We start from the raw sequence: 144,179 nt of genomic DNA on the forward strand, positions 1-144,179 counted from the left end.
TTGTTTGAGGAAGATTTGAAAACTAATTAGTAATTAGCAATAATTAGCAATATTACGGGGAAAGTAATAAAGACGCCCTCCGAAATGAGCCCCCATAATGTACCCCTATTCCAGAGAAAATCGGGTGCAGATGACCATGTGTGTGGGGGGGGGGGGGGGAGGGGAGGGGGAGAGGTGAGGGCGGTCAACGCATAATTATTTCGTGTGCTTGAACATGAATATCAATAATTGTTACGTCTGGCAAGGTTATACATAATGTCGCTTTAATAACCTATTTTATTATGACGAGTGAAGTGCCTAAGCAACAGACAGAGAGAGAGAGAGAGAGACAGACAGACAGACAGACAGACAGAGAGGGAGAGAGAAGAAAAGAGTGTCACTTGTCTAAATGTGCACATGGGCTAATTACGAACTTTCTTAATGCTAGAGAAGCATGTTGTTTGAGATCCCAGCCGAGCGATCGAAACATATTACTGGTATTCATATGATTACAGGCAAATGTTAGGCCTATACTGCCCTCTATCGTCGATGGTGCAAGCCCTTACAAAATAGAATAAAACAAAACAAAACACATCGCTTCCGTATGCAGATAATTACGATGACCACGAGGAAACTTATCAAGACCGGACAAAATTTAAATAAAAGAGAAACAATTTGTCGAAATCCCAGGCCTCTCTACGTCTCTGTCAAACCGGGCTGCCGTGGCCCCGACATGAATTCGGGTAATGTTGCATTTACCAATGCTTTACATATTTTACGCAGATACACATTGATGTGCGTATCGCTCTCTCGGAGAGCTTGTGTAGACGCTGACTACTCCTTCGGACTGTATCAAACACATGGTAACTCAACGCATTATTGCGATAACATCATATTAGGTTTTAGCGTTTGACCATAATTATTTGAATTATAATTAAATTTAGGTATTGATCAATCCATGTTCAATTTAAACAAAACAGAAAAAACAATAACCAACACACACACTTAGACACATCCACGCGAGTACATGCAATGTGATTCATACGATTTCTTGCATTATCTGCTTGTTGCCACTAGCCAAAGAGGAAACATGAATATCTTTGCAATGTTATGTTCACGTCATAAGAGGGAGCGAGCTAAAAAAAAAAAAAAAAATGAAAAGCCGTAAAAGAACCGATTTTCTAGGCTACGCGATTTGGATGTGAGCGGGAGTGATTAGATGCTGCGTGTGATTGCATAATTACCATAAATTCTGATATCAGAGTTCAATAGGCCTTATATGATAAATTTGCATTGCGAAGCTACAGGTGACCTCATATTAAGAAAGAAAAAAAAAAGAAAAAGAAGACGTCAAAGTCCACAGCAACCTTTCTTTGTCTTCCCCTATCTTCATTTGAGAGACGAATCACAGAGTGCATCTTGGCATTCTCTTTCTAGCAATGTTCTTCTACATCAACCTAAGATGCAGTCGAACGAGATATTGGAGAGCGTGGGGTATGATCGGGAGGTCCTTTGCCCCCCCCCCCCTCCTCCATCCATCTCTCAATATTTTTCTTTGATTTATAATCACTGCCTTTCATTATTCACTCGTTTCTCTTTCACTCTTTTTTTTTTTTGTAGATCATCTTTGCCGTATAATATTTTGAAACTAATGTGAAAGCAACACTTTACCATTTTGAAGTAACAGGTCTTAAATGCCGGAATGTGTCTTTCAATAGAGACATCAAAGAACTTTGTAAATGCATACATTCTAAAAATACTGATAATCACGCACACACGCACACACACATACACACACACTAACACACATACGCAGACACTCACTATTATCATTCGCTGGATAACATGGACGTGAAAAGAATATTAGATTTTAAGGATTTTAAGAAATGAAAAGGGGCCGCTAAGACATACCTGATCATTTTACTCTCCCCCAAAAAGGGTTGTAGAAAAACTGCTGAAAAACACACTTTCCCATTCATGTTATGATCCCAAACTAAAGAATTTTGTAGAAGAATAACTCTTTCACTTTTTTGTTGCTTTTGTGATGCATGGTCATATATATATATATTCATAATTATATGGTATATTACATACATTTTTTTTTTGGGGGGGGGGGGAAACGCGCTTTGTATCGCTCAAAAAGTGCATAACTCATATAAAGCTTTGACGTTGGATTTTTTTTTTCCGATTTTGTTTTTTTCACATTCCGACCTAGCATTTGCATGTCAACACCAGTACATTGTACTTTGAAGAGGTTCATCTGAGTGTTAAATCTCTAATAATAGCGACAAATAATCTTCAGCGTACATTCCCATTCTTTCGGACTGTAAGACTGCCGATACCCCATCTACGGCGAGTCAACACCAGTCTGAAGAAACCTGCAGAAAACAGCAGGCGAAAACTCACACAAGGTAAATGGATTTTTGATTGTGAACTAATGAAATTCGCTTTTATTAATACCAGTACTGCTAGTCTTGTTAGCTGCGTTTTACATGCTTAGGCACCAAGATCAACCATTGCAAGATTTCCGATAGCTTTATACAGTGGGCTGACCAGCTCCAGACCACTCTCCCCAGGCCTGCCCCTGTTCCGACATGCACCCTTCCCCCTCCACCACAAGCCGATTGTTTTGTAACTCCTTCAAACATCCCTCATGTGAGACCGAAGAATGATATGAAATACCGACTTCTTGTTCAGAATATGTGTGTGGAGTGATGAAAAGACATTATTTAGTCAATTGTAAGAGAAGATAAACACTGACCTGTTTGAAGACATTATGACTATGATGTGTTCAAATATTGAATAGCAAAAGAAATGATGTGAATCTGCACTCTCAGTGCTTTTCGTCTGCCCATATACATCCTGGCTGCAGTCATTGAATGGTCAGCCACTATTTTGCATGAAAAGCAACAACAATAAACCATGATAAACTCTTTAGGGTGTATCCCAAAGCACCGTTGTTTTTGTTTTTGTTTTGTTTTGTTTTTTTTACGCGTAGTAGTAGCATCAGCTTCTCATTAGTTTCTGATGATTACACAACGCATTTTTTTTTTTGGTAAAAAGAAAGAAAAAAAAACAGGAGAAAAAAAAGTTTCATGTAAAATATTAATTTATTTCCCTTGCGATGTGAAGTTACGCTGGCCCAGCATGCAGTGTAGAGGGCGCTTGTCACAATGTTCATCATCCTTGTCGAAGATCTTGCGATAAACCCGCGTTGAGTACTAATTTTGTCCAGCCTACAATGCATTCACGGAGTTCTCGAGTGTCGCCAAGGTGGCAAGCTAATTCCTTCCCTTATTCACCTTTTGGGTCCGAGATGACCAAATCTCGAATCTCCCCGTTTCGCCTTCTTTAAAGTAAAAAGTTCGAATCTTGTCTTGTCGATTACCTTTGACAATTATAGGCTTCTTTACGCAGTAGTGCTACTATAAGGAGATGAAAACATCACTACATTTTAATTACCCAAACTTGAATGATAAGTTTTACGACAAAGGTACTCTTGGTCGTGCGGAAGAGTCATCTATGAGAGTTATTGGGCAGATGTTTAAAAAAAGATATCAAAGTTTGCATTGCAAATTCAAAACAAAAATGTGTTGCAGGCCCTGCCTGAATGATAGAAATAATGATAATAATAATAATAATAATAATGATAATAATAATAAAACGGGGATGCAGACGTGTGATTCGTTGCACTTTAGGCTGTTAGGAGAATAAGTTTGAGAATATTTTTTTTCTTTTTTTTTTTCTCCTTGTTTCTGTTTTTCTTTCAATCATTTTATTTTATTTTTCTATGGTGATTCATTGTATTCACCTTCAATCTCTGAAGAGATGACATCGCATATGAACCGTCCTTAAAAACATATTAAACACACCACAAATTTCGCATCTATTTTCCGTTTCATTATCAATCTAACATAGTGCCTTTGCATGAAGAGAAGAAGTGTCAAAGATGGATCATTGATCCATAAGACTGATGTTATATCGGTTATTGTAAAAAAAAACAAACAAACAAACAAACAAAAAAAAAAACGGAACAAAATAAACATATAACCGGTTCTCTTTAAATGCGTTAAAGAATAACTGATGACAGGTTGGGGAAACTTTTGTATCTATTACAAGGCTTAACAATGGTTGTGGTAAATGACTTTTATTTGTTTACTTTCGAAAAAAAATGCATTTGTTTTTAAGCCCTTCCAATCTCCACCTTTCAGGTGAGGGTACATTCTAATGTTGCAATTTTGGCGAAAACAGTAATACAAGTTGCTTATCTAAACATGCACTGCCTTGCAAGTGAGGAATACACTGTCAGCAGGTATTAGAGTAAGCAAGACGATTTGAATTTTCAGTCATTTTGTTCCCACGCTCTGTACATCATATTCAAGCATGTCATTGGATCCGTGAGTCATGCTAATTCGTTACAGTCTGTAGAGTACAAAGCAATATCAACAAATGGCGTATACGAAAGGCGACTGAATGCTTGCTTGTTCAAGCCTGAAGTGTGAAGTTGCCATTATTAAAGATTATGTTTGACGAATGAAATTGCCTAACCCAGATATCAGCTAGATTCTGTGTTCCTATTGTAATCCGCTGCCTCGTGAAAGTTTCGTATGAATATGAAGGACCTTCTGTCACAATTTCCTTTTTTTGTGTGTGTCTGCCATAATATTTGCAGGGTAAGCCAACGATCTCATTATAACAACTGTGTCTGTTCTGTAACGTACTGGTTCACAAGGTTCCTTCCTTTATTCCTCCATGCACTGTGCCAATCGTCGTCCAACCATCAGAACCTGTCAGTTGTGTTTTGATGTATCAAACCGCCATTCGCTATCATTCGCCAATGTTAAAAATTTCATTGACTTACCGTTTTCAGTAAGAATGTGGTGACATACATTAACTATCTGTGTTTGTAAGCACTGCAGTAAGCGAAACGTGCACGATTTTGAACCACTGCATAACAACACTTCCTCTTTCATATTCCGTCCATATTCCCATCTTCCCATCACAACAATCCGCTTTTATAATGCCTACCTTTCAGAAGACTCAAAACCGGAATTTTAGCAAAGACGTGGGATTGCATGATCTGTCAGATTAGTTCAATGGAAAACCTCCTTACTCCCCCCCCCCCCTTCTCACTACTTCCAAAGACCGTGAGAACGGGCAGAAATTATTCACAATGTTTAGCGGCAATCCTTTGATAACGTGTGACGCCAGTATGTTATATAAGATACAAGATAGAAATGTCACAAAACGAAAAGAAAAAAAAAATCGCCGCCCAGGAATCTACTCTGACTGTCAATTGTGATAACAACAATAAATGGTTTGCCTGAATATTATTGTGCAGTAAAATGAATAACTTCAAGAGATTAACACGTAAACATGGAATGGATTGATGTAGCACCTTTCCTCCTCTTCAGTCAGTTCTCCAAAGAAAGACGACTTAAAGTAATGTCTTGCATGAAAGCGCATCATATTTATATCATAGTTCAGTCTTTTTTTTTAACGCACATAGCTAGACTAGACAGTTGTCACGTGTTTCTTGGTTATTCTAATGTCTAACTTCTTAAATCACTGTAGTCATTCAAAGATGATTTGATACGAGGTGTGACATGATAAGGTGCAGAGGGACAGTACTTACCACTATCACTGAATGGAAATGCATGCAATAGCAATAAGATTAGCAAACTTCTCGTAGCAACTGCGACCGAGCGCCGGGAGGGCCACGCCGGGGCCATCGTGGTCGATGGTCACCTCCGATTGCTGACCGCCTTCGCTTGACGACCAATTCGATCTAAACAGAATTTAAAATGTTGAAAGGCAAAACACATGTTATATGTAAACACTTATATCCAGTATATCATTATATCCAGTGACATTAAATTAAAGTCTCAGTCGATCGGCATACATATTATCGCATCATACATTTATTCAACACATCCTTTCAAGTTTCCGTTTATAACCACTGATGGCGAAAGGTTGTTATGTTTAAACGATGCTATATTCCTAATTACGTGAATTACCTAAATAAGTTTGAGGAATATAACAATGAAAATGGAAAAAAGTTAGGAATATGAAACGCACCCACATATCTATATCTTATGCCTGTATAAATAATCATATATATATATATATATATATATATATATATATATATATATATAACTCTTTGGATACAGCATGAGAAGACATTATATGCAACAACAACATCAAAAAAATCTTAAGGGAAAATGAAAGGTGAACGGAGGCAAAGCTAGAAGACCAATCACAACTTTCAGAAATATACAGGGCTTTGTAGTGACTCGGCTGTGTCCCATTGGACAATGGAGTGGAGGTTGGCGTGAAATTATCCATATCACAACAGATCTTGTGCCAGCCGAAATTATGATGAATAGTGTTTAATCATGTTACGTATAAAGTTCTACTTGACTTTAAATCTGTTGTCATGTTTATAATTATGACTTGTGCTTTGATAGAACCAAATCAGTACGTGAGAAAGAGAGAGAGGGGGGGGGGAGGGATGGAGAAAGAGAGAGAGGGAGAGATGGAGAGAGAGGGAGGGAGAGAGATAAAGAGAGGAGCAATTGTCAGTCACTCAGTCACATTCACCTTGATATCCATCAACTGTGACTAGAAAATATTATTTTCAAAAAGCAGGATCTGCTGCGTAAACATACTAACGGAAGTACACAAAAACCCATTCGGAATAAATGGACAGAGACTAGTTCGACTGTCCTTGACCCTATTAAACTAACGTTAATGGCCAAATGGAGTGACAGAATTTACTAAACGTGGAAAGATCATAGCGGCTCCTGATATGCAGCAGAAGTGGTTGAAAAAGATAATTCTGATATTAATTCTTGTAATCAATAAACATTAGTTGTTTAGTGATTGTCGTCATGACAACTACCACGCCTATTCGTGTACGGCGTTCGAACGGTTTGTTACACGAATGATCTTTCTGTTGAAATAAATAAGAAGTCACTGAAGGCATTATAGGTAATATATGGCGACATATTTGTGGTTTTCCCTCGCTCGAGAATCCAAACATCTTTTATAAACCATCGATACGGTTCTTGACTGCACAATCCAGAAATGAATCAACCCAAGGTATATCTGTCCTTCTTTTTGCACACAGTTGTAGATGTCTATCTACGAGTAGATATCCATCTATAAGTTTGCATTTTGTCAATTATGCGAGGGTAGTGTACTGTGACCCTGCGATTTATATGACCCGGATGAGAGTGATAGCCGATAAACGCAACAGCTGATGTTTGTATATTGGGCGTAAGAATTTTCCTTTTGTGTAACCAGTGTACCTTTTTTTTTTTGCAGTTTTAGTTGTTCTGTTTTTCATCAATATCCACACTGATATTTTATTTACCTCAAGTCTGCGTATGGCACCAGTAAACTGCAAACTTACTTAAAAAGTATGGGTGTGGTGCATTTCGATTCATTAATCGCATACAGGTAATCACGCCACGATATGCCTACAATTATTTATTTCTTCTGAATCACTACTGCATTTATTTGTAAAATTAGTGGACTCGGAGGGGATAAATAACAATTATTATGGAAGGATACATTTTAATTCCATGCAAAGATATCCTTTTCTCTTGTATCTCTCCTTAACGAGTAATAAAAGGAGAGAGAGAGAGAGAGAGTTAGAAACAAATATTTGTGACTGGAAGGAGCCAAGTCTATTGCGCTACAGGTCAAAAAGGCATTTTACTCAATCAAAGATCATAACGCCCTCATTTCGAAGGAGGTATGATTACTAATGAATTATTTACACATGTAACGAATGCTCTAGTGAATGGAGCTCACTTATCACAAGGACGATGTCTACAGAGAAATATTTCAATTCAAGACAAAAACCACTGCTATCCCATCTTGACCTGATTAATCACATTCATGTCCTGAACGGAATGACAGCACAAGACTGATGTCTCCTCTTCTTCGTTGAAAGTGCACCAGAAAAGGACATTATACATTTTGGAAAATAGGGTCACGTCCGCGCAGTCAATTGGGACGCGTCTTCCTACTTATGTACTGTTCATGTTACTCTCTTCACTTGCATTACAATGTTTCAGAAATCACGAAAAACCATCATCGTTATACTTGTGGAATGAACTTTATGGCAGAGAAGTGGAATTTCAACTCTTCAGATTTCATTCATATTTTTTTTCTTTGCCATTCTAACAAAAGAGTGAAACAGAACATAAAGCATGCGTAAAACAATCACACTGTTAATTGATTTCAATAAAAAGATGATAACCAAATGTGAGTAGCAGAGTATACAATATGGTATAAAGTATACAATAACTAAAAAAACCCATGGATAATGTGAAGGATAAGTAGAAAAACTCTGTACAATTATGCATGTTTTGAATGATAAGTAGAGTAACTAAGAACCCCTTTTCATGCTTTGAAGGATGGGTTTACAATGGTCCACTGAAAAGCAAGGCTGGAATTACATGGTTCACTCAAAAACAATATAAATAAGTATACATCATCACAAAAATACGGATTCAGGCAAAAATAAGAATGTTCAACTTGCAGGCTCTATTTGATGAACTTGCCAAAGTCTCAATTATGCAATATATCATGCACACAATTTCCATAAAGCTGCAGGATCCCGGGTAAGAGTGAAGTTAATTTTGGTGTGCATCATTCACGACGACCTTACAGGTCTGTAATGTTCCATTGCATTTGGACTTCTTGACTTAGATACTATATATTATTGAACACCCCTAGGTGACGATTTATAACCAAAAGCAATGACCTATGACCTTTTTATTTTACCTACTATCCCTGTTATGTTTATGCAAAACTATTGTCAAATTGTTTTTAACCTGTCTAGCAAATTTCATCACTACAAATAAATAACTGGAAATGACAATTTTAAGACGCCCCAAAATGTTCAATTTCATATCTGTTCACAAAGTTAAGAGTGAAATAACAGGGGGAAATAGTCATTTAAGCGTGCACTCTAACATGTGATATTTGTGGCCCTGCATCACAAAACCAACAAAAAGTCGACAGACATGAATTTTTAGGCAAGGGCAGATTCTGAGAGCAGACTCTTCGTTTTATAGTGATGTATAACTCAATTCAAATGGACTCTCCCAATCTTTTTAAATATTGAAAAGAAAGCACACACTTTGGAAAAGTGTGAACTGAGAAAAGAGGCTCTGAAGTACAGGGTCTATTCAAGTGCTCTATTTTTACCAAGCCGTGCTAGCTGTACGATGAATGGGACAAAAAGCAAGATGTCAACCGCCGTAGCAAGATCAATGAAAGGATTTTGTTGGTTTTGTGACGCACGGTCACATTTGACTGTCTTTGACCTTGATCACAGTCAAAGTGTCAATTCAAAAGTTGTTTACCTTTCGCATATGGCTGTGTCAATGGGTAAACCAAAGTGAGAGGGAATCTATAAGATATCTTCCATTCTTTTAATTAGTACGTGTTCGCTACTCAACGAGCTAGCGACAAGATTTACTTAGAACACCGAAAAATCGTGTTATCAAGACCATAATGTAACTGAATAGTTCTCATGACGATGCTGTATTTTTTATAATGCAGGTGACACACTTGTTCCAAAATCGAACAAAGATGGAAATGCGTTAAAGTGCATGTTCATATATTCTGCTTTGGTGTTATATTCATTTAGTTATTAGTGAGGCCATCCTATCCTGACGTCATTACTGACCACATGTGGCGTTTTTCAGGCTTCAGCGGTGGCAAAATCTTCCTGTAGCCATTGTGCTTCCTTTGTGTGTCTTACAAGTAAACATTTTAAAGGTGTTATGACATACAAATGCAAGTTGATCTGTGTTGATTCATGATACCCTCAACATCATTTTTGTGGTGAAACGAATATCCAGGAGCAGTCTATATATTTTTTCATAATTTTAAATAATTCTATTTTTGTTCAGATTACTTGGATACGCCCACAAGAAGAAGAAGAAGAAAAACAAAACAAAAAAAAAAACCCTTCTAAACCAAGATTCTGGTTGTGACCTGATCTGTCAATTATGGCTGAAGTACTGATATTTAACAGAAGATATTGGAATGCATCTTCCCCTCGACTCAGCATAACTTGCATGTCTCTGTGATATTAATGCGACTAACAAAAGGCATGGTGAGGGAACATACAAGTTAAGCTTGGTTTTGGGGAGGGTGCATTCAAATGTCTTTTGTTAATTATATTAGTACTTTAACAATGATTGACAGATGAGGTCACAACCAGAATCTTGGTTTGAAGGGTTTTGTTTTGTGTGGGCATATCCAAGTAATCTGTAGAAAAATAGAGGTAAAACATGTCTAAAAATATATGGAATGTATCTAGATATTCGTTTCCCCGCAAAAGTGATCTTGAGGGTATCATGAATCAACACAAATCAAGATGCCTTTGTATGTAATAAAACCTTTAAGATTCACATGTTCGTGTTGCCGTCATGTGGGTTTTACGTTAGTGTCCTCGAGTGCCCCTTTGTAAACACCTTGCTCGCTTCGACTGCTGATTGGCTTTTGGCTAAGTTCGGCGGCCAATTTCATGGAAACTTGGTTCATACAATTTGAACGACAGTTTGAGATGTCCTCAAGAAATACGAGCTATTCATACGATCAGAGAAACATTTGAACATGTCTCTTCGAATATCGCGTGTCCATCTTGTCTCTGTTTCGGGAAGGTGCACGTGTACCTCTGGCAGAAGAGTCAATGATTTGTGAAGGATTATGCGACAAAAATGTGTTGATTCATTAAACTGGAAATAAACTGTCAGTGTAAGGTGTGGCATGTTCTGATTGATCATAATCGATTATTCAGTCGTGCAAGGATATCTATATAATGAATTAAGAAAAAAAAAGCTTTATAATAGCTACTCAATTGTTGGCTTGCTACGTCCAATTGGAAAAGACGTCCTTGTGCCGCATTGAGGCTTGAAGTCATTGCCTTTTGTCTTCTTCTGCTTTTGAAGTATCGTACACAAAACATGGCAGGTATTGAAAAGGAACCCCACAGGAGCATTATTGTCAACGGTAACTTTAATAAACAGAAGTCTCGCAAGTGCACCTGTACATGACTGGCTCTTGACAAAAGTTGCGATGAAGATTTTCTTTTTCCTGTTTTGATCCCTTTATTTTGCCACATGTACATAGTGACGGCTGGCTCAATGTACCGCAGAGAGACCTACGATGTCATGGCTCATGTCTTTTTTCTCTCCAAATATTTATATTCAATCAATGGTTTCCAGGGGTGGTATTCTGAGGTCGTAATTAAGTGTGTAATTAACTTCGTGATTAGGTCGTGAAGTTAATAGGCCCTTAATCATGGGCAAAATCGGTATTCTGAGGACGTAATTAAGGTATGATTAAGTCCCCTGTAATTATCTTAGGTCCCTCCCATCTAATTGTTATTCCATCCAATCAGACGCGTTGTTAGAAGCCAAAATGATGATTACACGCGCAAATATGCCCTCAATACGCGCTCCTGCACGCCCCCTGTAATTACAACCCAAGAGCTCCGTGCGCACACTCCGGTATTTGATTACAACCCCTCACCTAGGCACGCGAAGATCTCAACCTCTTTGCTCACATAAAATGACAAAATTCCTCGAAGATCGGCTATATATATTTCTTTTTTTCTCTGAATTCTACGGATACCACGATAACAAGATTCAACCGCTCCTCGGTTACCGAAGACGGTAAGCATTGTTGTGGCAGAGAAAACACGATAAAATGCGTGATATCGGAGTAGTTAATGACGCTCTTTGGTATCATTAAGTTTTCCATTAACTTTCATACTTAATTACACCCTCAGAATACCGATTCGTAATTAACTCTGTGATTATGTCCTCTCAGAGGTGCACGCGCATTGATACGCGCAAACGCGTAGGTCCTTCCCGCCAAAACGCTTGTTGCTATGGTAGTTAATATACCCCCTACTTAATCATGCTCTCAGAATACCAATTCGGTAATTAAGTGCTAATCAGACACTTAATCAGCTCTCAGAATACGGCCCCAGGTGATTTGATGTTTGTCTAAAGTCAACTATAAACTCTTTCTGAGGCATGTTCACGTGCACTGTACCGATTTCTGATGAGAACTTCAAAGTTGCATCATGGCAGATGAAACTTCATGTATACTCGTAAAGATCAACAGGATCTAATTATGAATTCCGTTCAAATGTTAATGATTAAATGTTTGTGTGCTTTCTTTTTTTGTATATGGCGTTCTAACAAAAATTCAGAATATTTGGCAGAAAAGTGACACCGATGTAAGTGCAACGTGTAATTCTAAACACGTCAGTGAACCAGTCTAACAGGTTGATTGCCTTTCCTGTAGCCCCAGTTCGGATTGTTTTTAATAAAATGCTTTAAGTTAACGTTGACTGAGTTTTTACTTTAAGGAGAAGACGGGAAACCTCACCAATCTCACCACCTCAGCAATCTACAATCGTTTGTCATTAGATACATTGGACAGACGAAGATACATGTATAAACAATAACCACATGTTATTTATAAAAAAAAAATTCTAATGAAATGCTTCCAGAATATGTATTGCAATATTCATAAGAACTTAACGAATTATTTTTCTGAGAAAAAGTATGAAGAAATTTATATTGCGTAAGGTTAGAGGGAATTTTTTTCTCTCTCTTATTTTTTCTTTCTGTCTATATATTTGATATTGTTAATAATAACATGTTACCACAGGTATTCGCTCCGTTTCCCCTTTTCTTTTGTACTTGAAAAATATTTCGTTGATTTTGTTGTTACCTGACTCTTGTTCCATTCTTTATTATTATTGTATATTTTATGTGATTTGTATGTATTTCTGATATTTTTATGTTGTTCGCGGATTTGCAGAGGAACAGCTTTGCTGAAGCAAATTGCAGCAATTAAAGGACAAGTTCACCTTCATAAACACAAGGATTGAGAGAATGCAGCAATATTAGTAGAACACATCAGTGAAAGTTTGAGGAAAATTGGACAATTGATGCAAAAGTTATGAATTTTTGAAATGTTTGTGTTGGAACCGCTGGATGAGGTAACTACTACAGCTTGTGAGTCATGTGCGTACAACAGTATAAAGAAAATGTAAAGAAAATTCAACATATTTTCACTTTTTTCGCATAATAAAAGAGCACTTGAATTGCCTCTTTCTAAAGGCAGGGGGAATTATATTACCCCTGACATATGTCGGTAACGAGTCAAGGGAATATGTACTTTTTTCAAAAGATGAAATTTTGTGAAATTCTCTTTGTATTTTCCTTATATTGTACGCATGTGACATCTAAGTTATTCATACAATGCAGTAGTCTTCTCATCCAGTGGTTACTGCATTAAAACTTCAAAAATTCATAACTTTTGAACGGATTGTCCGATTTTCCTCAAACTTTCAATGATGTGTTCTGCTAATATTGCTACATTCTCTCAATCCTTATGTTTATGAAGGTGAACTTGTCCTTTAAATAAACCCTGAACTGAACTGAACTGAACACTTATGAAAATGAGATCCACTGAAAATCTGCAATATCAATGATCAGCTGCAAAATTCTCGATATTATGTTTTGCCAACTTTTGTGAGAACATGTGTAATGCATCTTTTAAGTATTTTTATTAGTTGTTTTTTTGACTGAATTGTTACATTAAAGAAAATATTTACCATACACGTCTATTGATGCGCAGTACAAAGTCTCAAAATTAAGGGGATAATCAGTTACTTTCTCAAGATCTCCCACACATGCATGATTCAAGTGAATATCGTTACTCTTTCCAGAACATTAATCAAGTTCTTCGTATTTCGCATTTTTTCTTCGAAAATGGCTACTTTGGTGGTAATTTTCATAGTTACTTTCATTTTGCAATCTTCTTCAACATTCTACATGTACATGTATGTGCACGTTATATTTTCTCTCTTACCTTTCTTTTTACTTTCGTATACAATATAATTTACCAGCATTCAGCGCCCTTGGATGACCACCGGGAGTAATATGCCACAAAAACATTCAACTCACATTCTCACTTTTTATGATTATTTGTTTTCTCATGTTTACTGTCATGACATAGCTACTAGCTTCGTTTTTAAAAGGTTCGTCAACGCCCATCTACAAAGAGCTTTTAAATTTGAAAATGAAACGGATTCGTTTGTTCCGAAATGAAGAAGATAAAAAAGAAGAAGAAAGTTCTGAACTCTTACATGGGTTCCTTAATCCCAAAACGAGGTAATGAGGTTACCTAATACGAAAAGAATTGTTGCTTGTTTCTTCGCTGATAAGATGAACTACATCGGTAATATAAACGAAAGTATAATGCAACTAGAGATTGTAATTTGTCATCACTGACAAATTAAGGTGATCCGACTTTTTTTTTTATCAATAATTCAAGTCCTGATAGTGCAAAGTCTCAGGTACAACATATCAAAATCTGAGAGAAATTCACCGAAGCATAAGTAAGATAGTGCTCCATAAAGAGAGTCATGTCAATTTTCACATCTAAAAAATTCCCTCCCATAGAGATAACACGTCATAGCGAAGATAGAAAAAGAAGTACATATGACCTTTGACCCCACTTTGCACAGACAAGATGGCATCTGAGCAAAAAGTGGTTATTTTATGAAATGATCCCTGTAATATGGTCTTTACGTGTGCAAAATATGGGAAAGATTCACCAAGATACAGGATGAAACATCTATGACCTTTGACCCTAATTTACATACCCAAGATGGCGTCTGATCAAGTAGTTGTTGTTTTATGAAATAATGTTCGTGACATGAACTAAACATGTGCAAAATATGGTAGTGATAGGGTATGTTTTTCTGGAGTTACTGCACATAACGTTGCAAAAAGAAAGAAATATTTCAATACATCGAAGATAAACTTTAATTTCAAGTAAGTTTTTTGACGTGATCCCGACATCGTATGAAAAAACAAAGGGCACACTAGCGATAGCCCAAACTCTCAGCTACAACATATCAAAATCTTGGAGAAATTCACCGAAGCATAAGTGAGCTAGTGCTCGATAAAGATAGTAATGTCAATTTTCATTTCCATAAAAACTGCACTCCCATAGAGATTACACGTAAACTGGTCAAATTTGACAAGGTTACTTTCAATCCATTTTTACGAGGTGATACCGTCATCCAATCAAAATTATGTTATTACATTTATGAAAGAACATTTCATAAGCTACAACATATTGAAATTTGGGTGAAAATTGGCAAAGGATAGGTGAGATACGCTCGAGTAAACTTGAAATTTCATGACGTCATTTTGAAAATTTACTTTTTTTTACTTTATTAAGAAATGTGATATCTTTTAATCATTTTGTCAGCATAGCCAACCCATGAAATGACATGTACAACTCATCAGCTTTCAGAATGTGTCTAGAAAATCGGGGGTCACCGTCTATCCTGACGAATAAAATCGCATTTAAAATTGGCGGTTTTTTGGCATAGTTGCACTGTGTTTCCCCATTGACGCACGCGCGGAATTTTGAATTTGACTGGCCCGTATGACGTCATATTGAGTCGGATCGACTTGAAACTTGGTAGAAATCATCCTTGACATTTTGGACATCCGATCCGTGTGAAAAAATTGAAAATTTCTATTTCATATTAGATGTGCGTGCGAAAATGTGCGCGCGCGTACGCGTCCGTCCGATTTTTTCAATTTTTCAAAAAATGCCCAAAATGCTCTGAAACGTGTGCAAAAAAAATTTGAGCTCGATTTGAGCATACAAATTTTTCAACGCGCGCGTTTTGAAATAAAAATGAATTTTGAGAGTATGAGTAGAATCCGCTTGACTTGAAATATAAGTGACGTAAATGTCATTGAAATATTCCATTCCATTAATGAGATATGCATGAAAATGTGTTTTCATATAATGACGTCATAGTGACGTCACGGTCGACTGATCACTATGATTTTACTTGCGCTGTCGTCTTTGCGACATGACACATATATGGTATAAGTTTGACATTGAGAGGCAATGCACTTTCTGAGCTAACCTCTGCACAACTTTTGAGGAGAAATAAAGAAAGAAACAAAGAAAGAAGAATAAAGAATCAGTACAGATACAGAAGGTGATCCGAGAGGATACTCGGATCACCTAATAATCCTTCGATGAAATCGAAATCGCTTTTCTCCAAAATTATGATATATGATATATACCTCTTATTATAATCAGGGTGGACCATCAGTGCATGACGTAGAAATATATTTTAGAGGCCACTGTATGGCCGAACCATTTACACACAAATTAAACATCAAAATATATGAACATTAGATATATCACGATACCTCTAGCCATTAGAACGTTTTGAGAACATCGCATTTTCCGAATAACATGCATGGACTCATGGGCATCTTCAAAGCCTCTTTTAACGAATTTCAAACCAAAAAAAAAAAAAAAACACGTAAAATATCGACAAATTTATGGAATGAAAGATGTCATGTCTCTAGTCATTAGGTTATCTATCTATCTTGTTTTCTTCAATTTTGTTTTTGCTTTGAATACACATGCTTGAACGGAATAAGATTTTTTTAGTTCAACCTTTCCATAGGTCATTACTTTTCAGGTGGTAGGGAAATAAAGTAGAGAAAGAAGTTTATCGCCAAAGATTTTTTTTTTTAATCAACCATTTCCTGTATTCAACACTCACTGAAGCGGTTCTGGAAAGATGATACGTAACTCTTACCTCGTTATTTTCTCAGCAATATAAACCTCTGAGCAAGTGTATATCCACGAATACAAAATTCACAACTCAACCGAAAGTTAGTTGATGAGATTGTCTGGATTTTTATTGCAAAGTGTTCCCCTGTCATGCACTGGTGGAAAATCTTTGTAAGCAGGCTTAATGAATTGCCACGTCACCCTTATTTGTCATATAATACCGCAATTTCATTTCTTTTGTCCATGATAGACCAACAGGAAAAGCAAAGAAAGTGTCACCTTGATGATACAATACAGCATTATCAGCGTTCCTGTGAAAAGCAAATAAAAATACTTCACGTAGGCCTACATACTTTCCTCCCAAATGGCCAAATGTTTTTTACTCCCGCACTACTTTGACCATGTTGTCTTTTTTTTTTTTGCGTGATAAAAAGGATGCGGATTGTAGGTCTAGGATGAAACATAAATTCAATGGATTTCAAACACACACGCACACACACACACACACACGCGCGCACAGACACAGTCACAGACTCACGCACACACACACACACACACACACACACGAGAACAGACATGTGCAACTCTATTATGACCACGCAGTCTAAAATATGTCTCTTTCCCTCTTTCTCTCTTATTGCATATCATGTTTTCATATGTAATTATAAGTAAAACAAGGAGTCTCAGTTTGTAAAAACTTATCATTGTGTACACTGATGAAGGAAAACTTCAAGATGAACATCTCTCTCTCTCTCTCTCTCTCTCTCTCTCTCTCTCTCTCTATATATATATATATATATATATATATATACGTATAATAGACAATTGTATAATGAAAGTGAACATGGTAGTCACATATACGGCCCAGAGGCTTGCTTTTCAGTTGAGCCCTGTTAAAAATATTAAATACTTCAAATAAAATCACTTAATACAACAACAACAACGACGACGACGACAAAACCAATAAAGAAACTAAGTAAATGAACATGTGCAGACATAAAAAAAAAATGCGATGTCATACACAAATAGGAAAACTATACAACCATGACGGATTACAGAAATAATCAAAAGCATTAAATGCGATACCAAACTATTCAGGACCACTATCCTATAAGGATCGAATCGATGCAAATTAGAGCCGAAAAAAAGAAGAATGTAATAATGTGACCAAACTATCAGTTCCTCTCCATCATGACATGAAGATCATTTGTTGTTTTTTATCAGGTGATCCGAGTATCCTTTTGTTTTTGTACGGATTCTTTCTTCTTATTTCTCCTCAAAAGTTGTGTAAAGGTTAGCTCAGAAAGTCCTCTGCCTATCAATTTCAAACTTATACCATATATGTATCATGTCCCAAAGATTACAGATCTAGTAAAATCATTGTGATCAGTCGACCGTGACGTCACTATGACGTCATTATATGAAATCACATTTTCATTCATATCTCATAAATGGAATGGAATTTCTCAATGAAATTTACGTCTCATATTATAATTCAAGTCAAGCTCTTCTACTCATATTCTCAAAATTCATTTCTACACTTAAAACGTACGCGTAAGCGCGCGTTGAAATGTTGACATGCTCCAGTCGAGCTCAGTTTTTCTTTTTTTGCACACGTTTCAGATCATTTGAAGCATTTTTCAAAAAAAAAAATGGACGGACGCGTACGCGCGCGCGCATATACGCACGCAGAACTCATATGCAACAGAAATTTCCCGTTTTTTTCACATGGATCGGAAATGTCTGAAATGTAAAGGCATCATAATACCAAGTTTCAGGTCAATCCGACTCAATATGACGTCAAACGGGCCCGTGAAAGTTGAAATTCCGCGCGCGCGTCAATGGCGATATACAGTGCACCTATGCCAAAAAACCGCCAATTTTAAATCCGATTTTACTCGTCAGGATGGACGGTGACCCCCCATTTTCTTTACATATTCTGAAAGCTGATGAGTTGTACATGTCACTTCCTGGGTTGGCGATGCTGGAAAAATTATCAAAAGATAAAAAAATAAAAAAAGTAAATTTTCAACATGACGTCATCAAATTTGAAGTTCACTCGAGCGTATCTCACTTATCCTTTGCCGATTTTCACCCAGATTTCAGTGTGTTGTAGCTTATTAAAATGTTCTTTCATAGATACGTATCAAAATTTTGATTGGATGACGTCATCGCCTCGTAAAAATGGATTGAAAGTAACTTTGTCAAATTTGACCAGTTTACGTGTTATCTCTATGGGAGTGCAGTTTTTCTGGAAATGAAAATTGACATGACATGAGCAGTAGCTCATTTATCCTTCGGTGAATTTCCCCCAGATTTTAATGTGTTGTAGCTGAGACTTTGGGCTATCGTAATCAATCCTTTTTTTTTTCATACAACGTCGGGATAATGCCAAAAAAAAAAAAACTTGGTTAAAATTGGCACTTGGCTTCGATGTAGCGTCATTTTGCTTAATACACAGAGCCTATGGGGAATGAAATAGGTCAGTGCATAGCGCATCGGACTTTTAATCTAAAGTTCCTGGGTTCGAGCCTCACCCATGCTTTTTGCTTTAAAAAAAAAAACACTTTTTTCTTCTTTTTCTTTAGTTAGTCTTATTCCCCCTTCCTAACTTTATCTTTTTCTCATTTTTTTAATGCTTCTCTTTCAAATTTCTATACAATACCTTAACTTTTTCTTTATTTTTCTTTCTTTCTTCCAATTTCTGTGCAATAGATCAACAACAACAAAGGCTATCAACCCCATATTTTGCACATGTTTAGTTCATTCACGAACATCATTTCAAAAAATAACAATTTCTTCCTCCGACACCATCTTGGGTATAGGTAAATTAGGGTCAAAGGTAAAAAATGTTTAATCCTGTACCTTTGTAACTACACGTCCTTTCTTTCCCACATTTTGCACACGTACGGAATATGTTGCAAGAATCATTTCACAAATAACCACTTTTTGCTGAGATGCCATCTTGGGTGTGTAAAGTGAAGTCAAAGGTCAAATATACTTCATTCTGTAATCTCATTAGTGTATATGGTATCACCGTCATATTTTGCACACACATGGACCTTGATAGATGGATCATTTTGTAAAATAACGACGCTTTGGTCGAACGCCATTTTGGCTGTGCAAATGGGGTATTGTCTCTATGGGAGTGCATTTTTTTTTTCTGGAAATGAAAATGACATGACTGTCTTTATCGAGCACTAATTCATCCTTCCGTGAATTTCTCCCAGATTTTAATATGTTGTAGATGAAACTTTGGGCTATCGTTCATGTGATCCATATTCTTATTGGAAGTCGGGATTACGTCCAAAGACCTGGTTGAAATTGACGCTTAGCTTCAACATCGGGAGGTATGTCTTTCTTTCCGTGACTTTCTTTGCAATAGCTCAAGAAAAACGCGCCCTTTCATCGCCACATATTGCACATGCTTAGTCCATGTCATGCACATCATTTCAAAAAACAACAATTAATTCATCAGACACCGTCTTTTGTAGGTACATTAGTGTCAAAGATGCCATCTTGGAATAGATCGGATCACCTAATTTGTCAGTGTTGACAAATTCAAATCTAGTTGTTTTTGTTTTTGTTTCTTTTTTAAGAGACAGTTACACGTCTAAACTAGAAAAGCACTTTCAGAGCGCAGACCTCCACCAAGTATGCAGCTCATTTCCACCACTTATCTTGTTCTTCCATAGAGATATCAGTGATTTTCACCCATACGTACTTATAGCATTGTGTGCTGAAAGTCACCCGGGGCCTGTTTCACAAACTTGTCATCAGTGACAAGTTGTCATAGATGTGACAAGCTACTGAAATCCTTGCAGCTGATTGGCTGAGAGCAAATTTGTCATAGAAATGTGGCAGTTGTCACTAATGACAAGTTTTATGAAACGCCCCCATTTCCCAATATCGAAGCCTTTGTTACGTCATAAGCCCTCAGCTGCACGGCGCGCCTCTCCCAGCTGCAGAAACTAGAGCACGCACCAAAGACGCTTAATAAATAAGACACGAAAGTGCGCGCTAATCCTGTACAAAACAAATGGACAGCGCGCGGTCTTCAAGCGTATACGCACATCACCTGAGACGCGCTGCCTTGACGCTTGATAAACAACAGCAGCGGCTTCAGGGACAGCGCGTCTCAGGTGATGTCTGAGACGCGCTGTCTTTGAAGATGTTGTTGTTGTTTATCAAGCGTTTTGATTGTGAGATCATGTTGTTGCCAAATTTTTACCTCCACGAAATAATCCTTATTACTCTAAAATCTCGTTCTTCAAAATAATCCCCTTAATCGAAAAAAAGCTACGACTATAATTTTTAAATCTTTTTAAGATGACAAGAATACCACTACCTTTGGAAATGAATGATGTTTCTAGGTGTACTGAGTTTGTACTTAGCTCTCTTTTGTATCGTCATGTAGGGTAGCCATTTTGTGTCCATCTTTATCGCGCGCCTTCGTATCTTAATATCTCTACTATCTTTGGCACGCACTATAGTGCGCGTATGCAAACCTCAAATACTAGTACGCGCAGTTTGAACTCCCAAGTTCATTGACCCTGTCCCTGCCAAAATATAAAAAATCCTTCATAAATTCCCCCCGAATCCTTGGATCACTACCAAAATTTAATCATCTGTTACTTGTATCATTCTAAATCTTTCCTGCAAGTTTCATCTAAATCCGTTTAATTTAAATAACTACTTTTAGAGTTATCTTGCACACGGACAAACTTGTAGCATGTTCTTATTGTGACATATAGCCACAGTCAATGTACTTGTAATGTATTGATTATGACGTATTATACTAATGTGCCTGTATATAACACATGAATAACAGAAATTAGTTTGTGAATCTTAAAGGGGCATAGTGTAGTGTAGAGGGCGCTGTTGATGATACAGAAGTTGAGCTGTCATCAAGAGTAAGGTGCGTAGCTGTTGCTAAGTAACGTTGCTTTCGTTGTCTTCTCTGCGCATCGCGCAGTCTGTAGTAATGCCAGGGTGCGTGCATGTATGTGCTTGTTATTATGACATCACAAAAGAAGTTTGCTAAAGCTGTGATCCCCCTCAGCCGAATCATGAGCCGAACTGTGATCCGACCACTGACTACAGTGAATCGGACTTCTTCGGACTCGGGGAAGTGGGCCAAAGCGTAAGCGCCAAAGAGGAGTCCATAGCGTAGGTCTCTATAGGAAACTTGCGCCGTGCGCCCGCGTACATGCATTTGACTAAAACACCGGGATCATGCACCTTTAACATATACATATACCATTCTCTAATATTAAATGGGTTAGTCAAATGCCGGTTAGTGATTGGCTAAACACAGTCACGTGATGGAGGAACATTCGTTATGTTCGCCCATGGGCAGAACATTTTGTAATGTTCTCCCATGGGAAAACATTTTCACGTAACAAATACCCGCGCACAGTGAATTTGGCTCTGCGCGAGCGATCGAGTGCGTTGTATGGGTGCTGGACCTTTACGCTAAGCGTACCATGTAAGGTACGGTACGTTTTTTGATGCGCCACTTTCTAGTCAGAGCTATGGTATTTGACTAACTCATATAATATAACAGATGATGACTTTTGTTGTCGGGAACATACCAGACGTTCGACCTTCGGGACTTATAACCTCCCTCAATAGCATTTCAAACCCTTCGGGTGGAGCATTCGGTATGTTCCCTCCCCGCCAGTCATCATATACAGCATGTGATTGATGGCATATAAGCAAATGAATGGTGTAGCTATGCTTTTGTGTATCAAAACTGACAATGTCTACAACATGGAAAACGATACTATAGATGATATCAAAGAACCTCCTTGAATGTGCTTCGACAGAATCTACGTGGATATTGTTGAGTAATAATGCGGTAGGAGCCCTGCGCTATTTGAGGCGCGTCATTTTGTACGTTTTCTGAGCGCGTCGCGCTCATTTTTCTGCAGCATTGTTGTCTTGTTGCTAAGGCGTGGGATTCTGCCAACGCATTGGTTTGCAGACATTAGATACTATTAGTTACCCCATGCTTGTTCACGAAATACGGGAAATATCTACGGTCTGGTGCCATTTTTATCTTTTTAAGTGTAATTGCTAACCTTCTTCTCGCTGATTTCCTTTCGTGAATGATGTTGAAATCGCCGGCTGTCTGCCATGTCACCCCCATTGTTGACTTACGTCTCGCGAGCTGATTACTGTATGCGCGCATACGTACACGCGCAGCTATGCAAAGTCTGTTGCACATCACCTGAAATTGTTTATCAAGCGTCTTTGCGTGGTCTCAGGTGATAATATATGCGTAATACGCTTCAGGACCGCGCGCTGTCCATTTGTTTTGTACAGGATTTATGCGCACTTTCATGTCTTTTCATTTAAGCGTCTTTGCTGTGTAACTTGGAATATCATGACGTCATATCACGGAATACGGGATCTATTAAGTGGTTGATTGACCAATGAGATTACAGTTAGTCACGATCACTAAAAGATAAACTTACTAATTTTTAGAGAGGACATAACCATTGCCCGATAAACTTGCACGAAGAGAACTGTGGGAATATTTTCAACCGTTTGCCGAACTTTTTACTAAATACACGCTGAATCAAAACAAGGAGCTTCTGGAGTAGCATACTTCGTCTACTTAGACTCCTTTTTCCCGTCATCGTTCAGTGACTCGGTTTTTCTTCAGAGACAGTTTTTTTTTTACACCTCCTCAGTTTCATCGCTACCTGAACTTTATCATCTCCGCGAACTCTCCTGGCTGTTTCATCGCTATCGGAACTTCATCATCTCCGCGAACTCTCCTGGCCGTTTCATCGCTACCAGAACTTCAACACCCTCGGTTTCCGGCTACCAGGACATCCATTTTTACCTCCTCATCAAAGACTTCACAGATTATCGCAACATCTCCCTGAACTCTCCTGACTGTTCGTAAATATTTGTGACCCCCCACCACAAAACCAACAAAAAGTCGCCAGTCATGGATTTTTAGTTAAGAGCAGATTCTGAACGAGCAGACTCTAAGCTTTAAAATGATGTAGGCCTATAACTCAATTCAAATGGACTCTCCTAACCTATCTAAATATTGGAATGAAAGCACACACTCTTGAAAAGTGTGAACTGAGAAAAGAGGCTCTGAAGTGCAGGGTCTATTCAAGCGCTTAATCTTTACCAATCCGTGCAAGCTCTGCAATGAAAAAGACAAAAAACAGGAAGTAATCCACAGGAGCAACCAAAAAAAAAAAGAAAAAAGAAAAAAAAAAAGGGATTACCAGATTAAGCTGAAATTGAGCACGTTCTATGAACACATTCTTTCCATGATTAATATTATCTTTCGTGTTTTGATCCCAAACTAAGAATAATGTAGAAGAAAGATAGCTCTTTCAGAAAATATGTTTGTATGAAAACATCAAGATTGACATAGTTGCCCCATTTCACCTGTTTTGAGTCCTCACGTAAAATCAAGGGGTGCGACTTTTTGTTTTGTGGTGCACGGTCACATATACTGATATAATATATACGTAGAGTTTGCTTTCAAAAGTCGCTAAATCCATCATTTTGGATCCATGTTAAGGGATTAAGCGCCTGTCGGAAGCAAGCTCTTCATATATATTTATATTTACATAATCATAAAAAGAATGAGTACATATATATATATATATATATATATATATATATATATGACCCTGCACCTCAAAACAAACAAAAAGTCGCCAGACATGAATTTTTAGTTAAGACCATATTCTGAAAGAACAGACTTTAAGCTTTAAAATGATGTATAACTCAAATCAAATGGACTCTCCTAACCTATCTAATTATCTTTTAGTGATCGTGAATTCTGTAATCTCATTGGCCAATCAACCACTTTTTAGGGAGCTTTAGATTTTAGACGCGCGGACGTTCAAAGGGAAAAAAAAAACATGGTCTGAGCGTGCGCAGTAGCACACGTCAAGCTACTGCGCACACTCAGACCATGTTTTTTTTTTCCCTTTGAACGTCCGCGCGTCTAAAATCTAAAGCTCCCTAATATATCCCGTATTACGTGATATGACGTCATGATACTTTATAAAATGGGTTCAAGAATGTAGCCAATTGGAAGCGCTGAAATGAGTCACGTGTGCGTGCATTAATTTCTTCAGGTATGCACTAAGAAGAGTCTCTCTTCCACCTCCCTGGCCTGACGTACGTCACAATGTTTACACTAGCAGTGCGCACTCAATCAGTTGTTACAAGTGCGTCACGCGCTACTATACGTGCTGTCAATCCTGTTAAACAACTTCTAGTTCGGGCCGCGGGCTGCCACAACAGCCGGCGGCCTTTCTTGTGCATAACAGTACGTGGCGTACGTATACTCTTATACGTACGTACAGTATTTATGTGCGGGATTTCCGAGTGCGACGTGCGTAAATGTTTGGGACGAACATCTTCGGACATCTTGACTTTTGAGCGACTGCTACATGTAGCTGACTGGTATTGTCCCACAAAGGTACGTGAATAATGCTGTTAGTTTTCGACCCATTTTATAAAACAAATGATGCACAGGATTATTTCGTGGCGTTAGTGAAGGTGCAGCGCTCTCTCGAGTATTGACAACGGTTGCAAACATGCACTCGGCTGCGCCTCGTGCATGTCGCACCATTGTCAATACTCTCGAGCGCGCCGCACCTTCACTAACACACTCTATCCTGTGCATCATTTGTATAATATTACACAGCCAGCTGCGCGTGTACCAAAGACGCTTATAGGAAAGTGCGCGCTAATCCTGTACAAAACAAATGGACAGCGCGCGGTCCTCAAGCGTATTGCGCACATAACCTGACACCACTAGACGCTTGATACTAAGTAAACAACAGCAACTTATATCTATCTGGCTACTGCACTGCAGTATCTTATGACGTGTACGTGTACGTAAATTTGTATGCGCGCATCGCATGCAGTAATCAGCTCGCGAAACGTAGGCCTAAGTCAACGTGATCATGTCTGACAGCCGGCGATTTCAACATCATTCACGAGGGGAAATCAGCGAGAAGAAGGTTAGCACTTACACTAAAAGATAAAATCGTTACCCCCTGCTTGTTCTTACGAAATACGGGAAATGGTGCCATATTCCATTCGGCCTTCGGCCTCATGGAATATGGCACCAGATCGTAGATATTTGCCCGTATTTCGTGAACAAGCAGGGGATAACTAATAATATTGGAAAGAAAGCACAAACTCAGGAAAAGTGTGAACTGAGAAAAGAGGCTCTGAAGTACAGTGTCTATTCAAGCGCTTAATCTTTACCAAACCGAGCTGGCTGTGCGGTGAATGGGACAAAAAAAAAACAGGAAGTAAACCACCAGAGTAACAACAATGAAGAAATTATCAGATTAAACTGAAATTAAGCATGCCTCATTAACACATTCTGTCCATAATCAATACCAACCTTCAAAGGAGTAGCACTATCCTTTCAAAAGTTATTAGAGTTGAAAGTGAAGAGTGTGGACAAGGTTTTTCAGAAATGAAAAAGGGATTCTAAAGACACACCTAATCACACTATTCTACCAAAAATGTTCGAGATAAACTGCTAAAAAAAAAAAAAAACACTTTCCTGCCCGTTTTATGATACCAAATTTTAGCATAATGTAAAAGAAGACCCGCTCTTTCAGAAAATAAGAAAAAGTCAAATTCGGCTAGGTTGACCCATTTCACTTATTTTCAGTCATCACGCAAAATCAATGTGCGCGACTTTAGGTTTGTTTTGAGGTGCATGGTCACATATATATAATCATAAGAAGAATGAGTCTCAAATACGCCATCTGTAGATCCAACAAGAAGGTTTTTATTCACAAAATTTTCAACCCGCCTCGGGCCTTCGCCAGTGTTGTGTATACTAGGACAATGATAACTTTTTGCAAACATGAATCACAACAACATAACATCATAACAATGCTCTCAATTCAATTCAATGTTTTATGTCATTTGTCGACAAAAACATATAGACATCACTTTTTTGGTAACAGAAAATAAGGTGCGTAAATCTATGTAAGATGAAAACAATGCACAATGATTGTAGCACCTTACAGTAATTATACATTATACATTAGAAGTAAGTAAGCAGTATGCAAAATTCGAGAAATGGAGGGACCCATAAAAAGACAAAGCTTGAAGGATGTGGGCCCCTCAGAGGAAAAACATCAGTTGAGAGCAAACTAAAGTCTGGAAGCCCACTAGAAAGAGAAATCAACAAAGACAAACAGATATACACACAAATAAACACGAAACAAGACTGGACTAGGAGTAACAGCACAACGGAGAGCTGACTATGAGACGAGACAAACTGAGGCAAAGCTAACATAACAGAAAAGAACAGAACAGACAAATAAATGTTCAGCAGAGACAGCAATCGTCAGAAGTATGTCGAGAGAGTGGGAAAAAAGTGACGCGAGAAAGAACAAGGTAATAGAGATACAATCGGAGAAATATCCTAGCCTAATATGGGTACAATTCCTTTAACGGCCGTAGTCGTTAAAAGGGGTTTACACTCGCTCACTGGCTTGTTTTCTGCCTTTGGGGGCGCCGCCCAGTCGGGTCTGATGGCAGGCGGTATACGGCAAAGGGCGCGGCCGGAAACATGAACAAGTGTACGCATAACATTGCGCGTGGGAAAGTTTAATATCTAGTGTGGGAAAGCTTAGCTAACATGAGAAGGGATCATTCTGTACGTGGATTTCATGGAGATAACATCAATTTTGGGCTCTCGCTTAAATTACCCACCCCATACCCACCCCCTATACTTCTTTCTAATAACAATGCATTGCGTATTTGTGAAAGACGTCGGTATACAAGTAAATTTGGAATTAGTATAATTAAATACCTATTGACCTATCGATGTGGTAGGGATAGTAGACATTGAGTAAAGTTGGGCCGTACAATTAATTAAAATAATTAAAATTAATTATTGATGTAATATGATTTTCATTTTTTGGTGTGTTATTGTTCGAGGCCGTTGTCCTCCTTATAGCAGGTGTGTACGGATATCGCGTTAAAAGCGGATTTATTTAGGTCTGAGAAATAATAAGGTCTAAGTGATTATGGATTCGCAATGCATGATCGTATAAGGGATCCCAGACAGGTCCATCTTGTTGTCGAAGTCTAGCTTGGCAGGTTGGGGCTTTTTGGCCATTTTGTTTTTTTCCACAAAAGGTGTTTTTTAAGGCAGTTTTTCACCCAACCCTGGGGTCTCATTCCCGCCGCGGATGCGCGCGGCGGCGCTGCGGCTGTGTTCCTCACGGTACGGTGGGGTTACACAAATTTGGGTGGCGTCGCTTCGTGTTCGGGTGTGGTGCTGCGCGTCGTTTCTGGGGCCCGTTGCATAAAGCTCCAACCGGATTTTTTTCCGGTTGAAATCACAAAATTCCGGTTGGAAGCTCCCGACCAGAATTTTTATGCAACGGATTTTACATTCTTAGGTTAGGAACCTTAAAAAATTCAGGTTGGGCAAATCCCAACCTGAATTTTTCAAGGTTGCTAAAAAGGTTTTATGCAACGGGACCCTGGTGGGGATTGTATAGGGTGGAAATTGTTCATTTCTGGGCCTCTGCGCAGATGTAGTTTATACAGTACATGAAATGTTTTCCACTTGTTATGTCAAACTCGTAGGGAAGGTTGTGTTTCGGAATGTTTGCTTTATTAACAATTGTAATTGTGGCCATTTTTGCATCAAGAGGCACCGTGAGGAAAGCCGGTTCGGGCCCCGGACGCGCCCGCCTGTTACTAGTGCCGAGCACTTTTCTGACGCAGGGGGATTTTGTATATTATGATGGGTCTGTACGCTCTTGTGGGTTCCGAGTTGAGTGGGCTCGCCTGTCAATCAGAGAAGTCCATTGTAGTTATACTCGATGGGGATATTTCTCTGATTACCATGCAGGGAGTCCTCCGACAAGGGCCTAAGAGGCAAGGCGGGATCCGGGGTGCTTGTCTATTGGTGGCCCGTATGCAGAGAGCACTGCCATGTTGTTGTTGTCTCCCATGGTGCAGATGGTTGCCATGAAATGAATACAAATTTGCGGAGAGAAAACCCGGGTCCTTCCAGAGTAAGACATAGCAGTGGCGTGTTTGAAAGCATTTACTACTTGGATAATATTTCGGTTTGTCAATGTAAATGTACCGAATCCTGAAATCGGAAAGTAAGGGTATGTCTAACAAGCAGTGGTATGATCATGCTATTATTTTCTCGTCTATAAAGTGTACAACCCTGTCATGTAATCAGGGGTAACTATCTTATATAATGTGGTGAGCATTTTCTTTGGTGAACTTGTACTCTCCAATAAATCCACGAACACGCATACACCATTCTCAGTTTGTATTCATGTCGGAAGTGAAGCGAGCGTAATAACAAGACCTAAAGTATACGTAGCAATCAATACCCATCGACTGCACAAAAAAAAAAAAAAAATCCAGAATTAGAAGTTAACCAGGTTTCACTTAATTCCATGACTGAAAATGGCTGATTTGTATCAGATTCCAGCAAAAATTTAAACTCATCAAAATGTTTGTTTATGCTCCTTATATTAAGATGCAACAGAGAAAAGGTATCTAAAAATTATTATACATGTCTTTACACTGGTTCACAGTGATGTAATTACACATAACATTCTGAGTTAAGTCAGAACTACAATCATGGGGCAATTCATTTGTGGATGAATTCAAATTATCAATCTCCGCGTCATCTCCGCGTCATGCGCGCAGAGCGTTGCCCGGGAGCTGCGTTGTCAAGGAGCTTAAGAGGGATAAGCGATTTCTCCTTCTACAAGAAATGAAGCTCTAAGAATGTGAGACCTGACCTATATGTATATATATATATATATATATATATATATATTTCATTCCATGAAATTTTAATTATTTATGAGAGTTAATGTTGAGGTTTCACTATATTTGCATTGACTATTTTCATGCAATTAACTATTTGTGCTAAATATGATGTCTTGATTATCCGCAAATTTGTCATAATCTTTATCACCACAGTAAACAGATGCTCTGATATTCTGTTGTATCATTAGCTCATTTCTCTCAATCTCTTCTCTCATTTTGTATTTAATGCTAGATATGCGTCAGTACATACCTTTCTTCGATGATTCTCTACGAAAAAATGGAGTCGCAAAAGTCTAATATTACATGGACGTATAGCAAAATATTTATACATAGCATATATACTGTATATACATACACTCGGAACTTTTGTTGAGTTTGAGTTGAGTTTTTGTTGAGATTCTATTGTACATCACTTTCTACCATTCCCCTATTCTCCGCAAGTGTTGCTTAAGTTGTATTAGGACGTATCAATGCTCTCATTGGGCCCGTTGCATAAAAGTTACAATTATGGTAACTTTGTCATCCAATGGTAACTTCTTGATTTTGATTGGCTGTTGGGTATTGTTGCCATGGTAATTACCGTTGGATGGCAAAGTTACCATAATTGTAACTTTTATGCAACGGGCCCCTTGACAACGCAGCTCCAGGGCAACGCTCTGCGCGCATGACGCGGAGAGCATTGTTATGATATTATGTTGTTATGATTCATGTTTGCAAAAACTTATCATTGTCCTATTATACACTACACTGACGAATGCCCGAGGCGGGTTGAAAATTTTGTGAATAAAAACCTTCTTGTTGGATGGCGTATTTGAGACTCATTCTTCTTATGATAATAACATTCGAAGTCCAACACGTGGAAAATTCCAAGATATATATATATATATATATATATATATATAAGTAACAAAACTGGATATATATATATATATATATATATAATATATCAATATATACATAATATATATATATATATATATATATATATATGAAATGGTTTATAATCCTAACAGATCATCCTTTAGAATTTAACTATAGAATTTATCTTATCTTACCTGTATTTCCGCGAAGAAAAATCAATACGTACTGAAAAGGTTTTCACCAGAAATGAAAAGCATATACGTCCGCGCTTACGTTTTCCCAACATAGATCAGATATATTCCTTCTTTGAATGGCTTGAGAGTCCTTGTCTAACTGAATGTCACTGAAGTTTCCCACAGTGCCATTCAAGCACAGATTACCATCATTCATCAAATTGTCACTCTTTCCCTGCAAGGAAAAAAGAAAAAAGTGAGATCAAGCTGTGCCCCAGCTAGGTGATGTGGGAGACAAAGAGCGAGAGAGAGAGAGAGAGAGAAAGAAAGAAAGAGAGAGAATATCGTCGGTCGCATTACGAACCGGCGAATGTTCGAATTTGCGCGGAAACACGATTACGAGATAATCGCGTTTAAAGAATCGAGACTTCTTTAAACGTATAAAAACGTGTCTTATAACCACACATTGATAATAATATTACGAGAGTGATGAAAGCGGAATTTTCTGCTTTGTTTGATACTAAATATTACTTTGTAGCCGCACCTGGGGCTCTGTGGTAGTGATGCAAAGTGCGTTTGCCGGTTCGTAAAACCCCCCATTTCAGCGTTTTACGTATATCGTGTACTAAAGAGCGGGCATTACGAACCGGCAAATGTTTACATTTGCCGGTTCGTAAAGTCCATGCTCAATACGTGTGGACTTCAGCGAGTGCGCATTACGAACCGGCAAATGTAACATAAAATGGCGCGTATCATAACACATTCCACGCGCTTAGGTGGTACGCGCACAGTGTAATGTATACATTCGCCGCTCTAGGTAGTGGGATTGTGATTCATTCATGTTCATTCATGTTCATTCATGTTAATTGTATCATAATCATGGATATTAGGAAAGTGTAACAAACACCACAGTTATTTTCTCAAAATATAACACCTACAGGGTACCTGTACTTTTACACATTAATTGTTGATGCGAGTTATGTTATCAAACTGTGCAATGGGTTTTTGATTGGATGAGTACCGTTCTAAAGTGTGCCTGGTAGTCACTGGGAGAGACAGGGCTGCCAACTCTCACTTATTGAGAGTGAGACTCACTCATTTTGGTCCTTTCTCACTCTAAAACTTTATTTCATTTGCATGCATTTCTGTTGATCTAACTCATTTTGCCTCCTAAATCATAGCATTGGCCAATGGGGGTCTCACTCTCAACTAGTTTCAAATGTTGGCAGCCCTATCACTATCTATAAATAAAGTGTTAAATTCATTACCAGTATCAGTATTGAGGGAATATAATTACACCCATACAAACACAAACATACACAAACACACACTATGCACGCACATACCAAAACCAGTAAACACACTCGAACCCACGCACACAACCTACTTTCTTTACACATTAATTGTTGATGCCAGTAATGTTATTAAACTGTGCAATGGGTATTTATTGATTACTGGATGAGTACTAAAAGTGTGCCTGGTAGTCACTGGCTGTAAAAAGGTGTAAATTCATTATCAATATTGATAGAATATAATTACACCCATGTAAACACAAACACACACAAACACACACTATACACGCACGTACCAGTACACACACTCGGACACACACACACATACCCTCTTACAAAGCAGTCATAATCACCTCGTTCTCCCAATTCCAAGTATCTGTGTCTCCTAACTCCTCTATTTTCTATTCTCTTGTTCTTTTGTTTTCTATTCACCAGTCCCCAAGTTTGTGAAAAATTCTGCATTTTATTAATTCAAAATGCACCATACCACATGTGTGTTCATAATTACATACAGTAACTACAAAAAAAAAAGCATTCTCCTCAAACTTCCAGATATAACCTGTAAATTAGTGATTTTTTTTTTTTTTGCATTTCGACAGCTCACAATAATTACATTGTACACTATTATTACAATACATTGTATTACAATTAATACAAAATAAATGTGACATTCTCCATGATACTTCACAATGTAATCTCACTTGGAAATCGATGAGAAGTTAGGCATTTGTTGCATTTCAGAATTGTGTTCTGACCACTATAAAAGTGGTGCAATAACATACAAAATACAAAATTCTCCCAACACTTCACGGGGTAATCTGACCTGTAAATTGGTGAGAAGTTCTGCATTTCTTCAACTTCACAAATGTATTACATTAGTACGCATGTTAGTCACAAATACTGCAACAAGATGATCAAGTGTACCATTCTCCTCACACTTCACAAGGTAATTTTGCCCAGGGTTGAATTAATGAAAGTGATACCCAATGTGTTTTTTATAAACACGAGTCTACAAACTTTAACAGTCTGCCAATTTGGTGGATAGTGCCCCCTGTTATATTACGAGAATTAGCTTCAAAGATTAGTTAAAGTCTTTCCGCTCGGGACTTAACAATCTTACACGCGGCCTGATTACACGATGAATCCTGACAAACGACAACACAAGACAGAACACGATACAACACTGGCCAAAGATGGTGTAGGCTACACTCTCAAACCCCCAATAATGATGAGCGAGGAGAACAACGGCTTGGACGACGAAGTAGAAGCGGGGGGCCGCCACAATACTTTCTTATTATGATCATTTCTACCAAATCTGTTCTTTTGTGTAATTCTTTGTTTTCCAGTGTTCACTATATCATTTATCATTTTGTAAAACATTATAAGTCTGAAATACTTACGTCTTGTAATTAATTTCGAGAAATGTATCTTTTGCAACAACGTATCATAACCTGTTTCCCAGTCACGAAACAATAATCTAACAAACCTCTTCTGAACACGCTCAAGTACGTTAATGTGAGATAATCTGTATGGATCCCATGCAGCAACACAATATTCTAAACATGGACGTATAAGTGAATTATATAAACTGATTAAAACATGTGAGGGACAATGTAAAAAATTCCTTTTTATAGCACCAATGATTTTACTACATTTAACATACGTTTCATTACAATGATCGTTCCAGTTGAGTGTTTCATTAATAATTATTCCTAGATATTTTTCTGAATGAGTTATACTTAATTTCTTTCCACATGAAACATAATCATAATCATATTTTGTTCCCTTCCGCGACATTTTCATAATCTTACATTTATTAACATTAAAGTCAAGATGCCATGTCTTAGACCATTTACCCAAAGCACCAAGATCTCCTTGTAAATCGTTACAGTCTTCAAGTGAATTGATACACCTATACAAAATGCAATCGGCTGCATAAAGACGAATATTGGAAGATATATCATTAGTAATATCATTTATGAAACATAAGAACAAAATCGGACCAAGGATGGTTCCCTGCGGGACACCAGACTTAACATCAACCCAGTCGGCACATTCCCCGTTGAGCACAATCCTCTGCTCTCTATGTTCAAGAAAATTCATGATCCATTTCAAGTTGGAGTTTACTACACCGTACCTTTGTAATTTAACTTCTAAAAGACTGTGCGGAACACTATCAAACGCCTTGGCGAAATCTAAAAAGACGATGCCCACTTGGGAGCCTGAGTCCATCGCACTTGACCAATTGTGAATAGCTTCTATCAATTGTGTCTCACATGAGCGCTTTTCACGGAAACCGTGCTGACCGTCACACAATATATTGTTCACTGACAGGTGATTAACAAGTCGACGACACACAATCTTTTCAAGTAATTTGCACACAATAGAAGTCATAGAAATTGGACGATAATTATTTGGGTCGTTTTTCTCACCTTTCTTAAATATAGGGCAAATGTTAGCTCTTCGCCAGTCAACTGGCAGCTTTCCCGAGTACAAAGATTCATTGAATAATTGACATAAGGAGCTTGCTAATTGTTCAGACCCTTCTTTCAATATTTTTGCTGGCAAACCGTCTGGTCCTTGGGATTAACTGACATCAATATTCTGTAATAATTTACGTACTTCGGCGACATCACAAACAATATTTTCCATGACTGGAACACAAGAAAACTAATCTTTCGGTCGGGGATGAGTAATCTGGGAATCATTGAATGTAAACTGAAACTGAATTTAAAACATGTGCAATCATTTTGTCATCTGTTACGTGAGTTCCATTTACTACAAATGATATCATCTTTTGTTCAATCTTCTTTGATTTAACAAACTTCCAAAATCTTTTCGGATTTTGCTTTATATCCTCACATAAGGTATTACACAAATGATGTTTATACTTTTGTTTCAACAATTTCTTGGCTTCCCGTCTTATTTGTGAAAATTTCTCACGGTCAGTCTTAGCGTTCGTTGTTTTAGCAATATCATATAACTTCTTACTTTTTTTTAATATTTTCTTCACTTCTTTATCAATCCATGGTAAATAAGAACCAATAGTTACTTTGCGTTTAGGTATGTTTTTCTCAACTACATCTAGTAGGCTACTCTTCCGTATTTTCCAATTGGACTCAATGTCATTACATGATTCACTGTGCATTTGCGATTGTGACAGATCATTTCTATAAGAATCAAAGTTAGCTCTTGAGTAAAGATAAATCATCCTATCATTCTGATTCATTATCTGTGTGTTACAAAGAATCTTAAAAACAATGGCATCATGATCACTTATACCTGAAATAAATTTCACATCACTTATCATATAGTTGGATCAGTTGAAAATAACAAATCTAGTGTATTACTAGATGTTGTTGTAATTCTGGTTGGTTCCGAGATGTGTTGATAAAAAGAATTCATTTCCATTATATGTAACATTTGATCAGTCAACTGAGAATTGTCCAAATCAGTAACAAACCCGTCTGACCACTTTAACTGTGGGAGATTAAAATTTCCTGTCAGAATAATTTGCTTATTTTTCTTACCATTTTCGGTTATCTGTGACAGAATTTTTTCTAATTCATACATATTGATCATACAACTATTTGGTGGCCTGTAGAATACACCTAAAAACAACGATTTCTTATTTGGAGAAGACATTGCACACCAGAGTATTTCACAATTTGTTTCTAAATCTTGGCGATGCGTTACACATATCTCTTGCTTATGAGCAATAAGTACACCACCACCATGTCTATTTCTGTCTTTCCTTAACACGCTGTAATTTTGTGGAAAAATCTCAGCTGATATAACGTCACACCCAAAGTGCGTCTCAGTACAAAACATAACATCGGGATTTTCAATTTCAATGATTGCCTGTAATTCTTCCATCTTATTAACAACACTTCTCACATTCAAAGATATACATTTCAAAGTTTGATCAACATTATATCTACACTTATCAGAACTAAAACATTTCATACTTTTATCTGTTCTGCCTGTCTCTCTGTCTTTACCCTCATGCCGTGCATAGCATGACTCATGAACAGTCTGACGGGCAATCTCTTCTTGGCCGACAATCTAGAATGGGCAAAGTTTCGCTTTGTGTCCATATTGCATACATCGACTACACTGAAGTTGCACACCATGGCGACATGACTGCGACCTGTGATTGGGCATATTGACATAGTACCCTGGCATATGTACGCACCCTGGCATTACTACAGACTGCGCGAAGCGCAGAGAAGATAACGAATGCAACGTTACTTAGCAACACCTACGCACTTTACTCTTGATGACAGCTCAACTTCGGTAATCTTCGTGTCAATGCTAACGGTGATCGGCAGTATCATCAACAGCGCCCTCTACACTACCGGGACTATACGTCTTTAAGATCGTGATCTTTAAGATCTCTAAGTTTTGCCAGTGTGACCGCAAACTTCCCGCAAAACTTCTCGCGAAACTCCCCACATCAACTAGGGATTTTTTCCCTTGCCCCTCCAAACTTCTTTTACCCGTGTGACCGCGAGAAACTGAAACTTCGCGATCTTTACCACGTGACCGGTCCACCACTTGCTTACGAGCAGTATCTCCGAAGCGCGAGGCCATTGTCATGTACAGGTGTGCACTGCTACGTCGCAATCACTAGTCATCGGACGGCGCGCTCTTTCTTCTTTCTAGAAGTTTGGCTGCCGGACCAATGGTGTGACCGCACGACAAAAAGATCGGGAATGATTTAAATCACTTCTACAAAATGTGACTTCCGCGACGACGAAGTCGCTGCCATTGCGGAAGTATAAGACCGGGCACAGAACTAGAATTCTTTCCTGCTCATCGCACGCTCGGATACGCTTCCGTCTTCGTTTTACTTCACTGAGACCTGACAGCTCACCCATCTGCTTACTCATCGTGAGAGAGCGTGGTCTGAAACCCAGACTATGTTTGCGTGGGCAAACAGGTGGGATGTAAGTGCCTTGACAATGAAACGTGTCTGCCCTGTATGGGTTCTAATGGAGCGTGAATTAGTCCAGACGCAGCGACCCAGAAAAAAATGACTTCGTTCAACTCACCCCGCAGAAAAGGTTTGACTGCATGGGGTGGTTGGTTGGACCCTCTGGAACACCCCTAGGTAGTATGTGATATCAAATTGTGGTATCAATGAAATTTTACAGGCCATTTTAGTTGCGACATGACCATATTCTTCGAGGAAGCGTCTGCGCACACTAAGACTACTACACGTACCACTAGCACTGCTACGGGCGCCTATGGCAAGCCGTTTGTGTAAAAAGTCGATAAACTCTGTTTTTCACTGATAAACTCTGTTTATCACTTGATAAACTGAGTTTATCAACTGATAAACACAGATTATCAGAAAAACTGTGTTTATCAACTGATAAACATGTTTCTCAAGAAAAACTGACTTTATCAAGTGATAAACAGAGTTTATCAGAAAAACTGTGTTTATCAGTTGATAAACACTGTTTATCAAGTGATAAACACAGTTTATCAGAAAAACTGTGTTTATCAGAGAAAAACATAGTTTATCAATGATAAACTGAGTTTATCAACTGATAAACACAGTTTTTCTGATAAACTGTGTTTATCACTTGATAAACTCAGTTTATCAGAGATAAGCAGAGTTATTTAAACCTTCTCGGTAGTGTGCGCTAGCAGCATTTAATACGCAGAGCCGTCTGCTCTGTTAAAGCCCAAAGAAATTTCTGGTACGCCTGCAAAAGTTGTCAAATTTTGCTCCAAAATGTGAACGTGTGCCTAGGAAATGTGCGGAATAACGCTGTAATAACAAGATATTCGATGGGTAACGACGAAAATGGGAAATATTAACCAAAAACGTTCAGTCTCAGAACTTACCCGAACGGGGTCAGGCTAGACTCGGACTCGGGGATAACTCGGTCTCGCTGTGCTTGACGGCGGGATGAGTTGTATTGGTTGTCCCTCTGGATTGTACAGCGTTGTACTATGCATATGGGAGCGGCCTGTATAAACTACATTGTAGCGTTCTGGCTACTCGCAGTAATGATCCGAGTTGTTACAACGCGCGCATCAAAAACCTCTTTGGCGCGCATGCAAAATTAGTGTGCGCCTCTCAAGCACCTCTAAAAGCAATCAAAGACGCTTGATAAACAACAACAAAAAACTTCAAAGACCGCGCGTCTCAGCAACTGAGGTAATGTGCGTATTTAGGCTTGAGGACCGCGCGCTGTCCATTTGTTTTGTACAGGATTAGCACGCACTTTCCCAGTCAGACCGCAACGCTGCTGTTAATGAGCTCAAATCAAAAATTTATCGTACGCGCAGGTTTTTGCGCATGTCCTTCTCAGCACCCGAGATTTTGCGAGATAATTCAGAGACAAAGTGCATGGTCTACGAGATTCATTTATTGACGACATGAAGATCTACTATCCCTGACTAATTGACATGGTTTGTGAATATTTGAAATAAATCACACCTTTTAATGCTTACATTATATAAAATGAGCTTATGATACCATTATTCATATGTCTGCATTATATCGATATTTTCCAAATGACCCTGAGACAAATTAGAACAAGGCTTTCTATTTATTGCCAACCCGACCCGTTCATAGGTTGAATCACCACATGAATGATAGTCAACGTTTTAGATATACTTGTTCTAATAGCACAGTAAGAACTGAATTGGTCCCTCGCTTAGAAAACAATAAAAGTTGAAAGTCTCGTCGAGTAAAAATCATAGTGTGGCAATTTGAAATACATGAATGATCATGCGCTCCCAGGGTATCATTAGATAAATTACGCAGCGATGTATACAGTGGATTAATAAGGAATAATTATTCTAATACCAAATAGAGAGCCCCAAAGAACTCATGTGCTCAAACTTAGTGCCAGATCTTTTATTATTGATTTGTATGCTATTTATCAATGCACTCTACTCTATCTGGTTGTGCAAACAAAATTCAAGCCAAAGTTGAGCTGTCGATCAGAGTGGAGTGTTGTTCTTGTTGTTTACGAGCTGCAGTTGCCTGAACCTGAGCGCGTATACATACATTATGTGCGCGCACACACACACCATAGGGTCCTACACTGTCATCTACACACAGTCTGTTACTGTTATGTAGAGTACGCGTTTACTGTCATCCCGCGAGGTTCATTCAACTCTCCACTCAGAGGGAATTAACCAATCAGAAACGCATATTCGCGGCAAACAGCAATCTCGTCAAAAATTAACTGCACAACGCAATGATTTATTCGCCAACCTGACCCGTTCATAGGGTCAGTCCACATAAAGTCACTATGTTTTCATTAAATGATATTTCCTCTTTCATTTCATACCTCTTCCATTTTGGTCCACCTTAATTTCGTTGGTCCAGTGTACCTCTTAGGAAAACTGAAAAATATGCAAATTTTGTGTTTTATAATTTCCTTGTGCAGTGTATTTTATATGTCATAACCTTTAAACTGGTCAAATTTCATCAAAGTACAGCTCGTCAGCTTTTTATCGATGTATAAATCATGAAGATTGATAATGTCGTTTAGATTTACAGACACTCTAAAAATGTGGTCTCCCAGCTCATTACGTATTCATGTCCGCGAGGTCCATGCATACGCGTACGATAAATGCGAAGGCTTTTCAGGACGTTGCGGTCTGACTGTTCCTGTCTGCTCATCAAGGCCTCGTTTGGTACCTGTAGTATAGAGTACTGATGAACATGGCGATAACGAACTGTGTGTAAATTGTCTGAAATAGGGTCGAGTTTTCCCTAAGACCGAGTTAGTCTGGAGCCTTCTGGAATAAAAGTCGGTCTACCGACTTTTATTATTTTTCTCAAAATACTCCAAAACGACTCATCATTCCGGCAAACCGCGTCAGCCAGGTAAGTTTCTTTGTAGACTCTTTCGATATATTGCAAGCAAATATGAAATGGTGTCAGACGGGTTCTCAGGCCCTTACCAGAACTTAGTTTTCACTTTAATACGTACATGTACGTAGACCTACAGCTATTGATATATATACGGCACTGTATGTACGCGGGGCCAGCTGGGAAGCGAGCAGCTGCCGGGAAGTGAAAACAATGAAATTCATAATTACCCTACAAGACACAGTGGATCATGTCACTTTTCCCCCGTTCGTACAGTTTTAGCCCTTAAGACAATTACTTCTACGGGTCCTTCTTTCTGGAATGAGTTAGATTCTGTTCGGCTGCAATCAAGTTCTCTAAGTTCCTTTAAGCAAATCTAAACGCCTTTTTTTTTAACATCCTATGTATAGTTACTTGCCGTGACCATTTGATATATCTGTTCTTATTCGCAATGATGCCTCGCTCGGGTTACTTCATTTGACCACATTTCTTTGACCAATAGTGCAATTCTATGGAGCATTGAATCCCTGAGTTTTACCTTGAACATCATAAACTATTTTTTACATTCCGTATAGAGTTTATTATAATCTCGACATACCGATTTTCGCTTGTGTTTCGTCATTTTTCGTAATTAGCATGTTGTACTAAACGCTTATATTATTTCTTTGGAACCTCCACCCTACAAGCATTGCTTTTTAGTAGGTTCCTCATATTTACACATCATTATGTTACTGTCCTTATACATTTGTGAAATTATGTCTAAAATGTTGTGTTATACATGTTTTACTCCGAAATCAAATGGAATATGAAACCTGAATATGGAATGTGGAATATGGAACTTGAATTAAAAAAAAAAAAAAGTGGACAGGTATATGACGCGAGTGTGACGAGTGATGGCCTTACGTCGCAGGCCAACTTATCGCACATGTATGTTCTTGCTTTTGTGTTTCCTGCCCCCTCCGATGAGGTGCTATACACCAGATACCGATTACCGAAAACGTTGCCAGAATTACAGACACAACGCGCGCCCGCAGCCGCGCGCGCCCGGCCGAGTTAGCTAGCTAACTAGCACAGCGATACATTGCAAGCGCTAGGCGCTGCGATTATTATCAACGAGCAGAACATATCAAACAGTGAAAACGCCCTCTCTTGTGGAGAGACAAATAACTCTGCTTATCAAAAGTGATAAACTGTGTGTATCAACTGAGAAACTGAGTTTATCAGAAAAACAGTGTTTATCAGTTGATAAACACAGTTTATCAGAGAAAAACTGTGTTTATCAGTTGATAAACAAACACTGTTTATCAACTGATAAACTGAGTTTATCAGAAAAACAGTGTTTATCAGTTGATAAACACAGTTTATCAGAGAAAAACTGTTTATCAGTTGATAAACACTGTTTATCAGTGGAAAAACACTGTTTATCAACTGATAAACAGAGTTTTTCTTTGATAAACTGTGTTTATCAACTGATAAACACTGTTTTTCTGATAAACTCAGTTTATCAGATTGATAAACAGAGTTTATCGACTTTCTATACAAATGGCTTGCCATAGGCGCCAATGCCAGTGGTTTTTGCCTGCAAACTAGCTTTTCACGCTAAGCTGGGGGTCGGTGTAGTGTAGTTTCCAGACGTTTTTGTTTCGTCTTTATTTCTCCGAGTTGAAGCAAGCCAAGTGAGAGTGCATACCCAGCGATTGTGACGCCCGAACCGTTTTTTGTGGCAATCATTGAGCATGCACCCTCACTCGGCTTAGCGCAATACAGCGGGCTTCTGCTAAACACACAAGCTGTAACTCAGAGAAATAGAGGCTAAATAAAAACAGCTAGAAATTAAGACTAGGGTCGGTAACGCTTGTCGCTATTGGGGCACTGAAAATGACAAAATTATCACAGTTTGTTGCATTTATTTCACGAAGGATTCATCGAAACGCCTTAAAACTACATATGTGAATGTTGCTAGAGATGTCAGCAATACAATGGGATACATTGTAAGGTATAATATTGTGCATGGTTACCATGGTAACAGGATGCCTACAGGTGACTGGTAACTCCCAAAAATATCTGGAATTTAGACAGGTTTGTTTCTTTTGCCTTTCGTGCACATCACTCATTGTAGATGAGCTCTACACTGTAAAATTAGTCTGGACAAAAAAGGAAAAGACGAGCAAGATTTTCCCCTCATTCTCTCCTCAGCATTAATTCATCCCTGCACTTTTTGAATAAAATTTACGTATCATGATATTTCATTTTATTCTATATATATATATATATATATATATATATATATATATATATATATATATATACAGTGTTTGTATATATAATATATATATATATATATTTTACAGTAGCTAACGAACACAAAAGTACTCTTAATTCTTTGATGGATAATCCAGCGCACGTGTATATTTCTTCTTTAGAAAGGAATTTATCGGTATTCTTGAATAAACTTCCTTTAAGAACATAAACAATCAATTGCTTTCCTCAGCTCTTTTCCAGGATTGTTTTGAATAACCATTGCTCCGTAAATACTCTAAAGAGCTACTATAGAATATTGACTTTGCTTTCTGTATTCATCTTATTTTTAAGGGAAATTTGTGTCCATACATTTGCCTATGCTTTGAAGTCAAATTTGTGTTGAAAGTACGACGGATACAACTTTTTCATGCATTTTACTATTCGAGAATGATATCTTTCTTTCAATGGCCGTTCATTATGCTTTTGCTTACAAATTTTGCTGTAACTTGATAATGCTTCAAAATATTCTTCACATATACCTGATGTCGTACATTTTATGCAGAAGGAAGGACATGCTTATTGAGCTTTTTGAAATTATGGGCTTTAGTTTTTGAGTTATTGACAACTAAATTCTGATTGGATAATACTGGTTGCCATGGCAACAGGGAAAACTTTTTTAACGAAAAAAAAATGTGTTTTTTTATTGCATCTAAATTTATAAGATTAAAAAAAAAAAAAAACAATGTTTGCAGCAGCAGGAGGCATTTTGGGGGCTACCAGTCACCTTTAGGCATCCGGTTACCATGGTAACCATGCACAATATTATAACTTACAATGAATCCCACTGTATGGATGACATCTCTAGCATCATGTACATATATAGTTTTATGCAGTTTTGATGAATTCTTCATGATATAAATGCAAAAACTGTGTGAGTTTGTCGTTTTCAGTGCCCCAATTAGCGACAAGCGTTTACCGACCCTAGTCTTGATTTCTAGCCGTGTTTTCGTCTTTATTTCTCTGAGTTGCAGCTTGTGTATTATGCAGAAGCCCGCTGTATATATTGCGCTAAGTGGAGTGAGAGCACACACCCAGTGATTGCGATTCGGTCGTCACAATCACCGGGTATGCGCTCTCACTCGACTTGCTTGAACTCTTGAAATAAAGACGAAATAAAAACGGCTAGAAACTACACTACACCGAACCCAGTTTGGCGTGAAAAGTTAGTTTGCAGGCAAAACCCTTGTTTATCGAAGAAAAAGTACATGCGCGCTAAGACAACTACACGCAGCACTGCACTGGCGCCTGTAGCAGTGCTAGTGGTGCGTGTAATAGTCTTGGCGTGCGCAGACTCTTTTACGTTTGTTCCAACAAATCATGATGAAAAGTGGCCAGTAAAATTCTACTGACACCACAATTTGGAACCACATACTACCTGGGGATGTTCATAGAGGTCCCATCTACCACCTTGTCTAGTCAAACCTTTTCTGCGGGGTGGGTTGAACGAACTCCTTAATTAAGCCTCTTACAGGAATTAGCGCCTTGACTAAATGATTCAACACTCCAAAATCTGCTACTACTCTTCGCACGCACGGCAACAATATTCGTGAAGCATAGTCCTAGTTTCAGGAAGGCTTTTAAAGCGCACTGTCATTTATAAAAGATCATCTCCTTTTCATTTTTTTTTTAAGGCAAGCCGAAAAGACCGCATCTCGAAGAAATATCCCGATGTTCCGTATATAAATCCCCGAATCCGAGATGGCGAGAGAGAGAGAAAGAGATCTTACGACCTTCTCGCTCTCTCGGAACCGCAAAGTCGAAAGGACCAACGGTTGTATTCTGAAAATCTTCCTCAGTTTCTTCCTAAGTTTCTGCCTAAGTCAGAAACTTAAGAATTGCCTAGGAAAGACAGAATTGGTATTCTGAAATGTCTTCCTAGGCACTTCTTAATGCAAATTAGGCCATCCTTATCCCCGCCCACGTCCTTTCACAAGCCAATACGAAATGCCGTATCATAAGGAACCAACCAATGACAATCGCATATTACTATGACGTAGGGTCAAATACACGTGTGCGCGGCATGTCCCCTTTCTCACGCTCATTTCGCGCATCAAAGTACATGTGCGCGCAGTGAGTGACAAGCGCACCTATCACGATGTATGCAGCTTGCTATTCTTAATAACGTACTTATGACAGGGGTGGAGCTTTCCTAAATATCTTCCTAAATTTCTTTCCTAAGTGCATTCTGGAATACCAACTTCTTCCTAAGTCAGAAACTAGCATACTCCCACCCCCTTCCTAAGTTACTTCCTAAGTTTAGGAAAAAACTTAGGAACAGACTTGGGAAGAAACTTAGGAAGATTTTCAGAATACCACTTAGGTCTCTGATCTAGTGACCCCCCCCCCCCCCCCCCCCCCCGCGCCCCGTTACACCAACAGTTGTTGAGAAGGCGAGGAATTTCCTAATGTCTTCCGTGACACCTAAGAGAGGGAAGGGAAAGGGGGGGGGGGTTAGGGAGATGATAATGTCGAACGCAGGAAACGTGTATGTCATGTGGAGTTGACCCTCTAGGGGGTCAGCGAAAGATTTATTTATGATTTTTTTTTTTCTTCAGGCCGATGCAAAAAGGGCGCTACGGCCATTGTGAGCGTGCTGTGCAACGTAACCAATACAGCTGCCAACTGTGTATGTGCGCACACCCATGTCCAATCTGCGACTATTTATGTCAATATTGAGGCTAAATCAATCCACTTCAAACAGGCCACTATCAGTGTGTAACAAACTTGACTCGATAACGGTTCCATATCGATGCCCGCAAACGAAATGTGCGTGCCCAGCGAGCAGTCTAAGACGAGAATAACTGAGTTGATGTACACTGAATTTTTTAATGCTGATAATACATTTGGTATACATGCCTGGATCACAGGGTAATGAAAATTAGTGAACAGGTCTAATGGCATACTGAATGTTTGCTTGTTTTCATGTGTGTGTGTGTGTGTGTGTGTTTGTGTGCGCGTGTGTGTGTGCGCGTGTGTGTTTTACTGCAACAAATCTATATTGTATATTACATTTAATGGAACCAAATAGCCCCCAATTTCATTTTGCATTTTATTAGGTTTATTTGTTATATCTTAAAGGGCTAGTATAGTATTGGTGAAGATGAGGATTGGGCTTTTTACTTTTCGCGAGATACCAAGAAACCACTTATGAAATAGTACAGAACATACCATTTTAAGAGGAATGCAAAGTTTATTTGATGAAAATTGGTTTTGGAATGGCTAGGACATCCATAAACAAGGTAAAACAAAGCGATCGTAAAAAGTTGCGTCCCACCTTTTATTGGGATCGCTCTGTTTTGGATATCTCATTCACTGAAAAACCAATTTTCATCAAATGATGTTGAATTCCTCTTGGAATTACATGCTCTTTCACATTTCATAAGGGGTTTCTCATTATCTCACCAAAACATGTTAGAAACCTGAACTTAGGTGTTAACCAAAATTATAAGAACCCTTTAAAGACGTATTGTCTTTCCCCTGTGCAGACCATTATATATAAACCAGTTTGACAGGGCGTAGTAAAGTCATGGAATGTATTTCTTTCCAAAGACTGTATTCTGCGAGGTTAAAGTGCCTTAGGCGCAAGAGGGGAACAGGCAAGATTGGAAAGTTTGAATAAGCGCCTGCAAGTCCAATTAAACCCAACAATTTAAACATCACTAGGTCAAAGTAAACAAACATGAAAAGTGAAATAAGCCTGGCAATTTACAAGCACTGTCTCCCTCTAAAACACCTGTAATTCTCTTTAGAATGGAGTCTTATTTCGGTTCATTGCCAAAGTGTCAAACGAATGAATTCGTCAATACTTTTTAAAACCTGTTTCCCAGAGTGTGTATAATATTATTCCCACGCCTGTTTTCCCTCACATTTTTAATCCCGAAGTTCGTTGTCCGTCACCATCAAAGGGAACGTCAAAGGGAAGCACGGGCTATAGATTTCTTTCCCACACATCCCTCCCATCGAAAACTTTTAACAAAAGGCGGATTGTATAGTAAGGGTACTAGGTCTCGCGCAGGGACTTAATGATCGCGCATAGCGTAACTGCGTATAGCAAGCAATATTACGCGTAGGACTAAGCGCAAAATTTGCCGATACGCCCATGGAATAAAAATACCTGACAACCGCTAAACATGAGAAGAAAGCAGGTAAGAAATTTTGATTTCAAACAATTTTGCACCAAATTTCCAATTTTTTGGAACAAATTTTTCACTAAATTTCCAATTTTTTACCTTATAATTTACCTACCTTAGCTTGAAATCTTTTTTTAAGGATGTTGTAGCCTAGACGTGTCGTCTCGCTTGTCTCGTTCGTATGATCGTAGCCGATAGAATTCGTAATTTGCTCGATCGATCGTTGATAATATTCTACGAAAGCCGAAGCACGCTAACGTTAGAGCCGCAGAGAGGGGCAGACACTTTCACGCATGAAACTACATAGGGCAGCTGCGCGATCTTTACATACCCCGAGAAGGTGAACGCACTAAAAAAAGTCCGACATACAAACGGCGACAGCGCACTACTCCGTCATCGTATCATCAGGAGATTCTGGAAGGTGATTTTTCTGCATTTTCGTGATATTCATTGAGAAATTCAGGTACGATTATGGAATAACTTCTATTATAAGAGCATTTCAAATTTTCGTGCGCGATATCTAGACCCCTCAACCATACGTAATAAGTGTCACTGTCATGGAAAAGGAAAAACAAAACAAAACAAAACAAAACAAAATAAGCTCTGAATCACCTGCTATAGCCTTCTGCTCTACCAGCAATACACTGTAGATAGGTGTGGTACTTTTGGATTGGCTGACAGTGCGAGCTGTCTGTTGTGTCGTGATTGGCCAACATGCCTTCCAAGCTTTCAATACAGGGAGACAGTTGAGACTCCAAAGCGGTGCGCATATTTTGGGTAACACACGTCGTCAGGGAGATTTGTCTGTAGTAGCATTTTTGCCAGTCATAAATATAACATCCAGACATACAAAACACACGGTATATCATTACAAATTAATGTATTGTGTGTATAAACTCCTCAGACAAGTTGGAGTCTAAACTTTCAACAGTTATTGCTCACTTGCTGCAGTTATACGAGTCACAATATTGGTAACCACAGACTAATAGTTAAATCCTAAAGTGATACTCTACTTGTTATATAAGAATTATTAGAATAGCTGTATGGAGGTAGAAATGTGCGATAAAGTCAAACTTTAGAGTCGAAAATTACCAAAATAATTAAGTTTGGATAGTCTTTCCCAATGTATGTTTGGTTATATATATTATTTTAACATTAACATTAACGTATAACATGGATTCAAACAAATGTATGTACGTGCAAACGAACGGGTTGTGTTGGGCTGTCACCTTACTTTTCGAGTCGTCATGTGAAATTGGGTCGTTTGACTTTTTACAGTCACAAGTAGGCGTTTTATTAATCTAGGCAACTACCACTTTTAAGCCAGTCGAAGCTAGTTATCTTGAATCTGGAGTTGCAAAAATCGTGATTCTTATGAGTTCAATTATTTTGGTAACAAAGTTGAACAGAACAGACGGATGGTTACAACTTTTTATAGACTTTTTAAATACTCTTATCCTTTTCCTTTTAGATAAAAAAGAAAGGCTGAAGAGAGAGATTCCCTGATTCTCATGTCCATAATTCTGTTGGTGAACTTATCCAATGTGACCGTGCATCACAAAACGAACAAAAAGTCGCACACTCTGATTTTGTGTGAGGACTGAAAATAGGTGTAATGGGTCAACCTAGCCGATCTTGACTTTTTCATATTTTCTGAAAGAGCAAGTCTTCTTCTACATTATGCTAAAATTAGGGATCATAACACAGGCATGAAAGTGTGTTTTTTTAGCAGTTTACTTCGAACATCTTTTTTTTTTTGTAGAATAGTGTGATTAGGTGTGTTTTTTAGAGTCGGCTTCTCATTTCTTAAAAAAACCTTGCACGCACTCGTCACTTTCAACTCAAATAACTTTTGAAGGGATACTGCTACCCATTTGAAAGTTGGCATAAACTATGGACAGAATGTGTTAATAAGGCATGCTTAATTTCAGTTTAATTTAATAATTTTTTCATTGTTGTTTTACCGGTGGTATACATCCTTTTTTTTTTTTGTCCCATTCATCGCATAGCCAGCACGGCTTGGTAAAGATTTAGCGCTTGAATAGAAGATCTAATTACCTTCCTTTTCTTTAAGTTCTACACAGTGGCGTATCTAGGGAAAACGGCGCCCGGGGCAAGCGCGAAAATTGCGATTCTAATTTCTGAAAAAGTGTTCAACCCCAACCTCATCCTGGTAGGGACTTTAAAAAAAAAAAACGTCCACATGCTATGCTTTTTCAAGCACTTAAAAGGGGTCTTTTGGGGATGATTTAAGTGTAATAAATTTTGATAAAGTTTGGCGAGCGAGAGCAGCGAGCGAGCCCAAAATTTTTGTATTTCAGATTACAATACAGTGGAATTCTTGTCATTTTTTTGGTTATTAAATCTTACAATTCTAATCTAGATATAGTGACGGCCTTACAGATAACGAAATACCAACAACCTGAGGACTTGAAAAAATACTCTTAACTAGTACGAGCGAGTGAGCCAAAATTTGTATATTTCTGTGTAGGAAAGATTGCACTTATCTCATAGTTCGTTGTACTTGTAAATCATACAATGCTGGCACACTGTTATGGTGGCTTGCCCTGTATATAAAATACCAGATCATGCGACAATTGAATCCAAAAGATTGCTAAAACTTACAAATCAGTGTGAGCATTTTCCGAACATATTCGTATATAGGAAGTGAAGCAAGTTACCCTTGATTCGACCGTTTCCATGAATAGACCACTCTTACGAATAAGAATTCCCTGAAATTCATGAATAACAAATGGCGCAAATCAAGTGCGAAATTCAAACTATGCAACTACCTCCACACGTGTTCCGAAGAGCACAACAGTGTGCCACGTCGCCGTACCCCCGAAATCATTGTCGCAACCCTCCCGGGTCAGCTCGCATAAGCAGTTCAACGGGTAAGTAACGGGTAAATAAAGTTGCATACATTGTAGCAACACATATAGACTTGTTTCATTCCAAGTTTCGAACAGTGGGGTTATTAGTCCGTTTATCTGCATTGAATCTCTACAGCGTGTACACCTATACAGCCACGATGGCAGCAGTTTCTGAGATAACTTTAGCGTTTACGCGAGATTGATATTTTGCATGCCACCCGTGCCAGAATTTGCGGTATCGCCATGGTTCGATCGCGACGTGTTTATATGCGTTGAATCTCTCGCACAGCGTGGAGTACATGGAGTACCGCGCTCTCATAGTGCGATGTATACAGTTTCGCACGCACGTGGCACGGGCGCTAATTCATTCATAGGCAGGGCGAGCGCACGGCGCAGAACGTCGCGAATGTCGAAGCACGGACATAATATGGGGTCGAACAATGAGCATAGGCGTTCGAACGATGATCATCGTTCGAATCATGCACGGTATTTTGCTTCCGCAATTTAAGCGATCGAAAAGTAACTTGCTTTACGGGATTCTCTTCAATATATGGCTGATAATTGAAGTAATTATTAACATATTGTTTTTCGTTTTTAGCGTCCCCGAGGAGTGGCGCCCGGGGCACGTGCTCCCTTGCCCCCCCCCCCCCCCTCCAATATACGCCACTGGTTCTACATTGAGAAAGGAGGTCTTTGAAAAAGGTTTTTATTTTAATCAGTGGATCATATTTTTTTTTTTTTTTTTTACTGGAATATAAAACCTGGTAAATTACATTTAAATTACCATTCTTAACAGTGATAAAGTGAGGAAAACATCAGAAGAAAGATGGAATAAGAAGGGAGTAGGATAATGTGGCAGACCAAAGAGCCGGCCCGGGGTGTTATACTCTAAACTCTGACTTACGTTGGCTTGATCTGCACAGGAGCGCTGTACAAATGACAAAAACAGATAGCGCTGCATGGTGAAAACTGGGAATCAGGAGATCACCCACCACCAGAACAGAACGAAAATAGGTGAAAGGTGAATGATATTATGATGTAATCATGGTTTTGTGCATTGTCATTATGCCTCCGCCACGAAGTGGTGCCGGAGGCATTATGTTTTCGGGTTGTCCGTCCGTCCGTCCGTCCGTCCGTCCGTCCTTCCGTCCGTCCGTCCGTCCGTCCTTCCGTCCGTCCGTAATGAATTTTGTGGACAAGGTAACTATCAAAACCTGTTGAGGTATCCTAATGAAACTTGGCATGTATGTGTATTAGGGGGTGAAGTTGTGCCTATCAACTTTTGGGTGCACATGCTCAAGGTCAAAGGTCAAAAGGTCAAGGTCAAATACATAAAATTTCACTATTTCCACCATATCTATTGAATGCCTGAAGATATTTTCTTGAAACTTAGTGTATACATGTATTACCCAATTAAGATTCTCTGGTGAAAGTTTGCGTCATGAGGTCAAAGGTCAAAGGTCAAAAGGTCAGGGTCAAATACATGAAATTTCACTATTTTTGCCATATCTATTGAATGCCTGAAGATATTTTCTTGAAACTTAGTGTATACATGTATTACCCAATTAAGATTCTCTGGTGAAAGTTTGGGTCATGAGGTCATAGGTCAAAGGTCAAAAGGTCAAGTAAAAATATCAAAACTTCTTTTTTTTCTCCGTGCCTTGGAAAATTGTTCAAGGTATCTTCATGGAACATAGTATATACATGTACTGACTGGAAGTGATTATCTAGAGAATGTAGGGTTCTTGGGGTCAAAGGTCAGGGGTCAAAGGTCAAGTGCAACACGTCAAAATTTTACTATTTCCCTCATATTTATGCAATGCCAGCAGGGTTATTATTTTTTTACACTTGGTGTATGCATGTGTAACCTAATAGAAATTCTCTGGAAAGTTTTTTTTTTTCTTCTTTTTTTGCCTCAAAGGTCAAAAGGTCAAAGATTAAGTGAAAGTGCTGAACTAACTTTTTCCTCCATATCTCGAAGTGGCTCAAGTTATCTTGAAACTTAGTACATATTATGCATGTTCTACCTGAAAGTGATTATCTTATGAATTTTAGGGTCAAGGGCCAGATGAAAATGGTAACAATTTACTATTCAATTCAGAAATTGCACTTTTTCTCCACACCTGTACCTTGAAAATTACTCAATGCCTAAATGTATGAATGGGTCAAAGTCAAGTTAAAGTCCTTAAATCCCTAGATACATGCTTTCCTATTCATCCAATTAAACCTAGGTCAAGGAAGGTGAACATTCAACACATTTGTGACAAACTTGTCATTTCAATATTTTGCCAATTTTGTGAAAATGTAATCACACATTGTCCACATGTACTATCTAGACCTATTGGGAAAATCATGCATTATGGCGGAGGCATACCAGTCGCCAAAGCGACATTTCTAGTTTTTTGTTTAATTCTTGTTAATCATCCCTTGGTTCTGATCTTACGACTGATTTCATACTGCTCCTCTGGCTTCCAGTGGTTGCATAAAGTGAGATAGCATTTTGCAGAATACTGTAAAAACCTTCAATTTCTCAATCCATAGCCTTTTCTATCCATAACCTTGACCCTTATCTCAACATAGTCATTGCTATGACTCCCCTATCATCCTATAGATTGTGTGCTACTCCATGTTAAAGGGAAGTATGAAGTAGTTGATCAGTCGCTTTACAAAATGGAATGCGCGCTTCAGTTGTGTTAGCTTTCTGCCAATCAAAGAGGATTTTTTAGTTGACTCTGAGTAATGCTTTGTTATAAGCCTTAAAGTACAAAAGATTATTGTGTGGGAAAAAAGATCACCCGGAAATATTGCCTGCATTCGTTATTGATAGTTAAATAATGTTCTTTCCCCCATAGTTGCTTGCTTATGTCATTTTCTTTTTATTCGTACATCCGTTTTTTTGTTTATTTTTTTAGACTTGCTTGTATTGGAGGGGGGGGGGATATTACAAGAGCTCAGATGATTTTGAAACACATTGATAGTACACGTGAGGGCCAGCATGATTACGTACTGAAGGTATTTGTGATTGTATGATAAGTATTATTGTGTTTACCGCTGCGGTGCAATTCTTGAGTAAACAAAGACCAAGAAAGTGTGAAAACGTGGGCTGCACCCACACAAAACCTATCATGAACATTAATCTGTGATCTGTCAGAAAACTCCTTTGAAAGAAGTAAATCCTTCATCCACTATTATGGATACACTCGAGCTACTGAGTATTCTGAAAGGCCAGACCTTTTTCGTGGATGATCTCTACTTTCATTTTTATCCCGTGCTCTATCGAAGAAATATTATACATTGCGGAATTCTCGTTACGGGAATATTACCAAGGCCGTTATTTGAGTATCTGTACTATGTGATTTTTTTTTAATGTATATAGCACAGTTACCTGTCATTACATACATCGCCCTGATGAAGTCACTGATTAGAAAGCTAGAGCATGGATATTTCGCTGGAATTTAAAGGCATTGTTTACTATGTGAAGATAACAAAAACACAGCTTTATTGCTTCAAAATTATTCTGAAATGTCAGTTAGGGATAGATCAAAACAACTAATCAAAAAATACCTAATATAATCAATGTAAAGTATTGTAAAATATACAAAATGTAAACAATATTTATAATAAAATAGTTTCTAGACTAAACCGTCTACAGCTATGGTTTAGTGAGGAAAATAGTGATATCTCCTTATATTTTAGTCTTTATTGCGAACATTTCTATATGGTAAGATGTTTCGTGATAAAACTGACCGACACATATTATGCATCAAATGTGATAACTCAAACGTCTTTTGAATCACTGCTCCCGAAGGTAAAAAGTACCTTTAAGAATCACGATGCTTGCCTGAATATCAGCAATGGAATGTCTTCATTATATGCATCTTACGATCGTGACTGGAACACGATTGACGATTTGTTGTACATATAGCGCCATGAACGTCGCTGAAAGAGACAATTCCTACAGTGCAATGGCTATCAATGTAAAATCAGTTAAGTTCCCGCATAGACGTTTTAAACTGCTTTTCTATGTGGTATGGTTGCCACCTATGCTACCTCAGTCTCAACAAATACAGAATGATATTCTGGAGCCTGTTTCATAAAGATTGATAGTAAGGTTGATCTTACGATTGATGCGATTAAGAAAAAATTTATGATACCGTCGATTTGCTATTAAAGGTCTTGTTTATCATTGGGAGCAGAGATTTAAAAAAAAATCACAGTTATCACATTTTGATGCATATGAGTAGGTCAGTTGTATCACAAAACATCCTACCATATAAAAAATTTGCTATAAAGCCAAGCTTTAGGAGATATCACCGTTTTTCTTAGACGGTTCGACTATGGAAGCAATTGTATTATAATGACTGTTAACATTAATTTTTGTATATTTAAAAATACTTAACATTCACTTTACTGATGAATATTTTTACATTTGTTTGTATTAAACTCATATTCTACAACTATTTTGAAGCACTATAGCTGCATTTTTGTTTCTTCTGCAAATGGTAAATAATGCCTTTGAATCTGTGCTTTGAATCAAGTATCTTCATGTAAGAGACAACGATCATGATTGATCTTACGCTCGATTTGCTGAGTTACGCTCAACAAATCGAGCGCAAGATCAATCTCATTCCCTTAAAAAACAGACCTCTTGCATGATAGATTGAAAATTGTCAATAGTGTATAGCGCATGATAAGGTCTTCATTGCCTCCTCACAGACACTCGGCGAAGTCTGCTTGATAGCGATAGAACTTCCTTGATGCTCCGCATGTGGAAAGTGGAAATTGCAACTACAAAGAGAGACACAATTCTTACTTTTTAGTGCCCACAAGCGTGTCAATTTAATTGACCTCTTGCGGAAAAAAAATGTTCATGTTTACGTTTTCTTTCTGACACCAAGTCCACTTCCACAATCATTTACTCTTATCATTTCCGACCAGTGGCTAATTTGTTGCAGTGCAACTATTTCCCAGATTCTAAGAAAAAAAAAAAGACAATAAGTGGCATGATAAACGTAAATGGTTAGATAGCCATTGAATAAACCACCTCGGAGTTATCTAACATTGGTACGAATGACTTTTTTTTTCTCAGTTGGTTAGGAGCTTCACTCATTTCCAGTGATATAGCAATCCTGCCTGACACGGTATTCCATGGGGCCCGCTGAATTATTCACCCTACTCTTCTTTTCCTTTTTCGGTTTCACGGTGTTATTAGGTCCTGCTATAGCTGTGATGAAGTTTCCATACCTCTGCGACGCCCCGTCTGTCAGGCTTTCCATGTCATCAGTTTCCTCGCAAATAACACTAAACCTGCTCTTCACATTAAAGGGATAGTATTGGTTGAGGTGAGAATTCAGCTTTTAACTTTTTTTCAAGATATTTAGAAACCACTCTTTGACAATCCGGGGACATTTTACAATGCATACTATTCTTAGAGGAATTCAACGTATTTAATTTGATGAAAATCAGTTTTGAAATGGCTTATGTAAACAAGGCAAGTGCCAAATTGTGTCTCGCCCATTCGCGTAGAAGAAATTAATGTTTTTCTAACTCCCGGAAGTTCTTTGACCCGCCTATGACCTTTGACTTCAACTCCCCAAGGGACATTGGGTGCTGTTCGTTATTCCGAAGGTTCGACATTCCGAAGGTTCGTTAATCCGAAGGTTCTTTTAATCCGAAACACGCAAATTCCCTATACCTAGAGGTTCGTTAATCCGAAAATGAAAAAGGGTTCGTTAGTCCGAACATATGTGGCGTTATTCCGAAGGTTCGTTATTCCGAAGATGTGTTCATCCGAAAATGAAATTCGGAAAAACGAACCTTCGGAATAATGAATCTTCGGACTGAAGAGCCTTCGGAATAACGAACCTTCGGAATAACGAGCTGTAACCGGGACATTTGCCATCGAAGTTTGGTCACAAACGGACATATACACTTGTACGTCAAAAGTTGCGAGCCATGATCTAAACGCGCCGTTAAAAACTTCACATTGGGCCTTAAAAGTTCATTGACCCCTGTCTGTGACCTTTGCCCTTGTGATGACCTTCAAGTTCCCAAGGGACATTTACCATCCAAGTTTGGTCACAAAAGGATATTTACATCAAAAGTTATGAGTCATAATCAAAATGCGCCGTAAAAACTTAACATTGGGCCCTAAAAAGTCGTTGAACCCTGTCTGTGACCTTTGACCTAGTGGTGACCTTCATATTTGTGACCCTGCACCTAAAAACAAAAAAACAAAAAGTCGCCAGACATGCATTTTTAGTTAGGACCATATTCTGAAAGAGCAGACTTTAAGCTTTAAAATGATGTATAACTCAAATCAAATGGACTCTCCTAACCTATCTAAATATTGGAAAGAAAGCACAAACTCAGGAAAAGTGTGAACTGAGAAAAGAGGCTCTGAAGTACAGTGTCTATTCAAGCGCTTAATCTCTACCAATCCGTGCTGGCTGTGCGATGAATGGTACAAAAAACAGGAAGTAAACCACCAGAGTAACAACAATGAAGGGATTATCAGATTAAACTGAAATTGAGCATGCCTCATTAACACATTCTGTCCAAAATTAATGCCAACTTTCAAAGCAGTAGCACTATCCTCTCAAAAGTTATTAGAGTTGAAAGTGAAGAGTGTGGACAAGGTTTTTCAGAAATGAAAAGGGATTCTAAAGACACACCTAATCACACTATTCTACCAAAAATGTTTGAGATAAACTGGTAAAAAAAACACACTTTCCTGCCCGTTTTATGATACCAAATTTTAGCATAATGTAAAAGAAGACCCGCTCTTTCAGAAAATATGAAAAAGTCAAGTTCGGCTAGGTTGACCCATTTCACTTATATTCAGTCTTCACGCAAAATCAGTGTGTGCGACTTTCGTTTTGAGGTGCACGGTCACATTTGGTAAAATATGTATCTTTGTATAACCACTCTTCCCTCCAGCTTTGATTGAAATTGAAGTCCTCAGTAAAGAGTTATTGTAGAGTTTTTGTAGCGTTACGGACGGAAGACGGACGGACAACGGACGGACGACGGACGGACAGACGCCACAGGCGATCCCTAGGTAGTCTCCCCACACCTCCGGTGGGCTCGACAAAAATCAAAGAAACCAAAGGAATCTTAATAAAAGTTGGGTCCTACCTTATTAGGAAAGCTTTGTTTTAGATATCTCAGCCATTTCAAAACCAATATTTTCTTATAAACTTTGGATTCCTCTTAGAATCATGATATGATTCTTAGAGAAATCCAAAGTTTATGTTTATCATGTTCTTTCATGTTTCATGTCATTATCTCAAAAGATTATCATCCAAAAAGTTTGAAATCTCAATCCCCATCTCAACCGAAACTGTACCACCCCTTTAACACTGTACTGCCTCTGAGGTTCAGTGCCTTCCTTGAAGGTTTCCCAGTCATACACAACTCTCTTGGGCTGGGCTTCGACTTTTCTCAGACTTAATTTGACCTCAGGCTTCACACGCTTATATGTTTCCAGATGATTCCACTATTACATTTAAATTTAACCTAATAACTTTGTTCCATTAACTTTGCGTCATATTCTTGTATGAGCAAGAAATGCAGACATACGATTAAACCTAAATAGAAAAAAAAAAAAACAATAACAACATCAGGCCAAACTTGAAAAAAAGAAAACAGTAAATCTTTTAAAAAGTTTAAGCACTGCATAAAGCTTGAAAATGTAAATCGGACAAACACCCCAAAGACAGGAATTATTTCCAGATTAACATAAATATACAATTAGATAAAATTTCACCGATTTTGTTAAATATAGTGTTAAGGTCTACGACCTGTCCAGCTGCAGCTAGCTTACAATTAAGTTCAACGTCCTATTGCCAGTAATTGACCACACAGCCCAATCATATACAATTTTGTAAACTGGGAGTTACGGAAGTTGCTGGCACTAGAAAGGAATGCCTTGGTTATCAAAGGCAGACTGTGTTCTGACTTTTTGGAGGAAAGGAGAGTCTGGGCTTTGCCTTCTAGGAATGAAGACGTGAATGAATTTCCAGCAAACGAAAGGATCCGATGTCTGTTTGACTGACATGAAGTCATTATGCTTTCATAGAATGATATTTCATCTTTCATTTTATACCTCTTCCATATTGGTCCACGTTTATTTCATTGGTCTAATGTACCCCTTAATAAAAATGAAAAATATGCAAATTTGTGTTTTATAATTTCCTTGTTCAGTATATTTTACATGTCATAACCTTTCAAGTGGTCAAATTCCATCAAAGTAGAACTTTTCAGCTTTTTATCGATGTATAAATCACGTAGATTGCTAATGTCGTTTAGATTTACAGGGACTCTAAAAATCTGGTCTCCCAGCTCATTATATCATGTCCGCGAGGTCCATGCATACGCGTATGCGAAAAAATGCGAAAAACTTTTCAGGGAGGTACGGTCAGACTGAATAGGCTTATATTCATATCCATACACGTACACACACACACACACACACACGTACACACAAAGACATACACACACACATATATATATATATATATATATATATATATATGTACATTTGTATGCGCAGTGATAAATCTATTCATATGTATTGCTACGTGACTGATTAGATGAACAAGAGAAAGAGACTCGCCTGCTAGAAATGCATATTGAATTTTATTACTATCATTATCACCGAAGAAGAAATCGCTTACATTTATGTAATACGGAAAGCTTTACCAGTTATCGAAATAAATCATAGTCATAATTAATCGGGAAAAAAAAATCTAAATGTTAGATGTCATTTAGCTGATAACCAACGATTAACATAAACATTTATATATCTATTTAATTTCTTTATCTTCAGAATATTGTGGTCACTCGAATTCAACTGCGGAGCTAACGAAACGTAGCCATGCACTGTCATAGAAATGACTATTTTTGTTCTGCTGTATGTTGCTTGATATTTTGCCCTACAACAACATATAGGCTACTTGACTGTGGCTATTTAGATATAAGCCTTATTGAATGCGATTTATTCCGGTTCTTCTGGTTGTGATATTGCAACATAGGTATCTACTTTCTGGGTGTTAACTCTTTATGTGCCATGGTGGAAACCCCCTGTGTGCCACATAATTCTGAGACACCACCGTAGTCATGCTTTGAAAAAACATTTTGTTTTTCAAATCTATGTAACTTCTGTAGATTTCTGCTAAGCTGGACATAAAGTTGTAGCTGTGTTGTGTGTGGTAAAGTTGTAGAGGAAATGCCGAGCTTTGCTTTGATGAAATTTGTATGACAAATCGATGATTACTTTTCTTTGAAAAAAATCAGTAGCTACATTACTGTAAAGGCATGACTTTTGCGCACAAAATAGTGACAGAAACTTAGAATTTACACGCAAATCTATTGCGGAACACTACTTGATAGTCAATCACCACATAAAATGCAAGCTATTGTGTGAGACGAACGGAAGCACGAGAAAAGCTATCATTGTACTTCGGCATTTGGCGTATTATCCATCGGTTTTGGCGGATTTGTGCGCTTGAGCAGAATATAGTCGGACGTGCGAACGTGGCACATAAAGAGTTCACCGACAAACCCTACCCTTACCCTACCGACAAGCTTCATAGGCTCTCGGTGCTATCCCGTAACAAATATGTGTACCATATGAACCTGAAAGTAAAATGATGATATAACTGAATAAACATATCAACAAAAAATAATAGATACTTATGTTATGTCAAGAAAACACTGTGTACATGGTGTATGTGAGTGCATATGAATAGTTCAAATTAAAAATACACACCACCTTGATGAATGTTCAATACAGAAAAAATGTGAAATATTTCACTGCGCTACGTGAATAAACGTTTCATATCAAATAATATGAAATAACACAAAAACGTTAAAGGTCTAGAATAATTGTGACCGTGCACCACAAAACAAACAAAAAGTCGCACCCCTTGATTTTAAGTGAGGATTTTAAGTGAATCGCTTCAACCAAGTCAATCTTGATTTTTTCATATTTTCTGAAAGAGCTATCCTTCTTCTACATTATTCTTCAGTTTTAGTATCTTACCATGAATGGGAAAGTGTGTTTTTAGCAGTTTTTCTAAAATCCTTTTGGGGGAAGAGTAGAATGATCAGGTATGACTTAGAGGCCGCTTATCATGTCTTGAAATCCTTTGCACACTCTTCACTTTCAAGTCTAATAACTTTTGAAAGGACAACGCTATACTGCTTTGAAAGTTAGCACTAATCATGGGCAGAATGTGCTAATAGAACATGCTTAATTTCAACTTAATCTAATAATCCCTTCACTGTTGTTGCTCCGGTTGTTTACATCCTGTGTTTTGTCCCTTTCATGGCACAGCTAGCACGGCTTGGTATTATAAAGATTAAGCGCTTGAATAGACCGTGTACTTCAGAGCCTCTTTTCTCAGTTCACACTTTTCCAGAGTGTGTGCTTTCTTTCCAATATTTAGATAGGTTAGGTGAATCCATTTGAATTGAGTTATACATCATTTTAAAGCATAGAGTCTGGTCTTTCAGAATCTGCCCTTAACTGAAAATCCATGTCTGGCGACTTTTTGTTGGTTTTGTGGTGAAGGGTCACAATTAATCTTCAACATGTCATATCTGTTATAGGTGCCCCTTTTAAGAAAGACTTTATAGTAGTAAAGATAACTTTCAAGTAAGATTAGCAAACATCGAGAGTAATACACCAAGCGTTATAGATATTATATATATTAATTCTTAACGTTCATATATCCGTAGTTTATTTATTTCGGTTCCTAAAATACAAATCATATCGTCATTGAAACCCAACAGTTCAATCTGGGTATTTGGCGTGTCATGGTGATACTGATATCATAGCTAATCGTCGTTGTGTATACTGCACACATAATAGGTATGCCAACCATGTGTATATTTCCCTAATAATATTGATGATAGCCGTTGTCGTGTAAGGGGTTGCGTTCCACGTGGGTCTGTGCACAGAAAGAAAAGACAAGAGAAAATGTAAATTTAGAACGGTTATTTCCTTTGATGCACAAAGAAAGGATATCGGCTTCACCTGCTGTTACACGAAGTTTATCATGTGCTATGAGTGTAATGCAAAAGCTTTTGCATTTGGAATTCTTTTGTACACACATCCTTTTTATCGTGTATGTATGATAAGAAATCCTTAAGTATGTATCTTCTCTGATTACACTCTTATTCAATAATTAAAGTTAGCATAAATATGGGTGAGTGTAGAGGAGTTTACTCTAAACATGACGGTGACATACCCGATTTGAAGCGAAAGACGCCTCAGATCCGTCCGCAACGTACGGCGTCGTAAAGTCCATCGGTCTGGCCCCATATTCTCTCTATTTTTTTTTTCAAAGAATCAGAGTGAGGGAGAGCTCAATATTGATTATAATGAGCACATTTAGCGTCACCATCTGCTAGAACATTTACTAATCCTCTATTAGATGAAAAAAAAAACAAGAACACATGTAAAGCACTAACCAATAATGTCAACACAAAAATAATCTCGGAACTGTCACACTCAGAGGCATTGATCCGTGTCTGGGACCCTGTAAACTGAGTTCTACATTTCCTATATATCAAATCCGTCCTCATCGGGTCGGGGTAACAATAATTGTGATAGCAAATCACATTTCCATGGGATAAGATCATTATTTTTATCAATATTTACAATATATATATATATATATATATATATATATATATACAGCATGAACTCTGTTATATATATATATATATATAAACATAATAATATGTATAACAGAGTTAATGCTGTATTCACCAACAGTTTATTTCTGCACACAAATTTTCGAGCGATTCGCTCTTTCTCAAGTGATGATACTGAGAGAACAATAACAGGAGTTATTTTTATTGTTCTCTAAGTATCAACACCTGAGAAAGTGAATCGCTACAAAAATTTCTGTGCAGAAATAAACCTGTTGGTGAATACAGCATCAACTTTGTTCCAGGATTCTTTTTTTTTAATTATATATATATATATATATATATATATATATATATATATATATATATACATAATACACCTAAAATGCATAATACTTATCATGCATAATGTTAGCATTTTTTTTTTTTTATTAACAGTCAAATTTCACTACGGCACTAAAATTTTGTCGGAGTATAATTAAACTAATTAATGATACAATTATGATATATTCAAAACCCTGTCTCCTAACTCCTATCTCAAGTAAATGTAAATATACCCTGATATTTGTCATTTGAAACTCATTTCATAGATAAGTGGTAACATGGAAAAATAATGATTATGTCTCAATTCCACATAGAATCTGTCAGATCTTTAATAGTGAACTTAGACACAGCACTTGGTATTTGAAGGCCTTCATCATACTTTTCATTTTTAACACAATTATTGTTTATGATAGTGTTTTATTTGTGCATCATTTTGCCTTCTTAATTTCTCTTACTTAAAAATCATTAACCTTACATTTCACTTTATAATTTCTGCTTGCATAGCGACGATTTTTCATTGTTTTAATGTTGAGCTATATTATTCTAATGCTTTTCTCAAACTTTTTTTTTTGTGGCCAGTTAATTTCAATGTTCACGCCTAGTCTTAAAAACTAAGATAGCCCCCAGTAACGTCTTAAGTTGTGATATCCTTAAAAAAAGCTTCACGCTTTAGTGTTATTCACTTCATGCAGATTGAACTCCTCATACTCTTCTCTCGGAGAGTAATCAACTTATTGCTTACGGGCATTATTGCGTGTGTGTCTTGTCATATCCAAAAGAACATGTCTTGCAAGGATCGCTAAATACTTGTCGGTGACCATAAATCAAAATCGTTCAATTGCGAGAAGTTAAATTTTAGTAAAGTATACGATTACAGTCAGGAAAACACACCCTTCTTGAGCCGACGGATGCGACGCTGCCGTCGACAACGTACGGCGTCATGAAATCGGCCGGTCTTCCTGTAAATCCTCTTGCCTGTCAAGGACAATGAAAGGGGAATAAACATCAGTGCATTAGGCATCGCTCACGAGCTACAGTGATTGTTACTGACAAGAGCAAAACAAAAAATGCCAGTACATGGTTATATTCGACGTAACGGTGAGAAGCCACCATCGTCAATGTTGTCATTTCCGGATGATATCTTGTCATTGGAGAATGATAACCGATGGCTGAGCAAGTTCCTTTTTATTACGGCGTTAAAATAAAATGAATATAGAAAATGGAAAAATTGCATTGCACCTTTTTACCCCCATTCAACTGAAGCGTGTTTAGCCGGTGATAGCTCATTAATGGAAATATGATGTCCGCTCTTAAAAATAACCCGATTGCTACTCTAAGTGTCAGAATGTCAAGGTCATTTCACATTTTTCATAATCAATCATTGGTTTTTCTTTCAGAAGAGGCATTTGCTCGGTAAAAGTAATGCTTTCCCCATCCCCTTACACCCTCAGATATATATTTTTTTACATATAAAAAGTTGATCCAGGTGCTTTTGCCACGGTCAATTTTTTTTTTATTTATTTTTTTTTGGGGGGGGGGGGTAAGCGTCTGTGTGATTTATGTACAGACTGGCACAGAAAACACCATGGCCTTATTCACATTATTCCCAAATTTCCTTACCTGCAAGGTTTTAAGAAAATTATCAGCTCAGTCATTGCTCACCTGTTGGCCCGTGTTCCAAATCACTGACGGAGGTCCACGTCTACCGTTGACACGATCGAGGTTGATCTGGTTTATGGCTCGTCGGACGGCCTCACGTCGCTGGTCCAGGGACTGATCAGACGACAGCTCGTCATTCCAGCTGTCGTTGTCATTCAGCGCAGGATTAGCGAGTCCGTAGTCATCCCTAAAATAAGCAGCGAAGCACAAGACAAACCACTTATTGCAACGCATTTCACCGAGAAGACATCGCATGCAGGAGTACGGTTTTTAGGAATACATGTATACTGAATAATGAAGGTGTGTGCACATTAATTAAAAAAAAAAAAAAAAACCAAGTACAACGGAAGACACACACACATACACATTGCTCTTAAAGTATCGTTTTCAGCTGCTTATCATTTATTTAAAAAAAAATCTTTGAAATTTAGGGGAAAATGTTGTTGGCGGCTCAACTATTACGGTTTTGACTAAAGGAATAATTAAAAAATCGGAAAGAAAAGGAGAGAGAAAAAACAAAACCAACAGTTAACCCAATTATTTAGAGTAAGAACGTGTTGTGTACATGTATGTGATAAGATATTTTGATATTAAAACGTTCACTTTCGACATTTGATAACTTACTGATTGTCTTATGACACTGGCAGCAGAAATAAGCTGTCATGCTATTAATTGCGGCCACAGTTTTTTTTTCTTCTTTCACCATTTCACTATTTCTGATTTTGCACTTATGCGAATTCTCTTTACCGGTATTGAAGGGATCGTGAGTTTTGGTTGAGACCTAGCTTCGGGTTTTCTAACATTTTTTTTTTTTTTTTTCGTGAGATAGTTAGAAACCTCTTATGAAAATATGAAAGAGCGTGCAAGTCCAAGAGGAATTCAAAGATTATTTGATGAAAATTACTTCTGAAATGGCCGAGATACCCCAAACAGAGCGATCCGAAAAAAAGGATGGGACCCACCTTTTATTACGATTGCTTTGTTTTACCTTGTTTTTGGATGTCTCGGCCATGAACCGATTTTTATCAATTAAACTTTCGATTCCTTTTAGAATGGTTTGCTCTGTACTATTTCATAAGAAATTTTCATGGTATCTCACAAAAAGTCAAAAGCCCAATCCTCATCCAAACCAATACTAAACCATCCCTTTAAATCAACATTTATGAATTTTATAGTGGTCCTATGTCATGGAATTCTTTTGAAAAGCTATCAACATTCTCCCAGGTTAGGATAATTTTGCATGAGATCCATTATTTGTTATCAATTCATTAAACCCTATGATTGCTTAATCAGACTTTAAGTTGTTCATCTTCGCCGAATTATAATGCGTTGAGCTGCCTTTCAGTTTTTCTACCCCCATCTTTATCCGCTGCCTTTCTCCCCACCATTCGTCACACTTTACGGGGTGACAGCACGCTTTTGACATTTGTTGTCTCGTTCTGCGTTAGTGTATGTGTGTGTGTGTGTGTGTGTGTGTGCGTGCCTGCGTATGCGTCATGTTCACCACTGATACATTGGCAAGTGAATTGTTGCACTGGCTTATTTGTCTTATCTTTATTTTATTTTTGTACATGGATTCATGAATGAATGTAGTAATGTACCGAGAGTGAGGGGACTGCTTATACGAGGCCACTTTTTTAGCTGTTCCTCGATTTTCCTGTCCAGCCTTCAATCAGACAAAGTGGGTTCCTATGTGATGTTATTTTTAACGAATTACAATATTGTTCAGCTGGTTGTAAAATTCATGCATATCGTTAAGAAAAAAAAAACACACGGATGAATGAATGAATGAATGAATGAATGAATAGATTCACTAAAAGACGATGCATGTCTTTAGGGAGAGATTAATATTCGTTCTTACCTCATCACCATCTTTGTCACATGCCTTCGTCTAGCGTACGTGGCATACAGACAGCAAACTGCAGTCAGGAAAAACAGCAAGACACCAGACACACAGCCAAGCACGATGCCGACTATGACACCGGAGGAAAGACCCTGCCCGTCTGTGGTTGCAGTTGTGCTTGGTACAACCGTTGTACTTGTGCTCACTGAAAAACAAATGTAGGCCTAGTAGTAAATGCTGATAATTTAACGGCATGGCATAAAACAGTTATATCTGTTCGAGTTATGCAAAATTGCTCTGTCAGTGTGTCTGTCATGCACTGTCTCTTCTATTCAATGAAAAACAAAAAGAAGCTTCAAATATTAAAATACATGTATCAAGAATGTGGGACCGTGCATCACAAAACTAACAAAACGTCGCACCACTTGATTTTACGTATACAAGGACTCAAAAAAGTGGAACGGGTCAACCAAGTCAAAATTACGTTGTTCACATTTTCTTAAAGAGCCATTCTCCTCCTACAATATTCTTAACGAATGGGAAAAGTTTGCTTTTAGCAGTTTTTACGGCAACTATTTTTTTTTTTGTAGAGGAGTGTGATTAGTTTCCCCTTTTCATTTCTAAAAAGAATCTTTACACACTCTTCAATTTCAATCTAATAACTTTTGAAAAGATACTGCTACTGCTTTGGAAGTTGGCATTAATCATTGACGCAATGTGAAAATAGAGCATGCTTAATTTCAATTTAATCTGGTAATCACTTCATTGTTACTGCTATAATGGTATACATCTTGTTCTTTGTCCCAATCATTGCGCAGCTAGCATGGCTTGGTAAAGATTAAGCGGCTGGTGCTGAATAGACCCTGTACTTCACAGCCTCTTTTCTCAGTTCACACTTTCCAGAATGTGGGCTATCTTTCCGATATCTAGATTCGTTATAGGAGATTCTATGTGAATCGAATTAAACATCACTTTAGAGGTACGGGGTCTGCTCTTTCAGAATCTGCTCTCAGCTAAAATTTCATATCTGGCGACATTTTTTGTCGGTTTTGAGATGCAGGGTCACATAATCATGTGAAAAAAACTCAAACCGATAGGAGTTACTTACCATCAAGTGTTAGAAAGAATGTGGAGCCACCGCCCATTACAGTGAGGGCGTCAACGTCGGTAAACTCAGCAACCACGGCGTCCGCGTTGGCTGCAGTGGTTCCGAAGGCTTCGATGAGGCCGGTAACGATGATGCTTCCACTCCGGATGGTTATGATTGTAAATGTGACATCCTCGTCGGAGACACCTGCATCTGAAATTAACTTGTAAAGAAAGCAAGAAATCAAAGTAAGCTGGGATGTCAGCATGACCTGCTTTATTTGCACAAACATCAGATTCTGACTAATTTACCAATGGAAGTAGAAGGTACTTTCCAAATGTTACCCATTAAGTTGGATGATATTATAGCTACCAAAATTATCAAAATTCGATATTTAAAAAAAAGTTGACGCACTTATGCTTTTGTCCAGTTGAACTATACACAGACTGCTGAACATCATTTCATACCCACGATTTTCTCTAATAACATCCACACCCACACTCAACCACCAACAAACACACACACACACATACTTTAACATACACCCACTTGTTGCTCCTTGCTCTCTCTCTCTCTCTCTCTTGTCCTGTTTTTTCTTTATCCATTAAGTATATCTAATAATGTATAATGCAAATTCTAATCCCTCAGCATGAGTGCACACGTACTGAGGGATATACCGAGAGTTCCCTCAAAAAAGAAAAAAATATTAAAATCAGACTTGCTGCAAGTAGTGAATAAATCAAAATTTCAAAGTATGCAAATATAGCTCATTATCATATCCTGCAGAAAGTCCCATTTGATTTGCTTCAGGGGACATGGAAAAACGGGGATCTTTGTAAATCACGTCAGAAGTTCCGTTCCTTCCAAGTTTTGTAAGGAGTCCATGCCTTACAAACAACAGATAGTTCATTCAGTGTTGCCTAACAAATATTTTATTTTTTTTAAGTGACTGCTTGTTTTTTTTTTTTTCATTTTCAACTAAAAAAAAAAAAATAAATAAATGGCACAAAAAGATACAGATAACCGAGTTAACCAATCATTAGTAAGGTGTGAAAATGAAAGATTTACTGCAGCTATAAAATAATTAACTCATTGAAGACTGGACTGAAGTCTTGTTTCTTTTTATCTTTCGATTCAATGGCCAATAATCTACATGACATTATAGCGTCTTAATGAAAAACCATGCATAACCTGTACAAACTCGCGTCAACATTGTTGCAAATGAATTCAACCTGGCACTCTCTCTGAACACTAAGGTAGCAAGATAATCATTCGCATTTTCCGAAAATCTTTGAAGTTCATTGGAATGAAAGTTTGACACAAATAATTTGACCTCTCCTTTAAAGGTTGACGCAGCATAATAAGTAGAGCGGTATAGACTATGATAAAAACTTACTGCTTCTCCAAGGTTTGCCTGAAGCGTAAGGAACTCCGTACTGCTTGAGTTCATCAAACCATCTGTTAGATTGGCAACCGTTCCGTTAATTGCAAAGATGGTGCAAGTGATAGATACTTGACTGGAGTCTGCAGTAGGACGAATGAATAAATTAATAGAAATTATAATGTACAGTGATCAAATGAGAGGCTTCCATGTTTGTGCCCGCTTTCTTACTTTATCAGATATGTTCACCTTTCACGCATTTTTGCAAACTTGTGGGGGGGGGGGCGAAGGGGGCAGCTTTGAATAATTTTATGAGGTTTTATGGCTTTTATGTTTGATTTGTAATAGGGGTTGCGGGGTTCTAGAATTAAGTAGGGTGCCTTAAGAAAATGTCTTGTGAAAATACGCACTGCGTTTCGTGACAATATCTTTAAAAATGTGTTTTCAAGAAGATGAAGAAGAAGAAGAAAGAGAAAAGAAAGAAATAAAGGAGAAGAAGAAACGACGACGACGACGAAGAAGGAAGAATATGTCTTTCCCATCCCCCATCCCCAATAGAACCCTCTATCCCTTATACCCCAGCCCAGCACCGGATCTGTCATGAATAAAGTACAGTCACACTTCTATACTCATAGCACCATTTTTTTTTTTTTTTTTTTGGGGGGGGGGGGATGAAGTTATTAAAAGGTAAGTTATGGACTGTCCCCCATTTGAACGAATTGAGATTTTCTCCTCCCAGGGATGCTACAAGAAGAAATCGAAATTGTACAATTAGATCACAATTTAGACCCCCGCACCAGGGGTGGGGGACCCTTGGATCCGCCGTGAACAAACTTCAAACTAGAGTTATCAATGTACGATATCATCTTCTATCTGTTCTGGTTGTTCATAAGATTTTTTTTTTTAAAGATTTCTTTAAATTTAGGGGTTTCGACTCCCTGGGGGCCGGGAAGGGGGGGGGGGAGGTTGGGGCGAGCACAATGCCCGTGTGAACACATAAAGATAATATTTGGCCAGGGATGCTACCTGTTAACTGTTATAGAAATCTGTCGTGGGGATTTCCAAAAAAAAAGAAAAAGAAAAAGAAAAAGTTTATGCACTATGAACGAACAACGGCGACGCACGCACGATGGTCGCTGGGCGATGAGTGATCGCAAAAGCTCATTTGACCCTTCGGCTCAGGACTGATATGTTGAAAAGCTGGTTACAACGAAATAAAACTCCAGGCCGTTACTTCATTAGCTCTCTCTCTCTCTCCATACTTGTATTGTTAAATTCTATTGTTAAAACGAAATTTCGATATAGCAAAAGAAAACTGGAGGTCACGAGTACTTCGATATAGCGGAAATCCACTGTATGTTTATTGTAGTAATGTACCTCCAGTGAGCGGACCGCATTATACGAGGTCGCTTTTTAGCAGGTCCTTCCCTTCCCAGTCTTCATTCAAACACTGTGGGTTCCTATCTTATGTCGTGTTCAATTAATGAAATAATTTGTTCCTTTGCATGGTTGTAAAATTCATGCAAATTGTTTGGAAATGAAAATAAAGAAAAGAGGAATGCATGAATGGAGACGAGTGATCACAATAACCAACTTGAGCCTTCGGCTCAGGAAAGCTAAAAAAAGGTGACGGACGTAACGGCCAATCACAATGGATCACATGTACGGTTTACTTGCGTGAGCATAATGACAAATGTATAATGTTGTACTCTAATAGTAGCAAACAGTTTTGCGTGCAAGATATAGAATAATATATCGATGTAAAATCATTAATGTCTATTGAAAGGCACTAACTATCCTTCTGACGTCACACGGTGGAATTAATAGGAACATAATATCGCTAATGTTAATCTCCTGAAACCATTAGAACGTATAATTAAATCGTTTAATACAAAATTAATTTGGGTGAGTGTGTGTGTGTGTGCGTGTGTGCAACGAGTATATGTGTTTAAGTGTATTTTTGTTCGATGCTCTGGCGGTGGGCCTTGCAAGCACTGATTTCTGCATAAATTTATACATTATATATATATATATATATATATATATATATATATATATATATAATATATATATTATATATATGTATATATATATATATATATATATATATATATATGACTTCCTTATTCTTGCCAAATGATGCAAATAATGCCTTACACAGACACTGGTTGTTCCTAAGCACTGCTCCCTGTTGACACGTGGTTGTCTGTGTCGGGGCCTGGGTCGCTCTAGCCGCAGTGGACGACACACGGTTTGTCACCTGCGAGACGGCGCTTGGACTCGTCATGGCGGAAGTAGACGGTTTTGTAGTCGATATCATAGTCGTCTGGGGCGATGTGGTCATCGTTGTGACATGCTCGTCGTGGGCGATGTGGTGGTTGGTGGCGATGTGGTGGTTGGTGCCGATGTGCCCATTGGGGCCGGTGTGGTCAGACCTGTTGAAGTTTGGATACAAACAGTGTTGCAGGATGCATTATAGCTAGCCTTTGCCAGCGTTTATTAACATTAGTACTAACTGAAAAAAAAAAAAACCGACTAGTAATTACAGTAACAATAAATGATTGAATGAAAGTGAAAATATTGATGGTAATACTGATAATGATGATAAAAAACGATGAAAATTATTGAATCATTGTAATTCATCAATGATGATGTGTGCCAATTTTACTATCACCACCTCTTTTGCTCATGAATATTGTCAAGGTTCTTATGCACAATTTCTACGCGATTTGTCAGTATCAGAACATTTCATGTTGTATGTAGTATAGCCATGCACGCAGCTATATGAAAACACATTCGGCAAAAACAGTCTTCAAAGAAGACACTGTATTCAACTTATTTTGATTTTTAAAAATCTAAAGGGAAAAAGGAATAGATACGATAACTACATGCATGTAATTATATCCAAAAATATCACTCATCTATTCATGTCTAACAAACAAAACAAAACTAAAAACAAACAAACAAACAAACACCCACTTGTACAACTTCTTGAGTCGGCCGCAAGTTCGAATCCTTGGTTACACGTACAGATGTAACTCCCGTTGGTATTTTGACACACCTGGTCACACCCGTGAGCCCCATCACATTCGTTTATATCTGTACAGGCAGTAAATCATGATGATGTAAAGTGTGTAACTACAACAGTGGCGCAGTGACTAAAACATCACATACAATTCTGAAAATGACGTCAAATGTCCAGTTACGTACAGGCAGTTCATAGTTAATTTACTTCGCAAAAATGATGTCTGCACTAATACACACACATGCATCGGAGAACAACTTGTCTATTATTGAAAAGCCGAAAGGAAAAAAAAAGTCTTCAGTCGTGTAAATATCACTAAATTCCATGAATGTCTAACTGTTGAATACTGCAAGCTAGTGATTACGATTTGATTGCATCTCGTAGTTAAGCAGTCAGCAGGAGTAAAGAGAAATAACACCCTACCCCCCCCCCCAAAAAAAAAAAAATCTGATTGTCTGGCTTGATTCTCAGCATAACATAACCTTTGTCACATTCGTATTAAAAGTAGCCTACCTAACCAGAACATGATACTAAAGCAATGGACCATATTTTTTATAACAAGTAAAATGGACTGCTTTGATGAATTACACGTTAGTTCCTTTTCGTTTCATATGCATAAAACACTGCAACTAGCTATTACATCAGTTCCTCTTACCCGTAGTTTTCTGTTTTGTATAAATGTCATGTTCCCGAGTGTGCGGAGTATTAAGTACATATTATATATATATATATATATATATATATATATATATATATATATATACACTCGGCAAAAAAAGAAAGTAAACACTTTTTCGAGGTCATGTTTTTCACAGAATTTTTTTTTTATAAAAATCAATGTACTATATACCGCATTGAAGAGAATTTAATTGGCTATTAAGCTAATAGGATAATTAAAAAGAAACCATAACGCATGAGTGAGCACAATCGGTCTCCATGGCACAGAATTAAAAATAGCAAAAATTGACATGTTCTCTTCATTTGCAAGTGCGCTTCACGATAACATTGACAACAAAAGACCGGTTTAACACAATAAGAGACATGAATGAAATAGGAAAAATAAGTTTTTGTTCTCTTGATCTCTTTATAACCTCTAAGAAAAACAAAGTGGGAAACTAAAGGGGAAAAATAAGAATTTTCTGTCAAACTTCATATGACAGGGAATGATAAAAGATGGTCAAAGATGATTAAATGAGCAGAATTTCTTTATTTGTTCCTTTAATCTAGTGATTTAAGAATCCATGTGACAATGTCAAGAACCAGACATTATTTACTTTTCCTAATTTGAAAAAAAAAAGCTCAAATTTGTACCATCTTTGTTAATTATTACTTCTTCTCTTATTTAACTGAACTTGTTTTGACATAAAGATGCTTTATTTTCCTCCATTATCTTTATCCTTCGTTGATGTTTTGGGCTTTAAAGACATCATAGAGATCAAAGGTTTAGTTTTTCAACTTAAATTCATGTTTCTTTTTGTGTGAAATTTGTTATTTGTTCTTATTGTCCAATAGAAGAACACATACGCATGAATGACAATTTAAGTTGTTCAATTTTGCAATTTTTAGTTTTGTGTCCTGGAAGAGAAAAACAATGGTGTTCACTCATGCGTAAAGTTTCCCTTTATGTTGACCTACCAGGTTGATAGCAAATTAAATTACCTTCAATATGGTATAAAATACATTATCTTTCAGCCAAATATTGTATTAAAAATCTAAACTTGAAAAAGCGTTTACTTTCTTTTTTTTTTTTTTGCTGAGTGTATATAAATAGTACCAATTGCAATAGTAATAATCTTGATATCAGTAAAAATAATATAGATTCTCAATTTCTCAATTTCGTGACTTTGATATGTATTTTGATATTAGTGTGTGCATTCAAATCTGGATGTTTGTAGTTGTGTAGTGAAAAGTAGAATATAGGTTACCACTTAATTTGAACGACGAAAAACGATTATGGGGGACGATATTTCTATGAAAATAAATAGTGAAAGGAAATAAATAATGTTCTTTATATGCAATTGATAATTACTTATTATTTGCATCAATGATAATAATAATGATAATGATAACAAAGATGGTATCATATCATTATTATTAGTATCATTAATAGTAATATTATTATCATTATTATTTTGTATTATTATTATTAACGTTTTGTAAGAACATTGCGTCATTCTCTACTACCTATGCATCCGTCTCCTTCTCTGTATAGCCCTCGAAGCACTCGCACGAAAAGCTTCCATCATTGTTGATGCACATCTGGGAGCAATTGTTCTTGTCGGTAGCGCACTCGTTGATATCTTGAAGAAGAAGAAAAAAACATTCAAATTATATGTTACTTGAGGATGTTTGTTCTAATCTCCGTCATGTGACGTTCTCCCGTACTGGAAAGAACACTGTGTCCCAAAGTGCGTTCAGAGTGTGTTCACAGTCTGTTCAAATAGTCGACTACTATGTATGTGAAAACGCTCGAATTTAACAGTGCGAAGATTATTCCACACTGAGGTGTGGATATCTTCACATTGTAATGCTTTGTTTCACACTGTGAATTGACGACTCACATTGTGTTCACACTGTTTAAGCGCTCTAATTTAACAGTGTGAAGACATTCCACATGACTGTGTTCACACTCTGTTCGACACTGTCTTATCTCCAACAGGGTCATGCTTCATAATATGTCAACTTTCAGTGAAGTATATCTCCATTTCCATGTGGTACATATACCGTCATGTATTGAGTTTTATCGCCTGGGATCAAATAATGCTTTAAACCATTTAGCAAATTTGCTAGTTTTCAAGGTTAGCCACCATACAACAAATGACTTATTTTGTTCACAGCAAGCACATTCTCTTCCATATTTCTACTCCTAACTTTCCTACTTACCCATCTGTCAAAAAAAAAAAAAATCTTAGAACAAGTCATATTAGAATCAAATAACGTTGTATTACAGCATATGGTTATATCGCGCAGGCAGCAATTTACACGTGAATGAATATAAATCCATCAAGCATACTTACCCAAACAAGAGTCACCATTTCCTTCGTATCCTGCATTGCACGTACAGTTGTAGCCGTCGATGGTATTCACGCATTCACCATTTGTGCATATTATGTCCGCGTATATTACACATTCGTCAACATCTAAGATTAAGAATAAAAAGAGGAGAAAATCGTAATCAAACAAAAATGACAAAACTGACAAAACACTGCAATGATATTGTATCGTCATCGCGTATCAACGGACTTTTTTTTTCTTTACTTTTTTATGAATACGTACAATTGAATCATACTGAGTATTATGTTACGGAAAGGTATAATAATGTTTTCACAGAAGGAACGGCTCAGTTTACCAAGTCTAGCCAAGCAAGCTTTGCCGGTGTGTTACACATATTTTTCAGTGTAGGTAACCAAAGATATAGATTCACATGCATTTCTAGTTATTCATAACTCTTTGCACACACTGAAGCTAATCGTTCTTTCCTGTCTCTCGCGTTACATAAACAACAGTCAGCTTGTAGTGTTAACACTTCAAAAATCTTTGGCATACAAAATGAGCCCAAAACCTTGCTCTGATCTATTCTCTCTTTCTATATACTCTCCTCTTATCTCTCTCTCTCTCTCTTCATACGGAGCTTGATTGGTTATTGCGGCTGTTCCATATGTATGCCATTTCGGTATAATTCTGTTAAAGGGGCATAGGCCCGGTATTGTAGATAGGAATAATTATCAATGAAACACTCAACTGGAACGATCATTGTAATGAAACGTATGTTAAATGTAGTAAAATTATTGGTGTCATAAAAAGAATTTTTTTCATTGTCCCTCACATGTTTTAATCAGTTTATATGATTCTCTTATACGTCCGTGTTTAGAATACTGTGCTGCTGCATGGGATCCATACAGATTATCTCACATTAACGTACTTGAGCGTGTTCAGAAGAGGTTTGTTAGATTATTGTTTCGTGACTGGGAAACAGGTTATGATACGTTGTTGAAAAAGATACATTTCTCGAATTAATTACAAGACGTAAGTATTTCAGACTTATAATGTTTTACAAAATGATAAATGATATAGTGAACATTGGACAACAAAGAATTACACGTGAGAACAGATTTGGTAGAAATGGTCATACTAAGAAAGTATATATCCCGTTTGCAAGAACTGATTTATTTCAAATGTTCTTTTTATCTCAAGACTTCACAAGAATGGAATTCATTGCCAAGCAACATTGTAGCCAGTACATCTCTTTCTCGCTTTAATTATTTATTAAGACAGTTTTTATGTATGTGAATTCGTACAATGTATCATGTATATCATATAAGTCTCTTTTGATGAATTTTAATCTTACTCTGTCGGTGCAATATTAATGTGCATATACTATGATACAGACTTTTTTTTTAATGTATTCGTCCATGTTTTAATATTCCGCTAGTATAAACTGCAATATGGTTTGTTGTCTTAGACGATTATTCCTCTCTTGCGATTATCACTTATTTACATTTTATCCTGGTTACCCACTTTTTTTTTTGTGCAATATATTATTGTTCCGAAGGCCAGAGTTTGATTTCATTGTCATTTTACAATAACTGTATTATATTTGTACCTATATGTATTTAGATTTTTGTATTTCAATGTACCAATCATAATTTTTAATTTGTTTAATTTTGTGATGATGTACTCCAGGGGTGCAGACATGCATGGGTATTCGTACCTTTTTTTTGCACCCCTAGACAGGGGCCGCGGAAGCGGGGGGCTGCAGCCCCCCCCCCCACACACACACACACACACTTTTGGCTCTTAAAAACAAAAATCGTAAAAAAAAAAAAAAAAAAAAAAATCGAAAAAAAAATCGTAAAAAGAAAAAATCACCCATGAATTTCAATTCCAAAGATTCCGCCTTTAGATTCTTCTAAGCGGGGAGGGGGGCGGGCGGCGGCTTGACCTTGACACCCCCCCCCCCCCCCCCCCCCCCCGGTCGCGTAAGGCACAGATTGGAACATGGCGCGTGTTAAACCTATGGGAAAAACGTGGGTTAGGGTTTAGGGTTAGGGTTAGGGTTAGGGTTGGGGTCAGGGTTAGGGTTAAGGTTAGGGTTAGGGGTTTGATGGTTAGGGTTAGGATTAGGATTAGGGTTAGGCTTAGGATAGGGTCCCCAATCTGTGCCGTCTAAAAAAAACACGCCCCCGGTCTCACAGCCCCCCCCCCCCCCCCCCCCAAACTGAAAAACGTTCCGCGGCCCCTGCTAGACATGTTGTTTTTGATTAACTCTTTGTCTGAATAAATACAATACAATACAATCACCGTTAGCATTGATACGAAGATTACCGAAGTTGAGCTGTCATCAAGAGGAAAGTGCGTAGGTGTTGCTAAGTAACGTTGCCTTTGTTGTCTTCTTTGCGCATCGCGCAGTCTGTAGTAATGCCAGGGTGCGCGCATAATGTGCTTGTTATTGTGACATCACAAAAGAAGTTTGCTAAAGCTGTCATCCCCCTCAGCCGAATCATGAGCCTAACTGTGATCGGACCACTGACTACAGTGAATCGGACTTCTTCGGACTCGGGAAAGTGGGCCAAAGCGTAAGCGCCACAGAGAAGTCGATAGCGTAGGTGTCTATAGGAAACTTGCGCCGTGCGCCCGCGTACGCATTTGACTAAAACAGCGGGACTATGCACCTTTAATTACCTCAGCCAAGGGGGGAGGTTATGTTTTCGTTACCGTTGGTTTGTTTGTTCGTTCGTTTGTCCGTGCGCAAAATAACTCAAAAAGTAGTTAACGGATTAGGGTGAAACTTGCAGGAAAGGTTGAAAATGACACAAGTACCAAACGATTAACTTTTGGTAGTGATCCGAGAATTTTGGGGGAATTTATGAAGGATTTTTGATATTTTGGCAGGTAGTGTCAATGAACTTGCGAGTTCAGGCTGCGCGTATTTGAGGTTTGCATGCGCGCACTAAAGTGCGTGCTCTAGTTTCTGCTAGGGCGAGGCGCGCCGTGCAGCTGAGGGTTTATGATGTAACAAAGGCTTCTATATTGGTAAATCGGGCGACTCTGTACACAATGCTATATATTATGGGTGGAAATCACTGATATCTCTATGGAAGAACAAGATCAGTGGTGGAAATGAGCTGCATGCTTGGCGGAGGTGTGCGCTCTCAGAGTGCTTCTCTAGTTGTTATATGTGTCTCAATATGGTGTAATATGATTTTTCTTTTCGAGGGCCTAAGTTATACGAGCTTTGCTTTTGATTAAGGCTTCCCAACTTTGGTTATTACGACTTCACGTGCTTCAAGTGATATTATTAGCAGGCCTACATTGTTTCTATTATTTTTGTACATAGAAATGGACAAAAACATCGCATAACAATAATAGTAATAATAATTCTAACTCAGCATACATGTATATGTTTATTTCATACTTTTGTGAACACAAAGTGGAATCAAGTCAAAACAGCTCAAGTCTGACATTGAAAAAAAAAATCGTCATTATTACTAGATGTAGCGCTGCAAGATTAAAAAGGAGCAAATACTTTGGCTATATTTCTTTCTTTTTTTCAATTGCTTATAGTGGACGGTGATATAAGATCTTAGCAACCAAGATTTATGCTAAGTTGTTTCGATCACTTTTCCTACTTTTGGCAAATGCAATGTAACTAGTTGATCCCTTCCTTTTTGAAGTTTCTTCGATGAAAATCAGTTTTGGAATGGCTGAGGTATCGAAAAATAAAGTAACTACGAAGATTATGTTTTTGGTTATGTCAGTCATTTTAAAAACCGATTTTCATCAAATTAACATCGTCCCTTAAAAATTGTAGGTTTTTTCATATTTCATAAGTATTTCCTCATTATATATATATATATACTCTCTCTCTCTCTCTAGATATATATATATATATATATATATCTAAAAATACTCTCTCTCTCTCTCTATATATATATATATATACATATATATCTAAAAAAAACAAAAACATACAAACATACAGAAAATTTTGAAGCCCCATCCGAACCGAAACCATACAATCCCTTTTAGAAAATACAGGGAGACTTCTGGCCTCGATGCATGAGTATCAAGACACTTAAAATGTATTTTCTGCCTTGGCCGTTACACATTTTTTTTTTTTTTTTTTTTTTTTTTGTCAGGAGCGTTTTCATTTTCCATTCAAAGATTGTGTGTTTGTTTGTCTGTCTGCTTGCTTGTTTATTTGTTTTGTTTTGTTTTGTGTTTTTGTAGTGGGGGGGGGGGAGGTGTCGAGTCCCCATGCCGCCCCGTGCATTCATTTTCGTACTAACTGTTTCACCCTATACAGCGGTGTATGAATCGGTATCCAGCAATGCTGGCATCACAAGTAAAAGATTATGGCATGATTCTCTTGGAGAGCCGTGCCAGCGCTGAAGTCTGTAGATGTATTCACGCAGTGATGATTATAGGTGGATGCGGGAATCGTACCTTCAGGTTGCACGATGTGGTTAGGTTCCACGCGATTGGACGAGGGGGTCAACCCCGCATAGAACACGTCCTCGAGAATCTCATCAGTGACGTTGCTTGATGTCGGAACTGCAACTCTGAATACGATCTCCATCAGCGTACTGCCCACCAAGGTGAAATTGAAAACGGATACATCCAAAGTGTTCGCTGTTAGTTGTGATCCTTGCAGTTGTGTCAGAACCTTATAATTGCAAACGCAGAGAAAAAGATTGAGGTAAACAATGGCATTATCTTGAGATGAAAGGCAGGTCATTTCAGATAATAAGTATCTGCTGAAATCGCAAACATGCACAAGGGACCAAGCATTATATCAGCTGTTGAAAAGAAATAATGTGTTCTCATCGTCTGCTTATTTGTTTATTTCATTTGCAATAAAGAAAAAAATGCAAAAGTAGGTCGATGTATCAACGAATTTTTAAAAGATACTGATTTGCTTTTCTGTTTCCTAAGAAAGTATTGCTGGCATAATCTGTGTCAACTCTAAGACGATTTATAGAACGAAAAAAATCGTTTATGATTAATTCTGATTCATATAGCGTTAACACATCATCGTAAATTATATTCTAAAGGGAATTGCGGCATGTTTTAAATTCCTTCATTTCATACACAGCTATGTAACACAGAGCAGGGGTTTGCACTGAATTCTGCACTTTTGCCATTAACAGTGACATCTCACAAAATGATACCGTATGTTTTCAGCACGGTTCTTGATGTATTAGTCCTGAGCGTATTGACCGCCCTTCATGGACACAACATGAAGGTTTCACCATGGAGCTACTAACAAAGATTAGTAGCTCCATGGTTTCACCAAGGAAACAGCTAACTCATTTATGTTAAGGCACACTTGTCACAAATTTGTATGCTTCTAGAAATGTTCCCCCAGCATTTTCAAATTGACCGCTTACTACTTGTACTTTTGTAGGCCCCTATATTTTTTCTCTCTCTATATATATATATAATGTATGCATGAGCATGTATGTATATGTATATTTACATTTATATTCATATCTCTTTATATTACACATATCTATTTATATAATTCATACATGTATATGTATATTTACATTTATATTCATATCTATTCTTCTTCTTCTTTTTTTTTGCTGAAACTAAAATGTCATTGAACTTCAAAAAAAAAAAAGAACTATACTCACATCATCACTCAAAATTTCGTGAGTAGCTGGACTTTGCAATAGGTCAGCATAGACAGCCACTGAAAGTCCAGTTATCGTCGAGAATCTCACCACCAATGAGAACGTGTTCGCGGCTGTAAGAAGCAGGATTGCGCGTTGGTGAATTACTTTTATTCGATTTGTCATGCCTACGTCTGGCTATAAACATACATCTGATTGGTAGTTATGTTTAGCTTGACAGACTAATGTAACAAAAGATAAACGCCAAATTGTTTTGACAGGGAATGAACTAGATTTCTGTCATTATAACAGAAAGTCCAATTTCACCTCTCTCGATTTTTCCTCCAACATTTTATAAGAATACAATTACTCTGATACCTTTTAGAATGTTATCCATCAGTATGTGTATGTATCTTCCTTCTGAATTACTTACTGTACAGGCTTTTTCAACAAAGAATCAGATATTTACACACACTGTCCTCCAAAAATGAGGAGATACAAAGCTCTTACCTTGGCAAGATCCGTCATTAGCTTCGAAGGTCATATCCGGACATTCGCATCTGAATGAACCTATTGCGTTGATGCATACGCGATCATTGGTGCAGTTGTTGGCCCCTGTCATGCATTCATTTTCATCTGGAGGACAAAATAATCATTTCACAGCAAATAGAGATTTGAGACATTATTAAATAATGAATAAATGTTATTCTATCAAACAGTAAAGGTTTTGGTTACGATGTAAGTTCTGACCTGAAAGTGTGATTAAAAGACGCAAAATGGCTTTACATTTGAAAGGAATACTAGTTGAAAACGATTTCTTTTTTGACAATATGTTAGTGACTGCATCCATGTTAGTTTATTTGTTTTGACCGTCTTAGAAATTAGCTTATTTCTCTTATTTCTGGAAAGGAAGGGGGTGGATTTGCAAAGGTCAAAACAAAAGGAATAATTGAATAGATTATAGACAGGGAGGAAGAATGAAGTCGAAATTATACAGAGAAAAATCTTGATAATTAATGGGCTGGTAAAGGACCTTCTCTCACATTAGACATCGACTTACCTTCACATATCTTGGGACTAGAGTTCTGATAACCTGTACTGCAGTTACACTCGTAGGCTCCTTGCGTGTTGTGACACACCGATATGCCTGCCTGACAGGAGTCGGTGCCAGCAGCACACTCGTCGAAATCTATAGATAAAAAGAAAGTTATGTTTGAATCATCATACACATATCTTAAATAAATGCATAATCATCATGTGATTATATCAGATGACTATTATCCGGCTTGGTCCTTGTTTAGCTAGGGTAAATATCCCACCTGTGCAGTTTTTCCTGTCTGGTGACTCGTAACCATCATCACAAACGCAGAAGGCTGATCCGACAGTATTGGTACAGGTCGAGAAGGAACCGCAGAAATCTCCAGCGGGATCGCATTCATTCGTATCTGCGGAAAACGTCAATGACATCAAGTAGAATAAAGAAAAAAATCTATATATTCTAAGGCACATAATAAACACAAACATACAGGTGTCAAGTGTCTTTACATTTGTCTGTATGCAATCGATAGGCCTCATCAATGAAGGTTCTCGCTTTACCCTTACCTTTTGTTTTATTTCTTCCGCTACCCATGTAGCCTTCTTTCATGCACCAGAAACTCTCGCTCTCGCATTTTGCATTTTTCGCATTGTATTTCTTGTACTGTGCTTCTTCTTAGATTTGTTTAATATGTCACATCCCTATGATGTGAGCATCATGTATTGTACTACTAACAATACTAATAAATCATAGTAATCACTCCTGTCAATATTATGTAATCCTTATGATGATAATGTCATCGATTAACAATAACAGACGTCACGAAAATAATAAAAGATATAAGCATAAAAAGACGGAGGGATAAAGGAACAATGACTTTACTTACACGTGTAATTTACACTTGTAAGTAAAGTCATTTCATATATTTATATATAATAAATATATATATATATATATATATATATATATAATATATATGTATATAGAATATATATGTATATATATATATATAATGTATCAATTCTAATAGTCTGTATAGATGCGTCAAATTCTATACTAACAAAGATGGGAAAATATATTCGCTGCGAGTGTATGTGAACTGAAATGACAATATACCTGCCAATTTCTCTCTCGTATCAGTTTTCAGTAGAAGAAGAAAATTCTCAGGTTATCCGCAGACAAGGAGACTAATATACGTTTTGCAAAATGCTCACACGTACCATTGCAACTTCCATCGACCAATTCGTAGCCCTCGTTGCAGATACACTCATAGCTCCCGATCATATTAGAACACGTTGCCTCCGAAGGACAAATGGTGGGGTCATCTCTACATTCGTCGATATCAACACACAGCGAGTACGGGTCGCCACGGTACCCTTCTTGACAGGAACATACGTACGAGCCGTTAGTGTTCATACAGGTCGCCGCGTCAGCGCACACGGTCGCATTATCACATTCGTTGATATCTGTATACACAGACAAACATACAGAAAGACAGATAGCCAGACGAATAAACACACACATAAACATACACACGAGTAACCCTATACGAACAAAGACATACATGCGCAAGCTGCATCCACGTGAAATAGACATGACAAAAATGTTGGCCTCGTTGTTGACTAAATCTTGATTAGCAAATTCTTTTTACCATTTCTACGTAAAGAAAAAAAAAACACACCCTCCAACAAGACTTGTTTTCTATAGTGATTGCAAATCGGTAATAGAAATACAAGTTTCACAACAGAAATTTCGATATCAACGTGTCCAAGGCAGATCTTAAAGAGACGAAAGAAAATAACAAATTAAGATATTTAATTCTATTTTTTATTTCTCAATGCTGTTTTTTATACTTTTATCCTGCTAAATCTAGGATGATTCTACAAAACAAAAATACAGAGAACTTGTAAAAAACAAATCGTTGTATGATATCATTCATTGCTCATCAAAATATCTACAGCACACCAAGGAAGGATGACATTAAAATTAGATCGTAAAAAAAAAAACACTTGGAGAAAAACAAACAAACAAACTCATAGAAAGGTCTCCTTTCAAGTTCTACAAGAACAGTAATCTAAACGGTTCTTGGTTTATAAAGATAATGTCACGATTATAACATACCTGAACAAATATCACCAGTTCCACTATATCCATCGCGACAGGTGCATATATATGAGCCAATGGAATTCATGCAGTCTGCGTTGACGTCACACAACCCCATAAAGCACTCATCGATATCTGAAAATTCAAGAAGAGAGCGTGCTCTGATGTAGACACGAAAAAAACACTGGATACAATTCCATCCTTTGTTTGTTTGGTTTTGTTTTTCCTTTTGAATACACATTGTATTGTTTGCACTTGCAAGTTCCTCGCCTTTGAGTTGGGAAAGAAAAGAAGATTCAGTAGTAACTTCTTACTGTAGAACATCACAACTTTATTGTAGCACTGACCCACAGCATTTGCCAGTAATAAACTATGCTGTTTATCTTGTTAGTAACATAGTCTAACATAGTCTAAATGCCAATTATGTTTTGCTTTAAAATTCCACTTAGTGTATGTGTGTGTGTGTGTGTGTGCACTTGAATCCATCCATGTATGTTAAAGCCACTGTAAAATTCTGGTTTATGGTAAAAATTAGAAACTCTCCTTTTGAAAGGGTCCTTACCTGTGGAGAAGTGAGGGTTCTGAGACCATACCACAACGTTAAAAAAAAAAAAAAAAAATGCTACTCCCCCTTGTGGTCATATATCACTAGCCGATAAAATACATTTTAAATTCACTCGGGGGGGGGGGGCAATAAATTTGGTGTCAATTTCTTTCGGTCTCTGGGGTGTGGTTGCTGCGCTTCTTGAGGGATTCCACTAGTATTATTCTATGGCTTTAATATGTTTGTATATATATTAGTGAGTTGTTATATTACACGTCTTAACTTGCCTTTTCAGGGGTCTTATTATACAAGCTTGCTTTTCTAAGACCCTTCCACTTTACATCTATAATGCATCTACATGCATTGACAATTTATATTCAAATATTATGCAAATTGTTTTAATCGCATATATTCAACAATGTATTCCTTGTTACATATTATTGTTCTTATGTAATTTTTGTATTGTGGAAACTTTGAATAAACTTGAAAACTTGAAGAAGTAGTAACTGGCGTTGTTAGATGTGCATGTTATTATAGACTCACTAAAAAGTATATTCCCTTTCCCCCAAATTCATAGTTCTGATAGAATACATGGCTAAACACTATTGTATTATACCACGTCATAGGTAATTTAATTGGCTATCAACCTGGTTGGTCACTAAAATGGAAACACACTTGAGTGAACACGTTCGCTTTTTATCTCTCCAGGCTCCAAAACAAAATTTGAAAAAAAAAAAAAAAAGATATATAGGTTGTCATTAATGCGTGAGTACTCTTCCATGATTATAACAATATCAACAAAATACAAATTTAATACGATAAGAAACACGAATTTGCAAAAACTATACTATGATCTCTGAAAGGCTTGAATCCCCCAATGGTGTAGAAAAGCTAAACGTAATACTAAACAAAAATGAAAAGAGAAAATAAATGTCATTTGAAATTATGAAAAATGAAAATGAAAATTTGCTTCTGAAATTGTCACATGAATTTTTAGATTCCCAACCTGAAATAAAATGAAATAACGAAATTCTGCCCTTTTTTCCCCGTTGCGGCTTGCTCCATACAATGTCATTTAGAATTTTAGCTGACGGAAAAAAAAAGTCTTATTTACCAATTTAGTTTCCCACTATGTTTTTTTTTAGAGATATAACGGCATGCAAGAGATCTACCTCATTCATGTCTCACATTGTGCCATATTGGTCTTTTGCTGTCATTGTTATCCTTTATCAGAGTAATTGCAACTGAATGACAAAATGTCAATTTCTGCATTTTGTTTTTCTTTAGTGCTTTGGTGGACAATAAATAGTATATCCTACATGTAACCTACAAGACTGATAGAATATCAAATTACCTTCAATATGTTATATGATATATCAATTTTTCTCCATATCTTCTATCCAAACAAAAATGAATTTGAAAAAGTGTTTACTTTCTAAATGTTTTTGCTGAGTGTATGTGATTTTTATTCTTTTTTTTTTTTTTGGGGGGGGGGTTGTGTTCCTGTTTAATCTACTGCTGTTGCTGTTGCTGTTTTGCGTTGCTTAGTTTAGTTAAGTTTTCTATTCATTTGTTTGTGTGTTGTTGTTGTTTTTGTTGTTGTTGTTGTTGTTGTTTGTTTGTGTTTTTTTTTTTTTTGGGGGGGGGGGGGGGGAGGACTTTTCTTTCAGCTCACCTGTGCATGTGAAGCCGTTGCCCGTATATCCGTCAAGGCAGGTACAGGTAAACGACCCTTCAGTGTCATTGCAACGAGCATTTTGCCCACATGGCGATGACAACACACACTCGTTGATGTCTAGTTCAAGATAAAGGAAGCTTACTTAAGAGACCTATTCTTAATTAGTCACCATGGCAAAGACGTCAGACAATGACAACGAATCTTATTCTAACTAATCGGGAAATTCTATATCTATATAATAATTATCTAAACACTTATGTTATATTTCGGTACTTAATAACTGGAAGATATGAGTTGTTGTTGTTTTTTTTTTTTTCTACAAAACAAAAACCGTCATTATGGCCCAGCTGTTAAACACGTTGCATGCATCCTAAAGATACATGGATAATGTTTTCTCTAACACAATTACCTAAACAACATGTCAAGAGAATAAGCAGTTTTCAAATGAATCAAAAGTTTAAAGAATGTCCTAAGAATCTGACCTTATAAACAACGAGTAACCAAAGAAACAAAGCTTTGGAAAGCAGGCTGAGTATGAAGGTAGAAAACAGCAGATCCAGTCAAAATTTGTAGTACACAGCTTCATGAATACCAAAAGATTTCAACCAGACTTCATTTTCATTTCACTGAAATGCACGACATTTTCTCTTTTTTGAATTCTCATTACATAAAATGTCATAAGCTTACTCATGCAGGGGTCGTCCAAGTACCCTGACCCGCTGTAACCGGCAGGGCAGCTGCAGTTAAAACCTCCGACAGTGTTGTTGCACTCGGCGTTCATTGAACAGGTACTTTGATCCATGCACTCGTCGATATCTATGAAATGAGAATATAGGTATACCTATACATAATACAGTAAAATGAAAAGATACTAAAGATACTTAAGATTAAATCACGTTCGAGCAAGCCTCCTAAATTTTAGGCGTTAATTGAGGTCTGGCAAACTGTTGTTGCTGCATGTCATTCATTCTATAAATTCAATTCATCCTAATTTGTTTACACCTACGGTTGACTGTGAAAAAAGGGTGTTGTATTGTTGGATTTTTAAACTCCTACATACCTTAACTGCGTTGTTACATAACTTTTTGGACTGATAACCCTTATACAGATGTAAGAACCTTTCAATAAAAAAAAAAATCCTGTTTCAATAATTTTACGTAGTCTTTAAGGAAACCAAAGTCTAGTTATAAATGTTTTAAAAAGTTGTAAATTCAGTGAGAGCAGTCAACGCCAGAGAAGAAGACAACTACACTTTATGACGTCATTATGCTCAACAAATTAAACAAAAAACCCGCACAAACACAAAGAAATTTCAACGCATTTTCACTTTTTTTTTATCACTCTGAAAGAAAACTTGACTTATTACCTACGTCAGAAAGCAGGGAAATAACGGGACCATGCATCACACACACACACACACACACAAATCAAAAAGTCGCACGCCCTGATTTTACGAGAGGACTTAAAATAGGTGAAATGGGTCAAACGAGTCAATCTTGATTTTTTTTTGTATTATTTTCTACAAAATCATACTTCCTCAAATTCATTCTAAAGTTTGGGATCATAAATGAACGGAAAATTGTGTTTTTAACATTTATTTTTTACGAGAACACTGTTTTTTTAGAATGTGATTTGGTCTGTTTAGAGTACTTTTTTTCTTTCTTTAAAAGGTTTTACATACCATTCACTTTCAACTTTAGTAACATTTGAAAGGATGACCCTACATTGTGGTTATGCCAGGTTCACATCCTTGTTTTTTGTAACCATTTTTTTTTTTTTTTTTTTGTACAGAGCACAACTTGGTGGCATTACGCACTTTCCATAGTAAATTCTTTGCCAGTTTGCGTACATTCTTTCCATTATTTAGAAAGGTTTAAGCCACTAATACAAATGAAAGAAAAACAACCCTCAGCTTTAGTGCTTCAAAATACTTCTTAAATGAGAGTTTGGGATAGAAACAACCAAATGTAGACGGTCAAGTTGTATTGAGCTATACATCATTTTAAAGCTTAGAGTCTGCTCCTTTTGGATCTGCCCTGAACTGCAAGTCCTGGACCCCATTTCATAAAAGATGTTAGGATGGCAACTCTTGCTGGAATGGCAATTTCCAATAGCAACAGCCAACCAGGAAACTGGATTCTTGTTGTTACCTTGACAACTGCCATTCCAGCAGGAGTTGCTATCATATCAAGTTTTTATGAAAGGGTGCCCAGGTGTGACGCCTTGCTTTTTTTCTCTGTCTGTCTGTCTGTCTGTCTCTGTCTCTTTGGTTGTGATGAGGTCTTGAACGAAGTAGTCTTCTTATCCAGTTTTGACGGCATCAAAACTTCAGGCATTCGATAAATTTTGCATTTGATTTTCCTAAAAATTTAAGTGAATTGTTCTACTACTAAATAATGCTGGTTTTACTCAATCCACATGTTTGGACTTTACTTTCTTTTGGAACAAGTCTGCACCACTCACCTGTACAGTTTCTCTCGTTTGCCTCCAGCATGTAGCCTTCGGAGCAATTACACACGAACGAGCCTTCGGTGTTAAAACAGGCTGTCTCGCACACATTCATCGTTTCACATTCGTCGATATCTGTACATGTGGAGATGGAAAGATGCGCCAACACGCATCACCTTAACTCTTCCGAGAACTTCTACTAACCCAACAGTTTGTGATTATAAGTGCAACTTCTTCGCTCATCTGATCTCTCTTTCTCCATCACTTTGAGGTAGGATAAGAATGAGTCTTGAAAAATTCAATCAAATTATGACAACCTTTTAGGAACAATCATGAATAGAGTAAAAATTTAGTGCATTACCACGGATGTCAAGCAGTGAACTCCTGTAGTGTTATAATGAAGCTTTCTTGCGTTACATCGACATTCCTTTGTATCCCAACAAATAAACAATATAAAAACAAAGTGCAGATATTCTTGCGGCCTGAATTGTTATTTTGGTGTAAACGGAATTTTGTTATAACCGTGTTCGTAAAAACCGGGATGCACTAGTAACTGTAGTGCCAAACTATGAAGTAACTTGGCGGCGTAACTGTTGGTTGGTTTGTTAGATTTTTTTTCTGTCACTATTAATCATTAATTTTCTATGGAAGCTGTGAAGCAGGAACAAGTTATAACTACTTTATGATATCCATCATTAATGTTTGTTCTGACTTCATATATATATATATATATATATATATATATATATATATACATATATATATATATAATGTGAAATAGATAATATTATAATATGTGACAGTGCACCTCAAAACGAACATAATGTCGCACACACTGATTTTGCGTGAGGACTGAAAATAAGTGAAATGGGTCAACCTAGCCGAACTTGACTTTCTCATGTTTTCTGAAAGAGCAGCTCTTCTTTTACATTATGCTAAAATTTGGTACCATAAAACGGGCAGGAAAGTGTGTTTTTTTAGCAGTTTATCTCAAACATGTTTGGTAGAATAGTGTGATTAGGTGTGTCTTTAGAATCCCCTTTTCATTTCTGAAAAACCTTGTCCACACTCTTCACTTTCAACTCTAATAACTTTTGAAAGGATAGTGCTACTGCTTTGAAAGTTAGCATTAATTATGGACAGAATGTGTTGATGAGGCAGGCTTAATTTCAGTTTAATCTGATAATCTCCTCATTGTTGTTACTCTGGTGGTTTACTTCCTGTTTTTGTCCCATTCATCGCACAGCCAGCACGGTTTGGTAAAGATTAAGCGCTTGAATAGACACTGTACTTCAGAGCCTCTTTTCTCAGTTCACAATTTTCCTGAGTTTGTGCTTTCTTTCCAATATTTAGATAGGTTAGGAGAGTCCATTTGATTTGAGTTATACATCATTTTAAAGCTTAAAATCTGGTCTTTCAGAATATGGTCTTAACTAAAAATTCATGTTTGGCGACTTTTTGTTTGTTTTGAGGAGCAGGGTGACATATGATATCATATTATATATGCATATTATACATATATATAGATATATTCAACAGTTTTAAATAGTACAATACAACAAAAAAAGTGTGTACGGTCATGAAATGAAATCATCATAGCATTTCACATCTTTGTTTCCTAAGTACATACCCGTGCATGTCGTGCTGTTGAACATTGAGAACCCGGCGCGATCACAGAAACACATTGCAGCTGTGCCGACAATCGCGCAGACTGTATTATCTCCGCATGGGTTGCTGGCATTGGTACAAACTGCACTCGACAGAACTGTTGGCACAAAGCATAAACGAACGGAATCTCTTACTGCTGTGACAAATATATATATGTATGACAAAAATATCACGTATGTGGGGTTGTTGCTCCTTTTATATTTATTCTTTCTCTATTTCCTTTGTTTTGCTTCTGCCGCGTTAAGCAGTCACGTATTATAACCAATCGTTCGAGAAATTTGAAAATTCTAACTGGAAACATAAGTAGTTGTGAGAAGGAAAAGGTACTTATGAGAAGATGTGACTTTTTATTGGCATCAGTTCCACAAAGATTCGTGAAAAATATATGTACGAAATTGGAGAATTAATCAATTCATATAGAAATATATTTATATTATACATCCATCATATATGCACTTACCATTGCAGCTTCTGTTGTCAGAGGCTAGCTCAAATCCTTCTCCACATGTGCACGTAAAACCCGTTTCGTTGTTAACGCAACCTTGCACACAATCGTCCAGTTGCAACGAACACTCGTCGATATCTACAATGTTGTACGTGGAAACAATTTCAAACAATCAAACAAAAAAAAATGTTTATGAGTCTTGCTGTCAAAGCGTACAACAGAACTAAGACAGACATTCGAATTGATTCTTCACAAATGTAAACTCATCACTTTATCAACACTTTCTTTATTTTATAGTTAAAGTCCTTTCCCCTAACTTGTTTTATTCAAGCTGATTTTGGTAACTGGAATGAGATAAAGTGGATATCGTGATACGGGTTGTATCAATATCAGACGTATTTGTGAAGAATTATGAAATTTCAAAGTTCCACTATGTTCCCAATATCCTTTCCCTCTAATAGGAATATTTGTTTTGCTGTAACAAGGCTGAAATATTTCGAGTGTTTCCTAGTATGCCACATGACGCCTGTAATGTTATAATTGGGAATGCCCAGAAAAAGAAATCATATGAATATATTATGACCACCACTAACCTGAGAAGATCTTAAAGATGCTCGATATTAAGTGAGTACTTATTATAATACACGATTCATTGGGAGCAGATTCATTGGTATTCTGATTTCAACGTAGAGTAGTTTTTGACAGGAATTCACCTGTAAGGTGCCCACAAAGTTTCTTTAATTCTGTACAATGGTAGATTATTATTATTCTCCGGTAGGTTTGTTTATCAATTTTGTACGTTCCTCACAACAAAAAAAAAGAGCTGAAAAAAAGTTACCTTCACAAACGAATCCATTTCCTTGATAGAACTGGCGACATTCGCAGCTGAAAGAACCATTGGAGTTTGTGCAATCTGCGTTTGGGGAGCATGGGTTCGTACCGCATTCGTCTATGTCTGCATCCAAAAATAAGGGCATGATGAAACATATTTCAATTTAATGTATGGCAAATTTGTTCGTTGATTTTATGAAATACTCAGTTCCCCTGATAAAGTCCGAGATATTACAGCAAGGAGATGTGCGGAAAATAGGGGACAAATTTGTGCGCATGTGACTCACTGGCACAGAAAGGAGATATGTCAAAACGTACTCGTGGTGGGGTACAAATCTAACCAAGGTAGATATATCAGCTTTATTGAAGAAAGGAGAACTAGTAAAAGTTGAAGTTGGCCGTTGGCTATTAACTCCACTGTGTAGTTCATTTCTTAAGGAACCCCCTAAAAAAAGGTAAAATATCTATCACTTTTTGTGAGCCCAATCCTGCTTTGGATCTATCAGAAGATGCTTGGAGACTCACAAAACAAAACAGAGTTATACGCATATACATGCATACGTACAACGCATTTTTTTTTTCTTTTTCTTGCTGCCGGTAGCGTGAAGCGTTATGTACGCCACCACGCTCTCCATATTCACCTCGATCACTACAGGCGCATCCATTTCTGTCTTTTATCTCATCTTTAATTTAATTTCTCCAAATCCGCCTCCCTTTCACTATCATTTCAATCTCTTCCATCTTCAGTCAGTTCTTTTCCTCCAGTCTATTCATCACTTATTTGGCCGATTCATTTTACTCTCGCCTTGTTCATCCTGTCACCAAATGTTACATTATCTGTCAAATGCCTATTGCTCAGCCTATTCACACTTGTCGGGCCAATTTCACGTCAAATAATTTCTGACCGTGACACTTAGCTTTGAATAAAGTCTTAAAGATACTTGATTGCTTGTCGTACCTTCACAGAGGTCATTTACAGTCCTGTTGAACCCCTCTAAACAGGGACATTCGAAGCCACCGTCTGTATTCACACAACGTGAACCATAGGTACAGTTATCTAATGACTCATCACATTCGTCGATATCTGGATATAAAAGAACAACAACAACAAAACATTGACTAGGACATGATGACATGAGTGTAATTCCTATATTTGCAAAGAGTAGAATGTTGATTAAGTGCACCTAGAGCATTATTACACAGTATTTACTTTAACGCACACACACTCACACAAACAAACACATAATAACTAAGCGAACAAACTTACCGAAGCACACGACACCAGTTCCCCGATACCCGTCGAGGCACATACACGTGTAGCTGCCCGGGGTGTCGGCACACACAGCGAAGGGGCTGCAGTTAGCAGTCCCATTCTCGCATTCGTTGATGTTACTGCAGGTAAGTCCGTCTCCTGTCCAGCCGTCGTTGCAAAAGCAGGAGAAGTAGCCGAGTCCGTTCTGACAAGTCGCCTGCTCGTCACATCTGTTCAGAGCTGGGTCTCGACACTCATCCTCATCTAAAAGCACAGAAAAAAATAACAACAAGAGAACAAAGACTAGAGCCGCGAAATGCTACTTGTTTCATTACTATTACCATAACTACCATACATAATCATTGTCGGTGTTTGTCATCGTTGTCACTTGGTCATTGTCGCCCTAAATAAACGTGTTACGTATTGATGCCAGACTCCATAGGAAAATGGCAACATTATGCCCCCCCCCCCCCCAAGCTTATCTTGATGGGGGAGGGGGGAGGAGGAGGAAGAAGTAACTTATCATTGCTTATATTTCTTTTGGACAGTATTGGAGCAATCATTACCTTGGCAAGTAAATCCATCGCCGACAAAGCCTCCGAGGCAGGTACATGTGAACGAACCAATCACGTTTTCGCAGAGAGCATAAATGTGACACTGATCGGGGTCCAGGCATTCATCGATATCTAAAGATTGAAACAGGTTAAAAGGGAGTTTTGATTTTTTTTTTTTTTTTAACAGGAGTGCTTGAACTATCATTGCAATAATGTCATCTGCATAGTCTCAAATTTATTTACAGTGACTGAACACAATCTACGACGTGAATTTTCTTTCGTTTTACAGTTCCTTCCTTTCTTTCATATGTCTTTGACGCCAACAATCCGGTACACTGTATCATACATTTTATTTTTCTTGAAAGAACAAGAGGAACAGATAGAATTCTATTACACACAACGAGCTTCCGTGAAAATATATTTCAGGCACATTTAGAAGGATAGAATTATGTTTCTACTATGAATCAACGATTGTACATTCACGCAACTTTGTACGTCATTTGAAAAGTGAGCAAATTTTACAGCATATACAATTGATACATAAAATAGTCGAAGAGCACTAGGCATGCCCCGGATTCGGTCAGGTATATAAAAGCTAGATGTCTATTATCAGATTCGATTTTAGATATACTTTATTCTGACATGAAAAAACAGACGGCGTGTGCTCCACGAAATCTTCAGAATTATTTGTTTACGACACAAAGTTGCATTGATAACTAAAAAAAAAAAAAAAAAAAACGAGTAAAAAGAAGCCAAATATGATATCTCTGCTCGCAAAATATCTGCACCTCAAACCCTACAAAATAGTCATTAGTTAAGAAATGATGGCTTGCTATAAAATCAATCATGTTGTACGGGCTGATTGTTCTAATGATTTCATAGGATTTAAAGGGATCGTACAGTTTTGGTTGAGACCTAATTTCAGGTTTCTAACATTTTTAGGTGAGATAATGAGAAACCTCTTATGAAATATGAAAAAGCATGTAATTCCATGAGGAATTCAACGTTTATTTAATGAAAATTGGTTGTGAAATGGCCGAGATATCCAAAACAGAGCGATTGTAATAAGTGTGGGACCCATACTTTATTATGATCGCTTTGTTTTACTTTATTTTTGGATGTTTCAGTCATTCCAAACCCGATTTTCATCAAATAAACTTTGAATTCCTCTTAAAATGGTATGCTCTGTACTACTTCCTAAGTGTTTTCTTGGTATCTCGCAAAAAGTTAAAAACCAAATTCTCATCTCCACCAATACTGTACCTTCCCTTTAAAACCAAGACACTAAATTTAAACGTGTCTCCTACCTTCACATCGATTTTCATCTCCGACGACAGGCATGAACCCAGGTTCACAAGTACAGTTGAAGCTTCCATCGGTATTTACACATACGCTGTTGTCAGAACAGGTGTGTGTATCCCTCGAACATTCGTCTATGTCTGCATGAGTATGACACCAACGCATAAAACATTCATAATTTCCCACATATCACTGGCTCACTAACTTACACGATATATCTTGTATATTTTCTATTTGTTATCAAAATCATATAACCACACATTTCGTTTTTGACATCTTCTTTGGTTTTCATTTCCTTTGGTTTTAATATTTCTGTTTCTTGATACTAATTAATGTTTATTTTACAGTTTCATTAAATTTTCGATGATTCTTTAATACCATAAACAAAAAAGTAAACATAACAAAAGCTAAACATCTAACATAATAGTGGACAGAACGTTAACACTCTGAAAAACTGGTTACTGAGAAAAAGTAGCATTGAAGTTGAGAGTCTTTTCAAGTGCTTGATCTCATCAAGCTGTGCGCTGCGCAATTAATGGGACAAAAAAGAAGATGTAATTTCCGGAGAACCACAATAAAGAAAATATTGGATTAGGCTGCAATTCGGCACAGTAATCAAACACACTCTATTCATGACTAATGCTATTACTTTCAAAGCAGTAGCATATCATTTCAGAAGTTATTAGCGTTTGAAAGTAAAGAATGTGGAAAAAGTTTCAAGGATATGATGAGGGGCCCTACAGACATATCTAACTTATTGCACTATTGTCCTGAAAACAAGTTAAAAAAACAGAAACAAAATCACTGCTTTAACACACTTTTCGATTCGTTTTATGATCCCAAATTTTAGAAGTGGAAAGACGAAGAATTGCTCTTTCAGAAAATTAAAAAAAAAAAGTACAGCTTGAACTTCAGGACCCATTCCACATCCTTTTGGTCAGCACGTAAAAATCGGGATTGGCGACTTATGGTGGTATTGTGATGCACCTTCACATGATTTATATAAATTTACCTAAGCAACTCCTCATATCAAGGCTGAGTGTGTATCCACTTGAACACGAGCAGGTGTAAGAGCCTTGGGTGTTCTGACAATCCTGTTCACAATCATCCGTCATCTCGGCGCATTCGTTGATGTCTGTTACAGAAATGGATAAAGAAAAAAAAAAAAAACGGAGACGTAAGACCCGTTAGATTACGTATATTTCCTGGGTGTTTACATATTTATACGTTGGAAAAAGAGAGATAGAGAGAGAGAGAGAGAGAGAGAGATGTATACGAAAGAGAGTGACAGAGACTAGTGAGATGTTTAATAATTTCAAACAATCATACCATAGAGCTACAACGATGCAGATCCATGATCTTACCGTAGCACACCAACCCGTCTCCCGTTAGATACGGCGGACAGTCACCACACCTCGGCTGAGTGGCTGGTGGTGGATCGTCGAAGCAAATGACTCCTCGGTAGCAAGGATCTCCAGCACACGAATCCTCGTCTAGTTCGCAGTGGTTTCCGCTGTACCCGGCGGTGCAGTCGCAAATGACAACCTAAGGGCAGTTAAAAACAAAACAAGTGCCATAATGTGTCTCGCCCATTCGCGTACAAGAAATTGTACGCGAATGGGATATAACAGATAAAAAGAGATATAAAAGGGTAAAAAAGAAACGTGCCATAAAAACTTAACAAAAAAAAAAGTTCGTTGACCCCTGCCTGTGACCTTTGACCTTGCGGTGACCATCCACTCCCCAAGGGACATCTACCATCCAAGTTTAGTCACAAATGGAGTTATGATGGATCAAAAATTATGACCCATAATAGAAACGGACCATAAAAATTTAACATTGGGCTCTAAAAGTTTGTTGACCCCTGCTTGTGACCCTTGACCTTGTGGTGATCATCCACTCCCCAAGGGACATCTACAATCCAAGTTTAGTCACAAACGGACCTATGGATCAAAAGTTATGACCCATAATAGAAATGCGCCATAAAAAGTTAACATTGGGCTCTAAAAGTTTGTTGACCCATGCTTGTGACCATTGACCTTGGGGTGACCATCCACTCCCCAAGGGACATCTACCATTCAAGTTTGGTTACAAATGGAGTTATGGATCAAAAGTTATGACCCATAACAGAAACGCGCCATAAAAACTTAACATTGGGCCCTAAAGTTCATTAACCCCTGCCTGTGAGCTTTGACCTTGAGGTGACCTTGATATATGGTAAAATGTGAAACTTTGTATGACCCCTCTTCCCTCGAAGTTTGATTGCAATTGAAGCCCAAAGTAAAGAGTTATTGAAGTTTTTGTAGCGTTACGGACAGACGACGGACGGACGACGGACGGACGGACGACGGACGGACGACGGACGGACGACGGACGGACAGACGCCGCAGGCGATCCCTTAGTCTCCCTCACCTCCGGTGGGCTCGACAAAAATGAAGAAGGGGAAAAAGTTGCATTATTCCATCATTTTAGACAAATTCTCCACCTTAAGAATCCAGACACTCGGCCGGATGCATAAACGCTAGCAATTGCTTGTGCTAGCCTTTTACTCGAATCCGTGTGCATAAAAACAAGCAATTGCTTGTGAGCAGAAGCTTTTGCTAACAAGCACAAGCAATTGCTTGCTGCCCGCAAGCAATTGCTTAGAGACCAAGCATTTGCTTAAAAACGTATGCATAAAACATACCTTTTGCTAGTTCTTGCTAGCAATTGCTTACGATTTTACAAGCTCTGTAAAATGAGCTTGAGCTTTTGCTTATCTGGGACGTTCCCTTTTAAGTACCATTTTCATATTCATGGAAGAAAGACCACACTTGTGAAGGAGTGGTATAAATCTACAAGAAATTACTCATAAGTAGAGTAGGAAATTTTTCATTTCAACAACAGGAATGTCCAGTGGTTAGCACGCAAAATGTGATGAAAAACAGGTAGGGTGTCTGACTTCGGTGGAGAGCAAGACGCCTCTCCACGTGCGATCTGGCAGATCCGGGCTACTGTAAGCAGTGATGGGAATCAGCTAGTGATACGTGGTGTGTGTGTGCGTCTGTGTGTCCATGTATGAGTGTCATTTCATAGCTCTTCTGCTATGTCAGGAAATGTTTCTGCACACATGCCCTTTCAAATACATGCTGCCACACTCGCCTTTGTTCTTGTGTTCGCACAGGCGTGACGTCCCTTTTGTTGAAAACGCAAGCAATTGCTTGTGCCGGACAAGCAAAAGGTATAAGCACTAGCAAAAGGTTATACATATGGATTTGAGCAATTGCTTGAGCTAGACCTTTTGCTAGACGAGCTTGTGCTTTTGCTTGAAGCAATTGCTTACAAGCAATTGCTTGTTTTATGCATTCGGCCCACTGTAACGCTCACCTTGTCTAACGTATGTGTGTGTGTGTGTGTGTGTGTGTGTGTGTGTGTGTTTTATTTTGTTATGCTTGTGTCATGTATTTGCAACTGTGTGCCTCTCGTTTAACGGTTGTTACAATGTTAACGGTAAATCTATGAATGTTGAAGTCCTGCAGGTTTTCTACTGGACCTTTCAACCTTTTCTTGAGCAAAGAGTCAATCGTTCAGTTCCAAAGTACTTTGCACAGATTTTATTTCTTTTTCGATCTTGATTCTATACAGTTTTAGACAATTTTTGTAAAAGTCAGCCAGGTATCTAAAGCCACAGAGTATATGTTGAGCTTCGGCAAAGATATTTTTTTCAGGTATATGGTTTTCTGTGAGGGACATTTCCTTCGTGAAATTAAAACGAGAAGGTTTAGTTGAAAAAAAAAGAAGTTAATTGTTAACATGATTTTTTATGATGTCTTGCACACCATTTCATTTTTTTTTAATAATTATGTTATTTTCAATTGCATGTCTATCATGTTCAATTCGTTTAATGATATCACTGTTACTTTGCCATTGACACTGCTCATAATGAGATATTACCTCCTTTTGAGTTTTTCTTGTTACGTGAATATCATGATTATCCCCTTCCACGGAAGACAAACAAGAAATAACGGCTTGCCATAATAAATACAATGTTTAACACAATTTGAAGTTAGTTTTCGTGATTTTCAACTGATGGATACACTCACCGTTGATCTATCTTGAAGTAAATCCCCTCCGGCGACTTCGGTTTGGAAGTTGCAGGTTCCGTTATTTTCGCATAAGCAGATCTTCACCACAAGGGATTCCGAACTCTGGACAGAGCCATCGCTGACTACCACCTCGATATTTACGAGGTCAGTGTTTATTGGAGTCCATGTGAAGAGACCATCTTCATGGGAATAATCCAACACATGTATAAGATAAACATTGACTCATGGAATGGCATGCCGATGGATGAATATCAATTATGTGATACTCACATAGTTACAAGAGTATCACTGGATACAGTTCCGACATCGTTTGGTACCAATGAACAAAGAGGTAAGGGGACAACCGATAAACACAAGTAGTTGTTTGTGTCAGACATGAAGAAGTAATAATTATACCAAATCCACGAGCCTGACCTTCAAAATCCCGGATGAAATTACAGCACATATCCATTGCCTTTTTAAACAATAAATGGTACAATGTAGAGTAATATTGTTTAATGGAACGTCGATCAGTAGTGCAATATTAATAAAAAATAGAAATGTCACTTTGAAGACTTGCCTCCGCCACAATGCCTGGTTCTCACAACAGGTCCAGTACGTCTTGACAATGTGAGACAACAGTTTCACAAAATCGGCCAAACGAAATCAAAATGACGTGTTTGTCACAGAAGTGTGGAGTGTTTAATTTTTTGATCTACTGTAGGTTCGATTTGAATGTCTGGCTATGATATGTGAGGACAGATATTCGTGGATTTGGGGACTTTTCCTTTACCTTTGACCCTTTTATTAACTTTATGCACAGAATTATGAAAAAAAAAAGTATAATTTCATCATTGAGAAGTAGAATTGTGCCATTTTAACCTCTTTAACCTTTGACCCTAGGGCCGAACATTCTCATACAGAATCCATATTATGGCACTACATGTAAACAGTAAGTTTCAAGAAAATACCTTCAGGAATTGCATAGATACGGGGAAACAAGTAAAACGGTGACGGAGTGACGGAGGCATAAATGTAAAAAACAAACAAACATGAATAATGAATAATGATAATGAAAAGACATACAAAATTAATGTTAGCATAATAATTTTGCAATTTGAAGGGCACTTGATATGGTTTGTGCCTGCCGTATATCATTGTAACTCACTGTTGTCGATTGAAGCATTTTGAGGCACAGTTCCGTTGAGCGAAAATGTCACCGTGTCGTTGTTGGGATCAGTTGCTGTGACTTGGAGAGTGTATGTTTCTCCTACAATGACATGTAGGGTGTTATTCTCCATTAAGGCCGTGGCTCCCCCAACCTCAACGATACTGATGATTTCTGGCGGAAAGTTGTCTGAAGAAAAATGCAAATCAACACAAAGTAATGTACCGGCATTCATGGGAGCAAATTCAAAGTTTAAGGGGAAATCTCGTTTAAATCTAAGCTAGTCTAATAAGAAAGAGTAAAATATTACGAATTCAACCACGGTAAAATTTTAATGGAAATCACATGAAAAATAAGGAAGTTATGGCATATCGAAATTTCGCTGTTTCAAGAAACAGTTCTTGAACGGTCAATATATGCAAATGGCAAAGTGAGCATGTCGTCCCCTCACAACTTACAATATGTTTTGCACATAAAATTTTGAAATTTCCAGTTTTTTATTCAAATGCAATTATGCCCGAGGTTCAAATCCTGGTATATCTAACGGATCACTATTCTGAAGTTATTCAACCAGGAATAACGTCATTGTTCACACTTCAATGACAATTAAATACATCGAATTTTCGTCATTTTTTTTTTTTGGTACACGATCAACGGAATATTGTTAAGGTATAATGACATGGTTAGCTCACTCATTTGCATATTCATATCCACCTTCATATCCACTGTTTTGCAGAAATTAGCGAAACTATATAATGTCATAACTTCCTTCTTTTTTATCCGATTTCATTTTAAATCTTTACTTTTTTGTACTCTTTTTATCAGACTAACTTATACTTGGAGTTGTTTTCCCCTTTATCGATTAAAAAAAAAGGAAAATATGAAGACTCTCATTTTCACTTATCCCCATAATAAAATAACCCTTGACTTGTCTCTTTCAGAAGGCAGGGGGAGTAATATTACCCTTAACATGTACGCCAGTGAGGAAATGTGCACATTTTGTTAAACAAAAAATAACATTTTGTGAAATTCTCTCTATGTTTTCCTTCTATCTTTCTACGCATGTGACACTGTTGTAGTCTTGTCATCCAACAGCGACTACACAGATATATATATAAAAAATGTATAACTTTCGTAGGATTGTCGGAATTTCTACAAACTTTCACTGATGTGTTCTACTTAAATTGCTGCATTCGGTCAATCCACATATTATTATGACGGTAAGTGATGTCACGCTTAACATCAGTGACTATAACAGGCTGTGGTAGTGAGTGAAATCGTGGATGTTTAAAAATCGATCAATCCTTACAAGTTTGACGTTAAAGCTCCAGAAAGCACTCTCAGTCGCGCATGTGACTGATTCATGGGAGTATTGAAGACAAAAAAAGAAACAAGATCATGAGTCTTCTCGCATCATTAGAGCTCATTATCTTTCCTGTTTCACTGCAACACGGGGGGGGGGGGGGGGGGGTGAGTGAGTATATCTGGAACCTGCATTGCAGATACTATTTTGATGGAACGGGAGCAGATTTATCAAATAAATGGTTTTACAAAAAAAAAAAAAAAATGACTTTGAACTGTCTTCAAACAATAACTCTCTTTAGAACTGGCTCATGAAGTTACTCTTCCTCTAAACTAACTTCATTCTCACCTAAACGCTGTTGATCTAGTTCATTTGCTTCTGCAGTTGCCATGGTGTCCAATCCAAGCGAGCGACTACCAGCAAGATAGTCGAACAGGCACTCCCTGTTGTCACCACACGCCTGTTGAGCCTCTGCCCTTGTGGCTGGATCTGCTGCCGCCAGAAGTTCGTCCAGGAAAAGCGGTCTAAAGTCCGGGTCATTGTAATCACTCCAGGAACCACTTCCATAGTCAAACAGTGACTCAGATGGATCGATCATCCCTGGAAATGATCGATACACAGAATGTGGGAGTGAATCAATAACAGGATTCATTCATTCAAGAACATGTGAATAATGGTTTTCTGCTGTGAATAACATATACAAAGCGACGTTTGAGAAGAGTAGAGAAATCCTAGATGGTGACACAGGGAACAAAAAAAAAAAAAAAAAAAAAACCTCATCTCATCTCCGACGTAACAGAGTTACAAATACAAATTATAAAAAAGAAAAAGAAAAGCAAACAAAAACAATACACACGGATAAGAAAAATCTTTCTTAGAGAAGCACTCACATGATTGTCCAAATTCAAAAATCTGTGATTCTGACAAGTTTGTTCCAGGTGCAGGTAGCAGTGTAGTTCCATTCCTAAACTGGAAGTCATCCTCTGGATCGCCATTCACTACACCTAAGAACAAAAAACAAAACAAAACAAAACAAAATAAAGTAAAAAAAAAAACAAGATATTTATATTTTCTTCCTTTGACATGAGTGTTCTTTTTTCATAATGTTTTATCCGAAGACACTTGTTTTCGACTGCATAGTTCTCGTGTGATAGCGATGTCGTAATATTACACGTAGGTGTCTTGGAATCATTTCAATTTGGTTCTTCACTTCTCTTGTAAGGTGACGAATTTTCAAAGGTGTTGTGAGATCGACCAATATTGACTGAATAACTCATATCACAACTTCTTTAACCAGCGCACAAGTTTCAACGGCTCGAGGCAGCATAGATATTAAAAGTGATCACATTTCAACATGGCATTAGCAGGAGGTAAAAGTGAGATGAATTGTCACCGATTTTTGTTTTCCGAGAACTTGTATATCTCATGCCCAAAACGTTAATCCTAAATGAAAAAATACATGAACAAATAAACAAACAAAAAATGAGGTGGGGGTTGTTCTGATTAATTTCTAAACCACGCGTTAAAAAAAAAAAAAAACAAAGGTGAAAATTCTAAAATTTGTGTATTTTAGTCTGCTCAAAATCTGAAGGAAGAGAAACCCAGGTTTGTTTGTTTTTTACAACTTTGACGGTGACAATAACACTTTCACTGTTGATGTAAGGCTCGAACAAAAACATGTTTTTGATAGTACCACTGAAAAAATATTATCACCAATATTTCTATGCAGAATTTTATACCGAAAATACTTCAGTCTTTTTTTTTTCTTCTTTTTTATATTTCAGTCCGGTCTAAGTTTTGGTTGAATGCCTCTTCCCATTTCGTTTCATATTTAGGTGGTTGAAATATTTTATCACACAATATTCGGTATATATATCGACATGTTATTTTAGTTCTTTTGAACAAATTATGCATCGTTTTCTTCTTGTTGCGTGTTTATTCCATTATCTTTCACTGATTTCTTTTCAATATATTTTCCCACTCTAAGGGGATTCCATGAACAAAAAAATGGAACAAAAAAGTCCTCTAAAATGAACAAGAACAACAAAAAAATTAAAACAACAACAATTATTGTTGTTTTCATTCTGTAACTTACCTAGCAAACCTCTCCCCGCTCCTGACTCAACATCTTCACTGACAGAAGTAGTCACGGAAAGGACTCCGGACCTAAATGAAACAGTGAATCCAGTCTCTTCATACGTTTGACTAGAGAAAACTGCTCTCACTTGGATTTCACCATCTGCCGATCCGTCAACGTATGACAGCGAGAAGAACTCATCCGTTGAAACAAAGCCGTCTGTTGAAGAACGCAAGGGATAGAGAACAAGCACCGTTAAAAAAAAACAAACATCAAAATGCAAGTGCTGTCATTCCCTTACAATAAAACAGTCTTTAATATAGGAATACTTAAGAAAAAGAAGTGTGGATGGCTTCTTGATGATGATAAGGTCATATTTGTCCAGGGTGGCCTCTTCAGTGTTACCACTGCTCTACAAGAGGGTCCTGTCATATTATTACCCCAGCGTTGCCAGGTACCCATTTATACCCCTGGGTCAAGAGGGCCCATAATCAGTAACTAGAAATGTCGCTATGGCGACTGATGCCTCTGCCATAATGCATGATTCTCCCAAAAGGTGTATAGTACAATGTCTTCACAATGTGTGATGACAGTTTCACATAACTGGCAAAATATTGAAATGACAGGTTTGTCAGAAATATCTTGAATTTTCACTTTCCTTGAACTGGGTTTGCTACAATTGTCTAAGAGTGCAGGTACACGTATATTGGAGAATTGAGGATTTTTACTTGACTTCTGACCAACCCTTTTATAAGTTTATGCATGGAGTAAATTTCAAGGTATGAAGAAAGAGTGTAATTACAGTACAAAATAGATTTTTTTTTTTTTTTTGCATTTAAACCTGGCCTTTGACCTTTAACCTTTGACCTTCTGGCTGGAAATTTCCCAGAGAATCTCCATTAGGTAATACATGTATATATTAAGTTTCAAAACTAATAATGCAAGCATTGCATAAACTAGTATATGAGGGAAATAGTAAAATTTTGAGGAGTTGACCTTGACCTTTGACCCCCTGACTATTGACCCATGACCCCTAAATTCCCTGGATAATACCTGCCAGTCAGTACATGCGTATGTACCAAGTTCCATGAAGATACATTGAACCGTTAGCGAGAAAAGTGATTATAACGTTTTCACCTAACCTTTGACCTTTTGACCTTTGACCTTATGACATGAAACTCTCTCTGGAGAATCTTTGCTCAGGAGTACATATTTACCCTAAGTTTCAAGAAAATAAATTTGGGCATTGCATAGATATTGGGAAAATAACATTTTTAGCATTTGACCTTGACCTTTTGACCTTTGACCTCATACCAATGTCACTAAAATCTACTCAACTAATTGCTCCATCATACATCATCCTTGGACCAAGTTTGGTGTAAGCTGCTTCATCCAGTTTTGAGTTATCACGTAAACAGATAAATTTTAAGATTTGACCTTGATCTTTGACCTTTGACCTCTGTCCGATTTCACTAAAAAACTAATTAAGTAATTGTCCTATCATACATCATCCTCGGACAAAGTTTGGTGAAATTTGCTCGATCCAGTCTTGAGTTATCGCGTAAACGGATACGATTTCATGATTTGACCTTGACCTTTGGCCTCAGGCCGATTTCACCCAAAATCTAATCAAGTAATTACCCTATCATACTTTATACATGGACCAAGTTTGGTAAATTTCCAGTCAATATTACTCAAGTTATCGCGTAAACTAATGCGGACAGACGTACGTACGGACGGCCGGACAACCCGAAAACATAATGCCTCCGGCACCACTTCGTGGTGGAGGCATAAAAACTTCCTGTCCAAGAACGTGAGCGCTGTTCCGGAATCGAACTGGGGTCCTCCGATTGGGAGTGGGAAGTCATTAACAAATTTGAAACTACAATCATCGATGCACTGAAACAGTAATATTGATCTAGCTCTATCATTTCTGGTTCTAGAGAAGACGATTTTTAGAGATTTCTTAATTTTGTAGGATTTGGGCCGCTCTGTCCCCCCTCCCCCCCCCCCCCCCCCCTTGCTGGGGCATGATTCCTATTTGAACAAACTGGAAGCCAATCTCCTAGGTATATGCTAACTGTCAAGTTTTTTTTTTTTTTATGAAGAAAACGAAAATGTAAAAAGTTTACGTACGCGACGCACAACGGACAACGGAAGACAGACGAATAATCGCAATAGCTCACTCAACAAAAAAAAAAAAAACAAAACAAAACAAAAATAAATAAACAGGGGAAAGCTTACCTGTTTGTAGTGTATTAATATCCACGTTGTTGTCGTCAACTTGGATTAACAACTCAGTTCTGCCGGAATTCAGGGTAAATTGAACCTGAATTATGTAAATATTAAAAAGCACGATTGATTGTTATTGTTAGGAGCAGAACTCTGTAGGTATCAGAAGCCATTTAAGGAGCACTCTTCCTTCTCTCTCTCTCTCTCTCTCTCTCACGCTCACCTTTTCTTTTGTAACAAAATTGCAAAATATGCGACATATTCGTACACTGGACACAGCAAAAGTATTTATGTATGTACAAATGATCTTACTCGGATTATTTACATCGTGTTGCCATAAAATGGAAAGACTATGTAAACATGACATAGCTCTGTTAAATTAACGACAATGGTCTAAATAGATAGAATCAGAAACTTAAAAAAAAAAAATCGTTATATAAGTTAAAAATATATGAAAGGACACACAAATATAAAGTATATGAAGCAAACGTATAATCATTTATTAGGAAGAAGAATCTAAATCTGTGGAAAACAAGCCTTCCAGAAAGACACTTCTATTGATAATTCTACCAAAAAAAAAGAAAAAAAGAAGCAAAACTCACAGTTGTGATTCCTTGGGATGCAGCGAAGCCTGTGAACACCGTCCCGGTATTCACTTCAACCCCGCTCTCGTTAAAAACCTTCCCAGTCCTGGCTTGCAGAACGAAGGGATCTCCGTTGGTGTATTGCAGCATGATGTATTCTCCCAAACCGTTAAAAGTGTAGCCGCGTCCGTCTAGCGTATTGATATGCGGGTCGCCGAAGAACCAGGCTGTACAACGAGATGATACAGAATACCCTAGTATTGCAAGTTCTCCATATATGCATTCTTGAATGATTTTACCTAAGCACATAGCAAACCGAGGAGTGGATGGGGGGGGGGGGGGGAGGGAAGGGTCATGACGTTTAGGGTTTAATGGTGTTCATTACCAGGTTTATTCCTATCACAGCGGCAAAACTTACAGTATGTGGCAAGTATAATTACAGAAAATTTGACCCTGAATTTTCAAAGGAGGATCAAAGTTTAATCAGTGCATTCACTAATGGATTTATTCAGAACACTTCTAGTTTTCGATTGTTTTTTTTTTTTTTTGGGGGGGGGTAGTTTGCAAGGAGTCTGTAATTCCGGTTTTTGGGGTCCCCAGATAGTGCCAGAGGGGTAGGGGGTGGAAATGATGTCAATTCGCTTAGCCCGTGTCAGTCAGTGTCAGTCACTTTGGACAGTGTGTACGCAAAGGGTTATCTATGATAACCCACTAACATAATAATAATGATAATGATTAATAATAATAATAATAATATAACTAATTAACTAATAACATAACTTATAACCAAGTTCGGTATCCACGTGTTCGTTTTTTTTTTTTTTTTTTTTTTGTAAATGTTTCCTAAATAAAGTGTTCAGCATGGAATAAGATCTGTCAAGCATAGAACAATATTGAAAGTAGAAAACAAAAGTATGCTATGCTAAGCCAATTTCCCTTGAAGTGTTGTTTGTTCATTATTTTTCAATTCATGATAAACTTACCAAAGAAAGGTGGTCTGTATCCGCGGCACGTAGCAGGTGGTCTCCTAGTTTCGTACAGGTCGCAGAACTCTGCACTTCCAGACCGACTGCAACATTGGTATCTTGGAAATACATCCGAATCTTCAGAAGGATGAAGCAAAATTGTTGCAGACTAATACACTATATATATATATATATATATATATATATATATATATATTTATATTTATATATATAACCATATACATTGTATACATAAAGATATATGCTTTGTCATGGGAAAAAATCAAATATTAATAAAAAAATTTTTAAAGTGTTGCACGTTTTCTTTGTTTAATCGAACACGATCAATTCCAAAAATTCTGCAATTCTTTTACAATACAGATATACCCAGTTAAACACACTCTCTGTGCAAGGAAGTTGTACGGCACGAAATTATCTTATTCATTACAATTATGCTACATAGAACCATATTACCTACACACGCAAACAGATGTATATCTTGATATTGTTTCACAATCATGGAACAATTGACTTACCAAGCCATTCAAGGTAAGTGGTATTAGAGGACCAGATACCGTTTGTGGGGATAATCGATTGATAGTGGCTGGATTCCCAGAGACTGAAGTAGCCTCTGATTAAACCAAAAAACCTGTATGTACATCGGTATCCGTCATTATTTCGAGGAAATCGACGTTGAAAACACCTCGACGCAAATATACCGAAGGTGCTCTGGTCAAACAAGCCTGCGTAAGAATGGGAAACGAACAAGGGACATTGTATCAGGAATATATATTATACATAAAATTATTTATTACAATAAACAGTTTTTCTTTGTTTTTTTCGGACACGGGGCGGAGGGAGTATAGGGAGGGTGGGGAGGATAATGGAGACGAGTGACAGAATATATCTAGAATATATCATCACGGTTAATTGACTTTCTACAAGAAATCTATAGTTATACCTCTCCATGCAGGAATGTAAATAACAATAATTATCATCTAACAACGAGGCATCGCACGAATGCGTCGACTCACTACACACCTTGCTATGGTGCGCTATTATCATTTAATAATCAGAGTCGTGATTCTGGTTGCTTCTCGTTCGTGTTTTTAAACAGCGAGCCCGTATTGTCCTGCATTTGGGGATACAAACTCGAACTGGCGGAATGAATTGCGTCATGAGTTGCACACTTACTGGGTAGGCTGAAGCCGGGAAGGTCTTGGGACGCAAAGTTGCAACCTGTAAACCGAAAATCAACAAGTCCTTGGAAAACAGAACAAGGGCAGGGTCTTGCAGAAGACCGACTCAGGAACACTGGATCTGTTGAATCATACCATTCCTGGCAATATGCTTTCGGATTGATGGTACCCGTAGGATTGTCATCCAGACGGTAAATATATCTCCCTAGCAGACCTGTGTTTCCAACTGTATTGTCTGGTCTGTAGCTTTCGGCGATAGCTTCGGGTGAATTCTGATTAAATGCGTTGAAGATGCTTGTCCCAATATTGTAGCCTCTCTGTGCAACTACAGTCTGTGAGTCTGTATTCCATAGCATACTCTCTTGTTGAAACAACATTAATATTCCACTGTGGACGTTGTCAGTGAACAGAATAGCCTGGTAGGTGATAACCTGCGAATGGAAATAACAGGCAGAAATACTACAAGTCATGTTTTGTTTTTTTGTTTTTTTTTCATAGAAACGTGTGGGGGGAGGGGAGTAAAAGTGATGAAAGAGGGAGAACAAGTGCGTAGTTTACTCGTGGTGTTACGGCTGATTAAAGATCTACGCAATTTGATATTATGGATTATCTCGTGAATGTCGAATTTTCATTTATATCAAGGTAAGAAAGTAACAGTTTCTTATATCATAAGAATTGTTCCGCTTTGATGCAAGCGCACTAGAACATGAAACGGTTTAACATTATTTTGAGTCCTGAGAAGGACTGTGGATGATTGCAAACATTGTATTCAGACGCTAATATTATGGCAAGAATATTTGGGTATGGATGAACATGGGTGAACATGATTGTTTGTACGTACATCAAAATACCTTTTAAAGAAGACAGAGAGTCCAAAAGATTAGGCTTTTTTTTTTTTGTCGCAGAGACACGAGTATCGCTGAAAGCCGTGTCAGCATGGTCCAAAAACTGTCCTGACTTTATTTTTCACGACATAACGTATAACAACAGAGCGTCACGGCTACTTCTGTCTTACTTCATTGCCATCTGTGTCTGATGCTGATCCAGGGGGCTGAATGTCCACCCACGTGATAACGACTGCAAATGTAATGCCATCTAGGAAGGATTGGGACTGGATTTCCTCAATACCAAGATCGGTAGCTGCTTCAATATTTTCAACCAACTTGGCACGAATATCGTAGAAATCTTCATCCGGGGTAGATCGGCCATCATACACCTTTAGACGATGAAAAAGAAGAAAGAAAAATCATCACAACTGGTACTGTTTACCATTGGGGTCAGTGATTAAAAAAGAAACGTTCAAGATAACACATTACTAATTTTGATGCTTATGTGTAGGTAGGTGAGTTGTATCACGAGAAATTTAAACTTTAAAAATTTGCAATAAAGCTCAGAGTATAAAGGAGATATTACTACTTTTATCATTATACCATAACTGCAGAGTTTAGTCTAGAAACACTTTTTGTTATAACTATTGTTCACATTTTGAATATTTAACAATAGTTAAACTTAATCATACTGATTCAAAATTTTACACTGGTTCTTCCTATCTGTAACTCTCATTTTAGAACTATTTTGAAGCCGTAAAGCTGGATTTTTGTTAAATCTGCATAAATGGTAAATAATGCCTTTAAAAGCGAAATGAAATGAAAATGAAATTATCCAAGAGTGATCCACTTATATGATGAGATTAGTTCGTGTCAGATCTGTCATTCGAGCCAATACTTACAATACCCTTGGATTAATGCTTTAAAATATAGAATACTGTGAAATCCGTGTAAATCATGCATTTTTTGTCATGCCTTGTCATAATTTTGACGATATTTGGTTGGGGGAAAATGGCAGTTCTGCGGTAGTCCATTTGGTTAATGTTTATAAATATGTATTTTTTTAACGTATTACATTGGTCACACTATAGTTTTTACCTGAAAGAATATCTTGGGGTCACCGGCCGCGATATCAACAGCTGCACCAAACACGGAGAGAGCAGGATTGCTATTAAGTTGATCGTCTACCGTGTATTGTGAAGGGTTGATATACCTTTCGCAGTTATCTTGTGTCGTTTCCCAAAATTCGATCACACCGGTCGCTGTAAACTGTTGTGAGGAAAAGTTGAGTACACGGTCAATAATTCACTATAATTTATAATCATACAATAATTATCGCAAGGATATTTGCAGCAGTGCCTTACACGAATGTAGAATGGTATATAGACAGTAAATAGACATGATTTGGCGTATTCACGGTACATCATCATCAGGCATCAAAATATTTGCATCTTGACAGGCAAAAACTTCATTTCAGAAAGAATTGTTGAAGGAAATGATGGGCAGTCTCATCTACAGTGAGTACAGGAGGAAAGTTATCATAGGATATCAAATTTCCTCTATTCAGTTCTTGTTATAACGCCTGATTCAAATACCTCTACATTTATGTCTAACTTAAAAAGGAGAAGAGAGAAGTGGCCGATACAGAGCTCAAATATATTTGCAATGGCTAGAACAATTTAGTCCTTCAGCATTGCAACGTGATAGATGTATTATAGGGTTGGAAAACGAAACCTAGCATTTGAATAAAATTAAAAATATATAGTTCAAGTTCAAGTTCAAGTTCGAATTTATTCGTTTTTCCACAATAAAATCATACAGACATAAATCTCACTTTCTTGAGTGACAGAAACAATGTATGTAAATTCGTACAAAGAAACCAACAATGATGAGAAAAACTAATAGTATCAATACATTGCAATTGTTGCAGAAGTAATGAAAATAAAAGAATTGTCAATATGCACTTGTATAATGTCTGAAATCATTGCTATAATCAACTGTACTATTTTCTGGATACTAAGCAATGGACTTTGGATAAAAAAAAAAAAAACTCTTTATTTTCTATTGTCTATTGCTATTACTTTCCTGCGTTTCTGCAACCTCACAAACTTTTACATTACATACTGCGTAAGTATTTAAGTGAAACAGATCAGATATTTCAAAGAGAGCAACGCTTCGTAAGTACATCATATCTAGCACGGTTTCTTGATTTTACCGTTATGTGTGAGTAGAAGCTATCTCCAATTGGGAATCCCGTGTCGATGTCCACTGTGTGAAAGGTACAGTTCGTGTTCTCATTTGATGTGCTAAGCGTCAACAGGTCCTCGTCACCAACCTCAGTTCCGTAGCTAAAATAAATCAACTCTGAAAGATATTGAAATACATAATGACATTTGAGTACTTCATGACTGATAAACAGCTAGGGTCGAGTTCAGATTTTATATGGTTGTGTTTATACTTCCCCTTTTCGGGTCAAAATCAGCGTTTCAATTTGCGTTTATTTTAAAACATGGTTGCGTCTTTCTCATTTTGATATAAACGACGTTTCAAAACGTCGTTTCAAAACGCACAAACAATGTGCGTTAAGATCGGCGTTTCTGACTTATCACGTTTCACGGAGAACCACAAACGCAAATCACATATATACGCGTTCAAATCACGTCTTCTCCATCTCTATTCCGGTTCACGTGAAAATGCGCACCCCAGGCCAGCCGACATTTCGATTACTGTACTGCACGATGTACAATCTGCAGGTGTTAATCACTCGAGCTTAACTGTACATACACAGACACGTTGATACGTAAAGTGCTCACTACCATACAATCCAATTTTGTCAACAATTTGTCGATGAAATAGAATTAATACACGTCTTTCCTATCATTGTCTACACTCCATACATGTGTATTAATAGAATCATCAAAATGATATTATCCTGTATTAATAGTTGAAACATGAACAGTGCACACATTCAGGCCAGAACTTCCGAAAAAGCGCGGCCCCAATTTGACCTGCCACTGCTGAGGTTAACGAAGCAATCGCAAACGCTCTTTCCAAGGCTCGAAGAAAGTGAGCATCAATGATACTCCCGTGAACAGCGTTTTGAATCAGCGTCAAAACGCTGATTCTGTCTTCGCAAATCTAGATTAAACACACCCCATTACTACACGAGAAGGAGACAGTAATTCGACGTCAATCTATTGCTCAGCACTTACCGTAACATTCACGTCCATCCCCGAAATATCCGGTGTCACATGCGCACTGGAAAGAGCCTGGCTGGTTGGTGCAGTTTGCGTTCTCATCACAATTGTGCGTGTTATCAGAACATTCATCTACATCTGTGGGAGATAGGCAATTCAAGTTTAATCAAGAAACGAGAGTGGCAATGGGTGGTTTTCTGCTCCTGTCAACTGTTTCTCCGGTCCCGGACACCTGGTCACTAGCGGGGACTGTGGCCCCTCTAAACATACAAATCTTCGCCGTCTTCCCCGCAGGGCAGGGCATTTTCGGCGGCAATTCAACGACTAAGTCCAGGCCCCCCTTATCTTCGGAATTTAATCGTGAACAAAGTCCCTTCCCCCACACCACGGGAGAACTTCAGTCTAGACTTGTTGGAAGAAAGTTTAAGATGTTGATTTCGAATTAGAATATTCTCACGCACAAGACCTCTGCCTACGAGGCTTCATATTTCACCGAGGTGTATTTTTATAATTATGTTAATGCATAAGTGGAAATGTTTATTAGAATGTCTCTGTATGTCTGCGTGTGCACTTGGAGATGGATATGCAATGCCGATTTTAATTTCCAATGCCTCTCTTTAGGTTTGTCGAATGTACGGTAAATGCTGACAGAATACATTATTGCATTATTTCCAACATGCATCAGTTTTCTGGCTCCAAATGACATGCTGAATGGACCCGAATATGGAACAATATTCTAATTCTGCTGATGTTTTACCGACCGCAAAATCTACTTTCACAGGGGTATTTTTTCCTTATAAATTCGAATTTCTAACTATTAAATCTGTTTGTCTCCCCTTTCTCCTCAAGCCATTTTATGGGTAAAAAGGCAGCAGCTATGGTGTGAAAAAGTGTACTGTACACGTAGTGGAATTCGTGATAGTTTTTCGCACCCTGCCTAGAAAGATGAGTTTGTATATTTTTAATTTCGTGAACATCACCCAGCTCCAGGTTTTGCACACTAAAACGTAATTCATGCATCATTCCACCGTCTTCGGAGACGTATAAATACTGCGAATATTTTGCCGGCCTAAGTAAAAAGTGGGCATTTTATGCACGACGGCATTAATGTGCGTATTATAGGTGCCTTCGCTGCATGCGATCCCGCTGCAATTCCCAACTGAATTTGGTGAGTGAAATTCCCCGCCAACCAGTGTACATCCCCGACGAGATCCCAGCTCAAATTCCAAGCCAAAATGAACACCATCGAGCCACCACCACAACCTCGCACATGGTCCAAGCCCGACATGGGTGTGTGCACACGAGCCATCGCCACAACCCCGTATGGTCTCTGCCCTGCAAGAACGTCTGCCTGCACAAATTCCGACAATACCTGACGAAAAACCCAGTAGTGCCCGAGTACTCGAGGGCCGGAGAAACAATATTGATAGGCACACTAAAGGGATTGTATACTTTTGGTTGAGACCAACTTCAGGCTTCTAACATTTTGGTGACATAATAAGAAATCTCTTATGCAATGTGAAAGAGGATGCAATTTCAAAAGGAATTCAACGTTTGTTTGATGAAAATTGACTTTGAAATGGCTGAGATATACAAAATAGAGATATCCTAATAAAATGTTGGACCCACCTTTTATTGTGATTGCTTTGCTTTACTTTGTTTTAGGAAGTCTCGGCCATTCCAAAACTGACTGCCATCAAATACATTTTGAATTCCTCTTAGAATGGTATGCAGCTATGTACTAACTGTTTTTTTGTTTTTTGTTTTTTTGGTTTCTCGAAGAAAGGTTAAAGACAAATACTTATTTCCACCAATACAATACCATCCCTTTATTCAACCTGGAAACATTTCAATCAAATCGAAAACCGTAAATGGGAACGTTTCGACTTTACCCACTTGAGTCTCATGAGGCATGTTTTAAAGAGATAAACAACAACAACAACACGCGCATTCCAGAATTTCTACAAAGTCAAATGAGGGACTCTACCTATACTAAACACGTTGCTCTGCTAAAAATGTACGCGTATTAATTGGAGACTATAAAATATTCGAGTAGACGTAAATCCTAAGTTTTTCGTTCCGAAGAGGCTTTGCTCTTCTAATATTTTCTTCGCTTGTTACTCATTATCACATGTACTTTGTTTAAAATGACGTTTTGGCAATTCGCACAAATCTGTTCTGCTTATACATTGCATATATATTTTTTTTTTTCCGTTCATTTGACGGAAATGATTATGAATTTGAACTTTGAACTCATCACAAGCTCATTATTATTCCTATATACACATTATCCAACAAAACGTCTATAGACGAGTTAATTCTATCTCAGCATCTATTGCCGTAATCAAACATGGCAGCCACCAAAGATCCTATGCTATCAAGTTACAGATAATCAATGGCTAAAGCACTAAACCTGTGCAATTGTATCCGTCATCTGCGAGAAGAAATCCATTCTGACAGCTGCAAAGAAATGAGCCTGCTGTATTCGTACACCTTCCGTTTTCGCTGTCGCACGGTGAGCTGTTTTCTTCACATTCATTGATGTCTTTGGTAAAAAGAGAGATGTAAAAGCAACAGAATAAGGTTTCGTTGATACAAAAGAGATTAATCTATAACAGTATGTAAATCCTACATTTACATACCGTAACGTCCTACTCATTGTAATTGCCAGTAGTTTGCTGTTTATCTTTACTGAAAACAATACAAAAAATGAAATATTAGCATTTTCACTTGATCTTGGATCTTTGACCTTATAGCCCAAAACTTTCCCAGAAAGTTTCATCTGAAAACACATGTATATACACTAAGTTTTAGGGGGAAAAATATCTTCAGACGATGCATAGATCGATATGGGAGAGATAACAAAATTGTGAGAATTTGGCCCTTGAACTGTGACCCATGACTTTTGACCCAATACCCCCCCCCAAAAAAAAAAAAAAGTAAGATAATCACTGGCAGGCAATACGTGCATACATATCAGTGCCATGAAGTATGCCCTGCGCAAATTCCAAGATATGAAGAAAAAATGAAATTTTAGCAAGTTCACTTGACTTTACGGCCCGAAACTTTTCTCATACTTTCTTTTTTATGCAATACATGCGTATACCACGTCTCAAGAAAATTCGTTTCAGCATTACAGACATATTATGTAGGATATAGTGACATTTTACGAATTGACCTAGACCTGGCGGAGACATTAGAATGTGTTATAAAAAAAAGAAAAAAAATATTAAAATATAATTCCAATTCTCATAATGATACCAAATGTTAGCATAACGTAAAAGAAGAATTGCTCTTTCAGAAAATATGAACAACTCAAGTTTGACCATGATGACTTTTACATACGTTACACGGAACAATATTTGCATAACAGGAAAGTCCATTTGAATTGAATTTTACATCATTTAGAAACCTTATAGTTTGCTCTTTCAGAATTTGCTTTTAACTAAAAAAATCCAGTTCTGGCGATGATTTTTGCTGTTTTTGTGGCGCAGGGTCACACTTTTCAGAAAGACATTATTGCGTATCGTTTCATGATATCCATAGTGACATTTTTCATGTCAAATCTAGAGCACCCAACAGCCCAATGGGTCTGTTTTTTTTTTTTTTTTTTTTTTTTTTTTTTTGGGGGGGGGGGCTGTTATTCTTGTTGCTGCTACATTTTGTACCTATTGTGTGTAATTTGAAAATCAACTGCTAAAAACGGAAATATTTTTTTTTTTCAAAGAGCAAGCACTGTTCTGTAAAAAGGTAAAATGTGTGACGTAGACAAAATGCATTGTCCTACCGAATAGTTAATGGTACTTTATGGGCAATGAATCATTACTCCCTATCATATGAATGATTACGCCATGACAATGATTTCAATTTAGCTGTAATTTCCCGCTCCCTGTGTTACGTTTGTCACTTATCCTTTAATAAACATGACGATCAACATTTTCGAGACATAATATCAAAGATGCATGTATAACATTACCGAAGGTAATGAGTGAGGTTAAATAGTGAGGTTAAATATGACTCAAACTGAAAAAGACTCCGATGAATGAGCTGAAGTTCTTTTGCATAGACCTTTAGCTCATTCTGTGAGTCATTGTGATCTTGATTGTTTTGAATTTGCGTTATTCAATCCATGTCAATAAGTAATATTTCATTCCGTTGCTTTATGGTTTACGGAATTCATCCATGCTTTTACATATTGAGTTGAAACATTACATCTTCGTGTTTTCGTTTTTCTTTTTCTTTTTTACAACTCTCCTTTAAAGCAGGTGCATGATCTGTGAAAAGACTATTCCGAGTTTAGAAGGAAAAATACATCAATTTTTAAAGCTATACGGGTTGAATGTTTATTGCTCAGTGAGAGCTCATATATTGACCTTTTCATGGACTACAGATACAAATGCAATTGTAGAGAAAATCAACATGTTTAAAATTGATCGAGCATGAAGTTGATAAATCCATAATGTGTTTCTTGAAGAGTGGATAAAGGGCTCAATATTCATACTGACTTTACAAAAGTGAACCTCTACGCAACCCAAAAACGTTTTACTTTAGCGTGTATTATAACACCAACCTAGAATTGGGGTGGGCTACTTTCATAGGCCGTAGACCCCATGTCTTGCAATTTGGTTCAAAGCATTATGTGAGGCAAGCGATCTGCAGTCGTACTTATAAGAATTCAAAAAAGAGGTAGTCCAGAACAGATGAAGGCAATGAAAACCCACCTGTACACCTGGGTAGTTCATTCACTTCGGTTCCATTGTAATCATACAGATTTGCCGACAAAATAGCACCATCCACACAAATAGTTGGTTCAATCTGGTACCCAGAGAGACAACTGCAGCCCCCTTCCTGATTGAAACGCTGGCCGCTCTCAAACTGGATCGAGTTACACATAATGGCTGTCCGGGAAGTGTCGGCTTGTACAAAGACGCAACCTGGTTATGAAACGTAAATAAGAAATGTAGAAGTCCATGTATTCCGATCCGACTTACTTTAAGGAATGTTGACTGCTTGGAAATCATCGTCTACTTCTACAATAATAACAAGAAAAAAATACATCGCAATACTCTTTAAAATGATACTCTGCTGTAAGAATGGACTCTCGCAAAGCATTATAAACATCCATTATACATGCCTTCAGCAACAGGTGGTGGAGGGAGGATCGAAGTTGTGGAAAGAGCTGTTGTAGTTGAAACAGTCGTAACGACAGTCGTTGGTGCTGCGGTTGTTACATCTGTTGTTACTTCTGTGGTCACTGGTGAAGTGGTAGCATCAGTAGTAACTAAAGTAGGAGATTCGTGTGTATAAAGTTATCTATAAATGGGGATACAAAAAAAAAAAAAAACAGGCTGAAATTCTACAAAAAAATAGTGAAATATAATAAGTGTACATTGGTCAAGATCACTTTCCAATCCATTTGAACTTTCTTAAAATTATCGTATACAAACCTTCAGTGGTTTCAGGGGCTGTTCTTACTTCCGTTGTTGTAGGAGCTGTTGTTGCATCAGTAGTTGAAACAGTAGTAACGACAGTCGTTGTTGCTGCGGTTGTTTTATCTGTTGTTACTTCTGTGGTAACTTTTGAAGTGGTAACAGTCGTAGTAACAAAAGTGGGAGAAACGTGAGTATTATGTTCTCTATGAATAGGGAAACTCAACAACAACAAGAAAGAAGAAAGACACAATTTTTATATGCATAAATACTCTAAAACTCTGTTGTTAGTCTGTGGTTGTAGGGGTGACGTGGTAACATTACTAATAAATAAAGTGGCAGAAATGTGTGTGCTATGTTGTGTATTAACACGAATACTAAACAAACAAAAACCAGATAGAAACAATTTTCTTAGTGTTTATTTCTATAACAAAAAATATTGAAACATACTTACATTGGTCAAGATCACTTTCCAATTCATTTCAGAAGACAGAAAAGAATATGAGTTCTTTCAGGAAATATAATGAAAGACTTACTATTGACTTTGTCGTTCAAACGTTTCACTTAAATATGATGTGAGCCCTCAAGTGAAATCAAGTGTTTCGGCTTTTTGTAGGTCTTGTCAGACATGGTCATATAATTATGTTTCAGTACAATAGGCTTTCTTAACATTATCGGGTACAAACCTTGAGTGGTTTCAGAGGTTGTTGTTATTTCCGTTGTTGGGGGAGCTGTTGTGACATCAGTAGTTGAAACAGTAGTAGCAATAGTCGTTGGTGCCTCGGTTGTTACATCTGTTGTTGCGTCTGTTGTGACTTGCGAGGTAGTAGCATCAGTGGTAACTAAATTGTGAGAAACGCGTGAATCATGTTGTCTTTTATACCAATACTGAGAAAAAAAAAACAGATAGAAAAAATGTTTCATTATCAATTTCTAGACAAATATTGAAATAATGAACATTGGTCAAGATGACTCTGCAATATTCATTTCTTGAGGACAGAAAAAGAAATCTTCTGTAAGGATCCATTATCAAAGACTTATGATTGACTTTGTTTTTCAACCGTTTCACGTTTCTCTTGTTTCTTGAGTCCTTATGTAAAATCAAGTGGTGCGACTCTTTGCTGGTTTTGTCATACACTTTCTTATATACCTATGCATTAAGACACTGATTTTCTTAACATCATCAGGTATAAATCTTCACTATGTTTCAGAGACTGTTGTTACTTCCGTAGTTGGAGGAGCTGTTGTTTCATCTGTAGTTGAAAGAGTAGTAACAACAGTCGTTGGTGCCTTGGTTGTTACATGTGTTGTTACTTCTGTGGTCATTTCTGACGTGGTATAGCATCGGTGCTAAGTAAATTGTGAAAAACGTGTTTATTATGTTTTCTTTTCTCTTTAAAGCGACGCTGAACAACAACAAAGAGTAGATACAAATAATTCACTATTGCTTTTTTCTAGACAATGCAATGATGAACATTGTTGAAGATTACTTTGCAATCAATTTTTAACAGGAAGAAAATAAATTCTCTTTCCGGATCGATTATGAATATATTATATACCTGTGCATTAATACATAAATTGTCTTAACATTTCTCTTTAAGGATCGATTATGAAAAAATTGTGATTGACTTTGTTGTTCAACTGTTTCACCTTTTTGTGTCCTCAGGTAAAATCAAGTGGTTCGACTTTTTGCTGGTCTTTTCATACACGTTCATAATATGCATTAATGCAATGATTTCCTTAACATTATCTTGTACAAACCTTCAGTAGTTTCAGGGGCAGTTGTTACTTCCGTAGTTGGAGGAGCTGTTGTTGCATCAGTAGTTGAAAGAGTAGTGACAATAGTGGTTGGTGCCTCGGTTGTCACATCTGTTGTTACATCTGTTGTTACTTCTGTGGTCACTGGTGAAGTGGTAACATCGGTAGTAACTAAAGTGAGAGAAACGCGTGTATCATGGTCTCTATGAATTAAGAAACTCAACAACAACAAAAAAGAGAAAAAAAAACAATTTCTTATTCATAATACTCTAAAACTCTGCTGTTAGTCTGTGGTTGTTGTCGGTGAATTCGTTGTTGTGGATTCTTAACTTCGTGCAGAAGTTCCACCTGTACCTATATACAAGTGTACAATTGAGAGCAGAAAAAAAAAAAGAGACAAGACAAAAGAGAGCAAAATGACATCAGCGTATAATAAGTTACTCCATACAGCAATCTGGCAAGAAGATCGTCACTATACACCAAAGGAATGAACAGTGTACAAGTGTACGAAATACAAATGTGTGCTCGTAACTACTGGCATGACTGGTGTCGTCGTCGTGAGGGAGTTCGTTGTTGTGGTTCCTTTACTTCGTGCAGAACCTTCTGTTCCCCAAAGTGCATAATTCAGAGCAAAAAGTGAAAGAAAAAGAGAGGGACATAGCATCAAATATAAGAATAGTAAACCTACACAGCAATCAAGTAATAAGATCGTTACTTTACTACCTAAACATTTTCCAGTGTGAAATAACATCAGTTGAATAACACATCACTTGTAGCAGCATCGTCTGAAATCTTAACAAATTTCAAATTAAGTCGATTCTCGGTGCACGAACATATCTCCCTCCAGACCATCCCTCCGTTTTTGTTTTGTGTAGTTTCGTTCTGTTTGATATTGCGTCTTATACAACGAAACCTAAAATAACAGCTATTACTCAAGCACTTCAGAGACGTCTTTAAAAGGATGGTATAGTATTGGTTGAGGTGAGGATTCAGCTTTTAACTTTTTCGAGAGAAACTTAAAAACCACTTTCTTAAATCTTAAGAGTGTACAATTTCAGGGGAATTCAAAGTTTAATTGGTGAAAATCGGCTGAGAAATAAGTTGAAAAAAAAAAGCAAGGGGATCAATATATAAGGTGAGTCTCGCCTTTTATTTGGTTGGCTTATTTTTCATTATGTTTCAGCCATTGCAAAGCTCATTTTCAGCAAATAAACTATCAAATGTTTTTCAAAATGTATGACTTTTTATACTGCCTTAATTCATGAGAAGTTTCTCATTTTATCAAAATCATATAAAAAAGTTGAAAACCTGATAAGCCCAATGTTCACTTTATCAGCTTTTGTTCGTCTGTTTCTTTGTTTTGTTTTGTTTTGTTTTCTGCTTATGTTTTAAGGGGAATAGCACAAGTACAGTAAAAAAAAAAAAAATCTTGTTTATTCGCTATTTAGTTACCAAGAAGAGTATTATCGCAGCAATTATAAACTACGATAAGACAATAATAACAAAGCATTATTCAAAAGCAATGACCATTACGAAGATAAGAACTCAAATGTCCCGATTCTTTTCGTCATCAGAAAAAAGATACAAAAATGTAAAAAAAAAAGAAAGAAAGAAAAAGTGTCAAAACTGCTGAGTGTTACCAGAATAACTGATGATACTTATGGATAATGGAGCCTTTATTGGAAAAGTAAATTGAAAATGAACAAATGTCGATGTGAGACAAGACCTCATACCGTCTTGACAGCGATAATGCTTTCTTCAGGGATCCACGCATATCCTATAGCTTTCTTGCCTACGATAACATGATGCTTACCTGTGGTTGTCGGCGTTGTGGTGGGGGCATCTGTTGTAATGTCGATCAATGATGCTGGATGTAGGGATATGTAAGATACAGCATTATGTATATGTTTGGTTAGATGGCGTTTTTCGTTCTTTCTTTTTTTTATTAAATTGAATTGATATTCTGCTACACATTTCAGAGTTACTCTCGGTGGTACGTCTTCCTGTTCATTTTCCATAACTGCTGACATGAACAATTACCTTTTAATAGTTCTCAGAGGTATATTAACAATACAGTATACACTTCATATCGGCATGGCTGCATAGCGAAAACAGACAAAGAGTTAAGTCTGCCTCGAGTTTCTATTTTTTTAAATCCAAATTAATTGATTGGAACAAGCAAAACAAAGCAAAACATGTTTGACAACAAAAATGATAGTACGGCGCTTACGCTGTCCAATTATCTTTGTTTGCCTTTTTTTTATGTTGACAGCATTTATAAATACTGCGGGCGTAAACCTATCTGACGTAATAACAGTAACTGTTCACGCAAACTCACCAGTCACGTCGATGCTCTCCGATGTGATATTATTGCTGGCGTTGTCATCTAGAGTTAAGTTGCTCGGTGAGCTCGCTATGTTCTCCGCCTGCATTCCAAGCTCGTTGGCAGCTGCTGCGGACTCAGCGCCGAGAGTCACATTCATGTCGGCTCCAACACTTCCGCTGAAGAATCTCCACACGGAACAGGTCAGTCGTTGAGGGATCAGGCCTCCAGCTTGAAAAAACAGCTGCCTGAACTGTCGGCATATCAAGGTGAAGGTTTAGAATTCGGTTATTTATTCTGCAACCATAAAACAGCGACACTACCTATTTCAAAAATGGATTGCAGGCTGACAAGGGAAATTGTAAACATCTTTCTACAGGATATCCAGTCATGGTCATTTGAACTTAGATAATACTTAAATACCAATAACTCCAAACAAACTGCTCAAAAAAAAGCAACTTTTAGACGTCACAAACTAGCAGTTTCCATACAAGCACCAAAAAAAGGAAAAATGGCGCTCTTCTAACAATAGCCGCGTCGATTGATAAACCATCCTTTTGAACTGATGCCTTATTCTGGGATATACAGTGGGGGGGGGGGGGGGGTTAAGTTAAGACCCAAATTTGTTCTATCATTCTTTTAAGAAATCTATATAGCCCTATATTGACTTTCCAGTACCATGATTATAGCATTGGTCAGCGATTGAGCTAAGCTTTAAAGCATGGGAAAAAAACAAACAAACCACTTTGAATATACAAAAACAAACATGCTCACAAGCACGGAAGAATTGGGGCAGTTATAAGGCATATTACAACTTTAACAAAACATAAGCGTGTTTTTTTTTTTTGTTGTTGTTGTTGTTTGTTTCAAATGCAGAAAACTATTCAAAATACGAGCAATGCTTTGCAGGTTTCAGTCTATTTGCAGTTTATCTAATACGGTGGTGTGATTTTATAAGCAGAGCAACCCCTTCCCACCAGCCCACGGTAGAGGGACAGCAGGCGTGCGCCATAAATCTGCCCATGAAATTCAGTTTGCCAAAAAAAAAAGAAAAGAAAAGAAAAAGAAGTTTATTTGATTACTCACTTGTAGATTTGTGCTTTTTTAAATTGGTATGTTTTTTTTATTTCTTTCTCTCTTGATTGCAAAAAAAAAAAGTAGACTTAAAAAAAATCAAAGAAAGTCTACCAAACCTAGGAAAACATTTTTCTTTTTAAATCCTGTCAGTTTTCAAAGGTTTTTCATTATAGGGGATTCTTTTATTTTGAAAAATAGACATATTGACTATCCCCTACCCCCTCCTCGACATTTCAGAGATCGACTGAAAAAGAGGGGGAAGGAAACATTTAACAGTGTTCTTAGGTTTGCGAATGAGGAACAGCCTGCAAAAAGTCCGCGAAGGGACGGGATAGGGTCAAAAACTTGATATAATTGATGGGTAGGGCGAAACAAACGCTTTCGCCACCCAAGTTTAAAAACAGTTGCGGAATTCAATTCAATTCAGTTCAATCATAGTTTATTTCCAATTATCGAAAATCAAAAAAAAAAAAAACATAGTACAAAGTATACATGTGATGAAATAATATTGTTCAAACGTTTGCAAAAGATTCATGTAATAAATATACGAAACAAATTATAGAACAACATATAACATGTACAATATTTAGGAAAAACACTGTATTAATACTTCGTGGGCGAGCGGAAAATAAATTCGATTATGGAAAATAGTGATTCACTAAAAAGCAAAGCTTGTCGGACGTGGATCGCTAGATAAATAATGAGTAAATGATATACTATTCTATAACAATATACATGTAATTATTTTGAGATACACCGGTTGGGAAAAAATATAGAATACCAATGCTAGTGCCCGGACACTGCTCACTGAACCACGTGTACCGGGAAAATATGACAAGGACAACACGTTCGTACACACATTCGATTACCCACACGTATATACACTGTAAGACGCGAGACAGTACCGAGAGGAGAGAAGACGGTAACAATACAAGTCTACGAAGAACAAAGGAGAGGAAAGGAAGAGGAGAGAAGAAAGAAGAGAAGTCTGCACACAGAACACGCCAAGTGCTGCGACATCAAGACAGGTGAAAGCTCAAGCATGAATTAAAACAATTTAAATTATCTAAGATTATAAGTAGAAAGTAAATATTTTCTGAGTTTGCATTTAAATGTAACAAATTTGGGGGAATCTTTTAAACTATTATCTAAATTATTCCAAAGTCTGGGTCCGGTACAAAGAAATGTATTTTGGGCATGTGCGGTTCTCATTAATGGAAGATGAAATTAGATATGTAAGAGAGAGAAAAAAAATACATGCTGTTCTAAGACTTTAAATACAGGCATATTAAAAACAAAAATCAGTAAATAACCGAATGCTATTCCACTGTGAGAGGTAATGGCAATTGATGAATTTTATATTTTCACTGTCTTACCGTAAAACAGAATATAGCTTCATACTCTTGGAATCTCTCTGAAATTCTGTTACTTAGATCATTGTCAAAGTCGACGCCCACGTAGTTTATTGCAGATATGATGAGTACGACGCTAACTTGGACTTCGTAGAGTGCTAAAATGGGCAAGAACGAGAAAGGAGGAATATTAAATGTGAGACGCAGGCATGACGTCGACATTAATAATTATGTTCTTGCAAGATCTGTTTAAATTGTTGAAGTTTATTTTCATTGAATTGTTTTTGGTAAAAGCAATCAAAATATAAGTATTGATCCTGCACGAAATTACCAAAAGTGGCAAATACATAATTTGCTTGTGTATATCTGCCTATAGGCACGTGTTTGTGTGTACATAGATAATTTTATGGGCCTATAATATGATGCAATAGAGTATTCTATAACATTTGATAGATAGCAAGATATCGCTGAGGCATGGTAGGCCGGACTCCCGAATCCCAATCATTATTGTTATTTTTTTACTACTATAATTACTATTAATATTATCATTATTGTTATTATCATTATCATTATCATTTTATTATTATTGTCATTATTATTTAGTTACCACTTCAGTGGTAATTACAGTGTAAGAAACGTGTGAATCATGTTGTCTGTAGATACTGAGCAAAACAAAAAAGAAAGAAAGAAATTTTTCACTACCAATTTCCAGATAAATATTGACATTATGTAAATTTTTCAAGGTCACTGTGTCATTCATTTCACGAGGACAGACACAAATCTATTATCAAAGACTTATGATTGACTTTGTTTTTCAGCCGTTTCACATTTCTTGAGTACTCAAGTAAAATCAAGTGGTGCGACTTTTTGTTGGTTTTGTCACACACTTTCTTATAGACCTATGCATTAAGGCATTGACTTTCATAACATCATCAGGTACAAACCTTCAGTTGTTTCAGGGGCTGTTGTTACTTTCGTAGTTGCAGTAGTTGTTGTTCCATCAGTAGTTGAAAGAGTAGTAACAACAGTGGTTGGTGCTGCGGTTGTTACATCCGTTGTTACTTCTATTCAATTCAATTCAATTCAAAGTTTATTTCATTTTTCGACAAAACATATGTTTCACTTCCTTTGATAACAGAGAATAAGGTTAAATAGAACTTAGTGAAATGAAAAGACTGTACAACAATTGAGGACCTATAGTAATCATACATTTTACAGTAAAAAAGAAACAGAAGTGATCAAAGTGAAGTACATGTATACCGTTGCTTAAAGGGCAAAAAATGGAGGGACCCACTAAAAAGACAGAGCTTGTAGTATGTGGGCCTCTCTGAAAAGAACATCGATGGAAAGATAAATTGAATCATCGTAGATGAAAAAAAAAATAACAAGGTGGAAGAAGTCTGGAAGCCCACTGAAAGACCACTTCTGTGGTCACTTGTAATGTGGTAGCATCGGTAGTAACTGAATTGTGAAAAACCACGAGTATATAATGTTTTCTCTTTATAGCGATGCTAAATAACAACAACAAAAATCAGATACAAATAATTTACTTATTATTGTGGGTTTTTTTTCAGGCACTATATGGAAATGATGTACATTGTTCAAGATTGCTTTGCAATTAATTTCTTACAGAAAGAGAATAAATTCTCTTTCCGGATCGATTATAAATAATATTTATATACCTGTGCATTAATACATTAATTTTCTTAACATTTCTCTTTTGGGATCTATGAAGACTTATGATTAACTTTGGTGTTCAACTGTTTCACTTTTTTTTTTAGTCCTCACGTAAAATTAACTGGTTCGACCCTTTGTCGGCTTTGTGATACATTTACACGTAATGTACGAATATATTTGTTTTCTTAACGCCATCGGAAACAAACCTTCAGTGGTTTCAGGGGCTGTTGTTACTTCCGTTGTTGGAGGAGCTGTTGTTACATCAGTAGTTGAAACAGTAGTAGCAATAGTCGTTGGTGCCTCGGTTGTTACATCTGTTGTTACATCTGCTGTTACTTCTGTGGTCACTTGTGACGTGGTAGCATCGATAGTAACTAAAATGTAAAAAATTGTGTGTATTATGTTTTCTATTCTCTTTACAGTCATGCTGAACAACAACAAAAAAAAAAACAGATACAAATAATTTACTTAATATTGGTGTGTTCATTTTTTTTTTTTGTCAGATACTATATGGAAATGACGTACATTGTTCAAGATTACTATGCAATTCATTTTTGACCGAAAGAGAATAAATTCTCTTTCCGTATAGATTATGAATATATATCATGTACCTGTGCATTAATACATTAAGTTTCTTAACATTTCTATCTGGGGATCTATCATGAACGACTTGTAATTGACTTCGTTGTTCACCTGTTTCACCTGTTTTTAGTCCTCAGGCAAAATCAAGTGGTTCGACTTTTTGTTGGCTTTGTGATACATTTACACATAATGTACGAATATATTTGTTTTCTAAACGCTATCGGAAACAAACCTTCAGTGGTTTCAGGGGCTGTTGTTACTTCCGTTGTTGGAGGAGCTGTTGTTACATCAGTAGTTGAAACAGTAGTAGCAATAGTCGTTTGCGCCTCGGTTGTTACATCTGTTGTTACATCTGTTGTTACTTCTGTTGTCACTTGTGAGGTAGTAGCATCAGTGATAACTAGATTGTGAGGAACGTGTGAATCATGTTGTTTATTCATAGTGATACTGAGCGAAGACAAAATATATATAGAAATTTTTTTTCTCATTACCAATTTCCCGAAAAGATGTACATTGGTCAAGATTACTTTTCGATTCATTTCACGAGGACAGAAAAAGAAATCTTCTTAAGGATCCCTGTCAAATATTTATGATTGACTTTGCTTTCTGAACCGTTTCACATTTCTTGAGTCCTCGACATGTAAAATCAAGAGGTGCGACTTTTTGCTGGTTTTGGCATACACTTTCTTATATACCTATGCAATAAGACATTGATTTTCTTAACATCAGGTACAAACCTTCAGTTGTTTTAGGAGCTGTTGTTTCATCAGTAGTTGAAAGAGTAGTAACAACAGTCGTTGTTGCCTCGGTTGTCACATCTGTTGTTACATCTGTTGTTACTTCTGTGGTCACTTGTGACGTGGCAGCATCGGTAGTAACTAAAATGTGAAAAATTGTGTGTATTATGTTTTCTTTTCTCTTTATAGTCATGTTGAACAACAGCAACAACCCAAAAAAAAAAAACCCAGATACAAATAATTTACTTAATATTGGTATGTGTGTTTCTTTTTTTTTCAGATACTAAATGGAAATGACGTACATTGTTCACGATTAGCAATTCATTCTTTACCGAAAGAGAATAAATTCTCTTTCCGGATAGATTATGAATAAAATTATATCATGTACCTGTGCAATAATACATTAAGTTTCTTAACATTTCTATCTGGGGATCTATCATGAACGACTTGTGATTGACTTCGTTTTTCACCTGTTTCACCTGTTTTTAGTCCTCAGGCAAAATCAAGTGGTTCGACTTTTCGTTGGCTTTGTGATACATTTACACATAATGTACGAGTACGAATATATTTGTTTTCTTAACGCTATCGGAAACAAACCTTCAGTGGTTTCAGGGGCTGTTGTTACTTCCGTTGTTGGAGGAGCTGTTGTTACATCAGTAGTTGAAAGAGTAGTAGCAATAGTCGTTGGTGCCTCGGTTGTTACATCTGTTGTTACTTCTGTTGTCACTTGTGAGGTAGTAGCATCAGTGGTAACTAGATTGTGAGAAACGTGTGAATCATATTTGTTTATTCATAGTGATACTGAGCGAAGACAAAATACAGATAGATATGTTTTTTGTTTTTTTTTTTTTCATTACCAATTTCCGGAAAAAATGTACATTGGTCAAGATTACTTTTCGATTCATTTCACGAGGACAGAAAAAGAAATCTTCTTAAGGATCCTTGTCAAATATTTATGACTGACTTTGCTTTCTGAACCGTTTCACATTTCTTGAGTCCTCGACATGTAAAATCAAGAGGTGCGACTTTTTGCTGGTTTTGGCATACACTTTCTTATATACCTATGCAATAAGACATTGATTTTCTTAACATCAGGTACAAACCTTCAGTTGTTTTAGGAGCTGTTGTTTCATCAGTAGTTGAAAGAGTAGTAACAACAGTCGTTGTTGCCTCGGTTGTCACATCTGTTGTTACATCTGTTGTTACTTCTGTGGTCACTTGTGACGTGGTAGCATCGGTAGTAACTAAAATGTGAAAAATTATGTGTATTATGTTTTCTTTTCTCTTTATTGTCATGCTGAACAAGAACAAGAACAAAAAAAAAACAGATACAAATAATTTACTTAATATTGATGTGGTTTTTTTACGTTTTTTTTTTTCTTTTTGTCAGATACTATATGGAAATGACGTACATTGTTGAAGATTACTATGCAATTCATTTTTTACCGAAAGAGAATAAATTGTCTTTCCGGATAGATTATGAATATATATCATGTACCTGTGCATTTACACATTAAGTTTCTTAACATTTCTATCTGGGGATTGTTGTATAATGTAACCAGTTATAGTATGCCCTTAACGGCACTATATTGTACGCGCATGTACACCACCGTAACTAGGGCCGCCGTGAGGTCCGTACCAATAAAGCCTCAATTAACAAGCCAGCTCCAGCAAGATGTACCTCGAGTACCGTCTCCGAATCAAACCTTATTTCTGCGTCTCTCTTTACTTTTGTGTTATGAAACTGCAACATAGTCCTACCCCATAACACAACACGGTGGCAGCGGTTACGGACAGAAAACCGTGGATTGTTCCTGTTAGCTCTAGCTTGACATTTTTTTTTTTTTTTTTAATGAACTGAGCAGGTTACTTCGGTGTCGCTGGATCAGCCCGACCCGACATTTCTACGGCACATAGCACGCACACATGTACTGTACATGTACTGTGCATTGAGTTATACGCGAGAGTCAAGCAAGGCAACTAGCTCAGTTCTATTTGACACGATCGAACTATCGATGCATCTATCGCTCGTCGATACATCGGAATCCACGTACAACAGTTCCAAAATCGGAACGCTGTTCAAAGCCTAGCCTGAAGTGTGATGAGCACCGTCACACAACGGATGCATCGTTTATGGACGCTATGCTGTTGTGCATTCGTTCCCTTTTGAGAGACAAGGCCAGTGTTGACGAATCGCGAAGTGTGATGATCAACGTCACACAATGAATGCATCGTTATATGGACGCTTTGCTGTTGCATTCGTCGTTATCGTAGACTTTAACTAAGTTTGAGCCAGTCACAGACACAGTGCTAACATTAAGCAGCTAACGCAACGACGAGTCTCAGTCAGCCAATCAGTGTCGCACAACAAATGCCCCACTTATGGACGCTATGCAGTATTAATTGAAGTTGTCATTTTCTGATCTCTAACGGGAGAGAAATGAATCGCGATTGAATTGCCAGTCAGTCAGCGCTGAATGTGTAAGTTAATGAACGCTACCCAGTCAAGTGCACATTCTAAAATTAGACAAGAGTCTAGCGTCTGCCTAGTCTAAAGTGAGAAAGAGTTAGTCTACAACTCAGCTAGATCCGGACCAGGACCAGGTACGGACCGTCAGAAGCCGACGATCGCTAGGATTGGTAGCCCAGTTCCAGGATCGGAACCTCCTTCAGCCAGGACCAGGGCGCTATGAGCGACATTGCCGATCGACGTGCAGACAAGCCATAGTGTCATCGTTGTGCAGCCGTCGTCAGCCAAGGCCAAGTGATATCGCACCGGAGTTTACAGTCGGCAAGCGCAAAAGTTCAGCAATAAACAAGGGATAATGATGAAAGACTAGACTCAAAACTTAACTTGAAGTCCAAGTTAATGCAAGCAGATCAATCAATGATACTGCAAAATTGGAACATTTAACTCAAAGACTATGAACAATTGAACTTGTTGACATGCTTATTGCCATACATTGATTGTCATGTTATGTTCTAATGTTATGATGACTTGTCTCATTGCTCAGTCGTAGATAAAAAGTGTATGCGGATAGGTCCCAACAGTTATTGTCAAATGTCAATGTATTGTAGATCCAATGTCTAGCGTTAGACCAAGCTAGACAAGATATTGCATACATGACACTGACAGGTTTCTTGTTCATAGACCAGAGATTTAGGCTATAGTCTACAGTCCAGTAGTAGGTCTAGGTCTAGAGCCTACATGTAACAAGTAGACTACTTTAACAAACTAGTCTAATGTTAGTCTAGTTTCAACAGGTCCAAAACTAAACTAAACTAAACTAAACGCTGCTAGAAGTTGTTAGAACATGGACCAGGTAAGGTTGGTCCAACGTTTTTAATATCAGGAGGACCAGGACCAACGAACGTGAATACCATTAAAGTGTTTTATACGGCAAGGTCAAACCCAAGGACATCCTAGACCAAGTCAAATTATTCAGTCCAAGCTACAGTCAAGGATCTCATGCAAGCAGGTCCAAATGTAATTGGTCTATTTAAGGTAGTCTTGATATATTCAGGACCAAGTGCAAACAAGTCCAAGGGATCAAAATGTGTTTTAGCCCAGTCTGATACCAAATTCTGATCCAGAACATAGTCCAGTCAGTAGAACAGGACCAGAAGCAATTAGGTCCAAGGTGTATATTATAGTGTAGTCCAGTAAACCCATGAAAGGCCAGACAAAGTATTAAAGCTACAGTAGTTCAGGACCAGGTACAAGGTCCAGAATATAGTCCAGGACTAGATACAAGGTCCAGAGTTGAGTCCAGGACTAGATATAAGGTCCAGAGTGTAGTCCAAGTGTAATCGAGCATATACACCCATGCTTTATTGCACTGATTCATGCAAGGGTTTGCAGATCCTTTTAGTGTGATTGATGCATGTAACCAGTATATTTAGTCTCCATGCACATTTGATTCCCGTTGGGTCCTGGACCAGAGTGTTACATTGTCCAATGTATCATACATGACTGTGCTTTGTTACTGTCACACGCAGTATTGTATTCATTTCATGTTGTTAAAGTGCATTGTATTGTCAATTGTTGTTTAATGTTAGTATTCCTAAGGTAAACACAGAACTTTACATTATGGCTAAATTCCCTGAAATGAATTGGAGCGCTAGCAACGTGGCAGATGAGTTTAAGCTTTTCCGACAAAGAACAGAGCTTTGTTTTTTGGACCATAATATTGTTGATCCTATCAAACAGGCAACAAAGATAAAGATTGCCGTTGGCAATGAAGGCCTTCGTAAGATTAATGCATCCGGCCTCTCTACTGGTGACCAAAACAATCCAGCAAAACTGTGGAACCTCTTTGAAGACCAACTAAAGGTCAAGGTCAATTTCAGAATCCACAGTCTTGAACTCATGAGATACAGGCAGAAAGCCAGGTGAATCAATCGATGAGTTCGTTAACAGATGTCGAAGTAAAGCAATGGAGTGTGACTTCAAAGCTGATGAGTTATGTGAACGACTGGTAGAGCTCGTGGTCGCATCCACACCAATAGAAGCATTTCAAAAGGACTTGCTTGATCAGCCAAAGGGTTTCAATGCAGACAAACTAATCGAAACCGGACGCAAATACGAGGCAATCATGGCCGGACGTCAATGTCTCCAAGCACTGGACAATGACACCAACATCGGTGCCATATCACCTGCGTCAAAGAAGCGCTGTGGAAACTGCGGTCTGTCCCACCCCCCAAAGCGATGTCCTGCCTACAAAGACTATTGTAAGGCATGCGGTACCATAGGTCGTTGGGCAAAGATGTGTCGAAAAACCAAGCACGAAAGCAAGACACAACCCAGACACACGGGTGGATCAACCACCCAACAAAAGGGACGCAATCGATCCAGGAACCGAAGGTTCAGAAACCGATCCACATATCGAGGGAAGGACAGAGATCGGAGCCCGTCCAAACGGGACCGGAACAAATCGGTTGATGCTGTCACTGAAGGTAACCCTCATGAACGCCCATGGCAGGAGCAGGAGGACAACGTTGAAGTCAGTTTTCATTCCATTGGCTCCAAAGACACAAAGGAGGCATTTGTTGATGTCGAAATCGTCTGTCCTAAACGCACAGGAAGGGCCACCCTGAGCTTAAAAGTGGACACGGGAGCAGGTGGTAATGTTCTACCGTTGCGCATCTTGAAAGACATGTACCCACAGACGTGGAGACAGATGATCACGCCTACGAGTGCACAACTCAGCACATACAATGGCACTCAGATTACATGCCTGGGATCCATCACACTCGGATGCAGGTACAAGCAATGTCCATGGTCTCAACAACTCCTTTACATCACAGATGCTGCAGGCCCAGCAATCTTGGGACTACCTGGATGTAAGACGTTGGGAGTTGTCACCATCAACGAAATCAGAGACATCCCAGGAAGAAGCCTCCAGGACAGCCATCCGATCAAGTCTATCAAAGACTTACAAGAGCTGTACCCCCATCAGTTTGACACAATTGGAGACTTCAAGGGGGAAGCCATCGTCTATCTCAAGGATGATGCAACGCCTTCAATAGACCCCCCTAGAAAGTGCAGTGTCCACATCCGTGATAAGTTGAAGGCAGAACTAGACAAGATGGAGCAGGAAGGTGTTATCCGCAAAGTTCAACACTACACAGAGTGGTGTAGCTCCCTTACGACAAGTGTCAAGAAGGACGGAAGCCTAAGAGTATGTCTTGATCCCAAAAGACTGAACAATGCTCTTCGAAGGTGCCCTCACAAGATACCTACTTTAGAGGAGCCGAACCCAGCATCAGCGGTGCCAAGTTTTTCTCGAAGCTTGATGCAAAATCGGGCTATTGGTCTGTACACTTGGAGAAGAAATCACAAGAGTTGACCACCTTCAGGACACCCTTTGGTCGCTACTGCTTCCAGCGCTTACCGTTTGGACTGTCGGTAAGCCAGGATATATTCCAGGAACTTATGGACCACATCATTGCACAGGTCCCTGGCTGTGTAGGGATTGCAGATGACATTGCTGTTTTCGGCCAGACAGAAGCCGAACATGACCACAACCTCCTCCAGCTCATGGAGACAGCCAGACGTGAAGGACTAGTCTTCAATAGCACCAAATGCCACATCAAGACAGACCACATAGAGTTCTTTGGCCGTGTCTGCACAGCTGATGGCATACGCCCCAACCCCAAGAAAGGGGAAGATGTTGGTCAGATGCCCACACCTCAGGACAAGGATGACCTGCAGAGGAGTCTCGGATTCTTCACGTACCTGGCACCATACATTCCCAACTACGCGGAACGTTCGTCCATACTACGGGACCTACTCAAGAAAGACGTACCATTCCTCTGGCAGGAGGATCACCAACATGCCTTTGATGATCTGAAGCAGGCAATCACTTCTGAATCATGCCTGAAGTACTTCAATCCTCAGGAAGAGACTACTGTTGAAGTAGATACCTCCCAGAAAGGCCTAGGGGCGTGCCTTCTACAAGGAGGAATTCCAGTAGCATTCGCATCCAATAGCCTATCACCTGCACAGGCAAACTACTCAAACATCGAGCGCGAAGCACTTGGACTAGTATTTGGCATCACAAGGTTCCATACTTACCTGTTTGGAAGGACATTCACGGTGGAAACAGATCATAAACCCCTTGAGATGATCTGGAAGAAGCCACTTGCAAGTGCACCACCTCGTCTCCAACGCCTACTGATCAAGATACAAGGTTATGACTGCCAGGTACGCTACAAACCAGGCAAGAACATGGTGCTCTCAGATGCCCTGAGCAGACTGCCAAATCCCTACAAGAGACAAGACATTCCACTTGACCAGCAAGTGGATGAAGTACACTTGGACATTGAGGACTTTCACGGAGTTGACCTAACAAGCTTTGAGGAACCAAAGCAGAAGCAACTGCAAGATGAGACAGCCAGAGACCAAGTCCTCAAATTACTCTGGCAAACAGTTGTCCCCGGATGGCCTGATACAATCAAGGAACTCCCTACTTCTATCAGAAGCTTCTGGCCATTCAGAGATGAAATCGGCATCTCAAACGGTGTGATATTCAAGGGGAAGCGAGTTCTAATTCCTCAATCACTACGGGATGACATCAAGAGTCAGTTGCACCAAGGCCACATGGGGATAGAGAGAACGAGAAGGCTGGCAAGAAAGACAGTATACTGGCCTGGAATAGACAGTGACATCGAGAAACTCGTGAAAGCATGTGCGGCATGCCAAGCCCACCAAGCTAGGAACCAGAAGGAACCACTTCAACCACACGAGATCTCACCTTTACCGTGGACCAAATTAGCCACTGATCTGTTCACCCTGGAAGGAGAAGACTCTCTGCTGATAACAGACTACTACTCAAAGTATCCCCTTGTCCACAAACTCCCAAACACGAGTAGTAGGACAGTTGCAAATATAGTCAGCGCAACATTCAGCCTCTTTGGAGTACCAGCACAGATTGTTTCAGACAGTGGACCCCAATATGCTGGTCAACCGTTCAAAACCATGTGCGAGAAGTGGGGAATCAAGCACACAACCTCATCGCCGAGATACCCCCGATCGAACGGGATGGTTGAAAGGAATGTGAGGACCATCAAATCCCTCATGAAGAAATGCAAGGAAACTGGTCAAGATATCCAGATTGCACTTCTTCACTACCGTGCAACCCCACTGGGATCCAATCTTCCCTCCCCAGCAGAACTCCTGCTCGGAAGACAGATACGCACTACCCTTCCCGGTCACCACGTCTCCAGTCATCGTAACTCAGATGAGATCTATGACAATCTGGTGAAACAACAGCAGCGAATGAAGGATGACCATGACAAGATGGCGGGACCCAGTCTTCCGGCACTACGCGTGGGCAGAGAGTTAGACCCCGAGATGCCCAGGACCAAGCGTGGATCCCAGCCCGGGTGACAAAAGTCTGCAAGGAACCACACTCCTATGAGGTGGAGACACCCGATGGAACACGGCTCAGGAGGAACCGTTCCCACCTTCGCGAAGTTCCTTCCGTCAAAACCCCTCCACAAAGCACAGAAGCAATGCTTCCAGTACGTAGACGTGTGAGCTTCGCTGATGGAGATGTAACAGAACCACAGAACACTCCAACACAACTCCCTCCCAAACCAATCCTAAAAACTGGAAGGACTGGTTACCAGCAGTTGGAGCCAGGTACCACAGTTACTAGGTCCGGTAGAGTGGTCAGAAAGCCACTGCGTTATCGAGACACATAGTGTACATACACGCATAGATGAGATATCTTCAAACGCGTAATGTGGGAGGAGATGATGTACATAAGTTCTAAATTTTGATAATGAGTCATGCAACAAAATTGCATAGCCCCAAAGACTGTGTAGACTCCTGAACATTGCTGTTACATTATGATATACCAGGTTGTACTGTTATAAACAACACTGATGGATTATTATAATGTCCTATATACTCTTTTATGTGAGTAGTGATTAATGTGGACACTTATATACATAAGAATACAAGAGTTGAAATTGTGATAACACAATGTGTTAAATAGTATTCATTTCAGTCTTCAGACACCCAACTTATCAAATTTGTTGATCTTTGTTAACTGCAGAACAACTCTATCAGAGAGCCTTTGTTAACTATACGACAAATTCTGGCCAATAGAGTTTTGTAATTCATTATTGACTCTGAATTGTTCAACGTTGAAGGTTCCTGTGTTAACTAGCATGCAAAAGAGGTACCTTTGCATCATTCGGTTGCATACACACCGACGCATACAACTAGTAATCACTAGATGAATGAAGTTAGCTGAAATGTGTATTATGTAACTGTCATAAGTGTGCCACCTAAATGGAATGTTTTGAGAAGCATGCATACACTATACTGTTTTAGCTGTACAAAAATGACAAAAACGTTGCAGTTTGTTAGTTTGAAAGCGAATTTCAAAAGTATTGGTACTGGCATAGAAAACAAACTTGGTGTGATAAAAGGTACACTCTGTAACTTTCTTTAAGGAGAGGGGGATGTTGTATAATGTAACCAGTTATAGTATGCCCTTGGCAACGGCACTATATTGTACGCGCATGTACACCACCGTAACCAGGGCCGTGAGGTCCGTACCAATAAAGCCTCAAGCCAGCAAGATGTACCTCGAGTACCGTCTCCGAATCAAACCTTATTTCTGCGTCTCTCTTTACTTTTGTGTTATGAAACTGCCACATAGTCCTACCCCATAACACAACAGGGATCTATCATGAAAGACTTGTGATTGACTTTGTTGTTCACCTGTTTCACCTGTTTTTAGTCCTCAGGCAGAATCAAGTGGTTCGACTTTTTCCTGGCTTTGTGATACATTTACACATAATGTACGAATATATTTGTTTTCTTAACGCTATCGGAAACAAACCTTCAGTGGTTTCAGGAGCTGTTGTTACTTCCGTTGTTGGAGGAGCTGTTGTTACATCAGTAGTTGAAACAGTAGTAGCAATAGTCGTTGGTGCCTCGGTTGTTACCTCTGTTGTCACTTCTGTTGTCACTTGTGAGGTAGTAGCATCAGTGGTAACTAGATTGTGAGAAACGTGTGAATCATGTTGTTTATTTATAGTGATACTGAGCGAGGACAAAATACAGATAGATATGTTTTTGTTTTTTTTTTTTCATTACCAATTTTCGGAAAAAATGTACATTGGTCAAGATTACTTTTCGATTCATTTCACGAGGACAGAAAAAGAAATCTTCTTAAGGATCCTTGTCAAATATCTATGATTGACTTTGCTTTCTGAACCGTTTCACATTTCTTGAGTCCTCGACATGTAAAATCAAGAGGTGCGACTTTTTGCTGGTTTTGGCATACACTTTCTTATATACCTATGCAATAAGATATTGATTTTCTTAAAAGGTACAAACCTTCAGTTGTTTCAGGGGCTGTTGTTACTTCCGTTGTTGGAGGAGCTGTTGTTTCATCTGTAGTTGAAAGAGTAGTAACAACAGTGCTTGGTGCTTCGGTTGTTACCTCTGTTGTTACATCTGTTGTTACTTCTGTGGTCAATTGTGACGTGGTAGCATCGGTAGTAACTGAAATGTGAAAAATTGTCTGCATTATGTTTCTTTTTCTCTTTATTGTCGTGCTGAACAACAACAACAACAAACAAATACAGATACTTTACTTAAAGGTCCAGTTTACCTTTGGGAGCAGTGATTTCAAAAATGTTCAAGATTATTTTGATGCATATGTGTAGGTCTGTTGTATCATAAAACATCCTACCATATGAAATATTTGCAATAAAACCTAAAATATAAAGAGATATCAGGGTTTTTCTCAATAAACCGTAACTGTATACGGTTTAGTCTGGAAACATTTTTTATTATAACTATTGTTCACATTTTGTGTATTTAACAACACTTAACATCAATTATATGGATTTAAATTTTTACAGAGGTTGTTTCTATCCGTAACTCACATTTTACAACTATTTAAAGCACTAATGCTGGGTTTTTGTTTCATCTGCAAATGGTAAATTATGCCTTTAATATTGGTGTGTTGGTGGTTCTTTTTTTTTCAGACACTATATGGAAATGATGTACATTGTTCAAGATTACTATGCAATTCATTTTTTACAGAAAGAGAATAAATTCTCTTTCCGGATAGATTATGAATATGTATTATTTACCTGTGCATTAATACATTAAGTTTCTTAACAATTCTCTTTGGGGATCTATCATGAAAGACTTGTGATTGACTTCGTTGTTCAACTGTTTTACCTTTTTAGTCCTCACGTAAAATCAAGTGGTTCAAATTTTTGTTGGCTTTGTGATACATTTACACATAATGTACGAATATATTAGTTTTCTTAACGTTATCGGGAACAAACCTTCAGTGGTTTCACGGGCTGTTGTTACTTCCGTTGTTTTAGGAGCTGTTGTTACATCAGCAGTTGAAAAAGTAGTAGCAACAGTCGTTGGTGCCTCGGTTGTTACACCTGTTGTTACATCTGTTGTTACTTCTGCTGTTGTCACTTGGGAGGTAGTAGCATCAGTGGTAACTAGATTGTGAGAAACGTAAGAATCATCTTGTCTGTTTATAGTGATACTAGGCAAAACCAAAATACAGATAGAAATATTTCTTTCATTACCAATTTCCGGAAAAGATGCACATTGGTCAAGATTACTTTAAAATTCATTTCACGAGGACAGAAAAAGAAATCTCCTTAAGGATCCTTGTCAAATACTTTTGATTGACTTTGCTTTCCGAACCGTTTCACATTTCTTGAGTAATCATGTAAAAGAAGGACGTGCGACTGTTTGCTGGTTTTGGTATACACTTTCTTATATACCTATGCATTTAGACATAGATTTTCTCAACATCATCAGGTACAAACCTTCAGTAGTTTCAGGGGCTGTTGTTACTTCCGTAGTTGAAGGAGCTGTTGTTTCATCAGTAGTTGAAAGAGTCGTCACAACAGTGCTTGGTGCTTCGGTTGTTACCTCTGTTGTTACATCTGTTGTTACTTCTGTGGTCACTTGTGACGTGGTAGCATCGGTAGTAACTGAAATGTGAAAAATTGTCTGCATTATGTTTCTTTTTCTCTTTATTGTCGTGCTGAACAACAACAACAACAACAACAACAAACAAATAAAAATACTTTACTTAATATTGGTGTGTTGGTGTATGGAAATGATGTGCATTGTTCAAGATTACTATGCAATTCATTTTTTACAGAAAGAGAATAAATTCTCTTTCCGGATAGATTATGAATATATATTATATACCTGTGTATTAATACATTAAGTTTCTTAACAATTCTCTTTGGAGATCTATCATGAAAGACTTGTGATTGACTTCGTTGTTCAACTGTTTTACCTTTTTAGTCCTCACGTAAAATCAAGTGGTTCGAATTTTGTTGGCTTTGTGATACATTTACACATAATGTACGAATATATTAGTTTTCTTAACGTTATCGGGAACAAACCTTCAGTGGTTTCAGGGGCTGTTGTTACTTCCGTTGATGGAGGAGCTGTTGTTACATCAGTAGTTGAAACAGTAGTAGCAACAGTCGTTGTTGCCTCGGTTGTTACATCTGTTGTTACATCTGTTGTTACTTCTGTTGTCACTTGTGAGGTAGTAGCATCAGTGGTAACTAGATTGTAAGAAACGTGTGAATCAGATTGTCTTATAATAGCAAAACCGAGAGAAGAAAAAAAAACACAGCTTGAAATAATTGTTTCATTACCAATTTCCAGACAAATATCAAAATGATATACATTGGTCAAGATTACTTTGCCATTCACTTCAGAGGACAGAAGAAGAAATCTTCTTAAGGATCCTTATCAAATACTTATGACTCACTTTGCTTTCTGGACCATTTTCATTTCTTGAGTCCGCATGTAAAATCAAGACGTGCGACTGTTTGCTGGTTTTGGCATACACTTTCTTATATACCTATGCATTAAGACATTGATTTTCTCAACATCATCAGGTACAAACCTTCAGTTGTTTCAGGGGCTGTTGTTACTTCCGTAGTTGAAGGAGCTGTTGTTTCATCAGTAGTTGAAAGAGTCGTAACAACAGTGCTTGGTGCTTCGGTTGTTACATCTGTTGTTACATCTGTTGTTACTTCTGTTGTCACTTGTGACGTGGTAGCATCGGTAGTAACTGAAATGTAAAAAATTGTCTGCATTATGTTTCCTTTTCTCTTTATAGTCATGCTGAACAACAACAACAAATAAATACAAATACTTTACTTAATATTGGTGTGGTGGTGGGTTTTTTTTTTTCAGACAATATATGAAAATGATGTGCATTGTTCAAGATTACTATGCAATTCATTGTTTACAGAAAGAGAATAAATTCTCTTTCCCGCCGGATAGATTATGAATATATACCTGTGTTTTAATACATTAAGTTTCTTAACAATTCTCTTTGGGGATCTATCATGAAAGACTTGTGATTGACTTCGTTGTTCAACTGTTTTACCTTTTTAGTCCTCACGTAGTTTTTAGTATGTTTTTTTTTTTCAGACACTATATGGAAATGATGTGCATTGTTCAAGATTACTATGCAATTCATTTTTTTACAGAAAGAGAATAAATTCTCTTTCCGGGTAGATTACGAGTATATACCTGTGCTTTAATACATTAAGTTTCTTAACAATTCTCTTTGGGGATCTATCATGAAAGACTTGTGATTGACTTCGTTGTTCAACTGTTTTACCTTTTTAGTCGTCACGTAAAATCAAGTGGTTCGAATTTTGTTGGCTTTGTGATACATTTACACATAATGTACGAATATATTAGTTTTCTTAACGTTATCGGGAACAAACCTTCAGTGGTTTCAGGGGCTGTTGTTCCTTCCGTTGTTGGAGCTGTTGTTACATCAGTAGTTGAAACAGTAGTAGCAACAGTCGTTGGTGCCTCGGTTGTTACATCTGTTGTTACTTCTGTTGTCACTTGTGAGGTAGTAGCATCAGTTGTAACTAGATTGTAAGAAATGTGTGAATCATATTGTCTTATAATAGCAATACCGAGAGAAGAAAAAAAAAAACACAGCTTGAAATAATTTCTTCATTACCAATTTCCAGACAAATATCAAAATGATATACATTGGTCAAGATTACTTTGCCATTCACTACACGAGGACAGAAAAAGAAATCTCCCTAAGGATCCTTATCAAATACTTATGACTGACTTTGCTTTCTGAACCATTTTCATTTCTTGAGTCCTCATGTAAAATCAAGACGTGCGACTATTTGCTGGTTTTGGCATACACTTTTTTATATACCTATGCATTAAGACATTGATTTTCTCAACATCATCAGGTACAAACCTTTAGTTGTTTCAGGGGCTGTTGTTACTTCCGTAGTTGGAGGAGCTGTTGTTTCGTCAGTAGTTGAAAGAGTAGTAACAACAGTGGTTGGTGCTTCGGTTGTTACATCTGTTGTTACATCTGTTGTTACTTCTGTGGTCACTTGTGAAGTGGTAGCATCGGTAGTAACTAAAATGTGTAAAATTGTGTGTATTATGTGTTCTTTTCCCTTTATAGTCATGCTGAACAACAACAACAACAAAAAACCTATACAAATAATTTACTTAATATCAATGTGGTGTTCATTTTTCAGACAATATATTAAAATGATGGACATTGTTCAGGATTGCTATACAATTCATTTTCTTGCAAAAAGAGAATAAACTCTTTTTCTGGATCGATTATGAATATAATACCTGTGTATTAACGCATTGAGTTTCTTAACATTTCCCTTTGGGGATCTATCATGAAAGACTTGTAATTGACTTCGTTGTTCAACTGTTTCAAATTTTTGGTCCTCACGTAAAATCAAGTGGTTCCAATTTTTGTTGGCTTTGTGATACATTTACACATAATGTTCGAATATATTAGTTTTCTTAACGTTATCGGGAACAAACCTTCAGTGGTTTCAGGGGCTGTTGTTACATCAGTAGTTGAAACAGTAGTAGCAGCAGTCGATGGTGCCTCGGTTGTTACATCTGTTGTTACATCTGTTGTCACTTGTGAGGTAGTAGCATCAGTGGTAACTAGATTGTAAGAAACGTGTGAATCATGTTGTCTTATAATAGCAATACCGAGAGAAGGAAAAAAAAAACCCAGCTTGAAATATGTTTTCATTACCAATTTCCAGACAAATATATAAATGATATACATTGGTCAAGATTACTTTGCCATTCACTTCACGAGGACAGAAGAAGAAATCTCCTTAAAGATCCTTATCAAATACTTATGACTGACTTTGCTTTCTGAACCATTTTCATTTCTTGAGTCCTCATGTAAAATCAAAACGTGCGACTATTTGCTGGTTTTGGCATACACTTTCCTATATACCTATGAATTAAGACATAGATTTTCTCAACATCATCAGGTACAAACCTTCGGTTGTTTCAGGGGCTGTTGTTACTTCCGTAGTTGAAGGAGCTGTTGTTTCATCAGTAGTTGAAAGAGTCGTAACAACAGTGCTTGGTGCTTCGGTTGTTACATCTGTTGTTACATCTGTTGTTACTTCTGTTGTCACTTGTGACGTGGTAGCATCGGTAGTAACTGAAATGTAAAAAATTGTCTGCATTGTGTTTCCTTTTCTCTTTATAGTCATGCTGAACAACAACAACAACAACAAACAAATATAAATACTTTACTTAATATTGGTGTGGTGGTGGGTTTTTTTTTTTCAGACACTATATGGAAATGATGTACATTGTTCAAGATTACTATGCAATTCATTTTTTACAGAAAGAGAATAAATTCTCTTTCCGGATAGATTATGAATATATATTATATACCTGTGCATTAACACATTGACATTCTTAACATTTCCCTTTGGGGATCCATCATGAAAGACTTGTGATTGACTTCGTTGTTCAATTGTTTCACCTTTTTTAGTCCTCAGGTAAAATCAAGTGGTTCGACTTTTTGCTAGCTTTGTGATACATTTACACATAATGTACGAATATATTAGTTTTCTTAACGTTATCGGGAACAAACCTTCAGTGGTTTCAGGGGCTGTTGTTATACCGAGAGAAGAAAAAAAAAACAGCTTGAAATATTTTTTTCATTACCAATTTCCAGACAAATATATAAATGATATACATTGTCAAGATTACTTTGTCATTCACTTCACGAGGACAGAAGAAGAAATCTCCTTAAGGATCCTTATCAAATACTTATGACTGACTTTGCTTTCTGAACCATGTTCATTTCTTGAGTCCTCATGTAAAATCAAGACCTGCGACTGTTTGCTGGTTTTGGCATACACTTTCTTATATAGCTATGCATTAAGACATTGATTTTCTCAACATCATCAGGTACAAACCTTCAGTTGTTTCAGGGGCTGTTGTTACTTCCGTAGTTGAAGGAGCTGTTGTTTCATCAGTAGTTGAAAGAGTCGTAACAACAGTGCTTGGTGCTTCGGTTGTTACCTCTGTTGTTACATCTGTTGTTCCTTCCGTAGTCACTTGTGACGTGGTAGCATCGGTAGTAACTGAAATGTGAAATATTGTCTGCATTATGTTTCTTTTTCTCTTTATAGTCATCCTGTACAACAACAACAACAAAAAAAAAACAGATACAAATACTTTACTTAATATTGGTGTGGTGGTGTGTTTTTTCAGACACTATATGGAAATGATGTACATTGTTGAAGATTACTATGCAATTCATTTTTTTATAGAAAGAGAATAAATTCTCTTTCCGGATAGATTATGAATATATATTATATACCTGTGTATTAATACATTAACTTTCCTAACAATTCTCTTTGGGGATCTATCATGAAAGACATGTGATTGACTTCGTTGTTCAACTGTTTCACCTTTTTGGTCCTCACGTAAAATCAAGTGGTTCGAATTTTTGTTGGCTTTGTGATACATTTACACATAATGTACGAATATATTAGTTTTCTTAACGTTATCGGGAACAAACCCTCAGTGGTTTCAGGGGCTGTTGTTACTTCCGTTGTTGGAGGAGCTGTTGTTACATCAGTAGTTGAAACAGTAGTAGCAACAGTCGTTGGTGCCTCGGTTGTTCCATCTGTTGTTACATCTGTTGTTACTTCTGTTGTCACTTGTGAGGTAGTAGCATCAGTGGTAACTAGATTGTAAGAAACGTGTGAATCATGTTGTCATTTAATAGCAATACCGAGAGAAGAAAAAAAAAATACAGCTAGAAATAATTTTTTCATTACTAACTTCTAGACAAATATCAGAATGGTATACATTGCTCAAGATAATTTGCTATTCACTTCACGAGGACAGAAAAAGAAATCTCCCTAAGGATCCTTATCAAATATTTATGACTAACTTTGCTTTCTGAACCATTTTCATTTCTTGAGTCCTCATGTAAAATCAAGACGTGCGACTGTTTCCTGGTTTTGGCATACACTTTCTTATATACCTATGAATTAAGACATTGATTTTCTCAACATCATCAGGTACAAACCTTCAGTGGTTTCAGGGGCTGTTGTTACTTCCGTAGTTGAAGGAGCTGTTGTTTCATCAGTAGTTGAAAGAGTCGTAACAACAGTGCTTGGTGCTTCGGTTGTTACATCTGTTGTTACATCTGTTGTTACTTCTGTTGTCACTTGTGAAGTGGTAGCATCGGTAGTAACTGAAATGTGAAAAATTGTCTGCATTATGTTTCCTTTTCTCTTTATAGTCATGCTGAACAACAACAACAACAACAAATAAGTACAAATACTTTACTTAATATTGGTGTGTTGGTGGGGTTTTTTTTCAGACACTATATGGAAATGATGTACATTGTTCAAGATTACTATGCAATTCATTTTTTACAGAAAGAGAATAAATTCTCTTTCCGGATAGATTATGAATATATATTATATACCTGTGCATAAATACATTAAGTTTATTAACAATTCTCTTTGGGGATCTATCATGAAAGACTTGTGATTGACTTCGTTGTTCAACTGTTTCACATTTTTAGTCCTCACGTAAAATCAAGTGGTTCGAATTTTTGTTGGCTTTGTGATACATTTACACATAATGTACGAATATATTAGTTTTCTTAACGTTATCGGGAACAAACCTTCAGTGGTTTCAGGGGCTGTTGTTACTTCCGTTGTTGGAGGAACTGTTGTTACATCAGTAGTTGAAACAGTAGTAGCAACAGTCGTTGGTGCCTCGGTTGTTACATCTGTTGTTACATCTGTTGTTACTTCTGCTGTCACTTGTGAGGTAGTAGCATCAGTTGTAACTAGATTGTAAGTAAAGTGTGAATCATATTGTCTTATAATAGCAATACCTAGAGAAGAAAAAAAAATACAGCTTGAAATAATTTCTTCATCTCCTATTTCCAGACAAATATCAAAATGATATACATTGGTCAAGATTACTTTGCCATTCACTTCACGAGGACAGAAAAAGAAATCTCCTTAAGGATCCTTATCATATACTTATGACTGTCTTTGCTTTCTGAACCATTTTCATTTCTTTAGTCCTCATGTAAAATCAACACCTGCGACTGTTTGCTGGTTTTGGCATACACTTTCTTATATAGCTCTGTATTAAGACATTGATTTTCTCAACATCATCAGGTACAAACCTTCAGTGGTTTCAGGGGCTGTTGTTACTTCCGTAGTTGAAGGAGCTGTTGTTTCATCAGTAGTTGAAAGAGTCGTAACAACAGTGCTTGGTGCTTCGGTTGTTACATCTGTTGTTACATCTGTTGTTACTTCTGTTGTCACTTGTGAAGTGGTAGCATCGGTAGTAACTGAAATGTGAAAAATTGTCTGCATTATGTTTCCTTTTCTCTTTATAGTCATGCTGAACAACAACAGCAAACAAACACAAATACTTTACTTAATATTGGTGTCTTGGTGGGTTTTTTTTTTTTTCAGACACTATATGGAAATGATGTGCATTGTTCAAGATTACTATGCAATTCATTTTTTTACAGAAAGAGAATAAATTCTCTTCCCGGATAAATTATGAATATATATTATATACCTGTGCATTAATACATTAAGTTTCTTAACAATTCTCTTTTGGCATCTATCATGAAAGACTTGTGATTGACTTCGTTGTTCAACAGTTTCACCTTTTTAGTCCTCACGTAAAATCAAGTGGTTCGAATTTTTGTTGGCTTTGTGATACATTTACACATAATGTACGAATATATTAGTTTTCTTAACGTTATCGGGAACAAACCTTCAGTGGTTTCAGGGGCTGTTGTTACTTCCGTTGTTGGAGGAGCTGTTGTTACATCAGTAGTTGAAACAGTAGTAGCAACAGTCGTTGGTGCCTCGGTTGTTACATCTGTTGTTACATCTGTTGTTACTTTTGTTGTCACTTGTGAGGTAGTAGCATCAGTGGTAACTAGGTTGTAAGAAACGTGTGAATAATGTTGTCTTATAATAGCAATACCGAGAGAAGAAAAAAAAACAGCTTGAAATAATTTTTTCATTACCAATTTCTAGACAAATATCAAAATGATATACATTGGTCAAGATTACTTTGCCATTCACTTCACGAGGTCTGAAAAAGAAATCTCCTTAAGGATCCTTATAAAATACTTATGACTGACTTTGCTTTCTGAACCATTTTCATTTCTTGAGTCCTCATGTAAAATCAAGACCTGCGACTGTTTGCTGGTTTTGGCATACACTTTCTTATAGCTATCCATTAAGACATTGATTTTCTCAACATCATCAGGTACAAACCTTCAGTTGTTTTAGGGGCTGTTGTTACTTCCGTAGTTGAAGGAGCTGTTGTTTCATCAG

The 144,179-nt window shown here is 37.6% G+C and overlaps 2 protein-coding genes and 1 long non-coding RNA gene across 3 annotated transcripts; all 3 read right to left on the bottom strand.

Annotated features, from left to right (window-relative positions):
• Positions 1–57,588: 57,588 nt before the first annotated feature.
• On the bottom strand, positions 57,589–64,594 carry LOC140237030 (uncharacterized). The gene is made up of 5 exons (XM_072316972.1): positions 64,469–64,594; positions 62,611–62,794; positions 61,840–61,923; positions 60,219–60,299; positions 57,589–59,918 (listed from the first exon to the last, which is right to left on the bottom strand). Exons 1-5 carry the CDS (start codon positions 64,477–64,479, stop codon positions 59,865–59,867), a joined length of 414 nt encoding a protein of 137 aa, XP_072173073.1. The 5' UTR covers positions 64,480–64,594; the 3' UTR covers positions 57,589–59,864.
• Positions 64,595–69,105: 4,511 nt separating this feature from the next.
• Positions 69,106–106,367, bottom strand: LOC140236547 (mucin-like protein). Its single transcript, XM_072316472.1, has 22 exons — positions 106,007–106,367; positions 104,831–104,950; positions 103,866–104,074; positions 103,276–103,360; positions 101,050–101,250; positions 99,845–99,958; positions 99,303–99,554; positions 97,652–97,840; positions 96,502–96,683; positions 93,784–93,964; positions 93,432–93,554; positions 90,273–90,398; positions 80,818–81,063; positions 79,622–79,750; positions 79,072–79,197; positions 78,583–78,695; positions 77,390–77,609; positions 72,961–73,083; positions 72,134–72,243; positions 70,599–70,608; positions 69,898–70,017; positions 69,106–69,353 (listed from the first exon to the last, which is right to left on the bottom strand). The coding sequence occupies exons 1-22, from the start codon at positions 106,365–106,367 to the stop codon at positions 69,259–69,261; spliced, it is 3,435 nt and encodes a 1,144-aa protein (XP_072172573.1). The 3' UTR covers positions 69,106–69,258.
• A 722-nt stretch (positions 106,368–107,089) lies between these two features.
• LOC140236924 (uncharacterized) lies at positions 107,090–109,179 on the bottom strand. The gene is made up of 3 exons (XR_011901809.1): positions 109,054–109,179; positions 107,937–108,107; positions 107,090–107,227 (listed from the first exon to the last, which is right to left on the bottom strand). It is a non-coding gene; the product is annotated as an uncharacterized lncRNA (long non-coding RNA).
• Positions 109,180–144,179: the final 35,000 nt, after the last annotated feature.

The sequence above is a fragment of the Diadema setosum genome, chromosome 13 (genome assembly GCF_964275005.1).
Source record: "Diadema setosum chromosome 13, eeDiaSeto1, whole genome shotgun sequence".
Lineage (NCBI taxonomy): Eukaryota > Metazoa > Echinodermata > Echinoidea > Diadematoida > Diadematidae > Diadema > Diadema setosum.

Coding starts and splice junctions, on each gene's coding strand:
- LOC140236547 (XM_072316472.1), bottom strand. CDS start 106,367: ATGCTATGGAATACAGACTCACAGACTGTAGTTGCACAGAGAGGCTAC. Junction 101,251..103,275: donor TATTAATACACTACAAACAG/GTAAGCTTTCCC, acceptor GTTCTTCAACAG/ACGGCTTTGTTTCAACGGAT. Junction 81,064..90,272: donor TGTAAATGACCTCTGTGAAG/GTACGACAAGCA, acceptor CTGTGTATACAG/ATATCAACGAATGTGATAAT.
- LOC140237030 (XM_072316972.1), bottom strand. Junction 61,924..62,610: donor TTTGGAACACGGGCCAACAG/GTGAGCAATGAC, acceptor TGTCCTTGACAG/GCAAGAGGATTTACAGGAAG. Junction 59,919..60,218: donor CGTCTTTCGCTTCAAATCGG/GTATGTCACCGT, acceptor TTCTGTGCACAG/ACCCACGTGGAACGCAACCC.